Source organism: Nerophis lumbriciformis, linkage group LG11 (genome assembly GCF_033978685.3).
Source record: "Nerophis lumbriciformis linkage group LG11, RoL_Nlum_v2.1, whole genome shotgun sequence".
Classification (NCBI taxonomy): domain Eukaryota; kingdom Metazoa; phylum Chordata; class Actinopteri; order Syngnathiformes; family Syngnathidae; genus Nerophis; species Nerophis lumbriciformis.
In genome coordinates this window covers 17,916,242-18,060,420 of record NC_084558.2, presented here as the reverse complement: position 1 = coordinate 18,060,420, position 144,179 = coordinate 17,916,242, and the positions used below count along the sequence as shown (strand labels likewise).

Sequence of the window (144,179 nt, the reverse complement as noted above, 5' to 3'; positions counted from 1 at the left end):
CCCTTTATTTGGAAAATAATCGAAAAGTATCAATATGCATTTTAGTACCGGTACTAAATTATTGGTATCGGAACAACCCTTATATATACATATATATATATATATGTGTATATACACGTATATATATATATATATATATATATATATATATATATATATATATATATATATATATATATATATATATATATGTATATGTGTGTATGTATGTATGAGTAAATATTAGGGCTGCGAATCTTTGGGTGTCCCACGATTCGATTCAATATCGATTCTTGGGGGTCACGATTCGATTCAAAATTGATTTTTTTCGATTCAACGCGATTCTCGTTTCAAAAACGATATTTTCCCGATTCAAAACGATTCTCTATTCATTCAATACATAGGATTTCAGCAGGATCTACCCCAGTCTGCTGACATGCAAGCAGAGTAGTAGATTTTTGTAAAAAGCTTTTATAATTGTAAAGGACAATGTTTTATCAACTGATTGCAATAATGTAAATTTGTTTTAACTATTAAATGAATCAAAAATATGACTTTATTAAGATTTTATCTTTGTGAAAATATTGGACACAGTGTGTTGTCAAGCTTATGAGATGCGATGCAAGTGTAGGCCACTGTGACACTATTGTTGTTTTTTTTTAATTTTTTGTAAATGTCTAATGATAATGTCAATGAGGGATTTTTAATCACTGCTATGTTGAAATTGTAACTAATATTGATACTGTTGTTGATAATATTCATTTTTGTTTCACTACTTTTGGTTTGTTCTGTGTCGTGTTTGTGTCTCCTCTCAATTGCTCTGTTTATTGCAGTTCTGAGTGTTGCTGGGTTGGGTTTGGGTTTGGAATTGTATTGCATTGTTATGGTATTGCTGTGTGTTGTTTTGTTGGATTGATTAATTAAATAAATAAATAAATGGAATAAATAAATAAATACAAATAAAAAAATCGTTTAAAAAAAAAAAAAGAATCGATTTTGAATCGCACAACGTGAGAATCGCGATTCGAATTCGAATCGATTTTTTCCCACACCCCTAGTAAATATGTGTGTATATGTATGTATATATGGGGATAGGTTGATTGGCAACACGTGTCTATCTGTGTTGGCCCTGCGATGAGGTGACGACTTGTCCAGGGTGTACACCGCCTTCCGCCCTAATGCAGCTGGGATAGGCTTCAGCCACCCCCCCTGCCCCCCGAACAGGAGTGTAGTAAATGGATGGATGGGATGTATATATGCACTATATATATAACATATTTTATGGGTTGTAAAAGGTAATCTGTAATGTGCATTGGTTTTCCAAAAGAACGGTGGAACACAGAAGCATGATGTATGAGCAGATGTGTGCGTGTGCGTGTGTGTGTGTGTTTAGAGTGGGTGGGGGCTGAGGGGTTCTGAGGGTGAACAAAATGAGACATCTTCAGAGGAGGATCAGATGTGAGAGGCACTTGTTAAATCCACACCATAATTAGCCTGGTACATATCAACAGGGACAATCGGATTATGAGTATTTGAGGTGGATTAAGTCACGCGCTTTCCGCACTTCCGCGTGTAACCGCCGTCATGTGCATAGACCGGCGGCGGAGAGCGTCTCTCGCGCTCACCTTGAACTTCTTGGCTTTGTTCCTGGCAGTGTCGGCTCTCGGAACCAGCCACTGGTGCGCCGGCACCCGGAAAGTGGTGAAGCCGTTCTGTACCGGCCCGGTGACGACCAAGCAGTCGTTCTGCATCAGGTTCAACAGCTCCAACCTGAACGACACGAGGCTGGTGCAGTACATCTGGGAGACCGGGGATGACAAGTACGTGATGAGGAAGTTCCACACCGGGATCTGGTTCTCATGCGAGCACAACATCAACATGACCGGTAAGGAACACTCGCAAGGTGGGAGAAAAAAAGAGACAACAAGCAAAGTTTTGGTTGTGTTATGAACATTTGCTGGGGGAGATATTTTTCCGTTCGCATTTAAAGGTGTGAAAAGTTAACAGTTCAATTCAGACTAAAATAGCAATTAAAGGCTTTGGACATTTTTGCATTTTATTTCCTGATCAGAGATGTGACGTAAACTCCTTTTTATTGAGAGCCACATCACAGTCTTTCTGTGTGGAGTTTGCATGTCTTCCCCGTGACTGCGTGGGTTCCCTCCGGGTACTGCGGCTTCCTCCCACGTTCAAAAGACATGCACCTGGGGATAGGTTGATTGGCAACACTAAATTGGCCCTAGTGTGTGAATGTTGTCTGTTTATCTGTGTTGGCCCTGCGATGAGGTGGCGACTTGTCCAGGGTGTACCCCGCCTTCCGCCCGATTGTAGCTGAGATAGGCTCCAGCGCCCCCCGCGACCCCAAAAGCAATAAGCGGTAGAAAATGGATGAATGGATGGATATATATATATATATATATATATATATATATATATATATATATATATATATATATATATATATATATATATATATATATATATATATGTGTGTATATAGGCCCTGCGATGAGGTGGCGACTTGTCCAGGGTGTACCCCGCCTTCCGCCCGATTGTAGCTGAGATAGGCTGCAGCGCCCCCCGTGACCCCAAAGGGAATAAGCGGTAGAAAATGGATGGATGGATGTGTGTATATATACATATGTATGTATATATATGTATGTGTGTATATATACATATGTATGTATATGTATGTATGTGTGTATATATACATATGTATGTATGTGTGTATGTATACATACTGTATGTATATATATGTATGTGTGTATATATACATATGTATGTATATATATATACAGTATATATATATATATATATAAATGTATATATATATATATATATACAAATGTATATATATATATATATATATATATATATATATATATATATATATATATATATATATATATATATATATATATATATATATATATGTGTACCGGTATATTATATTAATGAATTATCGTGGCCAATGGGTGTTACCACTCCACTTCAACTTAAAGATAGCATAAAGATGGATAATAGGTTAATGTTTTTCTCACCTACCATTTTTCTTTGTTTGACTAATTTTACCTAATCAAGCATTCTCTAACATTCCACGCTACAAAATGATACAAGTATGTGTTGTGGTTCATGGTTACATCATATCGGCTCAATATTGATATCGGGCCAATACCCGAGCTGAGGCTCCATTACTGGTATTGTACTGGAAGTGAAAAAGTTATATCAGAACACTTCTAATTGTTACTACTACTAGTGAATAAGTCATTGGACACAGGAGTGCTTTGAGGGCAAAAAAACATAGATTTAAATAAGAGCTAATAGTGTTCGTTTTTGTTTGCTTATTTTTGCAGCACCAACTTTATTTTGCTAAAACAATTGCATGTAACAAAAGGTAATAATTATCTTATTTTTTGAGATATTGTTATATTTCTGATACTATTTTATTCATATATTGGTGGCTTGGTCCCAATTAAGTTTTTAAGAATATGCTTTTATATATTTGTGTGATTATAATCATGATCAACAAATTAAAAGGCCAAATCATTCAATTCTCTTTAAAATTTTAAAGTAAAAAGTACCTCAGTTTTTAAAGTTAAAGTTAAAGTACCAATGATTGTCACACACACACTAAGTGTGGCGAAATTATTCTCTGCATTTGACCCGTCAACCATGATCACCCCCTGGGAGGTGAGGGGAGCAGTGGGCAGCAGAGGTGGCCGCGCCCGGGAATCATTTTTGGTGATTCAACCCCCAATTCCAACCCTTGATGCTGAGTGCCAAGCAGGGAGGTAATGGGTCCCATTTTTATAGTCTTTGGTATGACTCGGCCGGGGTTTGAACTCACAACCTACCGATCTCAGGGCGGACACTCTAACCACAAGACCACTAAGTAGGTATTCTGCTAGTAATCAGTTTATAAAGGTCTGACAAAAACCTGATCGCACAAAAACTGAAGCTATTACTGCAGACAGCCACAAATATTTACACAAATGGAGAATAATAATGTTTTAAATGCAGACAATGCTTTTACCTTTATTGAATACTCTTTTTGGCGCATACAGTGATGAGCGGAAAGCCACGTGGTCGCCAACTACTTTGCTACTAGCTATCTCATGAATCTAATGGGGTTTGTCACCCTATTTATCAAGAAGAAAGGTGCATTCACACTTTCCTTTGACATGCCTCCTATCACAGAGTTTGCTTTTTGTGTCGTTTTCCATTAGTTGTGTTTCTGTGCTTTTGTTCCATCTGTTGAACGCATTTACTGTGAAGGCTGCAGTGTGCAGCTGTATATAATCACTAATCAGGAGGGTTGTTAAGTGCAGCACTGTAACCATTCCATTTTGTTTACAGTTTTGAGTGTAACCTGTAAGTTAGATCCATTTTGCATTTCCTGATGCCTTTTCTCCTTTCTTGATCTACACGTTTTCCTGTCTCTGCATCATGGGGGTCCAGCCCTAATAGATCATAACATCTTTTTGCCACATGATAGGTTATGTAGCAGTCATACTAAAAAAGAACTGAGTCACTAATACACGGGATCCTTTTTGGGGGGGACTGGATTCCGCAGAATGATAGGCAGGCTGACGGACTAATTTGTTTGGCACAATGTTTGGTCGTACGATAACTGAGGCAGCATACTGAAACCTGGGTGAATTCTTGGTAAAAATTTTGGAGAATATCGAATGATACCTACCTATACTGTATATTGATATATGTATTGTCAAGGGATGTAACGATAAACGGTACTAATGATAAACCACGGTAAAACTTCAGATGGTTAGTACCGTGGTGGTTAGTATCTAATTTCACAACATATATACTGTATATATATTCTTCTTGTATAGTAACTTATACATCGGTGCGCTCTACAGTCCGGAAAATACGGTTTTACCGTTTTAAACTAGAATTATCATAAAATCTTGATTGATAACCATATTTTCATAAACTCACAAACTAGTGATACTGGATTAAGCAAGCTAGCGCTAGCTCACTCGCTAGTTTAAATTCTAACAAACACAAGAGACATGTGCGGTGGTGGTGGTGGTTGCTGTGGTATATATATATATATATATATATATATATATATATATAGGGCTGCAACTAACAACAATTTGATAATCGATTAATCTGTCGATTATTACTTCGATTAATTGATTAATAATCGGATAAAATAGACAAACTACATTTCTATCATTTCCAGTATTTTATTGGAAAAAAAACCCAGCATACTGGCATCATACTGGCACCATACTTATTTTGATTATTGTTTCTCAGCTGTTTGTAAATGTTGCAGTTTATAAATAAAAGTTTATAAAAAAAATTTTTTTTTAAAGAATTTTAAAAAAAGTAGCCTCTGCGCATGCGCATAGCATAGATCCAACAAATCGATGACTAAATTAATCGCCAACTATTTTTATAATCGATTTGAATCGATTTAATCGATTAGTTGTTGCAGCCCTATATATATATAATATATATATAATATATTAGTAATGTTTCTTGATGCTATTGTGAACATGCTGGGAGGTGAGTGCTCCTTGATTGTGCTATTGTGTCTACAGAAAATTATTTTTCATCTTTGGCTGTGAAAATGCTGAGACAAACATTCCCACCCATGCATGCATCAACTAAATGATCTAAAATATATGATAATGAAACTAAAACAAATGTGATTTTCCTAATTAGCCTATTTATTGTATTGTGATTGCTCTGATATGCTGTGGTGCATTAATTGAGTCTTCAAATTATTTGTGTTCTTTCTGCTCAGTGCTAACATTCTACAACAGTCAGAGTATGAAAACAATTTTTTTTGTGAATTAAATCATTTCTCTAGCCCTGTAAAATATACATGTTTTATTCAATCTACACCATGTGTGACCACTATTTGACTTGGATCCAATCCAGATAAGCCATCTGGGAGCGGCGCCATCCCTTTACAATGTCTGTAAAGCTTATTGAGTACCGGTATTTCTTCCGTGGATAATTAAACATTCAGATTGGGTATGGAACACTACAACAGAAAAATAACAGGGAGGTCTATGTAACAAAGCATGGATATTCTTCTCCATATTAAGGGAATTTCTTTGTAGATTCCAAGCTAAACAAACTGGCTTGCTGAATCCCTGTAATTGAAAGTTAACAAGAGAAATGTCACATGTCACAGTACTGCAGTAGTAAACATGCATCCTTTTGTTTTCCAGGTGAAAATTGCAGAAGTTTCATCTATGTTACACCTGCAAATGAAAGAGGTATGTCTGTGATTAATAAATATCAAGGTGTGTAACAGTGCACTGCAAATGTCACGGTTCAGTTCATTCTTGGTACAGTAATGGAACAAAATGCAGAACATAAAATTGCTAAGGTTTTGTGTAAACAGCATGATGTTTTTTAAAATGAAACATAAACTGCTGGCAGGTAATCCAATAAATACAATTGTCAGAAAAAATTAAGACAATATAAACAACATTAATATTAAAAAGTGCCACTGTAACAGTTTGACTATTGTGAATTATTCATATATTTTACAGAATTTAAGTTCCTCATTGCCTAAAGTGCAGCCTTAATATTTCCAGCTTTAAGCCCCGTTTCTGATATCTACTCAACCGTTGTTGAATCCACTTGTGTTTGTCCGTTTATTTAGAGTATTTTTTACCTGAAAGGCACAAGGTTCCCAAACAGGAGACTTAATTGACAGAAGATAGTTTTCAAGCTACAGCTTCTCCTTGGCACTATTGCTCGCCATGACTCCCGCTAGCCTACTAGCACTGTATTTGTTTACAGAGTAGACATGTAAAGACATCGCAAGGCAGGTACACTTCCTGTTCCCTACTGGGGTACTTTTGGGGACTCGGGTAGGACTGCCTGTGTAATGTACCGATAGTGCCACACTGAGAATACTTGTACCTCAAGCTGCGTCGATTATTCAATGAAATCAAATAATTAAATTAGAAATAAGGTGGGATTTACATTTTGTTGCTTTGATTAATCGTTATAAGAGTGTAACTAATAAATGTATAAAATCTGGACCGGATGAGGTGCCCAGAACTTCAAATGCGCGGATGTAGTTTCCACATGGCGGCTGCAATAGAGCACATATGAGAGTGGTGGTGTGTGGGTGCCGTTGTCTGTGTGGGGGCGGATGTGGAGTTTTTTTTGCATTGTTTTTATTAATGCACACATGTTAAAAGTGCAAATTTTAAGAAAAAAAAAGTGCATGTAGTGGCTGAAAAATTGTTGTTTATGTGAACTATTTTCCCTAAAATACGCGCTGAGACTGTGAAGTTTTGCATCCGATTACTCGAATAATCAAGGAAACTAAAGTAATCGATAACTGCAGCCCTATTTGTACCGTTACACTCCTATGAGTATAGTTGTATAAAATGTCACAATAATTCATACTTAAAATTTGGAATAATAAGCGACAATTCCTGTGCTTTAACAGTTTTAAAGATTTTGTCAAAATGAATAGATTTATTTTCTTTCTTCGTCGCTGTCCTCAAACATGTGGGTGATTTTATTTCCATTTACTACTAATGTGGAACGTCTGACAGTGAATGCTCCAAAACCATTTGAAATAATCAGAAGGAGTTTGGAAAGTTGCAGTTTCTGTACAATATACAGTGTTTTAACATATGCAGTGTGAGTGAATGCAAGGAGGAGGATAGCAGAGGCAGGGCTAACTTCAGACGGTTCAATAGAACTCATACAGTAAATGCATCATCATTAATTTTAATTAAATGGGTGTAGAATCCAGCTTAGTTTGTGTCAATTATAGAATATGCTCTTTGCTTTTTGTTTTCTATTCGTAAGTCACCCAATGTCAAGACTTGGACCCTGATCTTTTGGTCTTTCCCTTGCAAGGTGAAATAACTCACCCCAACTGCATATTTTGCCCACAGCAATTCCACACAGCGCGCTATTACCACTTAGCAGTGATTTACCAGCTGCTAGGTAGGCGGTGTTACTCTAGCTGCTAGCCAATCAATCTCTTCCATAGAGTCTCATTTGCCTTATCGGTTCCCTCAGCTGTGCAGTCTGTGCTCAGACCTGCATGTTAGTGCCTCCTCACTGATAATGCTGATAAACTGAATACATTTTGCATTAATTTCCCTTACTATATTTTCCATTTTAGATGTGGTAATATCCCTTTTTGAGATAACGTAGTGAGAGTGATGTCAGAAAAGAATTATATAGTGACGTAGCACTAAATTAGAAAATGTACAAATATTTAAAGAACAAACATAACACAAAGGACATGACACACATCGATTACATTTTCCTATTTCTGGGAGCTTTTAATGAGTAAATCGAAATGTTTATACAAAGCTAATAGTGCTATAAAAATATTGCTGATACATTTGGCAAATGTGCTTACCAAATGTGTGAAACGACACCATTATTGACAATCATCTGTTTAACATTAATTTCCCATGGTGCTTGTTTGATTAACTAATTAACCTGCTCTTCATAATTTGTTCTTTAAAGAGCGTAGCAAAGCACCCAAATGTTTCAAACATTTTGTTTGGTTGTTATATCAATATTATTTAAACAATACCATTGATTGCAATATTTTGTGACACAATTTATTTATTTACAGTTAATCTGAATGAGGATTAGCAGTGTTCATAATTTAATTTTGGCGAACACGGATCTCCACTTTATGATGAATTACCTCGCAATGCTGGTGGACATAGTTACACCACAGCGTACTGGTAAGGATTTTTAAATGGAATGGTATTTCCTTCTATAAGCACTATAACCCGAGTTTAGATGTCTCTCAGTGGAACATATAACCTTTTCTCCGCCTGTGAAGGTTAATCATATGGGTGACGGGTCACTCATCCTCCTTTCCCAATTCATTCTACTTCGCTCCCCCACCGCTTTGCATGTCCTCTCCCAGTGCCCTTGCTTATATATAATGTACCTGTATAGCATATACTTCCTTCCTCAATTCTCTTCCCCCAACCCCTTGTCTCACTAGCTACACCCCCTCCATCTTTCACTCAACCGTGTCTCCCTGCTCTCCTGCAACTTAAATATGTTGTTTTTTCCCCTCCTCTTCCTCTTTGCTATTGCTGTCCTATGTCTAACTTCCGTAGGAGTGCTGTGGCTGTGCATCGTCGCCGAGTGCCTGTACATCCTCCTCTTAGCCACCGGGGGCATCCTCATGTCGATAGAAGTGTGCCAGTTTGGCAACGTTATTGACGGCCTCAAGCTCAATGCCTTCGCGGCCATATTCACGGTACTCTCAGGTGAGTCAAATATCAACTTTTACTACTGAATATCAAAGAGCGGAGGTGTCCACACTTTTCCACTGAGGGCCGCACACTAAAAAAAGAAAGCATGCAAGGGCTGTTTTGATATTTATGATTTTCAAAACCAATACAACATATATTGTAACCATTAATTCAATCCTTTATGGTGAATGTTAGGGGGCCTGGGGACACCAAAGGGCCTCAGTCATTAAAGTGTTAAAAAAAAAGCCATGTATTTAATGTCTATAGAACAGGGGTGACCAGAAGGTATGTCGGTCGATCACCAGCCAAACATTAAAAAAAGAAACCGAAAAATTAGCAGTCATCACGCTCCACAAGGACGTCACTTTTGCCACTTAATTGACATTCACGGCACCCGATGTGATTAATCAGTATTCATCACAATTCAAGAGTGTGATTAATCTGATTTTAAAATATTGTTCACTTGACAGCCTGCCTATATATACATGTATATGAAGTAGATCACCTCGACTTGGTCAGTTTGATAAGTAGCTCGCCTGCTGAAAATGTACTATAGATGAACTTCAGGTCTATCCGTTGCCATGACGTTTTTATTATTTTATGTTTGTTATATGGCCTTTTTTAAGGAAACCCCTGTTTTTTATGACAAAAACACAAAATATGAAATATTCTTCCCAAAAAATTTTTCAAAATAGAATATTTGATGTGAAGTAATTGGAGCCCTAAGTAGGTAAATAATTCATATCAACATTGCTTTTGATTCATTATTATTTTTTGACCAATGACAGTTTTAAAGTAAAAAACAGCCTGCATGACAGGTTTGTGTTATTAGTGTCAATATTGCAACATTTTCTTGTTACATTACACCTGTTTGCTGTTTTATTCCATTGATTACCCGACACTTTCACTTGTGTCTGGAACTTCGCCCAGATAAGCGTAGGAGTACTGGTCGACATCTTGGGGTGAAAGTGAGCAAATGACTCTGACAACATTAAAAAATTATACTTTAACTGCTTCATGCTCATTGGACTAGATTTGTGTTAGCCCCGTCCACTAACTTTGATGGACGAGTTTGACACAAATAATAAATGAAGTTAAGTTAAGTTAAAGTACCAATGGTTGTCACACACACACTAGGTGTGGCGAAATTATTCTCTGCATTTGACCCATCACCCATGATCACCCCCTGGGAGGTGAGGGGAGCAGTGGGCAGCAGCGGTGGCTGCGCCCGAGAATCATTTTTGGTGATTTAACCCCCAATTCCAACCCTTGATGCTGAGTGCCAAGCAAATTAATGAACCGCAGACATGCACGTTAATGTAATAATTGCATAATAATCAATCAATAAAATGTGAAATAGATAATAAAATCATGAATAATTAATTGAATCATGAAATAGTAAAATCAATAATTAATTAAATCATTAAATATGAAAATAACTAAATAATTAAATGTACTTTTACATTAAATACATTAATAACATGTTTATGTATTTATTTCGCCCTGCGATGAGGTGGCGACTTGTCCAGGGTGTACCCCGCCTTCCGCCCGATTGTAGCTGAGATAGGCTCCAGCGCCCCCCGCAACCCCAAAGGGAATAAGCGGTAGAAAATGGATGGATGGATGGATGTATTTATTTCCAATTATAATTAATGAATGACACATTTAAGTAATAATTTGAAAATATATATATTTTTGTCCCATTTGACCCGCCATAGAATACATAAAGGAAATGTTGTTTTTTAATCAAACTCTCCATGGGGAAAAGCTGTTAAATAGTCACGCTTCAAGTCAGTGATTTAGGGAGGTATACGTTTGGCTCACTAAATCAGATTAGGCTTACATTTTCACTGTTGGGTGTGTAGGCGACATGGTAATAAATGTGTCAGAGACAAAGTATGACTCTTTAATCAAGTACAACAATAACAATGTAACACAGCAGTGTAAAATATTTAAAAAATGAAAGGTAAACAATGTTATGTAAGTGTTAGTATGAAAAAAAACCAATTATGTGCCATTATCTGCACTGTATAGTTTTTCCACTGGCCATGTAAAAACTGGATTGCATTTTTGTCTAATGAAAATAATCTGAATTCAGACTTGAACCCCTTATATATGCAGGCTAAAAAGTCAAGAAGTGATATAAAATACAACATCTGATTATGACCTGTGCACAGTCTGTGGCACAGCAACAGTTATAAAGCTTTTAGCAGATAGCTCTACAGGCATTATAATGTTAACAAGATAACATTTATAACATATTTGGACATGTGTGAGTAATATTTGACACTAGGTAACACATTTTGGCACAAACTATTCATGTCCAATAGTGATATTTGTCACATTGCGTATTGCTGAGTACTAAATAGGGTTGGGTTCCTTTCACATTTGAGTACACATTGCCAATTCCCTGTACCTGGGATTCGCTACCGGTACTCAGCGGTACTAATATCAGGTGCTTTTATGTGTTAACAAACGTTTATTGTTTAACAATAAAATCTTATTATTTTAATTCAATATGAAACAATGAGCTGATTAGGATAACTATGCTGTCCATTTGTTATATCTTGGTTTCAACCTTTTTTGAGCCAAGACACACCACCAGCAGAAAAGGTTAAAACATGAAACTCCACCAGGTTGTCGTGCCTTATTGTGAGTTTGTTGTTGTTTCCTGTGTGTAGTGCTTTAGTTCCTGTCTTGCGCTGTTATTTTGGTGACTTTTCCTGTTTGGTTGGTGTTCTCCTGTAGCAGCTTCACGCCTTCCTTTGAGTGCTACTGCCCGCACCTGCTTTGTTTTCGTAATCAAAACTATTTAAGTTGTGCGTACGCTATCCTTCTTTGTGGGGACATTGTTGATTGTCATGTCACGTACGGATGTACTTTGTGGACGCCGTCTCTGCTCCACACGCTGTAAGTTTTTGCTGTCGTCCAGCATTCTGTTTTTGTTTACTTTGTTGCCAGTTTAGTTTTACTTTTGTTTTGCCATCCCTATGCTTCAGTGCCTTTTCCTAGCGGGACATGCCTTTTGTTAATTTTTGGTTTAAGCGTTACATACCTTTTTACGCTGCCTCCCGCTGTGCTCTGCATATTGGGATCACGACAAACCATCCCTGACTTCTACAAAACTACCTGCTGCCACCTACTGATATGGAGTATTACATGGTTACCCTGCCAAGCTCTACACAGCACAGGCACTAGACAACGGCACATTACTCTAATTATTGATTTGCAAAAAATATTTTTTGGACCAATTAGGTGAAGTTGCATAATTTCCCACGGCACACCAGAAAATATCTCACTACACACTAGTGTACCGCGGCACAGTGGTTGAAAAACACTGTCCGACACATCTGAGTCTCATTTGCAAGTATTATATTGTAGACTTCGCATGCAGTTGCAATTCCAGGATGTTGGATGGTAGTAGGCTAGGCGACAGTATGTTGCCTAGTCAGGAAGTAGCCTTTGCAGTGAAGCTTAACGTGCCAGTCTTTTATCTTGTTGAGCCCTTAAAAGTGTTTATACTGTTCATAGTTATTACACACTTTGTGTTTGATTGTTATGTGCGTCTTGGTTGTAGTTTTAATTACCAATATTGGAGGTGTTGAAATTGCCATGTAAAATTGCCAGTGCTAATAGATAGCATGTATTATTAAAAAGGCAATGTAAATTAGCATCAAGCTAACACATTTTGGAAAAGTGGAGCCTTACTTTATGTCAGAGCATTTTTTGTAGTTGCAACATTACCTAGAGGGAGTTTAGACGAGTGTGTGTTCTGAGTGCTGCTTTAGTGATTGTTTCCTCGCCAAGTGTTTAAGACTGTGTATACCAGACATGACTAAACTAGCAACATACGTATCGAAATATGGTACAGTTTGATTTTGCATGTTTTTCAGAACCAATGTGTAATTTTGCCCCCCGCTCTTAATGGTAATATCAATGCAGCAAACTGTGAAAACACATGGCCATTTTGCATAAATTGTCCTTAATAATAATAACATATATGCCTTAATGACTGTTTACACTGCAGGCCAAAGTGATCCAAATCTAATATTTTTTTATCTGATTTTTTCCAGCTGACTGTTTACACTGCAAGTAAAATGTGATTTTTATCAGACTCGAGTGTTAACATGTATGTGGCCCAAATGTGGCCTCGGCGTCACTTGCATGCGCAGTTCACTAAAGTGAAAACAAAGGAAGTTGACTGAGAGGAAGTCGTTAATACAAAATACAATAAAAGTCACTACGCCTCAGTTTTGTTTTTTTTTTACATTAAAATAAATTAAAGTAATTAAAATGTATGAATAGATGTAATATATTTTGGAGGGTTCTAATTTTTAATGGCTGTTAAGTAGAGGAGAAACAGACATCAGCGTGGATCTACGTGAGTTCTTTTTTTTTCAACTTACATGTAAGCAAATGCGCCACAGCGTCAATTCCGGTCCTTCAACAATCGCGATTTCTTCGGAATCAAAATACATACATTTATATATTAGTTATATATTATTATTATATTATTATATATTACGATTGTAGCTGAGATAGGCTCCAGCGCCCCCCGCGACCCCAAAAGGGAATAAGCGGTAGAAAATGGATGGATGGACTATTATTTGCACCAAAAATTTGGTCGTCATAAATAGACTTTGCTCACCGAAACCGGATGATAAAATATCCACTTCCGCTGGCTACTGCTTCTTTCCCGCCGCCGCCCGAAGCTCACGAAAAAGTTTAGACTGAAGTCACTGATAGGAAAAGATCAGATTTGAAGCACTTTGGAGCATTTAGCCTGGCAACAAAATCTGATCTGTGTCACATGAGAGTAAAGAAAACCTGATTTGGCGTGCAGTGTAAACAGGGTCTTTGATCAGGCATAATTGCTCAGCCTGATATTGTCACACCTGCTGGTCACTGTGCCAAACTAGCTACTGATTGATGCTGTATGCTAGCTAGAGTAGCAGTTTGTACTCATACATAGCTAGCCGCCGCTGCATATTATTTTTGGTTGTCTTGAACGCCGCTTCGATCACAAGTTTAACACATTCACACAATAATTGTTTCTTCATTTTGCAATTAGTTTGACAAAATTAGCGATTTTATATCCCCAAAAAATGTTTGACTTCAGTCAGGATGTCAGGACAATTTCTAAAGTCTTTCCTACAGAATCCGCAAGAGTTGCCAGCTCCACAATTGCTTCTTGTTGAAATAACCCAAACAATGGACATGACATTAAAAAAAGCTTTTCATTTATATGAAACAAAGTTATAAACTTAAGAGTCATAATCATCACTTCGTAACGTGGCCGCCTTCTGTGCAAAATCTTCCAAAACTGTTTTGAGACAGCTCTATTGTATTTCTTTTTGAGCCAGACTGTCTCCCTCGCTGAAGGAATTAATGATGACCTTCTCTCTAATCCACTGTGTGAAAGTGACCCTGACCACTAGGCTCGGTGCAGTGAATCAGCAGTGGAAGACACTCTGCTTAACAGCAATGACACACTGTGCTTGATTGACTTTCCTGCTTCTTTAAGACCCATAGGCTGAGTAATTGAGCTCCCTTCTCACTTTAAAATCCACCCTGAGGCAGTGCGATAGAATACACACACTTTGTGTCTATTTCATTACAACGAGCCATGCACTCACCCTCAAGGTTGAAGGTATGAATTAGATCTATTGGTCCTTGATTCAATTAACTGCTTGGAAGGAGAAATGCCAAGCATATGTCTTGATTTTAGAAGAGTACACTGTTAATATACTGTAATGTATTCATAAAAGTCCACGGAGGAGTTCTAAAAAGTTGCCACAATATTAAAGAATGAACAAAATGCTTTTATTGTTATTTTGGATGTGCCTTGGTGTAAATTTCGAGTGTACATTTTGCATTACAGTCACATTTATACCCTACTTTTATGTCGTCAATATATCTCCAGGCGTTTCGTTTGTAGAGGTGTTCCTTTTAGATTGCAACTGAAACCCTCCACACCTCATCCTCTCCAAAATGAACAGAATGTATCTCTCGGATCAATACAGAGCTGCATTAACAAAAGGTATTTTTACCAGCATTTATCTCACCGCAGGTTGCACACCGCTCTTAGTGTGTGCATATCCCACGATTAGATGAAAATAACAACTTATGCTACCTTTTCTTGTGGTCCGTCAAACTCATACTTGTGGAAAATATTGGACACAATGTGTTGTCAAGCTAATGAGATGTGATGCAAGTGTAAGCCACTCTGACAAGCACAAACAAAAGTCAGGACCCGTCCCCCCATCTGTAGGCAGAGGGAAACTACCCTATCGTCCACCGGGTTAAACTCCAACGTACAGACTCTGAGTGCGGGGCAACAAGTATTGCCACCCCCGCCCGTCACCTCTCACTGCTGGCAAAGCCAGAATGGAAGAGATTGCAGACCTTTTCGAAAAGACTGGTTCCAGAGCCCTTACTGTGCGTCAAAGTGAGACTGACTAGATCCTGCCGGAACTTCTCTACCTCGCACACCAGCTCTGGCTCCTTCCACCCCAGCTAGGTGACGTTCCACGTCCTAAGAGCTAGCTTCTGCAGCCAAGGTTCGGACCACCAAGCGCCCTGTCTTTGGCTGCCGCCCAGCTCACAAAGCACACCACACAGCAACACCACGCAATCCTATTTAGCAGTTAATTTGGGAATATGTGACTCAAAATGTATGTAGCTTGCTAATCTTGTCAAATTGTTTGCTTTATAGCCAGTAATAGTAAATATTGGGATATCATATTATTTTTATTATCATATGATTAATTATTTGCAGTAAAGGCAGAGGAAATAATTCACAACAACTGCAGCTTCAGCACATGGGTTTAATAATTTACATCAATTATAAAATACCTTCTTCAAATGATCATCCAAACTAGTACATACATGTTTTGTGTCATTCTTTTTGGTCTGTTGTTCTTTAAATTGCCTTTACTAGGTCCATGTTCTCCTTGATTGTTCTGCACAGCAAAAAAAACCAACAACAAAAAAGTTAAACACGATATCACATTAATCATTTATAGAAGTAAACATTTTCAAATAACATTCAAATGTACAGAAAAAAAACAGCAATAACTTATATCGGTACATGAATAGGACATAATTAAGTCAACTTCTTGCGGGCTAAAAAAATAATCTAAAAGATGTAAGGATTTACTTCCAAACGTTGAAAAAAGCTCCAGGCATAAAGCCGTCTGCAATAGCTGGATATATGGCTCTCCTTCAGGGTAAAGAGACGAGCAAAGAACATGGAGGTTGCTCAACATTCCGATAGTCGAAGTCTCATGTTTTAATACAAATGTATATCACTACTGTCACCCCAGCTTGACATGTCTGGTTTCAGGTGTTTTAAAATAATAAATAAAGCTATACTTACATTTTAAAGTCGCTCTTTTCCAGCCGCATGATGAAAATAATTTTCAGAATTAAGTGCGCAAAGGATCTTGGGATATGAAGGGGTGCGAAGTGTACACGCCATGCATACTTGTTGCTAATGGGAGAATAGGACACATTTGTTGGCTGGATTCAAAGGACACTTGGAGCTTTTTCCAGTATGGAGGTTAATTTCTGTCTTTATTACAAAAGCTTTTTTTTTTACTCTGAATTCATGTAACGGAATATTGCGTTTGAATTTTGTGAACTGAAATTTTTTACATCAAATTATGATGACATCTACATCAACTATATGATTTGCCTGAGAAGCTGGACAGGACAAAAAAAAACCCCCAAAAACTAAAAAAAAATTATGATGACAGTTTCATTGAAAAAAAATATCTGTTTTAAAAGTCAGTGTAAAAAGAATCGGTGTATAAAAATTCAAGTGTCAAAAAATTCAGTGTATTAAAATTTAGTGCTGTAAAATTCAGTGTCGAAAATGTTGCTGCTTCAACTTCCAGTAAATTAAAACAGAAGCAATTGATCCTGTCCCAGAACTAGCCAATGAGGTGTCAAGTTTGAAGTCATGTGACACGGGTCTTGCAAAACATCATTAAAAAAGCAGTTAACTGGGCTACCTGAGCATAATACAACATAATAAACATTTCAATGTGGCCCGCTGGATGTTTTCAAACTATAGAAATGATTCCAATGGTTAGAATCTGAACTTTTGAGTGACATACGAAGCTCTGCTTCATGCAGACTCGAAACAAAGAAAGTGGGGCAGAGTGCAGAACAGTGATATTATATCAAATATGTGGATGGTTTTCCCCCTTGGCGTTTAAGTTTCGCTGTGTTTGTTGCATCTTTGTTGCTGCTGGATTATAAAAGATGTCGATCAAGGAGGTCTTCTGCAGTAGAGGAGCAACGTTCATATATTCTCAATATTCAGTGTTTTCTCAACTGCTTTATGCCAGATATTTAAAGTTTTTTTAGATTTTTTTTTTATATGAATTGCTTTCCTCAGTAATTAATTTGTTAAAGAGTAATTATGTTAGTAATTTAATAACTTTTTTGGTAAAGTACCGTAACTATAATTAATGACTTTTTAAAAGTAATTTTCTGAATACAGCCTCTCACACAGCATCATGAAGCAGTTGGCAGATTGGTGTTCCTGGATAAAATATTTGTGTGTACTTCCTACAATAGTGTTTGCCTATAAAAACACTATTGTTAAAGGTAAATTATTTTCATGTTGCTGCTGACGTTTTGACATGTCCACTTTATTTCACATTTTGTTATTTTGTGTTTTTGTTTGTTGTAGAATTGAGCATAGTGAAATGTTGTTTTTTTTATTGGAGATTATATTTGACTTTTCTGATATTATTTTCAAGGTTTTTTCTTTTTTCTTATCTCAAAACACATCTTCAAATGGGATCCTATTATGCAAAACCTACTTTTCTTACTTGTTGGTACCTGTTTTTGTGTATTTAGTGTCCCCATCAGTCCCAAAATTTTTAAATCAAGGCATGGTGGAGATATTTAGTTACATCAGTGGATATTTCCATTAATGGGTTAGTTTATGGGCCAAATTATATCAGGATACAGGTTTTTATCCATATTGCCCAGCACTACACAGTTTAGGAATGTTCTCTGTGTTTAATTGAGCGTAACAGTAGGCCTTATGAAGGCATTGTGTTTTTATGTATGAGTGCACATGTGTAAGTTGTTTGAGTGTAAATGAAATTGTGATATTTAAGACATTTCATATTGCTACTAAATTTGTTCTGTGCTACTAATTTTTTTCATTTAGTATCACCGATGCTACTAGTGAAAAAGCTAAACTTACAGCCCTGCTCTGCGTACACATTTCTCTTTTTTGACAGACATTTGGGGAAAATGAGGGTGCCAAAGCACGATGTGTTTGAAGCAGAAGACGTAAAACTGCAGGTTTCACGTCTCATTTGGCTTTAAGGGGAGGAGCCGCAACCACGCTTTGCTGTGTACCTCTTGCTTGTCCCCCTATAAACCGTTTGCTAGCCTAACAGAATTGCTATTGTGACATCCGGTGGACACATTTAGAAAAGCAGTTTATTCCATTAAAAAAATGGTAGCTCATTTTTATACTTGGCAAACGCATCTCGTGGGCTAAAATTAACCTGTTCGTAGGCCTGATCCGGCCTGCGGTCCATACGTTTGACACCCCTGCTTTAGTAACTCAGGCCCCAAGATTTTGGCTTTTCCTGTATGTCCTCCAGTTATAATGATGCCTGGGATAAACTTAGTTTATTTTACGCCATGGTGGTTAGCATCAGTTAAAAAAGCCAAATATTGGCTATTGGACTACTCTAGTGTACACCCCTTGTTGAGATTAGTTTCTATCAAGGGTCACATAAAAAAATAACTCTTGTGAGTTATGCTGGGGCACAGGGGTTAGTACGTGTGCCTCACAATACGAAGGTCCTGGGTTCGGGATCTTTCTGTGTGGAATTTGCATGTTCTCCCCGTCACTGCATGGGTTCCCTCCGGGTACGCCGGCTTCCTCCCACCTCCAAATTGGCAACAGTAAATTGGCCTTAGTGTGTGAATGTGAGTGTGAATGTTGTCTGTCTATCTGCATTGGCCCTTCGATGAGGTGGCGACTTGCCCAGGGTGTACCCAGCCTTCCGCAGCTGGGATAGGCTCCAGCACCCCCCGCCACCCCATGAGGGACAATCGGTAGAAAATGGGTGGATGGATTGAGTTATGCTGTTGTCTTGCATGGGATGATCCAAACTACCAATTTTTGTGTGATTTTCGAGGCAAGTTTTTTTTAGGGAAAATGTTAAAATGGCATTTTAAAGTAATAATAATAATAATAATAATACATTTTACTTATAAGGCACCTTTGTAGGTACTCAAGGACACTGTACAAAAACAAAACAATAAAATCAAACAACAAAGATGGAATACATTTACAGTGAATAAGCAGTCAGGAATAGGTGTCTTTTGAGTCTTGATGTGAAGAGGGAAATTGAGTCCATATTGCGAAGGTCTGGGGGCAGTGTGTTCCAAAGATGAGGGGCTGAGCGGCTGAAGGCTTGGGCACTCATGGTGGACAGTTTATGTAAAGGGATAGTGAGATAGACAGATGAAAAGGATTGCAGGGAACGTGAGGGTGTGTCAGGTCAGAAGAATATGTTGTAAAAAAAAAAGAAAAAAAAAAAGGTAATGAATAGCTTTGATAGTAATGTGCTGGATTGAAGGGGTTCTGGTGATTATCCGGGCAGCAGAGTTCTAGAGAAGCTAAAGTGTATAAAGTGACTTGTGAGGGAGACCAAACAGGAGAGAGTTGCAGTAGTCCAGGCGAGAGGTGACACGGCTATGAACCAGTATGGCAGCAGTATGTGGGGTGATGGGCGAAGGCAATTAATATTGCGTAGATGAAAGTAAGCAGACCGGGTAATGTAGTTTATGTGGGCTTGAAAAGAGCGTGTTCTGTAGAGGATGACACCCAGACTCTTAACTTTAGAGGAGGGTGAGACGGCGGACTTTCCGAGAGCGACGGACGAGCTGTAGGTTTTGGCTAGAATGGTTTTGGTTTTATTACTGTTGAATTGGAGGAAATTGAATGAGAACCACTGCTTGAATTCAGCGAGGCAGTCCGTAAGGGAGGAAGGAAGAAGAGAAGCAGTGGGTTTGGTAGAGCGTTCAAGCTGGGTGTCTTCTACATCAATCAATCAATCAATCAATGTTTCTTTATATAGCCCTAAATCACAAGGGCTGCAGACACCACAACGATATCCGCGGTACAGAGCCCACATAAGGGCAAGGAAAAACTCACAACCCCAATGGGACGTCGATGTGAATGACTATGAGAAACCTTGGAGAGGACCGCATATGTGGGTGACCCCCTCCCCCCCTCCCCTCTAGGGGAGACCGAATGCAATGGACATCTAGCGGGTCTGACATAATATTGTGAAAGTCCAGTCCATAGTAGATCTAACATAATAGTGAGAGTCCAGTCCATAGTGGGGCCAGCATGAGACCATCTCGAGCAGAGACGGGTCAGCAGCGCAGAGATGTCCCTAACCGATGCACAGGCGAGCGGTCCACCCCGGGTCCCGACTCTGGACAGCCAGCACTTCATCCATGGCCACCGGACCTGTGTCCCCCCCATCCACAAGGGAGAAGGGGGCAGAGGAGAAAAGAAAAGTAATGGCAGATCAACTGGTCTAAAAAAGGGGTCTATTTAAAGGCTAGAGTATACAAATGAGTTTTAAGATGGGACTTAAATGCTTCTACTGAGGTAGCATCTCTAACTGTTACCGGGAGGGCATTCCATAGTACTGGAGCCCGAATAGAAAACGCTTTATAGCCCGCAGACTTTTTTTGGGCTCTGGGAATCACTAATAAGCCGGAGTTCTTTGAATGCAGATTTCTTGCCGGGACATATGGTACAATACAATCGTCAAGATAGTATGGAGCTAGACCGTGTAGTATTTTAATACGTAAGTAGTAAAACCTTAAAGTTGCATCTTAAGTGCACAGGAAGCCAGTGCATGTGAGCCAGTATAGGCGTAATATGATCAAACTTTCTTGTTCTTGTCAAAAATCTAGCAGCCGCATTTTGTACCAACTGTAATCTTTTAATGCTAGACATAGGGAGACCCGAAAATAATACGTTACAGTAATCGAGACGAGACGTAACGAACGCATGAATAATGATCTCAGCGTCGCTAGTGGACAAAATGGAACGAATTTTAGCGATATTACGGAGATGAAAGAAGGCCGTTTTAGTAACACTCTTAATGTGTGACTCAAATGAGAGAGTTGGGTCGAAGATAATACCCAGATTCTTTACTGAGTCGCCTTGTGTAATTGTTTGGTTGTCAAATGTTAAGGTAGTATTATTAAATAGATGTCGGTGTCCAGCGGGACCGATAATCAGCATTTCCGTTTTCTTGGCGTTGAGTTGCAAAAAGTTAGCGGACATCCATTGTTTAATTTCATTAAGACACGCCTCCAGCTGACTACAATCCGACGTGCTGGTCAGCTTTAGGGGCATGTAGAGTTGGGTGTCATCAGCATAACAATGAAAGCTAACACCGTATTTTCGTATGATGTCACCTAGCGGCAGCATGTAGATACTAAAGAGTGCAGGGCCAAGAACCGAACCCTGGGGAACTCTGCATGTTACCTTAACATAGTCCGATGTCACATTGTTATGGGAGACACACTGCATCCTGTCAGTAAGATAAGAGTTAAACCAAGACAAGGCTAAGTCTGACATACCAATACGTGTTTTGGTACGCTCTAATAAAATATTAGGATCGACGGTATCGAAAGCAGCGCTAAGATCAAGAAGCAGCAACATAGATGACGCATCAGAATCCATCGTTAGCAATAGATCATTAGTCATTTGTGCGAGGGCTGTCTCCGTAGAGTGATTTGCCCTGAAACCGGACTGAAAGGGTTCACAGAGATTGTTAGACACTAAGTGTTCATTTAGCTGCTGGGCAACAATCTTTTCGAGGATTTTCGAAATAAAGGGAAGGTGGGACACCGGCCGGTAGTTTACCATGAGGTCAGGATCGAGGTTAGGTCTTTTGAGCAGAGGATGAATAACCGCTTTTTTTCATAACAATGAAAATCTATTTAAAATTTACAAAACATATTGCCAAGAGGTAGAATGTAGATGATGAAAAGCAGGGGACCCATGACAAAGCCCTGTGGCATATCAGAGGAAACGGGAGATGTGGCGGATTTGGATGAATAGAGTTGAACAAAACAAGTGCAGTCAGAGAGGTATGATCTAAACCAGTGAAGGGGTGTGTTGGTGTACTTCAAATATTCCACTGTACTTGAATTACTGGAGTTTAGGCAAAGTTAATCAAGTCACTTCTACGATACATAACCACTTACTCCTCTTATTCTCAAAAGTTAAAAAGTTATTACTTTATAACAGGTGCCAAAGTGTATCAAAGTTTATTAGACATTATATTTCCCTCAGAGCTCAAACCCGGCCTGTCAGGAATCTTTAAGACACAATGCAATTTATTTTGTGCACATTTCACAGAAATAGTCCCAATGCTGGAGGCACAAATAAACAGCAATACGCTCACGTAATAGTCTTCCAGGCATGCAGATGGTCCCAAAAAACCCACCGTTTTGTCAGTGCCTGTGTATTAAGAGCACATTTTAGTCAATTTCCCTCTACCATGTATTTAATATTTATTTACAAAAACAAAACCATATTTTCTATGAATTATGCAATAGCAGATTCGCTTTCTGATGCTGAAATGTCCTTGAGCAAAAAACAACTGCCTTAGATCAGCCATTCCACTTGACACCATTCCACAAAAATTACACAGAAAAATGATTTTTTTGTACTATATATATATTCTGTTTTTACACGTATATTCTTTTTTAATAAGCATTTTTGTGTCCTCTTTAGAACATGACTTGAAAAAAGGTGTATGCTTACATTAGCGTTCCTTCTTCCCAATCTGTGTTGAATTGTGCAGGTGCAAGTATTTTAATGTTCTCTAATTTACAAAAAAAAATAGTGATTATTTATGATCTGTAATTATTTAATTATATTATCTCTATTTAATTGTATTTAAATGCTGAGATACTGTCATCTAAATTCAAGTCATTATTAAGATAGGCATTTAAACAGAAAAAGTGACTTTATAAAGTATTGTTTTGTTTTTAACAGAGCTGAACAGTTGCAGTCTTTTTTATTTACTAAAATAAACTATCAGGTCATACAAAGTGCTAAAGTTAACACATCAAAAAACAGTAAGAACACTTTTCAGAGCAAATAGTATTGAATGTTGAACTTCATAAATCCATAGGTTGTCTAATAAATACAGTAGATGCACGTTACTCAAAAAAAGTATCCATTGCTGTTTTCTAAAACAGACAACATTCAAACTTATAAACCATAAATATAAAACCATAAACACACTTATGATACGGCTTTAAGCTTACTATGCATATTTTACACTATTTGTTAGATATGAGTCATTCTATCGCCAATATTTTAAGCTGCTAAAGTCACGGACCAAGTTTTGTGTAAGAGTGAGACCTCGTTTTGCTGTAGCTGCACACTATCTTTGTGCCTCAAGGCGGTGGTGTTGTTGCTCTTAGTCAAGCACAAGAAGAGGTTGAGGCAACTTGCATGCTTACAGAGAAAGTAACATAAAGATTAAAAACTAGATCAACACAACTGAAAAACGTGACACGTCAAATACGACTGTAATGAATAAATCTGAATTTACGCTATAATTTCACACCCTTATCTTTAATGCAACTTTGTTAGCATGTTGAAAATAAACTAAGCCACTATATTTTTTTATTAGAAGCTGTCAAGTTATCATTAACTTACCAATGAAGATCAGTGGTCGCGTTCACAACTTCCGAGCATTGGCAGTAATATCATGGTGTTTTTTTTACACAGCTTTTGGATGACTAGTAGTCATCAAATTTGCAAAATGGGTAGAAAAAGTCCCTCCACAGATTTGTTTTTGTCATGATCTGTGGTCTGGATCATGTTTTTTGTTATTTTCTGTTTAAGACTCCAAGAGTTCCTGTTTGCGCTTCCTTGTTTGTTTTAGTTTCCATGACGACTGTTTCACCTGTCTCATGTGTTCGGATCACGCACCTGCTCTAGTCAGAGACTATTATTTAAGCCTGTTTTGCCAGTTAGTCGTCCTGGCGACATTGCTCTGTACATGTTCTTTTCTTGCTCTGTTAATAGAGCTTTTCATGCTCTATTCATACCATAGTTCATGCTGCTCGTTTCATGCCACAGTAAGTGTTGTTTGTTTTATGTCCATAGTTTACATTAAAGTGTTAGTTTTGTTCCCTGCGCCACGTTTGTGCGTTCGCCTTGTGTGCGCCTTTTGTTTGTCCCTCTTTGAAAGTGGAGAATAAATATGTTCCTACCTTCAAGCCTTGTCCGGTCTAGTCCAATTGCATCCCGGGAAAACAATCCTTGCAGTAAGCTGCGAAAAACTCCTCATTCTGACAGAATGTCACCAGCACCCCGTTTTCCTGCAACGGACATGGAGGATATGGACAAAGGTACGTGGGAGGTATTAAAGGCTATGGAAGCCGAGACGCTCCGCCATTCCCCCATGGAGTGCCGAGACTTGATGTGGGGTCCAAAGGGCAAGCTGGTTCCGATCAGCTCCGTGTGGCCCGGGATGTTGCCTCGTCGCTGCAGTGCCGGAAGCGCCGGCAGAGACGGAAGCAGTTCAGAAGGGCTTCTCCTAGCCGGCAGGACGTGTCGCTCCCGCAAGTTCCTCCTCCCCCGGACCGAAGCAAGCTGCAGACAGCCTGGCCGCCCCCTGATGACGTCACGCCGTCGCCTGGTGATGACGTCAGAGACGAAGACTTTTTTTTCAATTCTGTTTTTCTTTGTCATTCACCCCCAAAAGAAGCTACATCCCTGATAAAACATTATCAGAAAATGTTCTTGAAAATTAGGTCTTGTCAATCCAAGCCATCTAAACTTCATGCTCCGCCCCCCAAGACTCAAGCCCCGCCCATGTCACGGAATTTTTCTTTTTATCCACCCACACAACCACAGGTGGGGGATAAAAAAAGACTGTTGGGACAATTTAAAGGGGAGGATTCTACCCTCCTCCTATCCTCCCTCCACCCACCCCTAAATACAGTTCCAGACCACAGGGAGTGCGTCTGGTATCCGCTCCTTGAAGGGGGGGGGGGGGGCTAGGGCTGAGAGCTGTGCTAGTGGGGTGGCTCAGCTGTGCCCAGCCAGGCAGCAACCTCGTGCCCGGCCACCACCACCGGTTCTTCGGCGTGCCAAGCCGCAACCCCCAGCTAGGCCACTTCCGCCAAAGCCAAGGCTAGCAACCCTTCCTGTTCCAGGGCTAGCCACCCTTCCTGTTCCAAGGCTAGCAACCCTTCCTGTTCTAAGGCTAGCAACCCTTCCTGTTCCAAGGCTAGCAACCCTTCCTGTTCCAAGGCTAGCAACCCTTCCTGTACCAAAGCTAGCAACTGTTCCTGTACCTGCACCACGGCAAGCACCAGTACCTGCACCACGGCAAGCTCCAGTATCTGCACCACGGCATGCTCCAGTAGCTGCACCACGCCAAGCCTCGCCGAGGACGCGCGCAGCTTCCACACCTGCCACGACGAGGACGCGCGCAGCTTCTACGCCTAGTCTGATTGCATCCCGGGAAAACAATCCTCGCAGTAAGCTGCGAAAAACTCCTCGTTCTGACAGTTTTCTGCTGAGCTTGTATCAGAGCCATAGCAGGGGCATAATAACGACGGTATCCCGGAAACGCAAGACAGGAGTGTGATTCACTTCCAGCCCATTGTGTTGACATAACCATTCAGGTGCCGCTGCAATGACAAGTAGTTTTTATAACATACTAGTTAATGTCTCTTAAGTCATCACATATCAAATGATCAAACTGCAGGATGCCGTGTTTCTTGGGTTATGCGCAAAACAGGCGGTGTAACAATGTTTACGTTCGGGTTCGTCTGGGACCACAGGAACTGGCACAACCATCCGATGCAGCAGTTACAATTATTTTATTTTCTTTCTCCCAAAGTCTCTTTCCGCTTTTCAGCGTCTCTCTCGTGGTGTCGCTCTCGTGCTCTCCAGCCCACACCACGCCCTCATGGTCTCTGACGCTGCTAATAAAAGGAACAGGTGATTAGATAACTCGTTCCAGCTGAGATATCCACTCACCTGTCTGCCGCTTCATGGCCGGCCCCTGCACACACCCCGCCCGCAGTGAACGCGTGAACCACGCCCCTCTCCACATGCCTCCACCGCTAGACTCAGGCCGGGCAGCCGTCCGGCCGCGCCCACTCCCCCCCACACCGCCCCATAGCGGGGCGAGAGAGGAAGTCGGCCATGGCCATGAGACGCTGGAACGTGGCGGGCGCACCGAACAACGCCTCCTTCCACGCCTTCAGCAGGTTCAGATGGTAAATCTGAGTGTCTCCGCGTCGGTCCGAGCGCCAAACCTCATAATCGACATCACCCACTTGCCGTGCGACCTCAAAGGGTCCCTGCCACTTTGCAAGTAATTTGGAGTTTGAGGTTGGAAGCAATACAAGTACTTTTTCTCCCGGTGCGAATTTGCGTAGTTGGGTCCCCCTGTTATACGTGCGCCGCTGACGCTCTTGGGCACGGAGCAAATTCTCACGTGACAAGTGCCCCACCTTGTGGAGTTTTGCTCGCATGTCCATGACGTACTGAATTTCATTTTTGCTGGAGCTCGGACCCTCCTCCCAGCTTTCCTTAATAACGTCCAGCACTCCGCGAGGCCTTCGGCCGTACAATAACTCAAACGGTGCAAAACCAACTGAGGCCTGGGGTACCTCACGCATCGCAAACATTAGGGGGTCCAACCATTTATCCCAATTCTGTTTGTCCTCGTGCATAAATTTACGGATCATGGTTTTCAGCGTTTTATTTAATCTCTCCACCAGCCCATCTGTTTGCGGATGATATACGCTGGTGCGGATCGCTTTAATTCCCAATAACCCGTAAAGTTCCTTTATCGTGCGCGACATAAAGGACGTGCCTTGGTCAGTCAGAATCTCTTTCGGGATTCCAACTCGGGAGATGACCTGAAACAGCGCTTGCGCAACACTCTTGGCAGAGATAGAGCGCAAGGGCACTGCTTTGGGATAGCGCGTTGCGTAATCCACCAGGACTAACACAAAGCGGTATCCCCGTGTGCTCGGGTGAAATGGTCCGATGAGGTCCATCCCAATTCTCTCGAACGGGACCTCCATGAGCAGTAATGGGCGCAAGGGCGCCTTTGGTGTGGCCGCTGGGTTCACCAGCTGGCAGTCTGGGCAGGCAGCGCACCAACGACGCACGTTTGCCCGGAGGCCTGGCCAATAGAATCGGACCATGACCCGATTAAGTGTTTTATCATACCCTAAATGGCCAGACATGGGATTAAAATGCGCCGCCTGGAAAACCATTTCCCAACAACTGGGTGTGTTCCTCCCCGGTTTGAGTGTCACGGCCCACTCGGTACAATCTATCCCGAATAATTGAAAAATGGGGGAATACCCGCGCTTTCCCCGGGCGCACCAGCTGACCGTCAATATAATCCACCTGATCCCAGGCCTCGCGCAAGGTTTCATCACGGGACTGCTCGAGGGGAAAATCCTCAGTAGGTTGCCACCGGGGGGCCTCCCGCGAAGCCCCTCCCGGTTCCCGCTCGGCAGTACCGGATGCAGCCGCGTCGCCGCTGAGAACTGCGCGGATACTCCCCTCGCCTACTGTCCGTGAACGCACCCCCACACATTGCGTCACCAACTGGTTAAATCCCGGCCAATTCGTCCCTAGAATTACGGGGTGCGTAAGTTGCGCGCTTACGGCAACCTTGACTTTATGCTTTTGATCTTTATATAAAATTTCCACTGGCACAATAGGGTACTCGTGCACATCCCCATGAATACCGTATTTTCCGCACTATAAGGCGCACCGGATTATTAGCCGCACCTTCAATGAATGGCATATTTCAAAACTTTGTCCACCTATAAACCGCTCCGGACTATAAGCCGCGCCTACGCTGCACTAAAGGGAATGTCAAAAAAACAGTCAGATAGGTCAGTCAAACTTTAATAATATATTAAAAACCAGCGTTCTAACAACTCTGTCCCAAAATGTACGCAAATGTGCAATCACAAACATAGTAAAATTCAAAATAGTGCAGAGCAATAGCAACATAATGTTGCTCGAACGTTAATGTCACAACACACAAAATAAACATAGCGCTCACCTTCTGAAGTTATTCTTCATTCGTAAATCCTTCGAATTCTTCGTCTTCGGTGTCCGAATTGAAAAGTTGGGCAAATGTGGGATCCAAAATGGCCGGTTCCGTCTCGTCGAAGTCATCGGAGTCAGTGTCACTGTTCAGCAGTTCTGTGAATCCTGCCTTCCGGAAAGCTCGGACCACAGTTGTGACCGAAATATCTGCCCAGGCATTTACGATCCACTGGCAAATGTTGGCGTATGTCGTCCGGCACTGTCTGCCTGTCTTAGTGAAGGTGTGTTCGCCTTCGGTCATCCATTGTTCCCACGCCGTTCGCAGTCGTGATTTGAATGCCCTGTTGACACCAATATCCAGCGGTTGGAGTTCTTTGGTTAATCCACCCGGAATGACGGCGAGTGTTGTATTTGTGTGCTTCACTTGTTTTTTGACACCATCTGTGATGTGGGCGCGCATAGAGTCGTATATCAACATGGACGGAGCTGTGTGAAAAAAGCCACCCGGCCTCTTCGCGTAAACTTCCCTTAACCACTCGCTCATCTTTTCTTCATCCATCCATCCCTTCGAGTTAGCTTTTATGATGACGCCGGCTGGAAAGGTCTCTTTTGGCAAGGTCTTCCTTTTGAATATCACCATGGGTGGAAGTTTCAGGCCATTAGCATGGCAAGCTAGAACCACAGTGAAGGACGACTTCTCATTCCCTGTGGTGCGAATATTCACCGTACGTGCTCCCGTTGTATCCACAGTATCCACAGTGCGGTTCACAGGAATATCAGTTGCTGTGAAATAGTAATCCGTGTGAGGATGGAGAGATTGCGTCTTTTCATGAACCGGATCCTTGTCGCTTAGTAGGAGCCATTTTGTGGTCTTTACAGATGTAAACAGGAAATGAAACGTACGGTAATATCCGCACGCTTTTTCTTCTTCTACGCGGGCGGGTGGTTGCTTACAGTAGAAGAAGAAGCGCTTCCTGTTCTATGGGGGCGGGTGCTTACCTTGGCGGTTGCTTGCGTAGAAGAAGAAGCGCTTCCTGTTCTACCGGGAAAAAAGATGGCGGCTGTTTACCGTAGTTACGAGACCGAAACTTTATGAAAATGAATCTTAATATTTATCCATATATAAAGCGCACCGGGTTAAAAGCCGCACTGTCAGCTTTTGAGTAAATTTGTGGTTTTTAGGTGCGGCTAATGGTGCGGAAAATACGGTACACCTAATTTTCACCCGTGTTGCATGCCTCAATACCCCGGGTCGAACCAGATTTTGGTGGCTCATGGACTGTTTACAGCCCGAATCCACCATCGCCCGGTATGTACTCCCTTGTACCCTTACCGGGACACAGTACATCTCCCCCAGATCGGGGGCGGGTGCTGGAGGCCCGACAACCCGCATCACCTGCCCCACCTCCATCATGGAGCACTCCCGGCGCACGTGCCCGGGCTGTCCGCACCTCCAGCACACCGGCCCAGGTGTTTGAGGCGCCATCTGCGAGGGAAGCCCCCTCTCCGCAGCGCCGGTACCCTGCTCGTTGGCTCCGGGTGGCTCGGCCGTGCGTGGTCGCTGCTCCTGGGACGTCTCCTCCATCCCCCCCATAGCGGGGCGAGTCGTCGGCGGGGTGCTGGGGTGGGCCTTTCGGCTGTCTTTGGGGTCGCCTCCCGCTGGACCGCCAGGTGCTCCTCCGCCAGTTTCACCGCTGTTTTTACATCTGGGGAGCTGTGGTACCGCACCCATGCTGTGGTCCTGGCCGGCAGGGCATCAATAAATTGTTCTAGGATGATGGACTCCAACATCTTTGGGTCCAGCCCATTGGGCTGGAGCCACCGGGTTGCCGCGTCCCTCATCCGGTATGCCAACACGAAGGGCCGGTCCTCTGACCCCAACTTCATGGCCCGGAACTTTCGGCGGTGGTCTTCGGGGCTGCTGCCGACCCGGTCCAGGATGGCGTGGCGTAGATCGGCGTACTGCATGCGGGCGGTTGCCGGGAGACTCAGTGCCGCTCGCTGCGCCTCCCCCACCAGGAGCGGCAGCAGCTTCGCGCCCCATTCCTCCTCCGGCCACTTGCACGACGTCGCCGTGGCCTCGAAGACGTCCAGGAATGCCTGGGGGTCCTTCCCCTCCACCATGCGCTTCATGGAGGACATCCCTCCCGCTGCCTCTGCTCTGTTCATCAGCACTCGCAGCACTTGGGTCTGCTGTCTGCTCGCCGCTGACACCTCGGCCAGAACTTGGCCCAGCGCCTCCAAATGGGTTGGTGCCGACATCCTCTTCCTGGTCCGCTTTCCTGTTGGGCGCCACTGTAACAATGTTTACGTTCGGGTTTGTCTGGGACCACAGGAACTGGCACAACCATCCGATGCAACGGTTACAATTATTTTATTTTATTTCTCCCAAAGTCTCTTTCAGCTTTTCAGCGTCTCTCTCGTGGTGTCGCTCTCGTGCTCTCCAGCCCACACCACCCCCTCATGGTCTCCGACCCTGCTAATAAAAGGAACAGGTGATTAGATAACTCGTTCCAGCTGAGATATCCACTCACCTGTCTGCCGCTTCATGGCCGGCCCTTGCACACACCCCGCCCGCAGGGCACGCGTGAACCACGCTCCTCTCCACAGGCGGTTTTGCAGGATCTCTGAGTAAAATTACAACTAAACCCAAAAAAATCATTGCAGTATAACATTGATGTAGCATCATTCTAGAAGTAAGTGAAACTTTACACCCTCTTCGTGTGCCGTATGTGGTTCTGGTTATTTGACAAGAGAGTCTTGTAAAAATGCTTAAAAGAAAAAAAAAAACTAAACTAGTCTGTTCTTTACTGCGCCTACCTTTTAACAACTCCCCAATCTCATCAGAAAGTCTGCTTGTAAAAATGCTTGAATTAAGGACTATTAAATGTTTGAATGGGGTGAATTAATTCAAGTTGGTCATGGGAGTCAGTTCTTGAGGAGAGCAAATGAACCTTTTAATAGCCGCCAATCATCCGTGGGTGTGATTATGTGACAATATGAAGAATAGTATTTGGAAGACTATGTGCAAGAACGATACACACTATGGATCTACTTTTATTGTCTGAACTTGTGATGTAAATGATTAATCTTATGAGTGCTATTAAAACCGTAGGTGTATGACCTAATTGTTAGTATGGAGAAGAAATATAAACTGCTGTTTTATTCTACACTATATAGTCACAAGTATGGGATTCCAGACCAGTGCATGTAAATGTGTAAGAAAATGTGCAGCTATATCAAACGTAACTGATGCTGAACCTGATAAAGGGCCTGCTGGTAGATAATCTTTATTTGACTTTATCCATGGTGCTAAATAAAGGAATGGTTCTGTAAAATAATTCTTCCACCCCAAAATCATCGAACTATGTCTTAACGAAATACTTGCAGAAGCAGAAAAATTACTTGGAGCAGGTGTTTTCAAAGTGTACACTATGACATAAAACGCCATAAAGACTGTAGTTATGCTTTAAGCCAATCATGGCGACACAGACCAGTAGATGCCCCCAAGGCTCAATGTTAGACTTTGAAAATCCCTGAGCCACTACACTTTATAATATAGACTAGACATGGACAACTGACTGCCCATCAGCTGGATGGTCTTTGCCTTTGATTATTATGGCCCTTGGATCAATTACCAATTTAAAAAACATACTGAAGAGTAAAACTACAAATTCTTACCATTTACCAGCAGGTAACTGGTACTGCTGTGTAAACATTTGTGTGTGCTATGATGGCTCACTCTTCCCTCTCTAAACCCTCCTGCATAGCATGATGTGCACCTCCACAAAATGTACCCTCGCAGCGCGTTGCACGGGCCGTAAATGCTGTGATTGGTCAGCTTTTAGTACGTTACACGTGCGCCTTCCCCTTTGATATCGAATTGTCATTTACGATAAAAGAGACTTTTTGATTGATTGTTTTGATTAGTTCCACCTCCCTTCTCTATTTAGTTGCCATTGTGCGGTCAAGGCAAAGGAAAATAACAAGCTAATAAATAGTGGACAACTGTCATAAAATACCAACCCTGGCCCCGAGAGACTCTCTGGTGCCAACAATTGTAATATATGGATGTTTCTTTCTTACCTCACTAAATAAAGCACAATAACACTCTTGCTTGTGGATGATTTGAATTAAAGAGATCGAGGCAGAGATACTTCATGCGATCTACCACTATTTATCATTATTGTCTGTCTACTTTTACTAATTAACAAAACGTATATATTTGTTTTTACTCTGTATTAATTCTAATGTGTATACAAAAAAGTCATAGTATCAAATCACAACAGTTTATAGGGTTCTCTCCACTGGTCGGGGTGTACTGGCGTCATTAAACATGTTTAAAATGTTTGACAACATTCTGACACCTATTAAATGGGTAGGTCCTTATTTCATCATATACTTCAAGGGGACCTATTATGCAAAACTTATCTTTCCTATTGGTACCTGATTTTGTACATTTAGGATCCGCATAAGTCCCGAAAATTTGGGCTGTTTTGAATTTGCCCAACTTGTGAATTTTTCCAACTAGTGACGTCAACAGATATCTCCATAGTTGTTAAAGTTTTACCCAAAGAGCTTTGCGCGACATTGTAGTCAATAAATTACCTTCTTTTTCACCATCCTCTTGTGGGGCAGACTGCCTTGTACTTGCACATGCATCCTCCGCTGTTGCCATTTCTAATAAAAAGTAGCGTATAGTTCCAACTTATATCTGTCAGTAGATTCGATATGGAAGTACTAAAAACCACAACATGGCTGACGGGGAGAAGACGCAGTCGAAGTGGACCCACGTAAATAAGACTGCCCACAAAACGGCTCATCCTAAAGAGACGGTCAGAATGCGGCTTGAAGATGGTCTGTAAAACAATCCATGCAAGATTTACAAAATGTACATGTTGTGTAGACCACAAAAAAGTGTTTTAAATCTACAAACGTTTGTAGAACAAAATCATAATATGACCACTTCAAACACATTATCTTATTTTAGCTTCTATATCTTTACTTTGTATGCTTGTTGGTGTAAACCAGAGATCACTAACTGGCAGGCTGCGGTCCGAAGCCGGACCTAGACTGTCCAATACAGACCAGGACCTGTAGTCAATGAAAACATTTTCTGTATCTGTACCTATTAATTTTTAGGTTGAAGACCCCTGGTGTAAACAGTCCCCCCACCCCATGGCTTGTTCTTGTTCTTCAGTTTGGTGCACTGTTAACTGGGAATGTATACCGAGCACAAGTATTTTTTGGTACCGGCATACTTGCCAAACCTCCCGAATTTTCCGGCAGACTCCCGAATTTCAGTGCCTCTCCCGAAAACCTCCCGGGACAACCATTCTCCCGATTTCCTTAAGGCACGGCCCTCCAGGTCCGTGCGGACCTGAGTGAGGACAGCCTGTCGTCACGTACGCTTTTCCTTCATATAAATAGCGTGCCGACCCAGTCACGTTATAACATCTACGGCTTTTGGTGGGTGCACACACAACAAGAAGGAGACGAAGAAGAAACAGTCATGGCGACGATGAGTGACAGAGAATAGAACGAGGATAGACAATTCACCCCTAAACTCACTCCTTTCCTGCAAATTAAATTTCACAGATCCTGCCTGTAATAGAGTGATCTAAGTTGCTTGTTGCCATCTCCTGGTGAATGTTGAGTATAGTGTTCTGTGGTTACTTTTTGGTTGGCCAACGGTTTACGTTGTATTGCGCACCCTGACGGCAAGTGTGGGAGTCGGTTCTAAAGTATGAAGTAAAGAGACGTAACTACATCACCTCGCCTGGTTATTGACTCCAACCCAGAATATTACAGTGCCCATACCTATGATCCTTCAAAGGCTGTGCTACTGGCTGCAAAGCATTGCACTTTCAAATACAACAATGAGTAGAGGAGTGTGTGTGTGAATGTGTAAATAAATGAACTCTGAAATTCAAGTATTTCTTTTATTTATATGTATATCCATCCATCCATCCATTTTCTACCGCTTATTCCCTTCATATATATATATAATAAAATACATATATATATATATAGCTAGAATTCACTGAAAGTCAAGTATCTATTTTATTTATATATTTATAAGAAATACTTGAATCTCCCGAATTCGGAGGTCTCAAGGTTGGCAAGTATGGGTACCGGTTCCTAATTGGGTCAGTCCAAGAGGATCGCTAAAATTTGGGACTAATGATCCGGCTAGCGGTACTTTTTTTTATCCATTTGACCATTGTAATTATGACGTTCTCATAACCATTCAGGTGCCGCTGCAAAGCATAAAAAAAGAAACGACGGAACAGCCAATCATATTCGAGCTTTTACTGCTGGTGACAAGGTGGGGGAAAGTAAACAGAATCATAGATGTATGCGTCATTATAATCAATGTCGGCTAAAAACAGAACCTTATGCGGAAAGTTTAAAAAATTGGCGTAATATGACTGAGATGCTGTTATTGAGAGGAAAAAGAGAAATCATGTTTATTTGACAAACACTCACCTCCATGAAGCTGGGCCAGCTGGCGGCCCTGCATCCTTCTCGGGCCATCTCTGTGCCTGCCTCCTTGACATGCGGCCACATCAAACTACGAAACTAACTCCAAAATACAGAGCTGAACAGTTTCCAAATGACTTCTACGTGCCAGGTGTAATGTTTATTTTACAAAATTGATGACTACTTGTCATCCAAAAGCTGTGTAAAAACATAGGGCTACTACTGCCGGTTTAGGAAGATGTGGATGCGACCACCGATCTTCATTGGTAAGTTCACGATAACTTGACAGCTTCTAATACTATAGTTGGACCACCAGTGTTGAAATAATAACTGATGCATCCTTGTGCGTGCTTTCTTTTACTTGAAAACATGTAAACTCAAATGTATTTGTACATTGTTATGTTATTGTGCTTTTTCCTTTTTAGTTCATTTATTTACTAATGTTGAACTAATGACTTGTTTATTTGATTCTTTGCTTTAAAATGGCTAGGTTAGAAATAATGTAAACAATTGTAATATTAATTGAGATCAGATGTTTTTTCCCCCATATTGCCCAGCTCTAGGATCTAATAATCAGCTTTAAATAATCACAAATAGGGAAGCAATCACAATAAAAATTAATAAAGCTAAAAAAAATGGTAATTAAAAATGCATTTTGCTCACATCGATATTTGCACAAATTACAGACAGCACCGATAAGCATACCGATGAATATCGGTATAAATAAGGAATATCGGTATCGGTATCGACAAAATCCTAACAGTATACATTCCTAGTAATAACTCACTACTTGCCAGTGAAACTGGTTTCTAATCGCATAACCGAGGTGTGTTAATCCAATTTTTAAAAAGCCCAACATGATCATTTAAGCTGTTTACAAGTGTTGTATTATCGTATTTCGAGACAAAATATTTGAGAAATCAGACTAATTTAGTGCATTGAAATGTACTGATTGAGGTTAAGACTGTCTTTATTATTTGTATATCTTAATATTAACAGTGGTTAATGTAATTTTACACTTCTGTAATGTGTGTTTTTATTAGATAAGAAATAGCGCTGTCAAAGTTAACGCGATAATACCGAGTTAACAAAAGCTTCCTTTTACATCATGTTTTTTTCTTTAATTAACATGCTGCCTGTGTGACCCTCACTCCATACTAGAGCAGTGCAAAAGCAGTGGCGTTCCGTCTGATCTTAAGTCGGAAGAACAAATAGCGAGCAGAAATGCACAAAGAAAAATTTACATTGAATGGTAAGTTTAGCTTCGAAGACCTTGCAGGTCGCTGTCTCTACAAGTTATTTCCATCCACTGTTGCTGTTAGTTGTTATTAATATGCTTGCAGAAGTGTGTAACATACAGCTTTTTTTTTTTCTAAAATTGCTTGCAAAGTTTGTGAGTCGTGAGTTGTATTTTTTGGGGATTGTTTTTTGAATGACCTGGAGCAGGTGTAGTATGTATGTATATACTGTATGTATGTATATATGTGTATATATATTTATATATAAAATACATATATATATATATATATATATATATATATATATATATATATATATATATATATATATATGAATAAGCGGTAGAAAATGGATGGATGGATGGATGGATATATATTTATATATATATATATATATATATATATATATATATATATATATATATATATATATATATATATATATACATATATAATGGGAGAAAGAGAGAGTACTAATGGACTAAATGAGACCCCATGTGGAAAATTAGTGTGTGCATGTGTTTGTGTCCATTGTGTTAAAAAAAATAAATCAAACCGCATCAATCAAACACTTTGTCAAATCCCATTATGGGTATACATGTAATTAATGTACACTCATAAAGTTAAAAACAATAAAATTATGAGTTAACTATAGACAAGATGTGATTAATTGCAATTAAATATTTTTGGATTGTTTGACAGCCCTCAAAATCTAGTAAACAAGTTATTTCAATAGTAATACATCAAGATGCTGTCATGATCCGTGGTCCGGATCATGTTTTGTTTAGTTATGTTTGGTTAGTTTTGGACTCCTTTTGTTGTTACTCGTGCACCTGTGAGTTTGTTTCGTCACCATGGTTACTTGATTTTCACCTGCCTTGCACGCGCACCTGTTGCTCATCAGAGACGCTATTTAAGCCTACCTTTGTTTGTCACTCATTCTGCCTTCGTTGTGTTTGCTCCATGCAAATTGTCACGTGAGTTTTTGAGTTCCCTGTCTTTTGCCTGTGCTAAGTTTAGCCTTAGCTTCTCGTTCGTTCGGCACGCTTTTCTTTTGCTTGTTTTCTGTTTTTTTATGAGGAATAAATCACTTCCTACCTTTACGCTGTCGTCCAGAGCCGTTCTTGCGTTGGAAGAACAAGCAAGCTGCGACCCCCACATGACAGAACGAAGGCAGCTTACGTTCTTCCGCAGACCGGCCACGACGAGGAGATGGAGACGCGCCGGCGAGGACGGAAGCCAGCCAAAAAGACTTCGTTCCGCCGCCAAAATGCGTCGCTCCCCCAAACTCCTCCTCCGGACAGCAACATTCCTCAATCAGACCAGTATTCCTCGCCGCTGAACTTTGGTAATCCAATTCAACATTTTGCCAAACAATTTTTAGATTGGGCTGCAAGCCAAATGAACTCCAACAACGTCACTCCATCCACTTTGGATGACGTCACTCCGCCCACTTCTGTTTACGTCACTAAACCGGCGCGCGGAGATGACATCACTCCGCCGGCGTCTTCAGAGGAAGTCACGGATCAGGAATTTTTTTTTTGCCTTCTGTCAGCCGTTGTCAGCCACCTCCTACAGACTTTATTTCAAAAATAAAGTATTATCAGGACATTTTGTTGAATGCTAGATTTAGTCAACCTCAGTCACCTCCGTCCCCAGTGACTCTGACTCCGCCCCTATGGACCATAGCCCCGCCCACGTCACAGACTTTGTCTTCCCTGTCTCCTCGTCACTCTCCTGTTGGAAGGAGAGATGAACATTTTGGACAATTTAAAGGGGAGAATTCTGCCCCCCTCCTAACCTCCCGCCACCCCCCCTTAAAGACTGTTCCAGACCGCAAGGAGCGCGGCTGGTATCCGCCCCTTGAGGGGGGGGCTGGGGCCGGGAGCTGTGCTGGTGGGGCTGCTCAGCTGCGCCCAGCCAGGCAGCAACCTCCATCCCGGCCGCCACCACCAGTTTTTCGACCTGCCAAGCCGCAACCTCCAGCTCGTCCTCCACCACCAATCCGTCGGCATGTCAAGCCGCAACCCCCAGCTAGACCGCCTCCGCCATGCTCATGGCTAACCTCAGCCCGGGTGGGCTTGCAGACGCCACCATCATCTCCGGTGGGCTTACAGACGCCACCATCATCTCCGGTGGGCTTGCAGACGCCACCATCATCTCCGGTGGGCTTGCAGACGCCACCATCATCTCTGGTGGGCTTGCAGACGCCACCATCATCTCCGGTGGGCTTGCAGACGCCACCATCATCTCCGGTGGGCCTGCAAACGCCACCATCTCCAGTTCCTGTTCCTCGGCTAGCACCTGCTCCAGTTCCTGTTCCTCGGCTAGCACCTGCTCCAGTTCCTGTTCCTCGGCTAGCACCTGCTCCAGTTCCTATTCCTCGGCTAGCACCTGCTCCAGTTCCTGTTCCTCGGCTAGCACCTGCTCCAGTTCCTGTTCCTCGGCTAGCACCTGCTCCAGTTCCTGTTCCTCGGCTAGCACCTGCTCCAGTTCCTGTTCCTCGGCTACCACCTGCTCCAGTTCCTGTTCCTTGGCTAGCACCTGCTCCAGTTCCTGTTCCTCGGCTAGCACCTGCTCCAGTTCCTGCACCTCGGCTAGCACCTGCTCCAGTTCCTGCACCTCGGCTGACACCTGTTCCTGCACCACGGCTAGCACCTGTTCCTGCTCCTCGGCTAGCACCTGCTCCAGTTCCTGCTCCTCGGCTAGCACCTGCTCCAGTTCCTGCACTCCGGCTAGCACCTGCTCCAGTTCCTGCACCCCGGCTAGCACCTGTACCTGCACCACGCCAAGTTTTACCGCCCGTGCCCGCACCACGCCAAGCTTTCCTGGCCGTGCCCGCACCATGCCAAGCTTCGCCGCCTGTGCCCGCACCACGCCAAGCTTCGCCGCCTGCACCTGCGTCCACGCCTGACTCGTCTGCTGCTGCATCCACGCCTGACTCGTCTGCTGTGCTGCGTCCACGCCTGACTCGTCTGCTGCTGCGTCCACGCCTGCCATGACGGCGCCGACGCGCCCACCTCCCCGTCGACCACGGATGTGGCCGCTCCCTGGTCGTCCGCCTCGCCAAGTGCGCCCACCTCCCAGTCGGCCACGGATGTGGCCGCTCCCTGGTCGTCCGCCTCGCCAAGTGCGCCCACCTCCCAGTCGGCCACGAATGTGGCCATTCCCTGGGCGCCCGCCTTGCCTGCTCCAGCGGCGTTCCACTCGCCGCCGCCACTTGACTTTGCCTCGATGGATTCGGGGACACTTGGCCTGGCAACCCACCACCAAGTCCTCCCTCCGCCCTCCCGTGACTTTTGACCCTGCTTGTTTATTTTTGTGTGTTTTCTATATGGACATCTAGGATCTGTCCTTGAGGAGGGGGTTATGTCATGATCCGTGGTCCGGATCATGTTTTGTTTAGTTATGTTTGGTTAGTTTTGGACTCCTTTTGTTGTTACTCGTGCACCTGTGAGTTTGTTTCGTCACCATGGTTACTTGATTTTCACCTGCCTTGCACGCGCACCTGTTGCTCATCAGAGATGCTATTTAAGCCTACCTTTGTTTGTCACTCATTCTGCCTTCGTTGTGTTTGCTCCATGCAAATTGTCACGTGAGTTTTTGAGTTCCCTGTCTTTTGCCTGTGCTAAGTTTAGCCTTAGCTTCCTGTGCGTTCGGCACGCTTTTCTTTTGCTTGTTTTCTGTTTTTTATGAGAAATAAATCACTTCCTACCTTTACGCAGTCGTCCGGAGCCGTTCTTGCGTTGGAAGAACAACGACCCCCACATGACAGATGCGTTTGTATAGTGCAATAGTGTGAAGCAAAATTTATATTGATGCAGTTTCAGTAAATACAAAATTATGGTCCCAGTGATACCAATAATCACTTTTTTGTGGGTCAGGGCTGCCACTAAAAGCCAGGACGGTTTGGAGGTTTTCATTTTGTGGTGAAACGTCAACATATTGTAGCAAGAGAAGAGGGGGCCATGCTAAATTCACATGATCATGACTTATGAGACAAATGACAGGGCTTGATGCTTTGGGCCTAACTTTGTGTCATCATTATTAAGCCCTGTTTAACTGATTAATACTGAAAGGCCACACCCCAAAGGCTTGTGCTCTTTAAATTGTTTAATTGTGCTCAGAGGGAAGGACTTGACCTCTTTTGAATAGAAAAGAATCTGAGCTTCATACCATTCATTCTGACACATAGATATCTGTGATCTGCATACCAAACTGATGATACAGAGTCGGTCGGTGTGTGTGTGTGTGTGTGTGCGCGTGGTAATTGGACACGTGTTGTTTTTCCTTCCAGCTTTATACTATTTGTGATGAGAAATCAAGCAGCCCTTCAGTCACTTCCAAACAAAACAACAAAAAAGACAAATTGGGAGAAAAAATACAGGAAAAACACACAAGATTGATAGAAGAATAGCTGATGTTTGATAAAGAGTATTGAGTTGAGTTCACAAACGTACATAGTAACATAGTAATACACGGTTTTCAGGGACTCCGTATTTATTTAACAATATGCGTATTATTGTGTTTACTACTGGGATGCACACTCGAATTGCAGTAGTTGAACTTCATGTCGCAAAATTTATAACAGTTGACAATTTTCACAGAAAGGCATTACGTACGAAAGAACGGGGTTGGTTGTCACACTCATAAGTCTTATGAGTGTGACAACCAACCCCAGTAGCTGTTTTTATATTGTTTTGCTTTATTTTTTATTCAAGAAAATGTTTTTAATTCATTTATCTTGTTTTATTTTATTTTATTTTTTAAAAATGACCTTATCTTCACCATACCTCAGGGGTGGGCAATTAATTTTTACCGGGGGCCGCATGAGCAACCCGAGCACTGCTGGAGGGCCACATCGACAATATTTCAATTAAATTTTGCTCAATATTATTTTTGATGTACCGTAAGATAAATAATAATAATAATAATAATTAATAGTAATAATACTTTCATTTAACCTAACTTAACTTTATACAAAAGCAGATTGCTTTTGATGGTTTTATTTTTAAACTGTCTTTCACAACACTTCCTGATGTACAATACAATGCAAAAATGTCAATTTCTGTACAGGGTTAATTTAAAGTTTATCCTGCATCCTCTTTAAAAGTCCAACATTTTTCCCCTTCAGATTTGGACAACCATCTGTTGTCACACCTGCCAGCTTGTCCCATTTCAGTCCTAACATGTCCAAACACGCATTTACCTATGTGAACAAGTCATTACCTGTGGTTGTCTCTTTAATTAATTGACTGCATGGCTGCCAGCTCCTCCGTGATTTGAAAGTCAGCAGTTATCCCACGTAAGAAGATGAGCAGCTGGGCGGTGTCACGTACATCACAGCTCTCATCCAAAGCCAGCGAAAAACAGTCAAAGTCGGCCGTTCTGTTCTTCAGCTGAAGCTCCAAGTTTCAGGTGTTGTGCCGGATAATGCACCCCCGGCGTAGAATGCACCCCCTTACGGGAGTGTTGTATCAACTAAAGCCCACACTTAAAGTTTCCACGTGCAAGATTAAATCTATTTAAAAAAGTTATTTTATAAGAAGCCAAAAGTGCAAAAACAATAATGTTCGTGTTGGAGGAGTTGTGAATGAATGAAATATGAAATCTGTGCTGCAGCCTGCAGGTGTACCTAATGTTGTGGCCCAGCAGCGACTGCATCAGCCTCTCTTGCGTGCTCTTCATCAGACAGATTCCGGTATTTTTCCTTGTGCTTCGTCATGTCGTGGCGATTCAAATTATATTCTTTAAACACAGCAACCTGTGTACCACACATTAAGCACAGGGCTTTACCTTTAATTTATGTAAGGAAATACTTGGCAGTCCATGTCTTGTTGGAAACACGGCATTCGTCATCAACTTTTCTCTTTTTAGTGTCTCATCACTTGTCGCTGTGCACCTTCACTCATAGGTTACACCCGGACATACGTCCATAAATAACACTTTTCAAAATAAAACCAGCACAGTTGTATTGCGTGCACGACATAGATGTTTTTTAAACTTTATTTTGTCATTTGTGATTGCCGCTGTTCACATTCACTCACGCGCATACGTTCACACGGAAGTAATACAAATAACGCTTTTCAAAACAAAAGCAGCACCGTTGTATTGCACACTCAGATACTTTTTTAAATTTATTTTGTAATTTATGATTGGCCTCACGCGGGCCGGACAGGGACGCACAAAGGGCCGGATGTGGCCCGCGGGCCGCAGAATGCCCAGGTCTGCCATACTTGGTTGTCCAAATTAGGCATAATAATGTGTTAATTGCACGACTGTATATATCGGTATCGGTTGATATCGGTATCGGTTGATATCGGTATCGGTAAATAAAGAGTTGGACAATATCGGAATATCGGATATTGGCAAAAAGCCATTATCGGTCATCCCTAGTAGCAATGGTAATACTGTGTAGTCAATTGTAATTACCCGATGTGGGCTGCAGAGGGCAGTGGCAGGCATGCCTTCAGTATTAAACCTAGTCTCAGTGGGCGTGAAGAACACGGAGCCGTCGTGTGTGTCGCGCTTCTGCTTATTCAGCTCGACAGTGCTATTTGCGAACATAAACAAAAGGCTGACTTGTTCAAAAACAGTCTACCGCCGTCATATCGCCGCCACTATTACAATACACTTTTTTTTAGTCTGCCAGAAAACATTTATTTGGGTAGAAATATCATAGAATAACATTACAAAACATCTGTGACAAAGCATGATAAACGATTTTTTTGTTGTTTCGTTGGTTGGCGCAGGGCTAATATTGTGAAGCCTGACGTGTGTGTGATTGGTATGAGAAAAGACTTGACATATTTTGAAGAACGTGTCCGATTAAAGTGACTTTAGACTTCCTCTCTACCATCTTTTTTTTTCTGCTGAGCTTTTGTTTCATTGTACTAAAGCAGTTCGAGTAACAATCTACATTTTATGTTAGTAGTGCACTAAACTGTAATGTAAACACGGACGTGAAGCTCCTCCTGCGGCAAAGCTCGCCAGCAGCGTTTGTTCCAATGATGTTGTCTCACGGCGGTTGAAGATAAAATTGTCTTGTCTTGACTTGTCATGACTTTGGACCTGAGGCTTGGTCCTGCTTTCCTTGTGCGTTTATGCTCGCTATTTTCCCCACTTGTGGCTCCACAGTAACTGGACGCCATCACATAGCACCACACTACGGAACGGGCCGAGGGTCAAAAAGGAGTCAAGGTGTATGCACGTTAATCACGCGTTAAAAAAACGATCGCCTTTAAAGAAACGTATAATTAACGCTTTAGTATAGAGTTAACTTTGACTGCTTTAGTATTCATACATACCTCATACAAAATGAGCTGAGAAAATTAGAATGTTATCCACATTATTCACATCCAAGTTCTGTTTGAGGCTTGCAAGACATGATCGCCTTCTTTTTTTTTAGACTATTGCTCTGTCTGCACTCTCTGTTTTTCACAACTTTGTGCAGATACAGAAGTAGTACTGGAGAGGTTTTTATCCGCTCAATTCTGACAACCGCAAAAACACTGCAAAAGTTAAGCATTTAGCTTTAGCAGAGATGCTAACAGTCACTTTCACAGACAATATATTGTTGTGCTTTCTTCTACCATTGCTGGCATTCCGGTTGTTATTGTTAGATGAAAACACTTGATATGAAGCACACTGCACCTTTTGCAAGAAAACACTTTCTACGGCAAATCTAATAATGTTTAAAGTTAAAGTACCAATGATTGTCACACACACACTAGGTGTGGTGAAATTTGTCCTCTGCATTTGACCCATCCCCTTGTTCACACCCTGGGAGGTGAGGGGAGCAGTGGGCAGCAGCGGCGCCACACCCGGGAATCATTTTTGGTGATTTAACCCCCAATTCCAACCCTTGATGCTGAGTGCCAAGCAGGGAGGTAATGGCTCCCATTTTTATAGTCTTTGGTATGACTCGGCCAGGGTTTGAACTCACACCCAGGCTTATATTTAACATGCCACAAATTAATCCTGCATAACAAACACCTCCCCCCTCCCATCCATATAACCCGCCAATACAACTCAAACACCTGCACAACACACTCAATCCCACAGCCCAAAGTACCGTTCACCTCCCCAAAGTTCATACAGCACATATATTTCCCCAAAGTCCCCAATGTTACGTATGTGACATGCACATAGCGGCACGCACGTACGGGCAAGCGATCAAATGTTTGGAAGCCACAGGTGCATGCGTACTCACGGCACCGTGTCTGCGTATCCAACTCAAAGTCATCCTGGTAAGAGTCTCTGTTGTCCCAATTCTCCACAGGCCAATGGTAAATATTGACTGTCATCTTTCGGGAATGTAAACAATGAAACACCGGCTGTGTTATCCGGCACAACAGTCAGGGGGTGCATTCTACGGCGGGGGTGCGTTATCCGGCACAACACCTGCCGCAATACACCGCTTCCCACCTACAGCTTTTTTCTTTGCTGTCTCCATTGTTCATTGAACAAATTGCAAAAGATTCACCAACACAGATGTCCAGAATACTGTGAAATTGTGCGATGAAAACAGACGACTTAATAGCTGGCCACCATGCTGTCCCAAAATGTCCTCTATAGCGCTGACGTCATCATACCGAGACGTTTTCAGCAGGATATTTTGCGCGAAATTTAAAATTGCACTTTAGTAAACTAACCCAGCCGTATTGGCATGTGTTGCAATGTTAAGATTTCATCATTGATATATAAACTATCAGACTGCGTGGTCGGTAGTAGTGGGTTTCAGTTGGCCTTTAACGTTCAAACTGGTAAACTTTGTTATTTTTTGCAAATATGAGCTCATTTAGAATTTGATGCCTGCAACATGTTTAAAAAAAACTCGCACAGGTGGCAAAAAAAAAAATTGAGAAAGTTGAGGAACGCTCATCAAACACTTATTTGGAACATCCCACAGGTGAACAGGCTAATTGGGAACAGGTGGGTGCCATGATTGGGTATAAAAGCAGCTTCCATGAAATTCTTAGTCATTCACAAACAAGGATGGGGCGAGGGTCACCACTTTGTGAACAAATGCGTGAGCAAATTGTCGAACAGTTTGAGATCAACATTTTTTCAACGAGCTATTGCAAGGAATTTAGAGATTTCACCATCTACGGTACGTAATATCATCAAAAGTTTCAGAGAATCTGGAGAAATTCAGTGACCTTGTGGTTAGAGTGTCCGCCCTGAGATCGGTAGGTCCTGAGTTCAAACCCCGGCCGAGTCATACCAAAGACTATAAAAATGGGACCCATTACCTCCCTGCTTGGCACTCAGCATCAAGGGTTGGAATTGGGGGTTAAATCACCAAAATGATTCCCGAGCGTGGCCACCACTGCTGCTCACTGCTCCCCTCACCTCCCAGGGGGTGGAACAAGGGGATGGGTCAAATGCAGAGAGTAATTTCACCACACCTAGTGTGTGTGTGACTATCAGTGGTACTTTAACTTTTTAAACTTTTAAATCACTGCACGTAAGCAACAAGGCCGAAAACCAAAATTGAATGCCCGTGACCTTCGATCCCTCAGGCGGTACTGCATCAAAAACCGACATCAGTGTGTAAAGGATATCACCACTTGGACTCAGGAACACTTCTGCAAACCACTGTCAGTAACTACAGGTTGTCGCTACATTTGTAAGTGCAAGTTAAAACTCTACTATGCAAAGCAAAAGCCATTTATCAACAACACCCAGAAACGCCGCTGGCTTCACTGGGCCCGAGCTCATCGAAGATGCAAAGTGTAAAAGTGTTCTGTGGTCTGACGAGTCCACATTTCAAATTGTTTTTGGAAACTGTGGACGTCGTGTCCTCCGGACCAAAGAAGAAAATAACCATCCGGACTGTTTAGGCGCAAAGGTCAAAAGCCAGCATCTGTGATGGTACGGGGGTGTATTAGTGCCCAAGGCATGGGTAACTTACACATCTGTGAAGGTGCCATTAATGCTTAAAGGTACATACAGGTTTTGGAGCACCATATGTTGCCATCCAAGCAACGTCTTTTTCATGGACGCCCCTGCTTATTTCAACAAGGCAATGCCGAGCCACATTCTGCACATGTTACAACAGCGTGGCTTTGTAGTAAAAGAGTGCGGGTACTAGACTGGCCTACCTGTAGTCCAGACCTGTCTCACATTGAAAATGTGTGGAGCATTATGAAGCGTAAAATACCACATTGGAGACCCCGGACTGTTGAACAACTTAAGCTGTACATCAAGCAAGAATGGGAAAGAATTCCACCTGAAAAGCTTCAAAAATGTGTCTCCTCAGTTCCCAAACGTTTACTGAGTGTTGTTAAAAGGAAAGGCCATGTAACACAGTGGTAAAAATGCCCCTTTTTTGCAATGTGTTGCTGCCATTAAATTCTAAGTTAATGATTATTTGCCCAAAAAATGTAGTTTCTTATTTCGAACATTAAATATCTTGTCTTTGCAGTCTATTCAATTGAATATAAGTTGAAAAGGATTTGCAAATCATTGTATTCTGTTTTTATTTTCGATTTACACAACGTGCCAACTTCACTGGTTTTGGGTTTTGTAGTTAGTTTAACCATTTTGTTTTCCAATGTAAAAAAGAGCAGTGAATCATTTCATATACTTAAAATTTATTCTGGCCCTCTGATTTTCATTTATCTCTTTGTTTGTTTTTGTCCGTATGGATGTGAAATTGTCTTAAATTACATTTATTATGCTCTTTAAAAAGTCTTACATTTGACTTGTTGAAACAGTTGTTGAGACAGTGAGTAATGTGTGATGTATAATAAGATACTCATATCCAATAAGAGGCAGAAAACTTCTTACTGTATTTCATGTTGAATGTGAGACAATTTTGTTTGTGTGTTTATTTGATCTGCAGTGTGAGTCAGTAAAATATGTAGTATTGAGCAGCATTCATGTTTGCACTTCATAATATTGTCATGATCCGTGGCCCGGATCATGTTTTGTTTAGTCATGTTCTGGTAGTTTTGGATGTCTTAGTTCCTGTTTTGTGCACTCCTGAGTTTGTTTTGGTCACCATGGGTACTGATTGGTTTCACCTGCCTCTGGTTAGTGTTCGGCACGTTCACCTGCTGCCGGGCACTAATCAGAGAGCTATTTATTCACATTGCTCGCCACACTCTGTCTGGCTTCATTGTTTGCTGAATGCAACAGTTACGTTGGGTAAATTCCTTGTCTTCTATGCTTCTTGATTCCTGTGCTAAGTCTCGCCTTAGCTTCCCGTGCGATCGGCACACGTCTTCTTTGTTTTCTGTCTGTTTTGATTGACTTTGTATGATTTATGGAGAATAAATCATCTCCTACCTTCACGCTTTGTCCGTCTGCATCCTAGAAGAACGACCCCGCAGTAAGATGTGACCCCCATGTGACAAATATAAGACACACCAGAGAGAAATGTATAATGAACTACAGGATGGAGATGAACACTTTTTTAAAGCTTTTATAGAAACTATCAATCAATGTTTACTTATATAGCCCGTAATCACAAGTGTCTCAAAGGGCTGCACAAGCCACAACGACATCCTCGGCTCAGATCCCACATCAGGGCAAGAAAAAACTCAACCCAGTGGGATACAATGAGAAACCTTGGAGGGGACCGCAGAGTTGTGTGCTAAATAGGAATTGTGGATACCAACATTGTGTTCCTGTCCTGACACAACAAGCGTATTCAGTTGTGAGTTAAAATAAGCTATGACAACGTTTTCATATTGTAAAAGTAGCTTTCAGAAGAAAACAATTGGAGACAGCTTTTTTAGGGACTGCAATGTCCCTTTGGGACAGAGGACCCTATTGTATTTTGTGCGTTTTATTAGGGACCGCAATGTCCCTTTGGGACAGAGGACCCTATTGAATTTGTAAGGTTTTATTAGGCACCGCAATGTCCCTTTGGGACAGAGGACCCTATTGAATTTGTAAGGTTTTATTATTAGGTACCGCAATGTCCCTTTGGGACAGAGGACCCTATTGTATTTCGTGCGTTTTATTAGGGACCGCAATGTCCCTTTGGGACAGAGGACCCTATTGAATTTGTAAGGTCTTATTAGGGACCGCAATGTCCCTTTGGGACAGAAGACCCTATTGAATTTATAAGGTTTTATTTATTATTATTCTTTATTATACCGCCGCCTCTTTGAGCTGTAATTTGACCCACTTAGCATGCTTCAAAACTCGCCATATTTGACACACACATCAGAACTGGCAAAAATTGCCATCTAATAAAAAGAAAAAACCCCAAAACTCAAAACTGCGCTCTAGCGCCCCCTAGGAAAAAACACAGACAAAACTGCTTGTAACTTCCGGTAGGATTGTTGTAGAGACATGAAACAAAAACCTCTATGTAGGTCTGACTTAGACCTAGATTTTATACACTAACATCCTTCAGCAAAAATCAACAGGAAGTTGGCAATTCCCCCTTCTAAACAAAATCTTAGTAAAAACAGTCACTTTTGCCACTTTGAGCTGTAATTTGACCCTCTTAACATGCTTCAAAACTCACCAAACTGGACACATACATCAGGACTGGCAAATATTGCGATCTAATAAAAAAATCCAACCCCAAAACTCAAAATTGCGCTCTAGCGCCCGCTAGGAAGAAAACTCAGACAAAACTGCCTGTAACTTCCAGTAGGAATGTCTTAGAGACATGAAACAAAAATCTCACTTAGGTCTCACTTAGACCTACATTTCATATATTGACAACCCCCAGCACCAAAATCAACAGGAAGTTTGCAATTCCCCCTTCAAAACAAAAGTTTTGTAAAAACCGGTCACCTTTTTTCAAACATTATCTCCTCTGAGCGTGTTAGTCGTGTCGGCTTCAAACTAGCACAGGAGAGAGATTTAACCCTTCTGATTAAAAGTTGACCAAAGAGTTTTAATTACTGCACCGGTTTGGATTTTATGTGCCGTCAAAGTCGGTCCCTTCCATGGCTGCTTGAAGCTTTAATTTAGATTTGTAAATCACTAGCTAACTAGTTGTTACACAGTCTTCGAGCTTTAATGCGAGCAAGAAATTCCATTTTGGCTTGGTGGTCATTTCTTTTGGGTTAGTTGTCACATATATTCATACATATCACATACTGTGTACCGCAGAATGGCCTAAAATGTGTTTACTGTCCATGTCCCTTGCTCATCTTGTGTTAAAAACACATGAAGGCGTGTATTTGTCAACGTATCAATGCAATTTAACTTTCAAATTAAGTTTTGCTTTCTGCTTCAAGACTTTTTTTTTTTTTTTTTTTTTCAACAAAAAAATAGCATACCTTGGAGGCGTTGGTTGTCACAGAGTGTCGGATTGTCTTTGATAGTGAATCACCTCTTTGTTACAATGAGTTGGAAAATAAAAGAGTTTCATTTTTCAAGCCAGCGCTTTAAACTTCAAGGTAATACAGGAATGATTATTGAAATATGTTTTGATGATGAGAAATTTACACTGGATTAAAAATTGTATCAACCAAACCCCGTTCTCCTTATGAGTCTCTTCCAGTCTCTCTGTATCTTTGTGTTTCAACCTCCTGTGACACTAACTCTTGGAGGCGTAATATAAGAACAATCCTGGGTTACCGGAATATTATAACACTAATATATTAAGACTTGTACACCACAAAAAAACTACAACAATAGTTGAAGAAACAATTGCTGAATCATTGACTGACAGTCAATGATTCAGCAATTGACTGTTTAAATGTCCATATGTCCAGGTCATGATGCTGCAGTGCCATTCTCTGCAATAATGTTGTGCGACACTGCCATCTGGCGGCCATGTAGGAAAAGTACATTAATTGATTCTCTGTGTATTTGGCAGGGCTGCTGGGGATGGTGGCCCACATGATGTTCACTACTGCTTTCCAGCTGACTGTCAGTCTGGGCCCAGAAGACTGGAAACCTCAGACATGGGACTACAGCTGGTCATACATGTGAGGCAACGCACTCGCATACTTTTACATATTCATATAGACTACGTACGATGTCGCGCAACTGCAGTCATGTGACCACCATATGAAAATATTCACCCTAAACAATATATTGTACATACTTAATTAAGGATGGCAGTGCAGTACAATACAGAACATTTAGGTGCATAGCAAGTAACTTTTGCCATGTGTTGGATTTGTAATATAATTATGAAGCCTACATTTTTTTTAAATAAATCCTGTTATTGAACAAAACTAAATGACACCATAACTATAGAAATATTTGATCCCCTGCTATTTTTGTGAGATATCCCTTTTACAATGTTATGAACAGTTCAGATGTACTGCAGTTTTCTAAAAACTAGGGCTGTCAACGTTAACGCATGTGATTAGTAAAAAAAAATATATATTTCGTTATCAAATTAATAAAGATACTTCACAAAAATAGGCGGCGTGCATTGCACGGGCAGTGATCACGTCAAAAGCCAGTGTGATGATAGTTAGAGCGATGTGCTCTGCGCCCTTCAAAACAAACTCAGATAAAACTGAAATAATTAGTTAGTATTGCAGCGACAAACGTTCTTATCATTGGCGCACATCAGGTTTAAAATACTATCTTAAAGTGAAACATGAATGTGAGGATGGCGCCGCGAGCATTTAAGCTACATGGACAGCAAACAGAGGACAACAAACTATGCTGGCTGAGTTGACCTAAGTTTACCACAGATCAATTAAACAATGCCTTTTCTAAATGGACAGCCTCCGCATGTAGGCCACTTAATATTTGTCAAGACCTAGCGCTGCAAGACGTTGTTCCTGTCGCTAACTAATGTTGGAGATCAGGGCTGTCAGCTGAAAAGGTAAATAAGCTTGTTTAGTAAAGCAAGTGGTTAAACTCAGGAAGAGTAAATGCAGATGTAATAGGTGCAGTATGTAAAGTTGTTTATAGTGTCTTTATCACATTATCTATTAATATACTGTTATATTATTGCAGACTTTCAAAATGAAATGTGCACTTAATTCTTATTATACTTACTGTGACCAAGTTTTGAGCAAATCAATGACTTGCAGTTCAGTAAAACATTTAAAAAAAAAACGTTTCTGTATGACATTCTCATTCTGACTACAAGATTGCATCTGTATCCAAATATTGGGGTATTTTCTTTTGCAGATGTTTTTTATGCAAGCGAAAGTAATCACTTGACAGCCCTACTAAAAGCAGAACAGAGTACAGAACATTAAAGTGCATAGCAAATAACTTTTGTCGTACATTTTTGGTATTTTGTCAATTGGATTAGCAATATAACTATGAATCTTAAAAACTCTTCAAATCCTTTTCCTGAACAAAAATAAATGACATCATAATTACACATAATTATTTGATCCCCTGCTAGTTTTGTAAGATAATCCTTTCACAACGATATGAATAGTTCGGATTTATACTGTATGATTGGTATGGTATAGCAAGACTTCTGACACATCAAATTAGTACTCAACTTTGTCAGGTCCCTTCTGCAAAAATCTGGAAGCATTATAATTAGTGTGCTTCATTAAATGATACATTAGAGAATTAGGATATCATATTAATTCTCTCTATTTATTATGCTGCTTCTTAGGGAGTTATGCAAGGTCCATTTTGAACACCCGACTTAATTGTATTTTTTGGGGCTGATCAGAAGTTAGAACTACATTATTAAAACCACTTTAAATTGTAAAAGAAAGCAAAAACATGCTCACTAGAGATGTCCGATAATATCGGCCTGCGATAAAATGTAATATCGGAAATTATCTGTATCATTTTTTTTAATTATCAGTATCTTTTTTTTATTTTTATTTTTTATTAAATCAACATAAAAAACACAAGATACACTTACAATTAGTGCACCAACCCAACAAACCTCCCTCCCCCATTTACACTCATTCACACTCATTCACACAAAATGGTTGTTTCTTTCTGTTATTAATATTCTGGTTCCTACATTATATATCACTATAGATCAATACAGTCTGCAAGGGATACAGTCCGTAAGCACACATGATTGTGCGTGCTGCTGGTCCACTAATAGTACTAACCTTTAACAGTTAATTTTACTCATTTTCATTAATTTATAGTTTCTATGTAACTGTTTTTATATTGTTTTACTTTCTTTTTTATTCAAGAAAATGTTTTTAATTTATTTATCTTATTTTATAAATTTTTTTTAAAACTACCTTATCTTCACCATACCTGGTTGTCCAAATTAGGCATAATAATGTGTTAATTCCATGACTGCATATATCGGTTGATATCAGTATCGGTTGATATCGGTATCGGTAATTAAAGAGTTGGACAATATCGGAATATCGGATATCGGCAAAAAGCCATTATCGGACATCCCTAATGCTCACCAATATCTGGACTATAAAGTTGTATTGTTACGTTTAAATTCTCCTTAGATTAGCATGGAGTTCTTTCACGGCGTGCATGGCGTCCTCCGTCACCACCATCAACCGCTACACCAAAACCATCCTGGAGTTCAAGCACAAGCGAAGGAACATTGAGAAGAACCTAAAGATCAAGCAGAACCTCTTGGAGTTGGACGCGCCGGAGCAGATGTGGGACATGTATATCAGCTCTGTGCCAAGTACTGCAGAGGAGCTGCTGGACCTCTCGTCCAACGACCACAAACTCTCCAACACCTCCATCTTCTTGGACCTCAACGACCTGCCCGACCCACAAGGAGAGGAGTACTGCTAGAGGAGCTCTGAAAACATCACCTTTTCAATTTGTTTTTTATTTTTTATTATTTACCAATATTCTTGGCCAAACAGAACATGCATGTGTAGCTGTACATGGAAACCTTCAAAGTGGAACGCTTTAAAAGTTGCGCAATAGTCGTGGGACTTCAGTTCAGTGAGCATTTTCAAGGATAATTAATTATAATTAATTACAATCCGTTTCTTGGGTTTTTTTATGTCACTATAGAAAGGTAACTTTGATGGCAAAGTATGATGAAAACCATAGAATTGAAAATACACAAGAGGAAAGGGTTTAGCTGTCCAATTCTACACAAGAATTGGACACTGCAATGTGAAGCTTTACCACATTTAAAATACTGTAATTTACTGTAACATCACAACAAATGACTGAAATTAGGATACCTTTTTTTTTCTCCGCAACTAACTGTTATTTCACATTGTAACTGTCACTGTAACCAAACTCCTCTGTAATATCACAACAAATTACTGTAAATTCAAACTGATTTGTTTACTAATGGGTTCTGAAGACTAAGTTGCACAATCTTGTAGAGTAAGTGGCGGTATGCCATACTTGCCAACCCTCCCGGATTTTCCGGGAGACTCCCGAAATTCAGCGCCTCTCCCGAAAACCTCCGGGGACAAATTTTCTCCCGAAAATCTCCCGAAATTCAGGCGGAGCTGGAGGCCACGCCCCCTCCAGCTCCATGCGGACCTGAGTGACGTGTCGACAGCCTGTTTTCACGTCCGCTTTCCCACAATATAAACAGCGTGCCTGCCCAATCACGTTATAACTGTAGAATGATCGAAGGCGAGTTCTTGGTTTCTTATGTGGGTTTATTGTTAGGCAGTTTCATTAACGTCCACCTAGCGCGGTAACAACACACAACAACAGCAGTCACGTTTTCGTCTACCGTAAAGCAGTTCGTCTGCCGTAAACAGCAATGTTGTGACACTCTTAAACAGGACAATACTGCCATCTACTGTACATGCATATGTGACAATAACATCTACGGCTTTTAGAGAGTGCACACAACAAGGAGACGAAGCAGAAGAACGAGGAAGATACAGCCATGGCGACGCCGACGACGAGTAAGATGAAGAAATACGCTTGTAAGTTCCAAGCCGCAGCTGTGATTGGACCTGGATAGCCTCCGGGAAGAAGTAGTGGACTACCAAGTGCTTGGCAGTGAAGATCTTCCTCAGGAAGCAAAGATTGACCGGTTTTGGGCCATGCTAGGGAGAGATTGAAGATTCCAGACTCTTGTGTATTTGATGAAAGCACTTTAATGCGTGCCACACAGCAATGCATCATCAGAGAGGGTGTTCAGCATGGTTAGAAAAATAGTGACAGAGAATAGAACAAGGATGGACAATTCAACCCTTAACTCAACAATGAGTAGATGAGTGTTATGTGTGTGTATATGTGTAAATAAATGAACACTGAAATTCAAGTATTTATTTTATATATATATATATATGTATATATATATATATATATATATATATATATAGCAGGGGATATAAATTAATATATATATATATATATATATATATATAGCTAGAATTCACTGAAAGTCAAGTATTTCTTATATACTGTATATATATACACATATATATATATATATATATATATATATATATATATATATATATATATATATATATATATATATATATATATATATATATATATATATGTGAAATACTTGACTTGGTGAATTCTAGCTGTAAATATACTCCTCCCCTCTTAGCCACGCCCCCGAGGATTCCAGGTCCGATCCCCGCTTCCGCCATCCTAGTCACTGCCGTTGTGTCCTTGGGCAAGACACTTTACCCACCCGCTCCCAGTGCCACCCACACTGGTTTAAATGTAACTTAGATATTGGGTTTCACTATGTAAAGCGCTTTGAGTCACTCGAGAAAAAGCGCTATATAAATATAATTCACTACACTTCACTGTGACAGTAAAGTAATTAGTAGCCGGTAATTTGCTGTGAATTTCCAATGAACATTTTTAGTGTACATAATACAGCAATACCTATAAAAGACCGCTAGGTGGCAGTATTGCTCTGCAAAACCTTGTGGTCTACATAACATGTACGTCAAAATGTTGCATAGATTATGTTTAACAGATTATCTTTAAGTCCCTTTCTGACAGTCTCTTCAGGATACGCCGTTTTGTGGGCGGTCTTATTTACGTGCCTCCACTTCGACAGCGTCTTCACTCCGTCATCTTTGTTGTACCGGTAGTTTTTAGCGCTTCCATAGCGAGTCTACTGACATATATAAGTGAGAAGTGTACACGCTACTTTATATTGGAATTGGCAACAGCGGAGGATGAATGTCCCACAACAATTAGGAGGTTAGAGAAATAGAAGGAGCTTATTGATGACCGCGTCAGCGTGGACTGCAAAAGCTGACGCACAAATTTTCTGACTTATGCAGATCCCAAAGGCAAATCAGCAAGTACCAATAGGTAAGAAAAGTTGTTTTTGCATAACATTGCGGCACAAAACGCCAGATTGTAAGTCTAATATGTTTATTATCGATACCATTTTGGGGTCCTTTTACACACACCGTAATAATACCCGTATGTTGAAGTACAGCACGACTGACTACGGTGTCGTGTGTAATGTTCTGTATTCTCAATGAAACATCAAAGTTTTGGGCTTGCTTGTGTCATCTTGCAGTCCACATGTAGCTCTTGTGTGTGACTGCCATCTACCGGTCACCATGTACCAAATAAAATTGCTTCAAGGTCGGCAAACCCAACCAAAAATGAATGCGTACATAAGGCGCACCGAATACTAAGGCGCACTGTCGATTTTTGAGAAAATGAAAGGATTTTAAGTGTGCCTTACTGTTCGAAATTTTATCAATTTATTTATCCTTAATTTATTCAGGGTAAGACAATTAGGAACACATTTTCATTTGCAATGCTGACCTGGCAAAGAGGCAGCATTTACATGTTAGAGATGTTGGAGTGTGATGATAAGTTATCATCGTCTCTCATTTACCAACAAAAATGACCACTTAAATTGCTTTCAACATTTTACAAATGTTCTTAACATGCAGAGTAAATGTGTTGGAACATACATGAATGTTTAAGATGGACAAACACTTTCAATCAATCAATCAAAGTTTATTTATGTAGCCCTTAATTACAAATGCCTCAAAGGGATACACAAACAACAACGACATCCCACATCAGGGCAAGAAAATACTCAATCTAATGGGAACAACGAGAAACCTTGGAAGGGGACCGGTGCAATGGATGCTGAGTGGATAGAGTTAATAACGTGGGAGTCCAGTCCATAGTGGGGCCAGCAGGGGATCTTCTTGCATGTAGACATGTCGGGGCGCAGAGACGTCACCAACTGATGCAAAGAGGAGTGGTCCACCTCGGGTCCCGACTTGGAACAGCTAGCACGTCCTTCGTCAAAACTGATCCGTGGCCACCTAATAACCACTCCACGCAGGAGAGGGAGGCAGAGCAGAAGAAAGAGACGGCAGATCAACTGGTCTAAAAGGGGTCTATTTTATAGGCTAGAGTATACAAATTAGTTTTAAGATGGGACTTAAATGCTTCTACTGAGGCAGCATCTCTAACTGTTACCGGGAGGGCATTCCATAGTACTGGAGCCCGAAAATAGAAAACGCTCTATAGCCCGCAGACTTTTTTTGGGCTCTGGGAATCACGAATAAGCCGGAGTTCTTTGAACGCAGATTTCTTGCCGGGACATATGGTACAATACAATCGGCAAGATAGGCTGGAGCTAGACCGTGTAGTATTTTATACGTAAGTAGTAAAACCTTAAAGTCACATCTTAAGTGCACAGGAAGCCAGTGCAGGTGAGCCAGTATAGGCGTAATATGATCAAACTTTCTTGTTCTTGTCAAAAGTCTAGCAGCCGCATTTTGTACCAACTGTAATCTTTTAATGCTAGACATAGGGAGACCCGAAAATAATACGTTACAATAGTCGAGACGAGACGTAACGAACGCATGAATAATGATCTCAGCGTCGCTAGTGGACAAAATGGAACACATTTTTGCGATATTACGGAGATGAAAGAAGGCCGTTTTAGTAACACTCTTAATGTGTGACTCAAACGAGAGAGTTGGGTCGAAGATAATACCCAGATTCTTTACAAAGTCGCCTTGTGTAATTGTTTGGTTGTCAAATGTTAAGGTGGTATTATTAAATAGGTGTCAGTGTCTAGCAGGACCGATAATCAACATTTCTGTTTTCTTAGCGTTAAGATGCAAAAAGTTGCTGGACATCTATTGTTTAATTCATTTAGACAAGCCTCCAGCTGACTACAATCCGGTGTGTTGGTAAAACCTACACTAAGAATGTCTGGAACTTGTAATCAATAGAGCAAATGGGACAATAGGGAAGACTTTGGTGGTGTTTTATTCTGTGTATATACAATTAATTGTTACTATTAATTACAACAGTACATGTGACAATGAGTTTGTTCTTTTACTGCCATTCAGTAACTACTTTTATGTCTGTGTGGTATAAAACGACTAAAACATCAACACAGTAATGTTTTGTCCATTTTTTCTTGAAATACTGTGCATTTTACAATGAACACTTAAAACAGCGATAACAAATTCATAAAATTACAAGTTGAGTCAATGTTATTGATAAAGTAGGTCTCCAAGCATCACAACTTTTGCCGCAACTTTCTGAAAAAGATGCTACGAATTCAGGCTTTTTAGGCCACCACAGTCCTAAAGAAACCCCTGCGAAATTTGGACATACTAATTTTACTGTTTATTATTTGAGATATCGCTAGCATGTCTGTGATTTCATGTACTTTCATATTGGAATCCATGAACCCACAGAAGCTAATACAAGGAATAACAGAAGAAATTAACACATTAAAGATAGTTTGACAAAAACAGACTGTGAATCTCAATTAAACTAAAATAATGCTATTTGGTAACAGTAGAAGAGAAAGTCAGACACAAATACAAATAGACGGAATATACATTGAAAGGGTAAAATAAATGCCATTTCTAGGCGTAATAATTGATGATGAAATGAACTGGAAATCTCATATAAAAATATACAACTTAATGTGGCAAGAAACACGTCAATAATGAATAAAGCTAAATATGTATTGGACCAAAACAATCACTCCATATTCTCTACTGCTCGCTAGTGTTACCATATCTGAGTTATTGTGCAGAAATATGGGGAAATAATTACAAAAGTAAGAGTGTTATAAACAATTTCAATTAGAAATACATAATGTTGTCATGATCCGTGGCCCGGATCATGTTTTTGTGTTTTCTGTTAGTTTTGGACTCCTTTAGTTCTTTTTTGTGCACCTGTGAGTTTGTTTTGGTTGCCATGGTTACTCATTGTGTTCACCTGTCTCTAATTAGTGCTCACCCGCTCACCTGCTCCCCGAACACTAATCAGAGGCATTATTTAAGTTTGCCTTGGCCAGTCAGTCGGCCTGGCCTCATTGTTTGATTCATGCCGTATCCACGTAGGTCGTGTTTGTTTCACGCCACAGTTTCGTGTTTGTTCCACGCCATAGTTTATGTTTGTTTACCTCATGCCCTGCCAAAGATTTCTTGAGAAGATTAAAATCATCTCCTACCTCACGCTGTCGTCCGGAGTTGTCCGTTCTGCATTCCCGGGAGCCGCTAATCCCCTTTTGACAAATGTATATGGATATAACATTAAATGTGACACTATGTGCCGCTTTTTTTTCTTTCTTTTTTTGTTGCAAATTCTTTCTTATGTCTATACAGCTCTTTGGCCAACTGGGGTTGTTTTTAATCAAAAGAGCACTGAGTATCACAAACCATGATTTTTAGGTTTAAACGTACCTATTCACTTTCTTTTAAATTCGCGGGGCTCACCTCCTTCTGACGGCCATCCATCCAAAACCAAACATTGCAGGTAAAAACTTTTTTGAGCCAAGGATAAAGTAGGCAAGTGTGTGAACAGAATGAGATATCAAGCATCGAGCCAGGTGAAAGTATGGAAGAGCTACAAGAAGAGGTTATCTCGCTGAATTCTGATGTTTTCCGAGAAAAGCCCCATTGTAAAGGTGGTGTACTTATTCAATGGGCCCGTAGGATTATTTTTCTTGAACAGTGTCGCCATGGTTACTCGAAATGTTCCAAATATGAAGCCGGCGTCGCCACCATCGAGACATTTCCGATAATGTAAGATATGTGGTTAGAGTGTCCGCCCTGAGATTGGTAGGTTGTGATTTCAAACCCCGGCTGAGTCATACCAAAGACTATAAAAATGGGACCCATTACCTCCCTGCTTGGCACTCAGCATCAAGAGTTGGAATTGGGGGTTAAATCACCAAAAATGATTCCCGGGCGCGGCCACCGCTGCTGCCCACTACTCCCCTCACCTCCCAGGGGGTGATCAAGGGTGATGGGTTAAATGCAGAGAATAATTTCGCCACACCTAGTGTGTGTGTGACAATCATTGGTACTAAAAAAAAAAATATGTACGGGTTTGTTTGTTGTGCCGTATTAATTATGACAGTTTAGAATGGAATAACTTGAATAAAAGTTGAAGTGTGACCAATAGCGTGGTAACTTTCTTAAATGTCACCATGTTCAGTTCAGTTTCAGTTTATTTGGAACATGCATGTGATACAATGTAATGCATCACACAAATGTTTCTGTAGAAAGTTCTATTTTATGGCATGGGCAACTGCAGCATGGTGTGTCTTGGTGTACAAATGATGGTTGCACTTTATGTTTAGTCTCCTTTTGGTTACATTTTGTGTACAATAGTAAGCATTTTGTGACAAATTAAAAGTTTAAGGTGTTTTTATCAATGTGGCCGCCAGATGGCAGTGCATTCATAGCCTTTGTCTTTTCCTACTTCATACTCACATATAAGCATAGACTGCGTGGACACCCATTGCCAAATGGTGCTTGTTAACTTATATATTATTCCTAATGTTTATTATTTCATTTATGCAAGAGAGCAACTCACTGTAATTAACCCAAAATAAGGCACTGTGCAGTGTTACATTTGTGCAGCAATTTGGACTCACATTTATTGGTCTAGTCCAGTGGTTCTTAACCTGGGTTCGATGGAACCCTAGGGGTTCGGTGAGTCGGGCTCAGGGTTTCGGCGGAGGTCAAAATACACCCGACTCTTCGTGTAAATAAAAACTTCTCCCTATCGGCGTATTACGGATACGACAACAGCAGAAGTCAGACTGATTTGCAGGTCTGTAATTTGTTGTGAGTTTATGCACTGTGTTGGTTTTGTTCTTTGAACAAGGTGATGTTCATGCACGGTTCATTTTGTGCACCAGTAATATAACATGGTAACACTTCAGTATGGGGAACATATTCACCATTAATTAGTTGCTTATTAACATGCAAATTAGTAACATATTGGCTCTTAGCTAGTCATTATTAAGTACTTATTAATGCCTTATTATAACCCTAACCCTCCAACCCCGGCTCTAACCCTCTAACCCTAACCAAATAACTCTAAATTAAGTCATACTAAAGTTTTATCAAAAACATATAACTTTGTCTTGAATTTGAAAAAAAAAAAAACACTTTATTTTTCACTAAAGAAGGTTTCGGTGAATGCGCATATGAAACTGGTGGGGTTCGGTACCTCCAAAAAGGTTAAGAACCACTGGTCTAGTCCAAAGTCAAGGCCCGCGTTCTAATATTAGAACCGGCCCGCAGGCCACAGCCGCCTGCTGCTGTTTTGCACGCAGCAATACTCCATCACTGTTGGTGCTAGGAATTTTCAAAATTCATAAAAAAGGGGGTCCCACAGTACATTTTTGGGGTCCCACTTTTTTGTAACTGTTAGCATGTTAACTTTTGCATGCTAGCACGTGACCATAAGAGGAAATACCAAAATGCACTATTTGATGGTGTAAACATACAAAATGAGCTAAAAAGCTAGCATAAACTTTAACATGCTAAGTATGTTCTATCTCACATTCTATGTTGTGTTTTGGAAAAAGGTTGTCATAAACGTTACTTAATTCATAAAAAAAAATAATACCAAAGAAAACAAATGTTTATGCATATGTAAATTTATTTAGTTATAAACATTCATTCACTTTCTACTTTCCTTCATTAATCTAAACCAGGGGTGCTCATTACGTCGATCGCGAGCTACCGGTCGATCGTGGAGGGTGTGTCAGTCGATCACCAGCCAGGCATTAATAAAGTAGTCCTAACAATGAGCAATCATAAATCTTCACTAGGACGTCACTTTCGTCACTTGATTGACATTCACGGCACCCGAGGGTCTTCTGAGATGACGCTGGCTGCTGCCAGCTCATTAAAATTACGACAGGAAGGCGAGAAACAGACTCTGGCGCCGTACCTGTCGTCAAAACTCCAAAGACCGACTGCACAGTTGCACAATAAAAGCGCTGCTTCATCCTGCCTGCGCTAACAAAATAAGAGTCTCAGAAAGCTGGCGTGCACAAGCTAGCAAGCTACGGAGTTTGCCAACAATGTATTTCTTGTAAAGTGTATACAAAGGAGTACGGAAGCTGGATAAATAAGATTGCAAAATACCAACCACTTTTGGACAGAAAGGAGGACTTTTTTTCTCCTCCAAGGACTTTTTTTCTCCTCCATTCGAAAATGCGGACCTTATCAGCACCACTGTCTGATTCCAATCAATGCAAATCATCACAATCAGGTAATACACCAACTTATATTCTTGTCTTCATGAAAGAAAGGAATCTATTGTTACGGCTCAGGCTCCTGCCAACGCCGCTCATCCGTCTGCGCACCTCGGGACACGCCCACGGGTGCGCACATCCAGGGACGCGCCGCGCGCGTCTCCGCCCTGCTGCAGCCACCAGCTGCAATCACTCGCTGGCAATCTGCACACCTGCGACTGATCAGAGCGAGATCAATAAAGGACCAGTGGACCCAAGGATCGTCGCGGGAACTTAGTTTTTCTCATGGTGTACCGTAAGCCTTATGCGCTCTTACTGTGTTGTTTTTCCCTCCGTGATTCTGACGTCTGTTGCTTTTCCGCAGTGCCTTCCCGAGTCTTCCCTCCTCGAGATCTCCCGTTGTTTCCCCGGTGTTTTGGACTGCCTTCTTCGTTTCCCGACTCCTCACTCGCCCCTGGACTCTGACGTCTCTCTCTGCCCCACGGACCCCTCGCTGAACTTGGACCCCTTTTGCCTTGCCCTCTTTGGACTTGTCTGCCTTTTCTCATCAACACTTGGTAAAACACTTCAGATATCTACACACATAGTCTTACACTACACACACACTCTTGTATTTTAGTCACACACTCTATTTCTATAGTTTAGTTGTAAATGTTTATTATTATATATATTTATTATATATAATAAATTATTGTATATACTGCCCCCTGGTGTCTGAGCCGTCACCTCTCTCAGTAAACACAACAGTAAGTTCCCGCCAAAATTATTAAAGGACCTGACGGCACAGTTCCTTAGCCCCTCCCCAGTGACTTTAGTTCCGCCCCTGTGAATTTTTTTTTTTTTTTTCTGCCTCTTGCCCCATTCACCATGTCTCTTTCTTTTTTTCGCTTCAAACCAGAAGATTTGTCTTGTCCTGCCGAGCAGTCTTGGAAAGGCATGTTCAGTAGCGAGATAAGCAAGGAGGAATTTTCTCGCCGCCTGGACACCCTCTTTCCACCCTCAGTGTCTGTTCCTCAGTGTACTGGAAGCGTCTGGAATCCGCCTTTGGAGGGGGGGAATGGTACCGACAGCCGTGCTGGTGAGGTAGCACAGCTGCGGCCAGCAAGACCGCTACCATCTATCTTTCAGTTTGCCTGGCCGCACCCACCAACCACGCTACCAGCACTTGTCCCCGAGCTAGCGTCCGAGCTAGCACTTGTCCCCGAGCTATCGTCCGAGCTAGCACTTGTCCCCGAGCTAGCGTCCGAGCTAGCACCTGTCCCCCGGCTAGCGTCCGAGCTAGCACCTGTCCCTCGGCTAGCGTCCGAGCTAGCACCTGTCCCTCGGCTAGCGTCCGAGCTAGCACCTGTCCCTCGGCTAGCGTCCGAGCTAGCACCTGTCCCTCGGCTAGCGTCCGAGCTAGCACCTGTCCCTCGGCTAGCGTCCGAGCTAGCACCTGCCCCTCGGCTAGCGTCCGAGCTAGCACCTGCCCCTCGGCTAGCGTCCGAGCTAGCACCTGCCCCTCGGCTAGCGTCCGAGCTAGCACCTGCCCCTCGGCTAGCGTCCGAGCTAGCACCTGCCCCTCGGCTAGCGTCCGAGCTAGCACCAGCCCCTCGGCTAGCGTCCGATCTAGCGCCTGTCCCTCGGCTAGCGTCCGAGCTAGCGCCTGTCCCTCGGCTAGCGTCCGAGCTAGCGCCTGTCCCTCGGCTAGCGTCCGAGCTAGCGCCTGTCCCTCGGCTAGCGTCCGAGCTAGCGCCTGTCCCTCGGCTAGCGTCCGAGCTAGCGCCTGTCCCTCGGCTAGCGTCCGAGCTAGCGCCTGTCCCTCGGCTAGCGTCCGGGCTAGCGCCTGTCCCTCGGCTAGCGTCCGGGCTAGCGCCTGTCCCTCGGCTAGCGTCCGAGCTAGCGCCTGTCCCTCGGCTAGCGTCCGAGCTAGCGCCTGTCCCTCGGCTAGCGTCCGAGCTAGCGCCTGTCCCTCGGCTAGCGTCCGAGCTAGCGCCTGTCCCTCGGCTAGCGTCCGAGCTAGCGCCTGTCCCTCGGCTAGCGTCCGAGCTAGCGCCTGTCCCTCGGCTAGCGTCCGAGCTAGCGCCTGTCCCTCGGCTAGCGTCCGAGCTAGCGCCTGTCCCTCGGCTAGCGTCCGAGCTAGCGCCTGTCCCTCGGCTAGCGTCCGAGCTAGCGCCTGTCCCTCGGCTAGCGTCCGAGCTAGCGCCTGTCCCTCGGCTAGCGTCCGAGCTAGCGCCTGCCCCTCGGCTAGCGTCCGAGCTAGCGCCTGCCCCTCGGCTAGCGTCCGAGCTAGCGCCTGCCCCTCGGCTAGCGTCCGAGCTAGCGCCTGCCCCTCGGCTAGCGTCCGAGCTAGCGCCAGCCCCTCGGCTAGCGTCCGAGCTAGCGCCAGCCCCTCGGCTAGCGTCCGAGCTAGCGCCAGCCCCTCGGCTAGCGTCCGAGCTAGCGCCAGCCCCTCGGCTAGTCTCCGAGCTAGCACCAGTCCCCAGGCTGGCCCCCACGTCTCCACCAGCTCCCAGGCTGGCCTCGACCTCAGCACCTCGGCCTGCTCCGCCGACTCCAGCACCTCGGCCTGCTCCGCCGACTTCAGCACCTCGGCCAGCTCCTCAGCTGCCCTCCTCGTCTCCGGCTTTGACGTCCGCTGCTTCCACGCCTTTGACGTCTGCCGCTTCCCCGGCGCCGATGACGTCTGCCGCTTCCCCGGCGCCGATGACGTCTGCCGCTTCCACGCCGCCGATGACGTCTGCCGCTTCCACGCCGCCGATGACGTCTTCCTCCACGCCTGCCTCGCCGATGACGTCTTCCTCCACGCCTGCCTCGCCGATGACGTCTTCCTCCACACCGCCGCCGATGTCATATCCTCGTTTCCGGCGAGACGCACCATGGCGCCAATCACGTCCGCCTTCCCGACGGCCAAGATGGTGGCCGTCCCTTGGTCGCCCGCCTCGCCGGCTTCAGCGGCGTTCTTCTCGCCGCCGCCATCAGACTCGTCCTCGGTGGATTCGGGGACACTGGGGCCGGCGACCCACCACCAGTTCTCCCCTCCACCCTCCCTTGTTTCGTGAGTATGTTGGACATCTGGAATCTGTCCATAGGGGGGGGATACTGTTACGGCTCAGGCTCCTGCCAACGCCGCTCATCCGTCTGCGCACCTCGGGACACGCCCACGGGTGCGCACATCCAGGGACGCGCCGCGCGCGTCTCCGCCCTGCTGCAGCCACCAGCTGCAATCACTCGCTGGCAATCTGCACACCTGCGACTGATCAGAGCGAGATCAATAAAGGACCAGTGGACCCAAGGATCGTCGCGGGAACTTAGTTTTTCTCATGGTGTACCGTAAGCCTTATGCGCTCTTACTGTGTTGTTTTTCCCTCCGTGATTCTGACGTCTGTTGCTTTTCCGCAGTGCCTTCCCGAGTCTTCCCTCCTCGAGATCTCCCGTTGTTTCCCCGGTGTTTTGGACTGCCTTCTTCGTTTCCCGACTCCTCACTCGCCCCTGGACTCTGACGTCTCTCTCTGCCCCACGGACCCCTCGCTGAACTTGGACCCCTTTTGCCTTGCCCTCTTTGGACTTGTCTGCCTTTTCTCATCAACACTTGGTAAAACACTTCAGATATCTACACACATAGTCTTACACTACACACACACTCTTGTATTTTAGTCACACACTCTATTTCTATAGTTTAGTTGTAAATGTTTATTATTATATATATTTATTATATATAATAAATTATTGTATATACTGCCCCCTGGTGTCTGAGCCGTCACCTCTCTCAGTAAACACAACATCTATATGTGTTAAACATGCTTGTATTATCTTTAAACACTTTTAACTTATTAACAATATTAACTATATGTGTTAAACATGCTTGTATTATCATTAAACACCTTTAACTTGTTAACAATATTAACTATATGTGTTAAACATGCTTGTATTATCTTTAAACACCGTTAACTTGTTAACAATATTAATTATATGTGTTAAACATGCTTGTATTATCTTTAAACAACTTTAACTTATTACCAATATTAACTATAAGTGTTAAACATGCTTGTATTATCTTTAAACACCTTTAATTTATTAACAATATTAACTATATGTGTTAAACATACTTGCATTATCACTAAACATCTTTAACTTGTTAACAATATTAACTATATGTATTAAACATACTTGTATTTTCATTAAACACCTTTAATATATTAACTATATGTGTTAAACATGCTTGCATTATCATTAAACACCTTTAACTTGTTAACAAAAACATATGTTTCATAAATAAGTAGATATAAATTGTATATATGAATGAGGTAGATCCCCACGACTTGATCAATTGAAAAGTAGCTCGCCTGCAGAAAAAGTGTGAGCACCCCTGATCTAAACTTTACCGCTGCCGGTAGTTTTTTCTATATTTTTATTGAAATATTTTCAGAATGTGTTTGTTCTATTTTTGGCCAAAGTAAGACAAATAAAACAATCTTAAGTTGCCTTCATTTTTTAGTTTTAATGCCATGATTTTAATAGTCCGGCCCGAGTGTGCACAGATTTTCCTCCATGCAGCCCCTGCGCTAAAATGAGTTTGACTCCTCTGGTCTAGTCTTTTTAATTTTTACATTTTCCTGAGGGAACTCTCCTGAAGGAATCAATAAAGTACTATCAATCTATCTATCTATCTATCTAGTCCAAACGTTGCAAATGACAAGTATTTTGTAGAGTTGAAAGAAACAGGACAGTTTATTTTGCTTGAAAATACTTTTATTTTTGTTTTCAAAACTAGTGCAAATACATGCAAAAAGAAAACCCTGTAAGCAGGCCTCCCAAAGCCTGAAAGCGGCCACCGTCCAGAGAAATACTTGATGCTTGATCCCGTGTGGTTCTGAACGCCGCGTTACACCATTTGACCTTCTGGTTGACTGAAATGTGCGGAGCCAGGCCCCGGCAGACACGTAGAGTCCAGCAACGTGTGCTAAGGGCCAAGTGATACACACCACTTACGAACACCTACATCCATTTAGCCACATTCATTATTGACGAATACAAAACCACTCAGTCAAATCTGAGCTCATTTAAAGATTCTCTCTGCCGTTGGCCACATAAAAGATTCATCCCTTTTTCGGGAACAATACTTGGGGAACGTCACTCACGGCCGACGCATTGATTAACTTAGAGAGGAGGAAGAAACTAATAGGTGGAAATGAACTGAAATGAATGTGCGTTTCTCTGGATCATTTGATTCTACTACTGTAAAAGCCAGTAGGGCCTGATCTACTGAGAGCCAAGAACTAAATTGCGTGTACTATTAGTGTGATGCGGGTGAGATACTAAGACTTCATGCACAATTGACAACAAGTGCAAACATGGTGCAGACCACCCTATTTATCATATGTCCTACGCTTTGAACCCTGCGGCTTACAAAACGATGCGGCTGATTGATGGATTTTTCTTCGATAACGACCGTAATGTGTTGTGTTTATTAATAAATAGTTTTCTTAAAACACCCACAGAGACATTGAAATGGTGTGTTATTGTTTGTGCTATGGTGCCATCCTTTGGACAAGTTCGCTCACTGCACTTACTACGCTCACTACAGTATTTCCTTCTGTTTCTTGCCTTGAACCGGAAGTGTCTTTCCGTCTACTTGTCTTCCATAGCATTTTTACTCGTGTGGTTTTTCATTCATCACTCCAAGCAACGATTGTACGTTTTATAATATAGCTAAAACAAATTCATACTTATTAAACCGTCACATGTTTATAATAGTATTTTCATGAATATTTGTATGTGCTATTGTTAAGTAATTAAGCTTGCGTTGTTAGCTGATATGCAAACACGTTTGCAAGCGTCTTTGTTAGTATTATTAACTTACGATGACATTTTTTTTGTATTGTTTCAGCTTCCAATTCTTCAGTTAATTCACCAAAACATTATTGTGGAGTTATTGAGTCTGTTTAAATGATTGGAGAGCTAGCTTCAGTAGCGAGTGGATCCATAATGATGACTTCTATTTTGTTTGATCATCCATTTTACTGCTGCGTTACAGGTACAGTTTAGAAAGAATTAAGGTACCGTATTTTTCAGAGTATAAGTCGCTCTGGAGTATAAGTCGCACCGGCCGAAAATGCATAATAAAGAAGGAAAAAAACATATATAAGTCGCACTGGAGTATAAGTCGCATTTTTTGGGGACATTTATTTGATAAAACCCAACACCAAGAATAGACATTTGAAAGGCAATTTAAAATAAATAAAGAATAGTGAACAACAGGCTGAATAAGTGTACGTTATATGACGCATAAATAACCAACTGAGAACGTGCCTGGTATAGAACATGCTATACATTTACCAAACAATCTGTCACTCCTAATCGCTAAATCCCATGAAATCTTATACGTCTAGTCTCTTACGTGAATGAGCTAAATAATATTATTTGATATTTTACGGTAATGTGTTAATAATTTCACACATAAGTCGCTCCTGAGTATAAGTCGCACCCCCGGCCAAACTATGAAAAAAACTGCGACTTATAGTCCGAAAAATAGGGTATGTAAATAAACATTTACAAAATCTTCTGTGTAAATAACTCATATCATAACATTAATATCTGTGACTTATAGCCCGGTGCGGCTAACATATGGAAACATATATTTTTCTACTGAAATTTTATTGGGTGCACCATATATAATGGTGCACTCTATTGTCCGGAAAATTCGGTAAAAAAAGATTTTGGGTGTACTACCTGCTGTCTCCATGGAGACACTCATTTCCCTCAATATTCATGGCATTATATGGCCAACCTGTGCTGTTTTGTTATGTTGTTGAACATGCAGCACACAAATATAATGTGCGTCTCCTTTTCTGGGCAATACTGAAGTGCAATCTTGACAACAAAACCTATTTGTAGCACACCAAAAGTGCATTCTAGGGGGCGCTCCGGTGTTGTGATGGTGCATCTGGAATCATCCAGATGCAAGAAAATACATGTTACAATAAGATTTTTCAGTAATGAATAAACGCCATTTTAAGAAAACGCCAGCAGACACCAAAACAAATCAATTGAACTTGTTTTAACCCGCCATTTAAGTCATCTACCATTTATAAAATTACAAAATGATATTGCTGAATAGACAATATTTGTAATATTTTTTATTTGTGATGGACCAAGTATGTTGATACACACGTAGGATGGAGAATTATTTTAAAGGGGAACTGCACTTTTTTTTTTTTTTTTTTTTGGCCTATCGTTCATAATCATTATGAGAGACATGACGACGGATTGATAATTTTTTTATGCATTCGAAATATTAAATAAATGTAAATCAGTGATGAAGAAAAAAAAAAAGCAAATGTGATGCGTTTTTGAAATTAATCCGCCGCGTGTGCTTAAAATGATCAAAATAAGTAAATATTAAATGTTATTATAAATGTGTCTGTTATTACATTACACATATATTTAAATTGTGTATACAAAACTCAATGGAGGTGTTTGGATGTTTTTTAGGGTCTCTATAGACTCCATTGGAAGCAGACTATTGATTTAATTTATTTGATATTTAGAATGCATTCAAAAAAATCCATCCATCGTCATGTCTTTCATAATGATTGTGAGCGATAGGCAAAATTCCCAAAAAAGCGCAGTTCCCCTTTAACATAGTCTGTCTTTGCAGCGCGATCGCCTCCTTTCTTAACAGACATTTGTGCATAACTGGGCCAGTTAGCATGCACATTTCAAAAGTGCTAAATATAGATGTAAAACAGCGACCACAAAACAGTTTTAGCTTTGCTAAATCACATTGCAAGGGCTTAACGATCATATTTGTATCCACTCCTCTAACAATCAGAATATATTCTGCATATTCATGAAGACAGACACACTAAATGAATGGCACTCGTTATTTTAGGAAACGCAATCCTCTGCGCACAAGCTTAGTAAAGCAGCTTTGCATGTGCTATCAAGTTTGCACATGTTTTAATACATGCAAACCTTTAGTAGATCAGGCCCTGAGTGTTGCTGTTTCCACAAGCACCATTTTGTCTTTAAAGAACTGATAAATAAACAAATGGTAATATAGAAAAAATGTTTTGAAACACCTTAAACATTCCATATTTCTGTTTCCTGGCTTTTTTCTGTTGCGTCGTTTTCTCCCACGCGTTCTGCCTGGCGTTTCCTCCCCAGGTGTCCTGATTTCTGGTGACAACGAGACACACCAGCAGAATAACTGCACCGTTACTCTGCTTCCTATATAGCGCTGAGAGAGTTGCAGCAGTCATGGACCATGCTTTTGAAATTCACTTTTTTCACCTGTCTATAGTAAATACTTTGTATTGTTTTGTTTTCTACCGCATATGCCTTGTTGTTCCTTTTTGCCTTTAACTTTGATTTAACTTCCTAGTCATTTTGCAGCACTTATCCCTTGCGCTGTCGCTCTTTGTTAGACTTATTTTATCTGAGCACCAAATAAAGACCCCACTGTTCCTCCATCAGGGATCGAACCCATCACTAACTGTCACACTTGACTGATTCCTTAATCAATTACTCTCTTACTTCCCCATCTTACCAGGGTCAGTTCAATGCTCATAAGTTTTTGTGCATTTTTGTGGTTTGGGGAAGGCCCTTCTTTGTTACGCATGACTGGTTTAGGCATGGTTGGAAGGCATTGGTATATAAGAACCAAAACCGAGCCCTGATCTCCCTGGGCACGTCAGGGCCCGGTTGGGAGCGTGGCCGTGCCAGCAACCTGAAGGTTCCTGGTTCAATCCCCAGCTTCTACCAACCTAGTCACATCCGTTGTGTCCTTGAGCTGTGTCCACTTCACCCTTGCTCCTGATGGGTCGTGGTTAATGCCTTGCATGGCAGCTCCCACCATCAGTTTGTAAATGTGTGTGTGAATGGGTGAATGTAGAAATAGTGTCAAAGCGCTTTGAGTACCTTGAAGGTAGAAAAGCGCTATACAAGTACAACCCATTTACCATTTACCATTGATCTCAACCAAACCTTTGGGGTGGACTACAGGTTATAAATCAGGCCCTATGTCAGATCCAACATCAGTGACCTCTGACCAACTAAATGTTTTTCAGTCATCGATTTCAGTACGATTTTATCGACTTCCAGTAAGTGTTACGACTAAGTGTAATACCTATTTTCAAATTCCGTATTGGTTCAGCTCTACTTATCGCCTTGAATGCATCAGTTGGAACCAGCCACATAACCAAACAATGGTGCTAGAGGGGAACGTGGGTCACTTGTGGCTATGTGTCTCAATGTAAGGAGATGTATGCCATTTAAGAAGATAATTACAGCAACCACAAAAACTGGGAAAATCAACAAAGTGGTGATTTTGCAGTGTCGTACTGAAGCGTCCTGTGTTAACAGACAGCGACCTTAGGTGTTTGTCATTTCTAGTCATGTATCCTCATGCTACAATGACCATGTACTAAACCAGCAGTAGTTGGCTAACCATTCACTACAAATAATACCTAGTGGTATCTAATTTGCTAGTGGAAAAGCCAATTGGTTACTTCGGCCAACAAGTCTTTTTGACAATGTCCTTTACTGATGTGTCTCAAACAATGACGGACGTTTCTGGTAACAATCATATATTTGATGTCCTCACTGCCATCCAAAATCCTGTCCTGCCATCTGATAAAAGCGCTGGTTGTGCGGCTTGTAAAAATCCCTCAATGTCTGCATCAACTCTTGGTCAATGGAGGCGTGCGTTCTCCCTTTAGTCTTCCCCAGGCAGTGAGGTTTACTGCTCCCCTCTGGCTTCTTCAGACACGGGAAGCCTTTAGTTTTGTTGAAGTAGAAGTGTTTGTCTGTGATAATCCTCTGGAGGCCCAGAAAGTCCTGGACTTTCCCCACTTCCCCAGCGGGGTCTGAGATGAGCCTTTCCCCACTTACTAGATGGACCTGGCTCCGGGGGAACCAGGTCAGCCAGCGCTCCAGATGCTGGGCGTACAAGCCGATCCATAGAGGGCTCCACTGAGCATCAATCTGACCTGAAACACAGATACAGTTATCTAAGTTGCCATTGATGGTCACAAAATAAATAGATTTCTAGGCCTTATAATACATACAATAAAATACAAACACATGGTTAAACACATATACGTATTAAGAAGATTATCATACTATCTAAAAATGACAATTTGTCATCCAGTGTTATAAATACCACAAACACTAACTCATTATTTTGCGTTCTCAAACATTACAACTCAAGTTAGCTTTTAAATATGGACATTTACAAATTTGGTTATTCTTTTTCTTAGTCATCCTACATTTGTCCTTCTGCTTGTTGCTGGACAGAATTTGTACAATTTGATAGGGCATTTAAGGATAAACAATTGAATTCCTGCGCTGTATTCAATATAAAAACAGTACCTACCATACGACTTTATTATCTTTGTAAAGGCATGTTTTTTACACAATTCTTGTCCTGGATAGTTACAAGTTGTGCATGTGTACCTAAGTGTCCAGTGACTATGTAAACTGCGTACTAAGTGGGAGAAACTGCTAAATTCCATCAAATACGGAGATTATGTCTGACCAGCAGAGACACTGCTTGCAAACCGGCATAATTTTACATTTTATCATGTAAGGGTGATGATCGCTATTTCGAAAAAAAACCTGTGAATTTTTGCATTCAGCCCCAACAGACTCTAAAATTTGCTTTGCTGACCAATTGTGCGGTTCTTGAAAGCGAGGTTCTGGAAAGGAGGGATGTCTGGAGTCTTTGAGATGATCTGCGTGTAGTCTGATATCGCTCGGGTCACAGGGTCCCGCACAACCACAATCAGCTTTACGTCTTGTGACATCGCGTGAACTCGTGCAGGGGTTTCCACGGTAACAAAGTAGCGAGGCGTCTTCTCCATTACTATCTGGCCATCCAGCGCTTTGGGCATCATACTCCTGCAAGTAGATACAACTTTGTTAAAGTACAGGAGCTTCAAATGGAAAGAAAGCTAACAATGTTAATGTTTGCATGGCCTTTTAAACGGCAAAGAACCAAGCAACTTTAACTTACACCAAATTAATGTCACATGCTTCATGATGCTGCTGTAGAATAAAAGAAAGGATGATGATTCAAGATTCAAGATGCTTTATTATTGTCCATTCTTTAACATGTACAAGACACATAAGAACTGAAATTTCATTTTCGGCACAGTCCCACTAAGAGCAGACATACGTTTACAGGGAGACAAGACGGGACCGCCAATGGATCAGCCACTTACGGTGTTCCTTAAAAAAGGTGGGAAAAAGGTGATATTGGGAAAGGGGGGAAGAGTAAAAAAAATATCAGTCTAAGGCTGGACCCTCAGGAGGGGGTCCAGACTGAGTCCAAGGGAAAAAAAACCTCACATAGCATAGCACACATAAACTTGTTACATATAATCACAACAACACGCAACAGAGGGGTTTGGGGCCCTGGAGGCCGGCCTGCTGCTATAAAGCGCTACTAGCCATCCATAACCCCAGGAATTAAGCAGTGGTGAAGGCGTTGGTTGAGGAAGGGGCGGGTGCGTGCATGTATGCCCAATTAACTTGGGTGTGATGTTGAAATATTTTTGTGGACTGGGGCCGATCTCAAAGTTCGACACCAGGTGTTGTTGAGAAAAAGGGAGGTCAAAAGCGTCCATCGTTGAGGTGTCCTCGGGGGTGTTTTTCAGAACAGTCTATTCCTGCGTCAAGGCCATTCGAGGGAGTCAAATCGTAGATTAGGATGTTGTTTTCTTCGAGCAGTCAAAACAATGACTTGCCTGCTCTATGTGTCCATGCTGGTTTCTCTCAAATTCAATTCAATTCTCCTTCTCAGAAAACTTCTCCATGATGTGATCCATTTTGCGATTCAGTTCAGAAATCGCCACAGTCTGTGTTCCCACAGCCCGTGTTCCCACAGCCCGTGTTCCCACAGCCCGGCCAAATCCTTCCATTGCGACAAACAGCCGTTGGGCTCCTTGAATGGCTGCCATCGACTTCCGAATTTGACGATACACCAGAGCAATGCCCAGCCCAATCAGCAGGTGCCCCGCGATCACGGTTCCAAATAGGTAGATGTCTTCCACGTCCTCGATGGAAAGGACTGAGAGGCACATGATTCTCCATTTATCCCAGGAGTCTCTCACGTACCCCGCAGCAATGGTTCCATCAGGGCAGCCAGGCCCCCCCCGAACCTCTTTTCCTTGTCGAAAAGACTTTGTCAATTGTGTCGAGAGTCCAGCTGATCATATCCATGTTTGATGTTTAGATTTTAGGACAGTGCAAAGAAAGAGGCTTCAAAAAAGTTCAGACAAGACAAAACAAAGAGAGCAAGCAGGGAAGGAGGGAGCGGAGAAAAATGTGACCGCCCTCACCAGAGGCAAGACAGAAAGCTTATGATGAAAAAGTAATGTCTAAAGAACTTCTGTATCCGTATATATCCATGCAGCACTAACTCTTCCGGGACGCTACAAGGTGTGTGTGGGGGCGGGGGGTTTGGTGGTAGCGGGGGTGTATTTTGTGGCGTCCCGGAAGAGTTAGTGCTGCAAAGGGTTCTGGGTATTTGTTCTGTTGTGTTTATGTTGTTTTACGGTGCGGATGTTCTCCCGAAATGTGTTTGTCATTCTTGTTTGGTGTGGATTCACAGTGTGGCGTATATTTTTAACAGAGTTAAAGTTGTTTATACGGGCACCCTCAGTGTAACCCGTATCGCTGTGGCTCAAGTATGCGTTGCATTCACATGTGTGTACGTGCAGGAGCCGCACATATATTGTGACGGGGCCGTCACGTTGTTAGAATGGATGAAAAGCGGACGTGACAACAGCTCGTAGAGGACATTAAAGGCAGTGCTTTTAAGGCACGCCCCCAAGACTGTGGTCCGGGTGTACTATGAGATATAATGACTGATGAACACTTTCGTTCAATAATGAAGGTTGCCTCAGCTCAAAGCCTGAGCCCCGACATTAATGAACTAGCATCCAAGAAAAGATGGCAGGTATCTGGCTTGGGCACATCAGAATAGATAAGTGTGTTGCAAACTGAGCAGTTTAAAGTCCTGAATGGTTGTTTTATTCATTGTTATTTTATTTTAAAATTTATTAGCCTGTGGAAAAAGTTAATGTTGGTATTTACCTCAGAAGGCTGCAAATAGAAAAGAGGCATTCCATTTTTATTTAAATTATATTTGATATGCCATTGATATTTTTTAATTATTATTATTATTATTTGAAACTCGATTTTGCATGTCACTATAAAGTTATATCAGCCTTGCTTGTTCAATATTCAATGCAAAACTTGTTTGGGTCCCTATTAAAAGGTTAATTTGTTCAACCTTGGCCCGCGGCTTTGTTCAGTTTTAAATTTTGGCCCACTCTGTATTTGAATTTGACACCCCTGGTGTAGATGGTCTTCTTGCGGTCATATTCTCCCAACACGATGAGTTCAGTTGATGCAGGAGAGCTCAATTTTGGTCTCTTCTGCCCCTCATCACATTCTCCAAAGCCTTCTCTGAAGCATTTAGGTGTGCACTGACAAACTTCAATCAAGTCTTTATTGTTGTGTCGTTTTGGGGGCATCACAGTAGTGTTCACAGCATTTAAGGCAGGACAGGAGGTGGAGTGGAGGGTTAATAAACAGTCACATGTTTGAGGAGTGTTATGTCGTTACAGCGGCAACGTTTTTGGAGGTGTGAAGATAGACAGGGGCAGAAAAGGGACATGCTCTCACAACCTGAGGATACAGAATGTGGTCCTGGTGCGAAAAGACCCGTACTTTACACTCACTGATCCTTTCTATACATTATTGTTAGAACACTATGTTGTTTTTACACTGTTGTTGCTATACAAGTTACGTTTATACTATATGCAGTATAACCATGTCAAGTTTACCTCTCGGCTCTAAAGCACAACATGTCTCACTAAAAATGTGTTACTAATTAACAGTGTTATCAACTTATTATACGGTAGGCAAACAAACAATTATAGGAGAATTTGACTTGATGTCTATGTGTTTGGGCAGCAGATGGGACTCATTTAGACATAAGTGATTTAAGAAGACCCGCGGGACGAGAAGGAGATTGGGGGACATCTGCCTACACACCTGCCACACACCTGACCGGCTGACCGAACACAAACAACATCATTGGTCGTGTATCTCTTTTTGTAGCTGATTTTAATATATCATGTAGCCTTTCTTTAAATGTGTAATACTGCGTTCAATATTCCATTTAAGGTAGTTGACAAATTGATGTTATTGTGATTGACTTGACTGCTTTTTGTCCATTGTCCTTAGTGTTATTGGAGTCCTTATGCTGAGCTATAACTAGATAATGCGTCTATAAAATGCCCATGATTACACACATTTACATGAATGGACGTCTGGGGCTCCCCAGACAAGACAGACCTCGTACTTGAAAAAATGTCAATGCCATACCATGCTTGGTCTACAACATACAGTATATCAATATTAATTACACTTTTGTCTTTGGAATGTGCTTGAAATAAGTTATTTTTTTCTTCTTTATTAAAAATAAATATGCTCTAATATTTTAACTAGTGCTTTCAAACGATTATACTTTTGAAATAAAATTAATCACACTTTTTAATTTTGATTCATCACAATCGCAGTAAATTGCCTGCTAGCAGAATATTTTGACACAAATACAATTTTATTTTATCTGCGTTTTACTTGAATGCACGTCATTTATTTGCTCAATACTTTGTAACAGCTCTATCTAAAGTTCCATCGAGGTGTGTTTTGAAGTGAAATTGACATCAGTGACACGGCCCGGGCCCACGTCAGTGCGCATTCATGTGTGCGCTGCGCTGAGCGCACCTCCAGGAGTGTGCCAGGCGCGTGCCAGTCCGGCTGCAGCAAGCAGCTGCAATCAATCGCCGGCAATCAACAGACCTGAAGCTGATGATGAGACCTGTCTTCATAAGCCGGCACAACCTGCTATCCCGCGCCAGAACGTAGTTTCCTATTCAGTACAGTAAGCCGACACGTCAAGCTCTATGCGCACTCTTTGCTCTCTGTGTTTTCTCCCTCGTCGTGTTCATTGTCTCGTGTCCTCCTTGTCGCCTCTCTGCAGCCTGCCTTCGTTCCCGCGTCACGAGCAGTGCGTCTCGTCTCTCCACGTTCCCTTTTGTTCCCTGGCTGCATCTTGGATCTCGACTTCCTGCCTGGACACAGACCCTGACGCCTCGCTATTTTCCCCGACTGCCTGCCTGTCTCATGGACCTGCGAGCCTGTCTTTCCCCTCCGGAACTTCCGCCTCTCGCTCAAAACTCCCGGTAACACACAACAGTTAATTCACACATATAACACCATACACTTTTGGATCTGTCACACTTCATTTCCCTTGTTTATTAATATTATTATTTCTTATTTATATACTGTATATTGTTTATTTATATAAATAAATAGAGCTAATACGACGTCTCTGTTGTCTGTGCCGTCTCCTTCCTCCTGTACACATAACAGTTAGAGCTGTAACGGTATTATAAAACATGTGGTATTTCGGTATCAAAATCATCCCAATATTACCGTGACCTGATACGCTGGCCCTTTTGAATTGACCAGTCTGGAAGTCAACTACGTCTCCCAAAATTCCCTGCCTAGCGAGAGTGCATGAGGTCCGTGTGTGGGAGGTCGTAAAGGAGGGAAGTATTGTTTTTTCAGACATTTCAGGAAGTTTCCATTTAAATCTATCCATAACTTTTTGAGTTATGTTGCTAACAGACAGACTAAAAACCTTGGCAAAAACACAACCTCTTTGGTCTGCATACAACAACGCCTTTGTCTGGAGAATTTCAAGATGACACGTTGTGATGTTTTAACCCACTTTTTTTTTTTTCAATAAGATTGAATCAACTCATCATTTAAATTGTTTTTTTCCCCTTGTTTTAAGTACGAAATGCACAAGGCGGCAGAGCGGACAGAAAAACGTTTGGTGACACTGCACTGTGGGGAACACAAGTAATATGAGAAGTGACTTGATAAACCATCACCCGAAAAATACATTTGATACCAAGGAGGCCAGGCATCAATTTGTGAGGTTATTAAATTATTACATTATTAAATCTTAAATTGTCATTTGACTATTCTAAGAATCAGCATTTTATATAAGATGAGTGATATAAGATGTCCATTACAGAGGACACTGTTCCTCTAAAGTTAAAAGTTGAAAGACACTAACGTGAACATTGTTGTTTTACATTTGTTTATTTGATGTTAATATTGTCAGTTTAAAGACACTTAAATGAAAGTATATATATTTAAAATATATATATATATATACTTGTTTGTAGTACTAATAGGATTAGAATATTTGAGAATCATGTTTTTTTTTAATTACAGTAAGTGTGTTTATCCTAAACATTCTTGAAGCCTTTTTTTTTTCCTTTTCTAGTATGCATTGACCTGATCACTGACCGTATGCACAAACCCCGTTTCCATATGAGTTGGGAAATTGTGTTAAATATAAATATAAACGGAATACAATGATTTGCAAATCATTTTCAACCCATATTCAGTTGAATATGCTACAAAGACAACATATTTGATGTTCAAACTGATAAACATTTTTTTTTTTGCAAATAATCATAAACTTTAGAATTTGATGCCAGCAACACGTGACAAAGAAGTTGGGAAAGGTGGCAATAAATACTGATAAAGTTGAGGAATGCTCATCAAACACTTATTTGGAACATCCCACAGGTGTGCAGGCTAATTGGGAACAGGTGGGTGCCATGATTGGGTATAAAAACAGCTTCCCAAAAAATGCTCAGTCTTTCACAAGAAAGGATGGGGCGAGGTACACCCCTTTGTCCACAACTGCGTGAGCAAATAGTCAAACAATTTAAGAACAACGTTTCTCAAAGTGCAATTGCAAGAAATTTAGGGATTTCAACATCTACGGTCCATAATATCATCAAAAGGTTCAGAGAATCCGGAGAAATCACTCCACGTAAGCGGCATGGCCCGAAACCAACATTGAATGACCGTGACCTTTGATCCCTCAGACGGCACTGTATCAAAAACCGACATCAAACTCTAAAGGATATCACCACATGGGCTCAGGAACACTTCAGAAAACCACTGTCACTAAATACAGTTCGTCGCTACATCTGTAAGTGCAAGTTAAAGCTCTACTATGCAAAGCGAAAGCCATTTATCAACAACATCCAGAAACGCCGCCGGCTTCTCTGGGCCTGAGATCATCTAAGATGGACTCATGCAAAGTGGAAAAGTGTTCCGTGGTCTGTCGAGTCCACATTTCAAATAGTTTTTTGAAATATTTGACATTGTGTCATCCGGACCAAAGAGGAAGCGAACCATCCAGACTGTTATCGACGCAAAGTTCAAAAGCCAGCATCTGTGATGGTATGGGGGTGCATTAGTGCCCAAGACATGGGTAACTTACACATCTGTGAAGGCACCATTAATGCTGAAAGGTACACACAGGTTTTGGAACAACATATGCTGCCATCTAAGCGCCGTCTTTTTCATGGACGCCCCTGCTTATTTCAGCAAGACAATGCCAAGCCACATTCAGCACGTGTTACAACAGCGTGGCTTCGTAAAAAAGAGTGCAGGTACTTTCCTGGCCCGCCTGCAGTCCAGACCTGTCTCCCATCGAAAATGTGTGGCGCATTAAGAAGCGTAAAATACGACAGCGGAGACCCCGAACGACTGAAGCTCTACATAAAACAAGAATGGGAAAGAATTCCACTTTCAAAGCTTCAACAATTAGTTTCCTCAGTTCCCAATCATTTATTGAGTGTTGTTAAAAGAAAAGGTGATGTAACACAGTGGTGAACATGCCCTTTCCCAACTAATTTGGCACGTGTTGCAGCCATGAAATTCTAAGTTAATTATTATTTGCAAAAAAAAAAAAAAGTTTATGAGTTTGAACATCAAATATCTTGTCTTTGTAGTGCATTCAATTAAATATGTGTTGAAAAGGATTTGCAAATCATTGTATTCCGTTTATATTTACATCTAACACAATTTCCCAACTCATATGGAAACGGGGTTTGTATAACAACCCGTGCCGCCTTTCAGGTAACATCTGTGGTTGAGGTAAAGGAGCATGCATGGTCAAGATAAATTGCTTGAGTATAATCTGCGTTTATACATAATCAATACAATACTTTTATATGATCAATCGCATAAACTTTGGCTTTCGCCCATCCAACAACATGATTTTTGTTACTCTAACTTATGTGAGGATTCTCATAAATAAAAACTAGCACGTATCCATATCAGAATACCTACTAGTTTAATAAAAACAAGTTACAAGGTTACAAGGCCTGGACCTGATTTCCTATTTATTTAATAGTTTATTTTAATACACTCAATGAAACATTATTGGTGGTGCCAGAGCCAGTCATTGGTGAGTTTTATGAATATGTATGGATCCCAAAAGAGGAAGAGACATTAGGGACATCCGAGGAGGTCAGGATGCTCTGTCCCTCCTCTGCTATTAGCAATGGTTTCATATGTGCTTGCAACTCAACACGCCATCAATGCAGTCACCTCAAAGCTGTCTGCCCTTTAATGTATCTGACAAACACATTGGCTGAACACGTTTGATCCGATCTTTATGAGACACTAAAGTCTGCAGACCTCCTCTGTACCTGCAGGAGCATGAGCAGGTGGAGCCACAGAGTCTACACACACACACGCACACACACACACACACACACACACACACACACACACACACACACACACACACACACACACATTCTTGTATTTATTACCTTCTTCAGACCCCCGAAAAATGCCTACCTCTTTAGGACCACCCTTTCTAGATGTATAAAGATTTGTATTTACATTAATAATATATAAATACTATGCAAATATAAAAAAGGTAAGCTTTTTTTTAAATGTATTGTTTGTAATTGGTTTTTAATCTTCATTATTTACTTCAAGTTATTACAGTATGTCTCTACATACATATTTATTTTTTTTAAATTAATTTTGGCCAAAGGGGGCACATTTCAATTTCTTACACACACTTGTTATTACATATGTTGGCCAGAGGGGGAGCACTTCAAATTTTTCCACACACATGTTATTTCATATGTTGACCAGTGGGGGAGCACTTTAAAACCGATAGTCAATTTGAAAAATCTCTCTTTTTTGGGACCAACCTAATGTTGATAGATTTCACCACCAGGGGTGCAAATGAGATCTCTAGTTTTTTGTAATGTGCTTAAGGTCGATGACAAACGAGTCACGGCCCATAGATGGCCCCTATGCTGCACTTTGGGCAACCCAGCTGTATAAGCTAACTGTTAATGGCCACTATAGTCTTAGTACCGTAGTGTATTTGTTCATCCTACGGTCACATATGGGACGCGGGTTGTCTTACATCAGCACCGGAAGTCGTAAAATCAGCTGTTCACCTGGCGGGTTTTTTCAGGGATGAATAGGGAAGTCCTTCTTTAGCTGTCGTCTTGTCATATATTGCTGCCTTTGCACCTGTCAATGTTTACTTTTGTATGCACATTATATTAACCAAAATCCTGACTTTGGAGCAATGTTCACAGACTCTAGTATTTGTCTCTCTATCAGATGCAATGGTTTTCCGTATTGGAACCATGACTTTGGTCCTAACTTGTTAAAGGCCTACTGAAATGCGATTTTCTTATTTAAACGGGGATAGCAGGTCCATTCTCTGTGTCATACTTGATCATTTCGCGATATTGCCATATTTTTGCTGAAAGGATTTAGTAGAGAACATCGACGATAAAGTTCGCAACTTTTGGTCGCTGATAAAAAAGCCTTGCCTGTACCGGAAGTAGCAGACGATATGCGCGTGACGTCACAGGTTGTGGAGCTCCTCACATCCGCACATTGTTTACAATCATGGCCACCAGCAGCGAGAGCGATTCGGACCGAGAAAGCGACAATTTCCCCATTAATTTGAGCGAGGATGAAAGATTTGTGGATGAGGAAAGTGAGAGTGAAGGACTAGAGAGCAGTGGGAGCGATTCAGATAGGGAAGATGCTGTGAGAGGCGGGTGGGACCTGATATTCAGCTGGGAATGACTAAAACAGTAAATAAACACAAGACATATATATACTCTATTAGCCACAACACAACCAGGCTTATATTTAATATGCCACAAATGAATCCCGCATAACAAACACCTCCCCCCTCCCGTCCATATAACCCACCAATACAACTCAAACACCTGCACAACACACTAAATCCCACAGCCCAAAGTACCGTTCACCTCCCCAAAGTTCATACAGCACATATATTTTCCCAAAGTCCCCAAAGTTACGTACGTGACATGCACATAGCGGCACGCACGTACGGGCAAGCGATCAAATGTTTGGAAGCCGCAGCTGCATGCGTACTCACGGTACCGCGTCTGCGTATCCAACTCAAAGTCCTCCTGTAAGAGTCTCTGTTGTCCCAGTTCTCCACAGGCCAATGGTAAAGCTTGACTGTCATCTTTCGGGAATGTAAACAATGAAACACCAGCTGTGTTATCCGGCACAACAGTCAGGGAGTGCATTCTACGGCGGGGGTGCGTTATCCGGCACAACATCTGTTGCAATACACCGCTTCCCACCTACAGCTTTCTTCTTTGCTGTCTCCATTGTTCATTGAACAAATTGCAAAAGATTCACCAACACAGATGTCCAGAATACTGTGGAATTTTGCGATGAAAACAGACGACTTAATAGCTGGCCACTATGCTGTCCCAAAATGTCCTCTACAATCTGTGACGTCACGCGCAGGCGTCATCATACCGATATTTTCAGCAGGATATTTCGCGCAAAATTTAAAATTGCACTTTAGTAAGCTAACCCGGCCGTCTTGGCATGTGTTGCAATGTTAAGATTTCATCATTGTTGTATAAACTATCAGACTGCGTGGTCGGTAGTAGTGGGTTTCAGTAGGCCTTTAACTGGTCCTCATATGGAAGGTAATTTTCCCTGTTGATGTCTCAAGAAGGGTAGAAAAACAAGAACACGCACGCACGCACGCACACACACACACACACACACACACACACACACACACACACACACACACACACACACACACGCACACACTGTACAGGAGGTGCACTTAGACACAAACCAAAAATAAACGGACTGTCAAATTGCTTAGTCAATGATTTTGCTATCGGTCTTCTGGGCTTTTTTGTCTTAGATGCGCAATCTGAAATCTGACTCTGGTGTGCATGAGTGCTTGCTCGAGTGCTCCAAATGAAAGGGCTGGGTGACTGATGACGGAATGATGGGAGTGAACGCAAACACTCCCCCATTAGCAATCTGTCCGTGGATAGCCAGGAGCCCAGAGACCTCCTCCCCCGTCAAGAATAACATAAAAAGATGATGTGTCAATCAGTCATTATGGGTTTGCAAGGACAGATTAATTGTCAGACCAAACAAGCTATTAACATTTGTGCTAATTAAAACATATGTCCATATTCTTAAGACGTAATAAGCAGCGATGACCTACAATTTGTCTGATTATGGTGTTAAAAAGGACGCATATACAGTGGAACCCTCTAAAATCAAACGCACCATGTTGAACAATTTGGATTTTTACCAAAAAAACTTCAATTCATACCTTGCACACTGCTCGACCAAGACACAACTTTGGGATGTTCAAACAAAAAGATCACAGAAGAGACAAAGAATAAAATACAGATGAACGTTTCAAGCATTAAAGGTGCCATATGTAATCATTTCATGTCAAGTCATGGGTTATACTTGTATAGCGCGTTCATTCACACACTGATGGCAGGAGCTGCCATGCAAGGCCCTAACCACGGCCCATCAGGAGCAAGGGTGACGTGTCTTGCTCAAAGACACAACGGACGTGACTTGTTTGGTAGAAGGTGGGGATCGAACCAGGAACCCTCAGGTTGCTGGCACGGCCACTCTTCCAACCGTGCCACGCCGTCCCCACGCCGTAATCATTAAATGGCCCTGATATGTCAAAAGGCATTAATAAATCATGTTTTTTTCGAATACCTCTATAACTGATAACGGTAGTTCAGCCAGGATATAATCATTTCAAAATTAGATTTACAGCCCCGAAATATTGTTATTGTTTTCATTTCGATGCCCCGCCCTCCACCGTTTGACCAATTAGAAAGTCCATGAGTGTGTCACATCCAGGTTGCCAGTTACGCACCGCCATCTTCGTCAAGCTACTGCCACTGGTAAAGTTACGAAACATGTCAGACCTTAGTAAATCTAAAAGGCGTTGTTACGATTCTCAACTTATTCATGACAAAGCCAGGAACGAAACGAGGATTTGTATCGGGGATGCCTTTGAAAGATGGAGATGATTAAAGGGGAGAAGATTTTTTCCATCTAACGCCAAAATTGCTAATTTCCTCCTTGATAGGTAAGTAAGGCATTTACATTTTCTTATTACTTGTAATAAATGGAAATGGACATTTCGTATGCAAACTATATTGTCCAATACAGTCGATGAGCTTGACTAACAAAGCTAGTTTGTTTGTGTAACGAATGCTTAGCATGCTAGCCCGGTCAATGACACATCCACATACAGGCTAAAGGGGGAAATATATGCCCGTTAGCCTGTATGTCGATGCGTCATCCAACTGACAGGGCAAGCAACATATATTTTTGACAAATAAAACCCATGTGGATATGGGTAGTGTCAGTGCCTATTACGTTCTCAATATGCTGATACGCTGAGGAAATGCGTTCCAACATTAGCACGGCTAATTGTAGTTTCTGGTACTGTATGTGCATCAAACACATATGGGGTGGTATTTGCTTGGCACAATATAATGCATTACATGTAATGATTTTCTACTTTGTGTATTGACATGGTAGTAGGCTATATGATTTATGCGTAACGTGGTTTTTGCGTAACGTGGGTTGGCTCATAGAATTGCACTCTGCACTGAAAGATGGTGATGTGCGTACATGGAAGAGAATGCAGTGCGTCAGGTTGGATGCAACATGGAGTTATGCTGAACGAAATGTGGCGGTAATTTTACTGTTGGCCTTGGCTTGCCATCAAAGTAGGCCTATGCGATATATAATATATTATATATCATTATATATAATTATTTCGATGATGGTCCGTGCGGTCAAACTAGACATTTTAGCAGGGTAATGCCAACACTCTGGTTCGACTTCTGACGAAAATTTTGCTGCGTAACTTTACAAATACATTTGGCTAATCGACATCAGTAAAATGTGGCATAATTACTTAGTAAACCATCTTTATACTTGCCAACCTTGAGACCTCCGATTTCGGGAGGTGTGTGTGGTTGGGGGCGTGGTTAAGAGGGGAGGAGTATATTTACAGCTAGAATTCACCAAGTCAAGTATTTCATATATATATATGTATATATATATATATATATATATATATATATATGTATATATATATATATATATAAAAGAAATACTTGACTTTCAGTGAATTCTAGCTATATATATATATATATATATATATATATATATATATATATATATATATATATATATATATATATATATATATATATATATATATATATATATAAGAGAAATACTTGAATTTCAGTGTTCATTTATTTACACATATACACACACATAACACTCATCTACTCATTGTTGAGTTAAGGGTTGAATTGTCCATCCTTGTTCTATTCTGTCACTATTTTTCTAACCATGCTGAACACCCTCTATGATGATGCATTCTGCTTCGTCTCCTTGTTGTGTGCGCAGTTGTGCACTGCACACTCTAAAAGCCCTAAATGTTAATGTCACATATGCATGTACAGTAGATGGCAGTATTGCCCTGTTTAAGAGTGTCACAACATTGCTGTTTACGGCAGACGAACTGCTTTACGGTAAACGGAAACGTGACTGCTGTTGTTGTGTGTTGTTGCCGCGCTGGGAGGACGTTAATGAAACTGCCTAACAATAAACCCACATAAGAATCTAAGAACTCGCCCTCGATCATTCTACAGTTATAACGTGATTGGGCAGGCACGCTGTTTATATTGTGGGAAAGCGGACGTGAAAACAGGCTGTCCACACGTCACTCAGGTCCGCCTGAATTTCGGGAGATTTTCGGGAGAAAATTTGTCCCGGGAGGTTTTCGGGAGAAGCGCTGAATTTCGGGAGTCTCCCGGAAAATCCGGGAGGGTTGGCAAGCATGACCATCTTGCAAGAAGCATAAACAAGAGAAACCTAGAGCGTAGGACTCGTTCATTGCCATTTGAAGTTCCTTGGAGTAGGATTCAGCTGTGTATCTGGCAACCTCAGTCACGGAGAGTGGGAGGGGACTACAGAATTTTGACCGTGATTGCAGTACCATTTCTGGCTACATTACTACATATGGCAATACCGGAAGGAGAGGATGCAAATATATTATACATCACACGCAGTGTGATTCATCAAAACTCATCACCGTTTCGCGAGCACTGTTTAGCGTTTCATTTCGCACATCCGAAAAGTGCCTGCAAACTGACGCCGCTACACACACGGCTGCAGGATGCCGCAAAGACAGACGAGGAACGGAGAATGTGTTTGTGTCAACATATTTGCACGGTCTGTCAGAAATTAAAAATATTTGACATCGTCAATACATGCAGCAACATCATTTTATAATTTTATTGCTGCATGCTTGGTAAGCTAAGGGGCTAATTAAAATGATGCGTTTAGGTGTCTGCTGGCGTTTTTTTAATTGCTGTTAGTCTTTTCATTTGGAATATATATAATTAACATATCTCCTATATGAAAAAAATGCCCATAAAAAGTGGTGTATGTCTGCTGCTTGTTTGACAGCAAAAGGTAAGTATGTGCAGTAAATGACCAAACGTCTCCATGGTGAAAACTGGGTAGTACACGCAAAAACCTTATTTAAAAAAGGAGGTCTGCACTGGTTATGAATAAGACGTGCAACATTAGTAGATCACACTAATATATGGCGTCACATTAGTGCCAAAAATCCGAGCGCATAAAAACTGTTATCGCGCGTTGATTCTCCACTTCGTGCGCGCGCGACACCCTTTTGCGCGCGTGGTGCATTTTTGCGCGCGCGCGGTGCCTTTCTGCGCGCGCGACACCTTTCTGTGCGCTCTCTGTGTACTCCTGGCATCTCTCCTCGCGCTGTCATGTTTCTTTTTGGCACTTTGGGGGCGGGTATGCTTAGACGGCCCCTCCTTTCTGATTGGCTCTGAGCATTTTTCATATGACCAATCATTCTCCAGCGTAGCAACGTTGTAGCCATCTTACCTCGGACATCTAGCCTCAATCATTACATTGATGTCAATGGTACATGTACTAATTAAATTACCATAACTTGCTCGATTTTCGACCAATTTACAAACGGTTTGCCTTGTTACAAATCTTATTACATGTAGATATGACATAGGATGCTGTACCTGTTGAAATTACCTCTTTCGCTTTAAAAAAAAAATGACTTAATTGTGCAACATAGTTGTGTAGGGTCAGTGTTAGTCAGTTCTCTGATTATTTTAAACTGTTTCAGAATACATTATTAAAAGCTATTTTTAACATTTTAAAATGTATGTTATTGCTGGTGGACCAGTTCTGGCTGAAATATGTGATTATGGGGTTTGTTGTCTTATTATTTATTTGGGTCACATTTTGTATTACCCTGTATTGTGTTTATGTGGTATGAAATAACCTTCATCAGCGCGCGACATTTTTTATCCACTTCTTCCTCCGTAAATCTTGATACATATTGACGATGACCCGCCCTGCTATACTTCTGATTGGCTCTGAGCATTTTTCAACATTTTTCGCCTGACCAATCAGAAAGGAGGGGCCGTCTAAGCATACCCGCCCCCAAAGTGCCAAAAAGAAACATGACAGCGCGAGGAGAGATGCCAGGAGTACACAGAGAGCGCGCAGAAAGGCACCGCACGCGCGCAAAAGGGTGTCGCGCGCGCGCACGAAGTGGAGAATCAGCGCGCGATAACAGTTTTTATGCGCTCGATTTTTGGCACTAATGTGTCGCCATACTAATAGTTCACGCAGTTTTATAGGTTGTACACACGGTTTAGCACGTGGTATTTGGATCTTAATAAATCAGGCCCATACTACACAATACAAATGGACTGCAGTCTTCTGTAGGTGACGTCAGCAAGCTGATGCAGGCCTGCCCACATTTTGGAGCTAAAAGTGGATGTTCCAAAATGTGCTGAAACTTGTTAGAAAACAAGCCTAAAATCACTACTGTGTCTCTTTTACCTGTAGACATAATTTTTAGGTCCAAAACTCTGAATTAGGCGGCAATATTGTTAGCATTAGAGGGGCCCTTTAACTTATTTTTTCACTTGGGACAGATGGCGTTCAACCTGCACCACAATTGTTTGTCTGAAAATTGAAGAACTGGACATTTTCATTCATGCTGTGCAACGAGACAGGAAACATGTCCAATTACCCCTCTCGTTTACTTCAATGGGACCACTGTGTTGTTTGGATGCTCAGTGAGACATGATGTGGGGGAATACAATCTTCATTCAATCATATCCAGCCTTCTTTCTGCAGTTTCATTGTTGACAAAAGACAAAGCAGCCATGATGTCTGTTGAGATTTTCCAAATCTCATCTTTCTGGCAAAAGTGAAAGACAGCCTAAGTGAGGTTGAAGGGCGTACATCATCACTCATTGCATTACAGTACGTGGGAACCAAAGAAGGAGAACTGCCCAGTTTCAAAATTCATGAGAGAGATTTTCAGCAGGAACTTTTTCCTGTTTCTGAAACTTCAACATTGATGTTTAAATCTGGTTCATCCTGTTCACTGACTTAAAATGAAAACATCTAATTTCCTGTATGTAGGTGCATGCAGGGGTCCATGGAAGCAGTTTGAGTGGGGTGCCTAAAGTGCTATTTTTTACATTTCAACACCATGTCGTCATAAGAATACATTGTTGGAACTGATAAATCTTTATACAACAACATAAATATATTTGCCTTAAAACAAATGCTCAGCAAGTTTAGCCTTTGTGCCCATTTTTTGGTGATTGCATAAGAATTAACTTCAATATATATATATATATATATATATATATATATATATATATATATATATATATATATATATATATATATACATACAAACCCCGTTTCCATATGATTTGGGAAATTGTGTTAGATGTAAATATAAACGGAATACAATGATTTGCAAATCATTTTCAACCCATATTCAGTTGAATATGCTACAAAGACAACATATTTGATGTTCAAACTGACAAACTTTTTTTTTGTTGTTGCAAATAATCATTAACTTTAGAATTTGATGCCAGCAACACGTGACAAAGAAGTTGGGAAAGGTGGCAATAAATACTGATAAAGTTGAGGAATGCTCATCAAACACTTATTTGGAACATCCTACAGGTGAACAGGCAAATTGGGAACAGGTGGGTGCCATGATTGGGTATAAAAGTAGAATCCATGAAATGCTCAGTCATTCACAAACAAGGATGGGGCGAGGGTCACCACTTTGTCAACAAATGCGTGAGCAAATTGTTGAACAGTTTAAGAAAAACATTTCTCAACCCGCTATTGCAAGGAATTTAGGGATTTCACCATCTACGGTCCGTAGTATCATCAAAGGGTTCAGAGAATCTGGAGAAATCACTGCACGTAAGCAGCTAAGCACGTGACCTTCGATCCCTCAGGCTGTACTGCATCAACAAGCGACATCAGTGTGTAAAGGATATCACCACACTTCAGAAACCCACTGTCAGTAACTACAGTTGGTCGCTACATCTGTAAGTGCAAGTTAAAACTCCCCTATGCAAGGCGAAAACCGTTTATCAACAACACCCAGAAACGCCGTTGGCTTCGCTGGGCTTGAGATCTTCTAAGATGGACTGATACAAAGTGGAAAAGTGTTCTGTGGTCTGACAAGTCCACATTTCAAATTGTTTTTGGAAACTGTGGACGTCGTGTCCTCTGGACCAAAGAGGAAAAGAACCATCTGGACTGTTATAGGCGCAAAGTTGAAAAGCCAGCATCTGTGATGGTATGGGGGTGTATTAATGCCCAAGACATGGGTAACTTACACATCTGTGAAGGCGCCATTAATGCTGAAAGGTACATACAGGTTTTGGAGCAACATATGTTGCCATCCAAGCAACGTTACCATGGACGTCCCTGCTTATTTCAGCAAGACAATGCCAAGCCACGTGTTACATCAACGTGGCTTCATAGTAAAAGAGTGCGAGTACTAGACTGGCCTGCCTGTAGTCCAGACCTGTCTCCCATTGAAAATGTGTGGCGCATTATGAAGCCTAAAATATCACAACGGAGACCCCCGGACTTTTGAACAACTTAAGCTGTACATCAAGCAAGAATGGGAAAGAATTCCACCTGAGAAGCTTAAAAAATGTGTCTCCTCAGTTCCCAAACGTTTACTGAGTGTTGTTAAAAGGAAAGGCCATGTAACACATTGGTGAACATGCCATTTCCCAACTACTTTGGCACGTGTTGCAGCCATGAAATTCTAAGTTAATTATTATTTGCAAAAAAAAAGAAGTTTATGAGTTTGAACATCAAATATGTTGTCTTTGTAGTGCATTCAATTGAATATGGGTTGAAAAGGATTTGCAAATCATTGAATTCCGTTTATATTTACATCTAACACAATTTCCCAACTCATATGGAAACGGGGTTTGTATATATATATATATATATATATATATATACTGTATAAATACATATATATATATATATATATATATATATATATATATATATATATATATATATATATATATATATATATACTGTATAAATATATATATATATATATATATATACAGTACAGGCCAAAAGTTTGGACACACCTTCTCCTCATTCAATGCGTTGTCTTTATTTTCATGACTATTTACATTGTAGATTGTCACTGAAGGCATCAAAACTATGAATGAACACATGTGGAGTTATCTACTTAACAAAAAAAGGTGACATAACATGTTTTGTATTCTAGTTTCTTCAAAATAGCCACCCTTTGCTCTGATTACTTTTTTGCACACTCTTGGCATTCGCTCGATGAGTTACAAGAGGTAGTCACCTGAAATGGTTTTCACTTCACAGGTGTGCTTGAAGCTCATCAAGAGAATGCCAAGAGTGTGCAAAAAAAGTAATCAGAGCAAAGGGTGGCTATTTTGAAGAAACTAGAATAGAAAACATTTTATTTCACATTTTTTTGTTAAGCAGATAACTCCACATAAGCAAAAATAGCCAAGGATGTCGTTGTGGCTTGTGCAGCCCTTTGAGACACTCGTAATTTGGGCTATATAAGTGAACTTTGATTGACTGATTGATGTTGTAAACAAACACGGCCTTGTCTGTACATCCTTGGCTCATTCGCTCTTTGTGCCCCACAAGTTTAAATGTTCTCCTTTCTGGGAGTGTCTGTTTGTCATTTTCAAAAATCATTATTTAAATGAACTTGTTCGTATTACTCGGTGTTTCTAACCTTTTCCACTATCAACGCGTTCAACGCTCCTAAGTTCTGTTAATGTTTCTAACAAGGAATTTTGGCGTCAGCAACAGACTAGTGATGCTTCCCTCCCGCCATGTTTGATGCTCGGCGATAAACATTCAGCTGTCTGAAAAACAGAAAAGCGTTACGCTGACGTAGCAAACATGCGGAGTGAAAGTGATTTTTTACCTCAACCGTGAAGATAGGATGCAAGTGGTTGTGTACACTGACGCAGTTCAGAATAACGATCGGCATAAACCACCCTTATTGTTCAGAATTAAATTTATATTTATAATAATCTAAATGGCGTGTTTATATATAGCCTTTTTGCTTTGGTTGGGGCTTTATTACGATTATATGGCTTATCATGGCTTCTTACAGGGGAACTTGTCAGGCTTGCCCCTGACAGTTTAGTTGTGTTTTAGTTTTTCCTTCGTGTGTGTAGTATTTCCTGTCAGCGCTCTTGTTTTGGTTCTGTTTCCTGTTTGTCTCCCTGAGTGCTGTGTCCCCTCAGCTGTGGCTGATTGGCACCTGGCCACACCAGGTGTCAATCAGCCAGCTGCTATTTAAACCTGCCTTTCCCTCCAGTCAGTGCTGGATTATTATGTCAGAGTTTGTTGGTGACGAACCCCAAGAAGCAGAGATGACGGCAGGCATTGAGCGAGAAAACATGATTTAATTAAACACTATGGCAAAAAAACAAACAAAAGGGTACAAACAAAAGGCGCGCACAAGGCGGAGAACAAACTTGGCTATGAACTAAAATAGCACAAAAGCTAACTGTCGACAAGAAACAAAAACACTTACTGTGACACGAAGGAACTATGACATGAGCAGAGTGAACAAAAGTAGACAGAGCTACAACAACAATTATTATGACAGGTAGTAATGACAACAAGTATTAGCGACAATGACAATAATCCAGCACTGACTGGAGGGGAAGGCAGGTTTAAATAGCAGCTTGCTGATTGACACCAGGTGTGGCCAGGTGCCGAGGGGACACAGCACTCAGGGAGACAAACAGGAAACAGAACCAAAACAAGAGCGCTGACAGGAAATACTACACACACAGAGGAAAAACTAAAACACAACCAAACTGTCAGGGGCAAGCCGGACAGAACTGCACTTTTTGGGGAATTTTGTCTATCGTTTACAATCATTATGAAAGACATGACGACGGATGGATATTTTTTTTATGTATTCCATTTTAAGCATACACGGTGCATTAATTTCAAAACACATCACAATGTTAGTTTTCTTTTCCATCGCTGATTTCTGCTCACTGCAGACTTCATGAGAGCCAACAAACATAATAAAATATCACTTACTGTACATTATCTTCTGTCATTAGTATGCCAACTGCTGGGATGTCCATACTGTATATTTCCATTTAGATAAAGAATGTCTCATAATACTCGGGGAGAAACAAGCACTTTTCGTGTCGTTCTTGCCAGTTCCAGGTCCTAAATGGCTGTCAAAGTGTACCAACTTGTCGGATTATATCCTCAGCCATCTACTTTTCAGGTAAGATGCATGATTTATGATCAAGAATAAACTTACAGGGAGCAAGGAAGCGAGGAAGCAGCAGACCACTCGATGATGTAAACATAGGGACACACGGTAGTGATCACGGCGCTGCTATAATTAGTTTGTCTGCATTAGCGCATAATTAACCTGACTCTCGCCAGATCCTTGTCGTTCGCTGAGCTCCACACATAGATCTGGGAGTTCTCAATAGGAGATGTATTTCAGAAGGCGGGGCCTTGTAAAAACATCATTGTATGTGATTGGATAAACCACTTGTCCGTTATCTTGAATGACGTGCTACTTCAACCACTCACATCCAAATCAACCCGTGACGCTGATGAGAGCGACGCTGGGAAATCCAAACCCCGTCGGAAGAAAAGCCAAAACATCCTTGCCTTCAAAACCGTTCTCTGTTCATCTTTTAAATAATTAATATTCGATTGATGTCGCAAAACAGTTGCAATGGCAGAATCAATGTCAGCACACGACTCCTCGCTCCGTGCCGCCATTGTTGCTTGAATCAACGAGTCCCTTCGGCGCTACGTCACATCTATGAAATCCCGCCCGGCGATCCTGATTGGTTCATTATTTGTTGCTATCTTGAAGGAGTTTGCAATGCCTTCGAGCCCAGATCCTTGTGTGGAGCTCAGCAAACTACAAGGGTCTGGCGAGAATCAGGTTAGCTTATAATAACAATATCACTAATACTTGGTTAATATTCAAGTCACGAAAAGTAAATGGAGTATTGTTGGCGCTTTTTGAATGGTTATTTATTGCATTTTATGGGTGAAATAGTGGAGCTCCCATTGGCTGCGCTGTAAGCAGACTTTTATTTACGTAAATCTTGTATTTAGAATGCATGTCTTTTATAATGATTGTGAATGATAGGCAAAAGGTTTTTATATGGAAAAAGGTTGCTGCTGTATTATATATTTAATACAAAAAATACACGCTTATGCCCTATGTAGGGCTCGGGCCATAGTAAATTGCTATATTAATAATAACAGATGATCATAATCACTAGAGCGATATATCTACTATAGAACATCGATGTCATAAATATTATTGGTCGACATAGTTTCTATACCCACACAAACCTACAAAACCTAAAACCAGTGAAGTTGGCATGTTGTGTAAATCGTAAATAAAAACAAAATACAATGATTTGCACATCCTTTTCAACTTATATTTAATTGAATAGACTGCAAAGACGAGATATTTAATGTTGGAACTGAAAAACTTACTTTTTTTTTTGCAAATAATCATTAACTTAGAATTTAATGGCAGCAACACATTACAAAAAAATTGGCACAGGGGCATTTTTACCACTGTGTTACATGGCCTTTCCTTTTAACAACACTCAGTAAACGTTGGGGAACTGAGGAAACCAATTTTTTTAAGCTTTTCAGGTGGAATTCTTTCCCATTCTTGCTTGATGTACAGCTTAAGTTGTTCAACAATCCGGGGTCTCCGTTGTGGTATTTTAGGCTTCATAATGCACTACACATTTTCAATGGGAGACAGGTCTGGACTACAGGCAGGCCAGTCTAGTACCCGCACTCTTTTACTATGAAGCCACGTTGATGTAACACGTGGCTTGGCATTGTCTTGCTGAAATAAGCAGGGGCGTCCATGGTAACGTTGCTTGGATGGCAACATATGTTGCTCCAAAACCTGTATGTACCTTTAAGCATTAATGGCGCCTTCCCAGATGTGTAAGTTACCCATGTCTTGGGCACTAATACACGTCCATACCATCACAGATGCTGGCTTTTCAACTTTGCACCTATAACAGTCCGGATGGTTATTTTATTCTTTGGTCCGAAGGAAACAACATCCACAGTTTCCAAAAACAATTTGAAATGTAGACTCGTCAGACCACAGAACACTTTTCCACTTTACATCAGTCCATCTTAGATGAGCTCGGGCCCAGCGAAGCCGGCGGCGTTTAAAGTTAAAGTTAAAGTGCCAATGATTGTCACACACACACACTAGGTGCTGTGAAATTATCCTCTGCATTTGACCCATCCCCACAGGGGAGCAGCGAGCAGCAGCGGTGGCCGCACCCGGGAATCATTTGGTGATTTAACCCCCAATTCCAACCCTTGATGCTGAGTGCCAAGCAGGGAGGTAAAAGGTCCCATTTTTATAGTCTTTGGTATGACTCGGCCAGGGTTTGAACTCAAGACCTACCGATCTCAGGGCGGACACTCTAGCCACAAGGCCACTGTTTCTGGGTGTTGTTGATAAATGGCTTTCGCTTTGCATAGTAGAGTTTAAACTTGCACTCACAGATGTAGCGGTGAACTGTAGTTACTGAATGTGGTTTTCTGAAGTGTTCCTAAGCCCATGTGGTGACATCCTTTACAAACTGATGTCAGTTTTTGATGCAGTACTGCCTAAGGGATCGGAGGTCACGGGCATTCAATGTTAGTTGGCCTTGCCGCTTCTGTGCAGTGATTTCTCCAGATTCTGTGAACCTTTTGATGATATTACGGACCGTAGATGGTGAAATCTCTAAATTCCTTGCAATAGCTCGTTGAGAAATGTTGTTCTTAAACTGTTTGACAATTTGTTAAGGCATTTGTTTACAAAGTGGTGACCCTCGCCCCATCCTTGTTTGTGAATGACTAAGCATTTCATGGAAGCTGCTTTTATACCCAATCATGGGGCCCACCTGTTCCCAATTAGCCTGTTTACCTGTGGGAGGTTCCAAATAAGTGTTTGATGAGCATTCTTCAACGTTCTCGGTCTTTTTTGCCACTTGTGCCAGCTTTTTTTAAACATGTCGCAGGCATCAAATTCCAAATGAGCTAATATTTGCAAAAAATAACAAAGTTTACCAGTTCGAATGTTAAGTATCTTTGCTTTGCAGTCTATTCAATTGAATAAAGGTTGAAAATGATTTGCAAATCATTGTTTTCTGTTTTTATTTATACAACGTGCCAACTTCCCTGGTTTTGGGTTTTGCAAAAGCAACATTGTAAGACCAGCAGATGCTTTTTTCTCCTGCCATATTTTAGGTGCTGCATACATTGTGTACTTATAAAAATAGTTGTCAAATTGTGATCATTGTTAAATGGTTTGCTGGGCGATATTACAAACTTGTGAAGTACAACTTTTATTCATAAATGTGCATTTCTTGTAAAAGTAAGAAGAAAAAAAAATCCATAAAATTATAAAATATTGTCGCATCCCAATTACTTTTCTTGTCAGTGTGGCCCTAAAACTTGCAAGTACCAGCTGGTAACATAGATAGTGAAACCCCTTACCAAAGTAATCGCACAAAATTAATTGGTAGTTTCCAACCCTATTTTGGCAACATCCTGACACTTACATTCACTTTTGAGTGAAAGATCAAACATCCAGTATGATGAACACAGGGATTAGCCAGCAGCTTATCATAAGCCTGTGTTTGCCTTAGAGGAACCTCTCCTTGGTTAACCATTTCCCAATATTTCATCCGCGCTCCCTGGTGGGTTCTACCCCAGACCAGGAAAAGCCACTGGCTATTGATCCTCATGGAGGCTTAGGGTAGCTATGCATAAGTCACAGTATACACTCCAGTGATCGGCACAAGGAGGAGCAAATGCAAAGGGGACAGAGAATTAAACAGGGGCTAATAATTCAGCACGGGGCCTCAGCTGGAACCAAGAGTGGCAGGTGGAAGATAGGGGAGCCAGGACCCTTTGGAGCCTCATCAGCAGCCTGCTGTGTCATGCAGTGGGTGTTAGGAAATGTGAAAGCTATTGCAATGTCCGTCAACTGGAATATGCTGGAATATGCAGCAATGGCTTGTGGGGGAAATAGGGTTTGCTGTAAACGTTTGCACCGTTTGTTTTGATCCAAGGACAGCATAAATTGTGTTTTTTATGACATATTCCAAATTTCAGGGCATAAATGTGAATGTGTATGCATGCATGAGTGTGTTATTAGGAGGCCTCTCATTGCCTCGGTATGGGGGACCATTAAGGGGTCGCTCTATTGTCGCTGTGCCCTGTCCACTTCCAAGAGACATCCATCATTGAGGTGCCCAGGGTCTCAAGGGAGGGCCTTAATGAGAGCCTGGCCGCCCCACCCGTCTGGTCCTCATGGCCATCACCTCCGCTACAGGCCCAGGGCGGACCACACCTGAACCCCAGTTAATCAAACAACAAACAAAACCACAAGCCTGTTTATAATAGTGTGGACAAAAACATTAAAATTAAGCAGCAGATGGGTATTCCTGATTCAGCATTAATTCCTCTGCAATTTGCAACCGCTCATTGACGACTGCAAAACATTCAATGTTTTGGCAGCCATTCTTCTGTGATTTGCATGGCAATTACGCGCCATTGTAGAAACACAAAAAGACAAGGAGCACCATGCGCTGTGTCATAGCAGGACAAAGCCACCAATGTGAGGATATGAATAGAGCGGCGTCCCTTAATGAGTTCAATATGAATTGCAGATGAATCAGAGCCATCACAGCAGAAAACTCTAAAAACATTGAGTCATTTTTCTGTGTTCTCTTTTGTCGCTGGATGTCCTTGGTGACATGTTACTTCCATTTTGTACAAACATAGACAACAGCGCCCGCGACCCCAAAAGGGAATAAGCGGTAGAAAATGGATGGATGGATAGACAAACATTGTTTCTTTAAATGTAATGGCTTGTCACTGGGGTTGTTGCCTCAAGGATTTTCTCTCTCTCGGGCCTAAGGGGGATTTGACTGATTCGTGGGGGTGGGGGGGCCTAAGAAAATAGTCGATTTTCATGACTTTGGTTCTCATTATTATCAATGAAATCCGTTATGATACATAGCACAAGCTTGTTTGAGATAAAAGTACTTTTACCTGAATTTTACAAAAAATATCCCAAAAAATTATAAATAAATAATAATAATCAAAATAGTCAAGCAACAATGTCAAAATTGTTTCACGCGCAAAGGTGACATATCGCAATGGACAGCGCTCATGCGGCTGCTAATGACAAAACTAAACATCCAAATGCGACAACAAGAGTCTTTATTCATATGCTTATTTCATGAAAACAAAAACTTAGCAATATTGTTTTGGATCTCAACATTATAACTTAAGAAATTACACTGAGCAAAAATATAAAAGCAACACTTTTGTTTTTGCTCCCATTTTTCATGAGTTGAACTCAAAGATCTAAAACTTTTACTATATACACAAAAGACCTATTCCTCTCAAATATTGTTCACAAATCTGTCTCAATCTGTGTTAGTGAGCATGTCTTCTTTGCTAAAATAATCCATCCCACCTCACAGGTGTGGCATATCAAGATGCTGATTAAACAGCATGATTATTGCACAGGTGTGCCTTAGGCTGCCCACAATAAAAGACCACTCTGAAATGTGCAGTTGTATCACACATCACAATGCCACAGATGTTGCAAGTTTTGAAGGAGCGTGCAGTCGGCATGCTGACTGCAGGAATGTACACCAGATCTGTTGCCCGTGAATTGAATGTTCATTTCTCTACCATAAGCCGTCTACAAAGGCGTTTCAGAGAATTTGGCAGTACATCCAACAGGCCTCCCAACCGCAGGCCACGTGTAACCACACAAGCCAAGGACCTCTACATCCAGCAGGTGCACCTCCATGAACATCTGAGACCATCCACCCGGACAGTTGCTGCAACAATTGGTTTGCATAACCAAAGAACTTCTGCACAAACAGTGAGAAACCGTCTCAGGAAAGTTCATCTGCATGCTCGTCGTCCTCATCGCGGTCTGGTACTGACTGCACGTTTAGCACGTTGGAGAGGTGTTCTCTTCACGTAAGAATCCCGGTTTTCACTGTTCAGGGAAGTTGGCAAACAGCGTGTGTGGTGTCGTGTGGGAGAGCGGTTTGCTGATGTCAACGTTGTGAATCGAGTGGCTCATGGTGGACGTGGGGTCATGTTATGGGCAGGCGTATGTTATTGACAACTAACACAAGTGCATTTTATTGATGGCATTTGGAATGCACAGAGATACCGTGACGAGATTCTGAGGCCCATTGTTGTGCTATTCACCCGAAACCATCACTTCATGTTGCAGCATGACAATGCACATCCCCATGTTGCAAGGATCTATACACAATTCCTGGAATCTGAAAACATCCCAGTTCTTGCATGGCCAGCATACTCACCGGACATGTCACCCATTGAGCATGTTTGGGATGCTGTGGATCGGCGTCTACGACAGCGTGTTCCAGTTCCTGCCAATATCTAGCAAATTTGCACCGCCAATGGACCAACATTTCACAGGGCACAATCAACAACCTGATCCACTCTATGCGAAGGAGATGTGTTGCACTGCGTGAGGCAAATGGTGGTCACACCAGATTCTAACTGATTTTCTGACTCACGGCAGCCTAAGGCACACCTGTGCAATAATCATGCTGTTTTATCAGTACCTTGATATGCCACACCTGTGAGGTGGGATGGATTATCTAGGCAAAGAAGACATGCTCACTAACACAGATTTAGACAGATTTGTGAACAATATTGGAGAGGAATTGGTCTTTTGTGTATATAGGAAACGTTTTAGAGCTTTGAGTTCAACTGAGCAAAACCAAAAGTGTTGCGTTTATATTTTTGTTCAGTATATTTATCGTTAAGTTATTATTAGTCCTAAAGGGCTACAATGTGTTGCTGCATTGCCGCAACGAGACGTGCGAAGAGCTCAATTTGCAAATGATCGCTCCAGAGGGGTGGGCTAAAACAGTTTGCAAACTTGCATTCACGCTGGGATTGGGCAGTCAAAAGATAGAGCTGGACATTTGATAGGCGTTTGTAAAGATGGACCCGGTGGCATGATTGGCCACAGAGACGATTAGCTGTCCCGTTTTGTGGTAGTCTTTGTTACATCGCGCCATTTCTACCCATCCATCCATCCATTTTCTACCGCTTATTCCCTTTGGGGTCGCGGGGGGCGCTGGAGCCTATCTCAGCTACAATCGGGCGGAAGGCGGGGTACACCCTGGACAAGTCGCCACCTCATCGCAGGGCCAACACAGATAGACAGACAACATTCACACTCACATCCACACACTAGGGCCATTTTAGTGTTGCCAATCAACTTATCCCCAGGTGCATGTCTTTGGAGGTGGGAGGAAGCCGGAGTACCCGGAGGGAACCCACGCAGTCACGGGGAGAACATGCAAACTCCACACAGAAAGATCCCGAGCCCGGGATTGAACCCAAGACTACTCAGGACCTTCGTATTGTGAGGCAGATGCACTAACCCCTCTGCCACCGTGAAGCCTTGCCATTTCTACCATATATTGATAATCCACAGACGTCACCAGTGGGACGTCACAAATGGGGCAAATTCCAAACGGCTCCTTTGGAGGACGTATGAAGGAAGGCAAGATTGTTTTATAAATATCTCTGCAATACCTCCATTGTATGATTTAAAAATGTAGGGACTGATCCCAAACACACAACAGCAAGTACCGATAGGTGAGAAACGTTGGCTTTGCATAATAGGACCCTAAAATACTGGGGGGCACAACTGGGGCTGAACAGATTTCTGACGGGGTTATAGTGCTTGTGTTCTTACAACTTCTCAAAATGAGACAGACTCAGGCTTGGCTTCAACAGTTTGTTTACTATAGAGCGCGGCCATATTGAACAGAGTGCCATATATATATATATATATATATATATATATATATATATATATAAATATATATATATATACGTATATATATATATAGGGCTGGGCGATTTTATTTTTTTTAATATCTCAATATTTTTAGGCCATATCGCGATATAATCACAGCAGTATGATGATTCTATGTGTCTACATTAAAACATTCTTCTTCATACTGCATTAATATATGCTCATTTTAAACTTTCATGCAGAGAGGGAAATCACAACTAAGTGAATTGACCAAAAGTGTATTTATTAGACAGTTATTAAGCAGTGGCACAAACATTCATGTCATTTCCAAAACAGAAAGTGCAAGATTGTCAGAGACATTTTAAAACAAGCTATTAGTGCACTTGTGTGCACGATGTCACTAAGATGACATATTAAAACAACACTAAATTAAAGTGCACTTTTTGTACAGAAGGCCACTACAATAGTTTAAAACAAACATACAGTGTTGATCTGGAAATGTTTGCCTCGGCATTTTGATGGTGTGGGCGTGTGGCACCGGATGGAGATGTTGACATGCGGAGTAAGCACTCTTCATTCTCGAGCAGGTGACTTTTCAAATGATGCTACATATTAGCAGTAATTCTATTTTTTGTAGCAACACTTTTGCCCCACAGTTGACAAATTACGGTTGTCTGTTCGACATATTCCCACTTGAAGCCAAACCACCGCCAGACGATGGACCCCCTGCTGTTTTTCTTGGGAATTAATTCTTCCTTCATTTGTTGCCCGATTCACACCTTCTTTCTCTCGTATTATTGCGCGCACCACTCCGCTAGCATCACAGCTAACGTTACTCATGCTGCTACCTCTCTGCTCCGCGAGAGCGTATACGTATGTGACGTATGACGTGACAGTATGTGACGTATGTAAGAAGTTGCGCTTGCTGTCTGTGAGAAGGAGAGACAACAAAGAGTGAGAAGAGCCTGTAGTGTAATGCCAGCAGCTAAAAGCAACTGCGTGAGAACGTATACTCGAATATCACGATATACCGGTAGTCATTTTCTATATCGCACAGAGACAAACCCGCGATATATCGAGTATTTCGATATATCGCCCAGCCCTATATGTATATTTATATATATATATATATATATATATATATATATATATATATATATATATATATATATATATATCTCACAGAGCACACAGTGCTTCACAGGCAGTGAGTATTATTACTCCACAAGGAAAAATAGGCCCATACATTACATTTCCTCCCTTTTTAGATGAACACCACATGGCTCGTACATTCATAAAACAAACACACATAAACAATATGGCAACCACAAATACAATACACGTGCAAGCGCTTTTTTGTTTGTTTTAGCATGTGTATGTCACATACTTTATGATGCATCACAGTCCTTAACAATTCAATGCAGTAATCATAGAACTTGTGACTTACAAATTCAGTCTTTTGGGAGGTGTTCTGTGACTTACAGGATAGCGTCTGTGAACTTGAATAACCTCAGGGGTGACAGAGGCCTTCTTTGAACCAACAGTCTCCAAGACTCTTTTCAGGTGACATGTTGGTGGATGAGATGGCAGTGGTAGCAGTAGCATCCATGTTTGTGGTGTGTGTTTCTGGGGACGGTAAAAAGTGTCTCTTGGGTTGTGCGTCCAGAATTTGATCCACATGACGTCTCCATGTCTGCCCTCTAATGTCAACTGTATATGTTAGTGGTCCTAATCGTGTTATTATTCCAGGAGTCCACTTGTCTCCTCTTTAGTCCCGTGCCATGACTTCCTGTCCAGTCTCAAACTTCCTTACAGATGTATTTGGGATTTGACTAAATTGTTTTTTCTGCACTTCCCTCCGCAGGCTTGGTTTTAGGAGATCGATGTGGCACCTGAGGCTTCTCCCTCGGAAAAGCAGTGCAGGAATTTGATTTGTTGTTGCATGGATAGAATTTCTGTAGACAAGGAGAAATACCCTCCTTTTCCGATACTTTGATGGACTTTTTAAATGTTTGGATAAATCGTTCAGCTAATACATGTGTTGCTGGATGGTAATGTGCACCCTTAATGTGATTGATGCCATTTTTCTTTGTGAATAGGTTGAACTCTTCTGAAGTAAATTGTGGGCTGTTGTTAGTAACAATTTGGCAGTGTTCTCATATTTTTCGGAGGATGTGGATTTCATTAGTACAACCCTTGTCCATTTAGAATGAGGATCCACAAGTCACGCCGACCACGCTTCCATTTGCTCCAACGTTTCACCCTCTGTTCGTGCTCGCTTCTATAACCAGTACTTCATCCCCCGTATATTCAGGTTCTAAAATATAAGGTTGTGTTTCTTCATTTGTCCAAAAATAGTCTTATTCGTTGTCTGTTACCAAGTCTGCCATGATTAGAACACACTCGCGTTTGTTTCCGGAAGTAGGAACACACATTTGTTGCCAGAAGTCGGAAATCCGCTGCTATGGAAACGGAAATTAATGCGCTGAGGAAATAAGTTCCGGTAATGCGTAAAATGACCAAAATACGGTAAATATTGAACATATTACTGATTATGTTATGAACGTGTTTGTTACTACATACTATATACTCGCAGTGTGTATATAAAACATTGATGGAGGGTTTTTAAGTTTTTTAGAGGGCTTTGAGGGCTACAACGGTGACTCCCATTAGCCGCATTTTGCAAGCGTTTTATATCATCTATAGCAGTGGTCCCCAACCACAGGGCCGCGGCCCGGTACCGGTCCGTGGATAGAATGGTACTGGGCCGCACAAGAGAGTAAAAAAATAAAATAAAATAAAAAACTTTTTTTTATTTTTTTATTAAATCAACATAAAAAACACAAGAAACACTTACAATAAGTGCACCAACCCAAAAAACCTTATTCCCCCATTTACACTCATTCACACTCATTCGCACAAAAGGGTTGTTTCTTTCTGTTATTAATATTTTCGGTTCCTACATTATATATCAATATATATCAATACAGTCTGCAGGGATACAGTCCGTAAGCACACATGATTGTATTTTTTTATGACAAAAAATACTTTTCAAGCGTTGACCGGTCCGCGGTTCCAAAAAGGTTGGGGACCACTGATCTATAGGATCCTACAAAAAAGACATGTGTCTTCTTGTTTCTCAAATTCTAAGAAAATGGGCAGTTCCAATTTAAAATTAAGCTATTATTAATGAGATATATTAGGTATACTATAAATTTCATTTGTCACCTGTAAAACAAAGCTAAAATGTAGATATATTGTTATATTGAATTGGTTTTAATAGCGACAATGTACAAAATAAATTAGCCATTTTTACCTAAAATTAAATGTTTTGACATTGACAAAAATGTATCAGTCCCCCCAGCATCTTGCGGGGCTTTTTTGAGATGCCTGAATTTGCAGAAGTTCTTCCCAATTACTGCAATTGAAAGTGCAAGTTTTTTTTTTTAGGTGTTTGTTACAATAGAATCGTGAGAGAAAGTTAAATATGCAATAAATTGTTGTGATTTTCCCTCTGTATTTATAATATGGAAATTTGCAGGAAAAACATTGTTAAATAATGAAAAAAAAAAAACCAAAACACTGAAAAAAAGACTCTGACCAACATGACAAACAAAAATGTTTACACATTATTCAGCCACAACAACGTACATGTGTATTCCTGCAAGGACAAGACTAAACTTATTTTTTTTCTTTCGCAGATAAAATGTATTTATGCTACAGAGATGTAAACAATACAAATAATCTTGAAGGCCATTACTATAGAAATTACACGTTGTATACCAGCTGTACACTGACTACTCTAAACTATACGCAAGCTTAATTTTTAGCATTCTCCCTTGAAAAGATGTAAGTATGTAGGAAAAATAGTTGAAGGGTGTACTCACTTTTGTGAGATATCGTATATTTATATATGCCTATTAAAGTTATTTTCAATATATTCTTTATTCATAAAGTATACATTTTGTGTATTTGACTCTGCCTTTCGCCCAAGTGCAGCTGCAAAAGGGTCCCGACCCCCATGACCTAGAGAGGGAGAAGTGGTATAAATGGATGAATGGAATACATATTTTAACCAACAGTGTGATCCATCTGCTGGCATTCTATTGCTTGCACATGTGATCAATTCACACTACTCTCATGCATAGTTTGTAAAACAAACAGCACTAAGGCTGTCTTATTGTTGTTGTTTTTATTATTATGTCTTATTGTCTGATGTCGGCTCTGTTGTCCACAAGTTGAAGACATTCTCGTGGACATTTGTGCATGTTTTATGACTGAAAGTCGATCATAACCTTTCGTTTATGTCCAATAAATTGACAATCGCAACGTTGAAAATTTCTGGAGGGACTGATTGATGCTATCGTAAGTGCAAATACATTTGTACCTGCACCTTTACACGTACCTCACGAACATTTGGTGGGCTCTTTCTTGGTCTATGCACTACCACTTTAGGCATATTTACTGTTTTTAATGTCGGAACGACTGCTATGAAACAGATCAATGAAACAAACCATCTTGTGGCGGTCTAGTCCTTTTTTTTTGTCGTACAGTAGTTGTGTCCTTTCATTCACTCTATCTTTTTTTTGCTTCTTTGGTTGACAATGAGACACCATGATGCGAGAAATGCAAACACAATAGGGTCAATAACATCAGGGTTTCCCGTAGCGTTTTGTTGTTAAGGCGGCTGCCTTAACAACAAAGAGCCACCGCCTAAACTAACGTCTTAACAAGATCTTCAGCCACACGTGCGCATTTTAAAAATGATCTCTGTCCCCAAGCAAACGCATACACTGAGTGTCATACGCGTGCCAAAGTACTTGGGGCGCTGTAGCCTAGGACTTAAGACCATTTTAGCCAATCAGAAACATTCAAAACATCGTTTCCGGAGGCGGCATATAGCAAAAATGGCGGGTCACGGCAAGAAATAATTATATATGTGGACTGACAGAGAAGTAGAGCTTTTAAGCATCGTTTTGGAGTTTAAAGTTAACTAAACTCAACAAAGTGTTGACTGGGAAACTTGCCAGTCCAAGTCTGGTGACATTCTTACCCTATTTTGGAACGGTACGGACTTGGAGGGACATCTGAGGAATGTCCTCATCGGAAAGAGGACATCACAAAAACAACTATTGGCACTAAACGGAAAGCGATTTGTGGAAAGTACAGATGATAATCAGTCGACGCAGGTGGAAGAAGTGGTTACGGTAGAGTTGTTTTGCTGTACTTCGAACTATGCGAGCAGATCTGGGGCGGTTGTCCATCAACTACATCCATTCAATTTGGTATAGAAACATCAGATATTGACACAAGCTCTCACAGGAGTTCGGATTCTCCATTCACCCATGACAGCCTGGTCACAGACAAAGATATGCCGAATGATGTACAAGAGCAGCAAGATTCCAATGGGAGCAATTCACAATCTTCTGTGGTGAAAGAGAGAAGAGCTCTACTTCAGGTACGTGGGCGCTAACTTCATTGCTAGGAAGTAATATTGTTAAAAGGCAGATAGATGTTCTATATCTGGGGCATCAAAACATTTTTATATGAACTGCACTCCAATTACAAATGCTCTCAGATGACCACTTTCAACAATGTGGAATCATATTTTACCCATTTGTTCTAATATTATCATTGTTTGACATCAGTGTGACAAAAAATACTTGCTTTGGAATCAGAAGTCAAGATGACAAGCATATATTAAAGTTCAGCTGTTTTAGATGTATTTAAATAGGGTTGCATTAAAAATGCTTTGAGTAGTTTCTTGTAATAAATAATATTGAGTTAAGTAAAACTGCAGTTGCATTAAATGTTTTTTTTGTGTCAAAATTAAAATACCTCGAAGTGCTCTATTGACATGTTGTAAATAACATGTCACTATCTTACACCTGTGCTAAAGTGGGTTTATCCCAAATAATGCATTCATGATTATTTGTAAAAATCCTTATAAAAATGATTTTTTTTTTTTTCACTAGGCAAAACTCAACAGCCACAAGCACGACAGACTAAAACGAAAACTTCCAATTGAGACAAAGTTGCTGAATGCAGTAGAAGAAGACGTCCAGATAAAGAATAGACTTCTGGACATGATGGAGACATCAGAGAAGCGATCGTCTGACAATTTAGACCAGTGGTTCTTAACCTGGGTCCGATCAAACCCTAGGTGTTCGGTGAGTCGGCCTCAGGGGTTCGGCGGAGCCTCCGCCGCTGAAGTCAAGACACACACAACTCATCGTGGAAATAAAAACTTCTCCCTATCGGCATATTATGGATACCCCCAAACAATTTTCCCTCTAATTTTCCATGTGATTTGCAGGTGTGTAATTTGTTGTGAGTTCATAATCTGTTTGTGTTGTTCTTTGAACAAAGTGATGTTCATGCACGGTTCATTTTGTGCACCAGTAAAAAAACGTAACTGTCTTGAATTTGAAAAAAAAAAAGTTTTTTATTTTTCACTAAAGAAGGGTTCGGTGAAGGCGCATATGAAACTGGTGGGGTTCGGTACCTCCAACAAGGTTAAGAACCACTGATTTAGACAAACTAACATCAAATTACTAAGTCAAAATATTGACTTACTAATAATGACATACTTAGTATCTCAGGTAACTAGGACTGTTTTGTGTTTTGTTTATACTTTACGGAAAAAATATCGAGATATATATCGTATATCGTCATTCTGAAAATGGAGCGGAAAACACAACCAAAAATTGTAGGCTTCTTTATTTCTCTAATATTTGTATTTATTATTTGTTATTTTTTAATAAACAATGTGTTCAATGTAATCAGAGTCTGTTGTGTATTGCCCCCCCAGGCTGTGGTGGCAGCGATGAGGTGGAGACATGATGGCGACAGGCCGAGTTACACAGTTCCTTACACCCACCCACCCCCTTCCCCGTCCTGCCGCTTATCCCGGGCGACGCCCTCTCCCACCACCACCACCAACTAACACATTTTCTGGGGGAAACACTGAACATTGATACATTTGAGTGTACCTCAAGAACCAAATAGAAGAAGCCCTGCTGTCTGAAGGACACGACTGTCTCCAGTCGGTGACAGAATCTGAAGAAGTCAGCCTAGCCACGCACACACACACACACACACACACACACAATCCCAGCTATTATGACATTCCCCAGGGTTGAGGCAGAGGTCAGCGCAGATGTGCGAGGTTGCTGTAACAGTAGTCACCCTTTAACCTCCAGTCCGACTGAGCTTTTTCTCTCCTCCTTGTAATGTATCTCTTACTCCATTCACTTCTGCTGGCATCTATCAGCAACAACGCATCAGGAGTCAAATGTGAATTTTCAGCTATTTTAATGGATGCCTTTAGAGCTCCAGAGGAGGAGTAAGAACTGCAAGCGTGTAACATGACCCCTTGTGTTTGAGATTATCCTGCAGCAGGATAAAGCTTCCTGCTAATTGTAACAGAAGCTGAGCTGACCAATGCAAAGCGCTCTCATGGTGGAGTCAACCCAAGGTCAGTGCGAGTAGATATATGTATCGATCCCAAACATCGCGGTCCGCAGGAAACTTCCAGTGCTTTTCCTGATCCAATCTCCCCTTAAAGACCATTAGAGCATCTTTGTCTGGGGCTGTGATCTCAATTGCCCCTCTGAAGCTAAATGCTTATTGGGGTCAAGGAGTTGCCATGAAGATACAACGTACCTCACCATCCATTTACCTCACCATGGTTGGTTCTGAACATTATTAAATCAGTGATAAAATGTTCAAATTTATGCTATGAACGTGCATACTTAAATAGTTCTGAAAAGTGTCCTAGTACTTATTTTGGTTAATGTTAGGGTTAGAGTAAAGGGTCAGCGTGTGATGGTGTTTCTTAATTCTGTGGTCAATTCGGTTGGGTCTGGATATTGCAATATCAGTCAAAATGCTTAGGGAGAAAGCAACATGGGAAACAAATATCCTTTATGGCAGTGGTTTCCAATTATTTACTGTTAAACTGTATTTTCTCTAAAGAAGTTCTACTGTTCAGACTTCAGAACGATTCGATTCAGAGGAGTCTGATTCGACTATTAACCTCACAGTTGAACCGTTGGACATGAAACCCCGGCCCTTTCTCTGTGGGAGGAAGGTGAGTTAAGTACCTGAGGCTGCCTGCGTGCAGCAGCTGTGTTGGGAGGATGTTCCTAAATGAGGTATGCAGGGCTCGTCGCAACACATTGACGTCAGATACTTGTCACACACTACGGTCGGGTTGTTCTCAAATTTCCTCCAGATAAATTCAAACAAAACGGAAACTCTGATAATTGGCCCCGATAAAAACATCCGCCTGATCAAGAACTCCCTTGGTGCTCTGAGTGCATCTGTTAAAAGCAACCTTAGAAACCTTGGGGTTGTGTTTGACCAGGCCATGTTTTTGGATGGTCACTGTCGTCAACTGACCAAAAACTGTTTTTATCATCTCAGAAATATTTCGAAAGTGAGAAATTTGTTGTCAAAATTGGATCTCGAAATGATAATTCACGCGTTCATTTCGTCTCGCATTGACTATTGCAATTCTCGTTTCACACTTTTCAACAAGTCAACGCTAAAGAGACTTCAGACTGTACAAAATGCGGCTGCCAGACTTTTGACCAACAGCCCATATCACCCCCGTTTTATCCAGTCTTCATTGGCTTCCAGTTAAATTCCGCATTGAGTATAAGGTTTTAGTCCTGACATTCCGTGCGTTGCCTGGTGGGGCCCCTCAGTACATCACTGACTTGCAATGCCCATAGTCTTCAGGGTGCAGCCTCCGGTCTTCAGGCCAGGGTCTTCTAAAGATCCCAAAAACTTGTTTTAAAACCCGTGGAGACCTGGCATTCCAGGCTATAGTTCCCAGACTCTGGTACAATTTGCACCAGTGCCTCTGTGATCTTGACTGTGTTTAAACTTTTAAGAAACATTTGAAAACTTCTCTTTTTAGTAAAGCTTTTAGTTAATGCACCTTTTAACTATCATTTTGAATCCACTTTGTATCCTTTTTATGATGTTGCCCCTGTTGTTTTAAATTGAATTGTTGTTTTACTTCACCTATGTTTTGTACAGGTCTTTGTGATTTTATCTGTGAAAAGCGCTTTATAAATAAAATGTACTTACTTACTTACTTAAAGGCCACTGTGGGCACTAACCGGGAATTAGACACGCCGCACATCGAGTATACCTGTCGAGCTTGCCGTTTTTGCGGGGGGAAAAAAATGTTTGTCCTTCTTTCCGAGCGTCTTCCGGTTTGTGTTTTTCCCCGGATGTTGCTCTCCACGAAAAACTAAAATCCTCATGAGTACTGCCTCTACTGCAGCTATCAGTTCCACTTGACTCAAGCATTGTGAATAGAGTGTGGTGAATTGCATGTTACGTACTATAAATTCCGGACTACAAGTAGGTGCGTTTTCTCCCAGGCTTTGAACCCTGCACTTTATACAATCCTGTTTATTTATGGGTTTCATGCCGCCAATGAATTTAGCCTCGTCACAACTGAACAATTAAATTGCCAACCAGTTCACTCACACAATCAGCTTCCTAACACTGTTCCTAACCCTTGCTAGCCTTGCGACCGGGCAAAAATGTGGACGCACTATGCAAGGAATCTCACCAGCAATTTTCCAATTGTAAGATGACAACTATAGACCTCAGATTTAAACAGGCTTTTTATTTATGTATTTGTTTAATTGTGTTTCACTGTGTCTTCTGTTTCTTTTGAAGCCGTGTGGACACATCATTAACTCCCAGCGTAAAGTGACCTCAGGTCAGAGGTCAATTGACAGCGCTGACAGTGATGTCAAGTGGCTCGACATGCCGTGAGCCCCATCTGGCCTGCAGGGGGACGTGACAGTCTGGTGTCACATTCGCATCACCTGGTCTTTTGCAGCTCGCTGTTTCTTAGTTTAAACCTCTGTGTAATCTATCGAAACTGGTATGTTCTCTAGCTCAAAAGGTTGTATGAAGATCTTGATAAAACCTTCAGGATACGTCAGAAATGAGATAAGGAACAAGCAATTCAATTTTGGGGCTGAAGTGGATAACCATCTGGATTCAAGAATTTGTAAAATGTGTAAAAAGTGAAGCGCTGTGAATAAATTCCGGCTGCACTGTAGTTCACTGTGTGTACTGTATCTATAGCATTGACTGTAAGAGTTTCACATTTTAAATTGAATTACACAAATAAATATTAATAATACATTCTATAAATATAGTATAAAAATACATTTAATTAAAGTAGATTTAAAAATTATGTATTATTTATCCATATTATATATTAGATGAAACATTTAAAACATATATTCTTTTTTTTACTGTGTATTATGTGCATTATAGATCATTTGTCCAGACTTAAAGGGAAAATGCAATTTTTGGGGGAATTTTGCCTATTGTTTACAATCATTATGTAAGACAGGGGTCGGAAACCTTTTTGGCTGAGAGAGCCACGAAAGCCAAATATTTTAAAATGTATTTCCGTGAGAGCCATGTCATATTTTTTTAACACTAAATGCGTGCATTTTTAAGACCAACGTTTTTAGATTATAATAAGTATCTTATTCTTTTTAATAACATTGTTATTCTGAAGCTAACCAATAATAAATAAAATACTTCTTACCATTAATGCGACTTCTTGAAGAGGTGGGGTAGAAAACGGATGGATGGATTAAAATGCATGAGAATGTTTTATATTTTCAATGTTATTTTTAACATTGTGATTACCAGCGGAATTATTAATTACTTATCATGTTAAACAATGTCAGCTAAGATTTATCTGAGAGCCAGATGCAGTCATCAAAAGAGCCACAACTGGCTCCAGAGCCATAAGTTCCCTACCCCTGATGTAAGACATGATCACGGATGTATTTTTTTTTTATGCATTCTAACTCGTAAATAAACGCAAATAAACGTCCACTTACAACAGAGCCAAAAGTGGGGTCCTCTATTCCGCCCATAAAACCCAATAAAAAATCATATAAAAAGCGCCAACAATACTCCATTCACATTTCATGACTATATTAACCAAGTATTAGTAATATTTTTATTACAAGCGCTAACACAGACAAAGTATGTATAGCGGCAACGTGATCCCAACCTCATGTGCCAATGTTTACATTATTGACTGGTAAGCTGCTTCCTCGCTTCCTTGCTTGTGGAAGTTTATTGTAGATCATAAATTATGCATCTCACGTGAAATAATGTGATGGTAATGGCGAGAACGACAAGACAAGACGCTTGGTTCCACCCATCTTTTCTTCGCAAGTATTATGAGTCATTCTTCATCCAAACAAGAATATAACAAGATTCTATCAGTCGGCATGACAGCAGACATTGTACAGTAAGTGGTGTTTTATTATGTTCGTTGGCTCTCATAAAGTCTGCAGTGAGTATTAATCAGTTAAATTAACGTGCTGCGTATGCAAAATACGTAAATATTAAATGTTATTATAAATGTGCCTGTTACTACATTACATATATACTTACATCATGTATATAAAACCTTAATGGAGGTGTTTGGATGTTTTTTTTAAGGGTTTTATAGGCTAAATAGGGGATGGCGTGGCGCCGTTGGGAGAGTGGCCGTGCCAGCAACCTGAGGGTTCCTGGTTCGATCCCCAGCTTCTACCAACCTAGTCACGTCCGTTGTGTCCTTGAGCAAGACACGTCACCCTTGCTCCTGATGGGTCGTGGTTAGCGCCTTGCATGGCAGCTCCGGCCATCAGTGTGTGAATGTGTGTGTGAATGGGTGAATGTGAAAATAGTGTCAAAGCGCTTTGAGTACCTTGAAGGTAGAAAAGCGCTATACAAGTACAACCCATTTACCATTTAATGGAATGACAACCATAGACTCTATTGTAAGATGTCTTTTAATATCATTTATTTACTATTTAGAATACATTAAAAAAGGAAAACATATGTGTTCTCCTACATAGGAATTGTGAATCATAGGCAAAAAAAGTGCAGTTCCCCTTAAAAGGTTGCACACTCCTGGTGTTTGTAAATGGACACAGTTGTGTGATGCGACAAACAAACATGATGGCCAACCTCCAGAATAATATTTCAGCTGCTGTCCATGTGACCACCACCTTACCCAACTGAGTGGTGATGTTACTACTTACAAACACATTATTCTGCAGTCTTTCCATTGACCTTCGCCCATTGCATAGATAAACGATTGCATTTCAGTTAGCTACACTAAGATAAGATTACGTGCGTGTGTTTTGTGTCGATATCGATACAAGCTACGCCCCCCTCCGCCCCCCACCGCCCCCCACCCGCTACCTCAAAGCTAATGTTTGGGGAAACACTTTGTGTGTGTGTCAGATTTGTGGTGACGCTGACTTGCAAAAGACGCTTCCAGCATTGAGCCAAAGCCAATATTGAGCCTCAGTAATATACTGTAGTGTAAGCTGGTTAGCATTTCATGACACAGTCCAGATTTGGGCCCAGTTTTAATCTGCCATATTGAGATCATATTTTGGGGGCTTTAAGGGCACGCTTTGCACATTTTTACAGAAGCAGAAGCAAAAACGGTTCCGCTACTAATTGTCTGCACAAAATAGGTTGCCCCTTCCACTGTTGTTTCTGGGTGCGTGAGTTCTGAGTATCGGAAATGTTAAAACACGCTGAGAACAACAGGCCACATGACAAAAGTAACATCTGGCTCAGGCTGCAGAGATGATTACTCTGCAGCTCTGCGAGAACTCATCCTGCAGGCCTTGCTCTCACCCTGGCTTACGCAGACCTCTACACACAACACGCACGGAGTGGTGTAACCAGATGGCACAGTCTCTTTGACTGTCACCTAAACCTCTATGGAATACTAGTAGGGATATGTTTTGGTACGCAAAAACACCAAGAGCGGAAAGCTGGAGGCTGCTAATTGGTGTTGTAGAAGGTGATGTTGTAAACCACAAGATCAACCTATGGTGACAGTTTATCATTTAACAAGTGAAACTTCCCCGTGCATATATTGTTTTGTCATCCCTTACGATTTTGGAGGAAAAATCATCCAAATAACCCATTTGGAGTTAAAAAAAAAAAAGCAATAATAGCCATTGAAAACACTTTAGACCTGTTTTTCACTGCTCGAAAAGCCGACATGTTAAGTTTGTGCATATGAAGCACCCTGCTGTATTGTGTGTCTGTCACTGGGTCATGTCATAACTATAACCAAACGTAAATATGTATACAATAAAAAGTATAGTTTTTATGTAAAGAGACTTGCAACTCGACTTAGACTTTAACATCAATGACTTGTGACTTCACTTGGACTTGAGCCTTTTGACTTGACATGACTTGCTACTTTCCCCAAAACCCAAAGATTAAAAAGTTATTCTGAAGCGCTCTGTATCTTTCATTTTGTATTTGTGTGTCTATCTATCAGCGTGTGTGTCCAACAGCGTGTGTACTCTCAGTACAATAGCCAATCAAATTAGATCCACGTTGTTTTCATCACACAGCATTTATCCAATCAAATTGCAGGACAACCACCGAACAAGAATTGTCAAAACGCGCCAGTGAGACAAAATTATGCCAAAGTTGGTTTTGTTCGGGTATAAAAACTAGGGATGTCCCGATCCAGGTTTTTGCACTTCCGATCCGATACCGATATTGTTTTTGCAGTTCCGATCCGATACCGATACTGACCGATACCGATACTGATCGATACTGGCCTATCCGAGCATGTATTAAAGTTTAAAGTTATTTAGCCTACTTAGTTGTCAGAATCATGTTGAAAAGGGTTTTAGTACTCTTGATAACAACTAGCCAGCTGAATTAGGGGAGTTTGAATAATACACAATGGTTGGTAACAAGAAACTGACCTGTTTATTCAAGGATAAACACAAAATAGACAAAATTATACATGACAAACAGAAATGGCATCATTGAACTAGGGCTGGGCGATATGGCCTTTTTTTAATATTGCGATATTTTAAGGCCATATTGCGATACACAATATATATCTGGATATTTTGCCTTAGCCTTGAATGAACACTTGATGCATATAATCACAGCAGTATGATGATTCTATGTGTTTTGATTGATTGATTGAGACTTTTATTAGTAGGTTGCACAGTGAAGTACATATTCCGTACAATTGACCACTAAATGGTAACACCCCAATAAATTGATCAACTTGTTTAAGTCGAGGTCCATTTAAATTGATTCATGATACAGATATATACTATCATCATAATACAGTCATCACACAAGATAATCACATTGAATTATTTACATTATTTATAATCCAGGGTGTGAAGGGGGGCGCCGGATGTAAGTGTCAAAAAGACAGCCAAAAGAGTTTGATATGCGAGCACCTTAGAGGGAGCGTTGCTCGCACGGCTGCGCTAGCATCACAGCTAACGTTAGCCATGCTGCTACCTCTCTGCTGGGAGAGGACGTATACGTATGTGACGTATGTCGTGACAGTATGTGACGTATGACGTGACGTATGTCGTGACAGTATGTGACGTGTGTAAGAAGGTGCGCTCGCTGTCTGTGAGAGGGAGACACAGGAAAGTGTGAGAAGAGCCTGTCGTGTAATGCCAGCAGCTAAAAGCAACTGCGTGAGGATTGTGAATGTGTTGAAGGTGTGCTGGAAAATGCGGAACGGAAATTACGGAGCAGCAGAAAAGTGGAATGTATTATTTAAATCGGTGCGTTGGAAAACATGGACCAGAGTTTTTTTTTAAAACTGGATCTGGATCGGCATTTTCCCATGCCTTGCCGATACGCAATTTTTGGCAAATATCGGCAGCCGATCCGATCCAAATATCGGATCGGGACATCCCTAATAAAAACTACGACTTGGTTAACAAAAAACGAATTGCAGTATGCTAAACATGCAGTTTGAATATTACAGACGGAGACGCAACAACTTCCAACTTCGTTCGACATTTGAAGTTGCACAAAGAAGGGTAAGTTTTGAATGTAAGCTAACGTTTATTGGCTAAGCAACGTGACTTTTATTTGCTGTGTATTTAAATCAGTGAGGCTGTAAACTCACTGCTAACGTTATAACCATAGACATCTTATAAGGGTACACAGCATCGAGTGCTACTGCCTACTGGCGCTGACGAGACGCGGGGCCGCCATCTTGGAGTGGTGATCCGCTCCACCCAGTGCAATTCATTTGGCAGGAGCAATGAACTGTCAGTGTATTTAATTCATCTTACCTCACTGAATACGACTGATTTTCACGCGTTTTTTTGTCATACGTGTAGCTATGATAAAAGACACATGTTTTGGCGTGTTTTATTATTCATCGACGTCCCACTGGGGTGAGTTTTCCTTGCCCTTATGTGGGCTGTACCGAGGATGTCGTTGTGGCTTGTGCAGCCCTTTGAGACACTTGTGATTTAGGGCTATACAAATAAACAATTGATTGATTGATTAATAGTTTGCTTAACAGTAATAGAATATTCTTATATGCTATAAGTGACCAGACGTCCCAGATCAAAACTGGGAATATAATCCCAGAGAAGGGGGAAAAAAACGGTCAGCTATTTTTAAATTGAAGAAACAATATGATTAGGTTATATATACATGCGTATATCCTACATAAACAATGCATGAATACATTAGATATCTATATATCTTAGGGACCTATAGACTGTATCTCTGTTGCTGCAGCAGCAGAGAGTTTATTCTGTCTTGACACTTTGTATTGATATTTTGTATTACATTCTTCCCTTAAATGATCATGTTTAAAGTGATTGTTTTATATGTATTTTTTATGTATGTCGCTTTGAATAAAGTGTCTGCCAAATACTAAAACATAAACATATATAAACACCTGAAAGTCTTTATATCAGCTAAAACCACCACTCTGTTTCACTGGATTCAGAATAAAACCAAATTCTGTCTTACCCAACAATGTTAGTATTTGAATATTGTTACTTGAAGACTTATTTCTGGTTACAATTATACTGTTAAGAAAGTATTGTCTTATATTTTGCCTAAAATGAGAATGCATCATAATCAGTGGCGGCTGGTGAATTTTGTTTTAGGAGGGGCTGAAAGTTTGTAAACCAAACCCCTGTAGGGTGTCATCCTCCCCCAGAAGATTTCTTTGTGATTTTCACATACGAATATTGAAGATCTTTGCTTCTTCTCAACTCTGTGGTAATATTCTTTTCACAAAATACAATCAATATTATGTTAATGTTAAATCTTACTTGTGAAAAGTAATCCCCCAATACCTATTTTCAACAGTCCGCTCATTTGAGCAGGAAAACGCTGAACACCAGCCCAGCATCTTTGTTTTCTACCTGTCAACTGTCAGTTTAGGCTGCTCGTCGGCTCGTCATCACCACTTCAAGATGGCGGCCAAATTGCTCACGTCACAGCAACCAATGCTCCGTCTACTTATAAAATGTCTATGGTTAAAACGTCATTGCAAACACGGCAATTTGTTGCGTCCACTGCAGTTTGCTACCTTATTCATACTTTTTGTCAAGTGATTTTTTTAAAGCAGGGTTGCATGAGGTACCTACACATAACGTTACGTTAGTCAGTGTATCACACACAGTAACATTACGTTAGTCAATGTATCACACACAGTAACGTAACGTTAGACGGCGGTCAGCAGCACCGTGTATTTTAGCCACCTACAAAAAGACAAACATAGTCAAATAAAGGTCAGTTACAATGTATACTATATTAAGAATGTGTACATATTGCATAGGGCCCTGACATCTAAAAAGTACAACTCTGTTCATTGTTATGTTCATGTATTTGTTATGTTTTTCATGTGTACGCACATTTTAACACACATACAGTATGAGATGAGATCAATGAGAGAAGGTAAGAACAGGATAGAAACTGCTGTGGAACTAGTTACAATGCAATATGCCATGGAAATACAATGTTAACACTTTTGTGCAAATAAGTACAGTTGCACTTGTTTTTCAAATGTGTTTATTCTGTAAAGGAATGAGTTAAATGTTTAAAATGACTTGTTAATGCTATTATGAAGTGCAATGTCAGCACTATTTTTTTTCCCTGCAATTTCAAATGCACTTGTTTTAATAAATAAATACAGCGTTTTAAAAGCATACACAATCTGTGTAAATATATTAGTCCGTGGTTAAAAGGACTTGAAAGGACTCGAAACTCAAAATGCAGGACTTGGGACTTGACTCGAGACTTTCCAGTCTTGACTTGCCTGTCTTGACTCGGAACTTGCCTCGAGACTTGAGGGCAAAGACTTGAGACTTGCAAAACAATGACTTGGTCCCACCTCTGGTAACAGGACTGAATAAAAAACTATGGGTGTAATGATTCGTTTTAACAACATTCAAGTCGATTCAGAATTTGTGGTTGCCAATATGATTAAAGGACGATATTATTTTTTGAGAGCGATACGATATGAAACAATTCAGTGAGTTGAAATCGATTCAGTAACTTTTTAGCAAAATAAAAAAAATCAAGCACTGTGACTGTGAAAAAAATACAGGAAACTTAAACTGCAGTGTCCAGGTAAAGTTTCCTATATTCCTGTTATTTCTGGTAAGGGAATTATTTATAAATGAATTAACAATCAAGTAAACAACAATTAATGGCCAATTCATTTACATCAGATTTGAATAAAGTGCAACCAAAACTTTAGGTTACTAATAAACTACTAATAAAAGTCTCAATCAATCAATCAATCAATCAATCACGTTTAATTAACAAGAGGAATCGTTTTCTGCTCACATTTTCAACAGTCAAGCAATTTTCAAAAAAAGTACAGTAACCAACATTTCAACAGTAGATTACATACAGTATCTGGTCTCTGTTCTGGCATCGCCGATGAAGGACTGCGTCCTAGGTGTGCAGAAGCATATATGTCTCCTCATCCTTGTTGATGGTGTTGGCCCCTCACTTCCTAATTTCCATAGCCTCCTTGATTCATCTCTTGTATTTATTTGTTTTTGATTAAATTACTTTTCCTTGTCTGCTTCATGTTGTTGTGTTGCAGAAGTTGGTGCATCGGTGTAACTTGCTCTGCTATCCCTTCCGTTGTGTTGGTCTTTTGTGACTTAAAGTTTTTATATTAGTGTGTTGTGTCCTTTGTCTATGCTGTAGCTTTTGTAATCGTGCCGTAACTGAAATTATTTGGGTTCTAATTTAAGATATTGTCTAGTGGTGATTGCATTTGTTATGACCTTTCTCGACCACTGTAGCTATCCTCCATTTTTGTTTTGATGACGCCACAAATGGGCAAAAACAGACTTAGCCCGAATGTCCTCAGAACCCGAAACGGCCGCGGATCGGCAGACACACGGCGGCAGACTCTTTCTGTTTTTATTCAAGTCGATGTGTCAATTTCCAACGCCTGCGAAACGTCACCGACATGCCATTGCTAAATATACGCAGAGCTTCTATTTTGGCTAGACGCCGCAACAAATCCGTTCAATTTAGCTAAAATCTACTAGTGTAAGACAGGAAGTCATGCACAAACACAAAAAAAGTATCCGGTTTACTTTCAAAATAAAATACCCCGTTTTCAAGGCAGGGCGTATTTTACACCTTGTAACATCATAATGGTAGGGGACAAACGTGAAGTCAAGTGTTGATAGTTTTTCAGGTGATTTCAACAACAACATGGATGAGGAGGCCTTAATTTTGGAGGCTCAGAACCACCGAATCATATTTGACACTTAAAAAAAAAAGAAAACGTCTGGCATTTAATTGCACAAGTAATACAATTGGATGGTAAGTGGTTAATAATGTCCGTTAATGTTTGAAAACAACTTAGAGATTATAATACAGTTTCACATATACATGTAAATATTACACATACCCATTGTTGAATATACAAATGTTCAAAAAAGTGAAAGATCTTCAGGGCACCCAGTTGATTTGCTTCTGCTTCTCTTCAGGGTCAAAAAATGTTTGCTCCCCACCTCCTTATCACGTGGTTACTCAAGGATTTGCGAGACACTATTTTGCTGCACGACAGAGAATTGCAGGACAGCAGAGGGCAGCGCCCTTCCGCGATGACGCCAGTCCACGGCCGTTTTATATTCGGTGGAAATTCGGGGTTACTGTTTAACGTCCTAAATTTTGAAAGTGCAAAACTTCATATAATGTCTGTCGTTCTTAATTCCAATGTTTTCCTTTGTCTAGTAAAAATAAAATCTTTTAATTCCTTTTTAAAACGATCTTGGATTGATACCTTTCTCCCGTAATGCAAACGTGCCGAGCACAGATCGATATACCTAAAGTTTAGAAATATAAATCGATCGATCGATCAATCGTTAGACCCCTAATTAAAAACCATTAGACATGACTAAAGTGTGAATGTGTACTTTTTTTCTAAATACACTTAAAGTAGTTGGGATAAGGAGTAACACAAATATGTTGAAAAAAGTTGCATTTCTGAAGGATTTAAATTCTCATATTTTATGGTAAAGTTTATATTTAGGAGTGCTGTTGGCAACATCCTCCCAGTAACATTTCTCAAAGCAAACAATATAACTACAACATCACTGTGGAGAGGGGCGTGGTTCACGCGTTCCCTGCGGGCGGGGTGTGTGCAGGGGCCGGCCATGAAGCGGCAGACAGGTGAGTGGATATCTCAGCTGGAACGAGTTATCTAATCACCTGTTCCTTTTATTAGCAGCGTCGGAGACCATGAGGGGGTGGTGTGGGCTGGAGACGACGAGAGCGACACCACGAGAGAGACGCTGAAAAGCGGAAAGAGACTTTGGGAGAAAGAAAATAAAAGAATTGTAAACGCTGCATCGGATGGTTGTGACAGTTCCTGTGGTCCCAGACGAACCCGTACCTAAGCCTTGCTACAGCGGCGCCCAACAGGAAAGCGGACCAGGAAGAGGATGTCGGCACCAACCCCTTTGGAGGCGCTGGGCCAAGTTCTGGCCGAGGTGTCAGCGGCAAGCAGACAGCAGACCCAAGTGCTGCGAGTGCTGATGAACAGAGCAGAAGCAGCGGGAGGGATGTCCTCCATGAAGCGCATGGTGGAGGGGGAGGACCCCCAGGCATTCCTGGACGTCTTCGAGGCCACGGCGACGTCGTGCAAGTGGCCGGAGGAGGAATGGGGCGCGAAGCTGCTGCCGCTCCTGGTGGGGGAGGCGCAGCGGGCGGCGCTGAGTCTCCCGGCGACCGCCCGCATGCAGTATGCCGATCTACGCCACGCCATCCTGGACCGGGTAGGCAGCAGCCCCGAAGACCACCGCCGAAAGTTCCGGGCCATGAAGTTGGGGGCAGAGGACCGGCCCTTCGTGTTGGCATACCGGATGAGGGACGCGGCAACCCGGTGGCTCCAGCCCAATGGGCTGGACCCAAAGATGTTGGAGTCCATCATCCTAGAACAATTTATTGATGCCCTCCCGGCCAGGACCTCAGCATGGGTGCGGTACCACAGCTCCCCAGATGTAAAAACAGCGGTGAAACTGGCGGAGGAGCACCTGGCGGTCCAGCGGGAGGCGACCCCAAAGACAGCCGAAAGGCCCACCCCAGCACCCCACCGACGACTCGCCCCGCTATGGGGGAGGATGGAGGAGACGTCCCGGGAGCAGCGACCACGCACGGCCGAGCCACCCGGAGCCAACGAGCAGGTCCCCCACGCGGGCAGCCAACAAAAAATCGCACCCACACGCACCCACATATACACAGCAAGGGGGGGGACACGGGGCTATAATATCTCCTCTGTTGGTGCATTTCAGGGTACCGGCGCTGCGGAGAGGGGGCTTCCCTCGCAGATGGCGCCTCAAACACCAGGGCCGGTGTGCTGGAGGTGCGGACGGCCCGGTCACGTGCGCCGGGAGTGCTCCATGATGGAGGTGGGGCAGGTGATGCGGGTTGTCGGGCCTCCAGCACCCGCCCCCGATCTGGGGGAGACGTACTGCGTCCCGATAAGGGTACAAGGGAGTACATACCGGGCGATGGTGGATTCGGGCTGTAAACAGTCCATGATCCACCAAAATCTGGTTCGACCCGGGGTATTGAGGCATGCAACACGGGTGAAAATTAGGTGTATTCATGGGGATGTGCACGAGTACCCTATTGTGCCAGTGGAAATTTTACATAAAGATCAAAAGCATAAAGTCAAGGTTGCCGTAAGCGCGCAACTTACGCACCCCGTAATTCTAGGGACGAATTGGCCGGGATTTAACCAGTTGGTGACGCAATGTGTGGGGGTGCGTTCACGGACAGTAGGCGAGGGGAGTATCCGCGCAGTTCTCAGCGGCGACGCGGCTTCATCCGGTACTGCCGAGCGGGAACCGGGGGGGGATTCGCGGGAGGCCCCCCCGGCCCCCCGGTGGCATCCTACTGAGGATTTTCCCCTCGAGCAGTCCCGTGATGAAACCTTGCGCGAGGCCTGGGACCAGGTGGATTATATTGACGGTCAGCTGGTGCGCCCGGGGAAAGCGCGGGTATTCCCCCATTTTTCAATTATTCGGGATAGATTGTACCGAGTGGGCCGTGACACTCAAACCGGGGAGGAACACACCCAGTTGTTGGTGCCAAAACGCCACCGGGAAATGGTTTTCCAGGCGGCGCATTTTAATCCCATGTCTGGCCATTTAGGGTATGATAAAACACTTAATCGGGTCATGGTCCGATTCTATTGGCCAGGCCTCCGGGCAGACGTGCGCCGTTGGTGCGCTGCCTGCCCAGACTGCCAGCTGGTGAACCCAGCGGCCACCCCAAAGGCGCCCTTGCGCCCATTACCGCTCATGGAGGTCCCGTTCGAGAGAATTGGGATGGACCTCATCGGACCATTTCACCCGAGCACACGGGGATACCGCTTTGTGTTAGTCCTGGTGGATTACGCAACGCGCTATCTCGAAGCAGTGCCCTTGCGCTCTATCTCTGCCAAGAGTGTTGCGCAAGCGCTGTTTCAGGTCATCTCCCGAGTTGGAATCCCGAAAGAGATTCTGACTGACCAAGGCACGTCCTTTATGTCGCGCACGATAAAGGAACTTTACGGGTTATTGGGAATTAAAGCGATCCGCACCAGCGTATATCATCCGCAAACAGATGGGCTGGTGGAGAGACTAAATAAAACGCTGAAAACCATGATCCGTAAATTTATGCACGAGGACAAACAGAATTGGGATAAATGGTTGGACCCCCTAATGTTTGCGATGCGCGAGGTACCCCAGGCCTCAGTTGGTTTTGCACCGTTTGAGTTATTATACGGCCAAAGGCCTCGCGGAGTGCTGGAAGTTATTAAGGAAAGCTGGGAGGAGGGTCCGAGCTCCAGCAAAAATGAAATTCAGTACGTCATGGACATGCGAGCAAAACTCCACAAGGTGGGGCACTTGTCACGTGAGAATTTGCTCCGTGCCCAAGAGCGTCAGCGGCGCACGTATAACAGGGGGACCCAACTACGCAAATTCACACCGGGAGAAAAAGTACTTGTATTGCTTCCAACCTCAAACTCCAAATTACTTGCAAAGTGGCAGGGACCCTTTGAGGTCGCACGGCAAGTGGGTGATGTCGATTATGAGGTTCGGCGCTCGGACCGACGCGGAGACACTCAGATTTACCATCTGAACCTGCTGAAGGTATGGAAGGAGGCGGAGCCTGTTTCCATGGTGACAGTAGTGAGGGAGGAGGAGGAGTTGGGGCCGGAGATCCCGCGCTCTGGCCCGGCCCCTCGGCTGGCCTGTGATGACCAGCTCACATTGGCGCAGAGAGCGGAGGTTGCTGAGTTACAGCAGCGCTACTCTGATGTGTTCTCCTCGCGGCCCGGTCGCACGAATCTCATCCGACATCATATTGAGACCAGCCCGGGGGTTACGGTGCGGTCTCGGCCATATCGGCTTCCCGAACACAAGCGCAAAGTGGTTCGGGAGGAATTAAAAACCATGCTTGAGTTGGGGGTGATAGAAGAATCCCACAGCGCGTGGTGCAGTCCCATTGTTCTGGTTGGGAAGAAGGATGGGACTGTGCGGTTCTGTGTGGATTACCGCAGGGTGAATGAACAATCACGGTTTGACGCGTACCCAATGCCTCGGGTCGACGAGCTCCTAGATCGGCTGGGCACTGCTCGTTTTTTCACAACGCTGGATTTGACCAAGGGCTACTGGCAGATTCCCTTGTCACCTGAGTCCCGAGAAAAAACGGCTTTCTCTACTCCGGAAGGTTTGTACCAATTTGTGACACTTCCGTTTGGCTTGTTCGGTGCGCCCGCCACGTTCCAGCGTCTCATGGACCGCGTGCTGCGCCCCCACGCTGCATACGCGGCTGCCTACCTGGATGATGTCATCATCCAGAGTGGCAGCTGGGAAGAACACATGCGGCGGGTGGGGGCGGTGCTCGAGTCCCTGAGGCGGGCGGGGCTCACCGCCAACCCGGCGAAGTGCGCAGTTGGCCGGAGGGAGGTACAGTATCTGGGGTACCACTTGGGAGGGGGACAGGTGCGGCCCCAGGTAGACAAAACAGCGGCAATCGCGGCCTGTCCACCCCCCAAGACAAAAAAAGAGGTGAGGCAGTTTTTGGGACTGGCGGGCTATTACCGGCGGTTCATTCCCCGGTTCGCGGACTTAACCGGCCCACTGACTGACCTCACCCGAAAGGGTGCTCCAGAACTGGTCCAGTGGACGGAGCAGTGCCAGCGGGGGTTTGAGAAGGTAAAAACAGCACTCTGCGAGGAGCCGGTGCTGCACATGCCTAACTTTGACATCCCTTTCTGTCTGCAGGCGGACGCGTCGGGCCGGGGCCTGGGGGCGGTGCTGTCCCAGCGGGTGGGGGACGTCGACCGCCCCGTGCTGTACATCAGCCGTAAACTCTCGGACCGGGAGGCAAGGTACAGCACGGTGGAGAGGGAGTGCCTTGTCATCCGGTGGGCGGTCGGGGCCCTCCGCTACTACCTGTTGGGGCGTGCCTTCAGTCTCTGCTCGGACCACAAACCGCTCCAGTGGCTCCACCGCATGAAGGACGCCAACGCGCGGATCACCCGGTGGTATCTGGCATTACAGCCCTACAACTTCCGGGTGGTCCACAGGCCGGGTGCGCAGATGGCCGTGGCCGACTTCCTCTCTCGCCCCGCTATGGGGGGGTGTGGGGGGGAGTGGGCACGGCCGGACGGCTGCCCGGCCTGAGTCTAGCGGTGGAGGCATGTGGAGAGGGGCGTGGTTCACGCGTTCCCTGCGGGCGGGGTGTGTGCAGGGGCCGGCCATGAAGCGGCAGACAGGTGAGTGGATATCTCAGCTGGAACGAGTTATCTAATCACCTGTTCCTTTTATTAGCAGCGTCGGCGACCATGAGGGGGTGGTGTGGGCTGGAGACGACGAGAGCGACACCACGAGAGAGACGCTGAAAAGCGGAAAGAGACTTTGGGAGAAAGAAAATAAAAGAATTGTAAACGCTGCATCGGATGGTTGTGACAGTTCCTGTGGTCCCAGACGAACCCGTACCTAAGCCTTGCTACAATCACCTTACGTTACCTTTAGTGGTTAAGGCCCAAGCTGTTTGTTTACATGCTTTTTCTATTTCTCTTTGCTATTTGGGCTTATTGGACCCTAATTAGAATAAAAACTAAGAATCATCTTTTGATAAGATGTACTTAGTCCATAAGTACACATATGTGTACTTCATGTTTAGTGACATGCTAATTCTTATTTTTACACTTTTTTTTCCCCAAATTCCATTGTATGTTATACTCTTCTGACACCACCAAAAGGCAGTGTCCACATAAGCGGCCATTAGACCCCAATTCAGTAGTGTACACAATTTTGGAAATAAGAGCCAAAAGGTGCTGTACACGCATGTGGCCACTAAGCCTTTAGAGGTTAAACAGAACACACTGTCTATAATTTTCACAATTACAAAGTTTATGCAATAGAAATTTTTACCGGCCCGAATAAAATGATTGGTGTTTACGTCTGTCACTCACCCGGTTTCATTAACACTTACGCGCAGGGAGTGTGTGCACACATACAAAAGCAGTCCAAGACAAGCAACAAACAATTTGCAGTAATGTTGTTGTTACGATAGAAACGACATTAAATGACAGCTAGTCCAAATTGCTATTTTTAGCAAACAACACCTAAAGCTAATGCACGTCCATGTGTTGCGTACGTACGCTATTACGTCATCACGTACGAGAAGCTGTAAGAGGGCGGGATATACTGTGTAAAATACATTGGAAAGATAACGCCCTCTATGCATTTGTGTGAATGTTACAAACAGCACCTTTAAGAAGCGGGAACAGTCAACAAATGCTATTTTCCCATTGTTTAAGGTAGATTAAATCAGCGTTGTTGGGAAGTAAGCGCCCCCTAGAGGGCCTATCTCAGCTGCATAGGCGGGGTACACCCTGGACAAGTCACCACCTCATCACAGGGCCAACACAGATAGACAGACAACATTCACACTCACATTCACACACTAGGGCCAATTTATTGTTGCCAATCAAACTATCCCAATGTCACAGGGAGAACATGCAAAGTCCACACAGAAAAACCCAGAGCCCGGGGATCGAACCCAGGACCTTCGTATTGTGAGGCACATGCACTAACCCCTATAAAAAAAGTTTAAGGTAAAGTACCACTGATAGTCACACACACACTAGGTGTGATGAAATTATCCTCTGCATTTGACTCATCACCCTTGATCACCCCCTGGGAGGTGAGGGGAGCAGTGAGCAGCAGCAGTGACCGTGCCCGGGAATAATTTTTGGTGATTTAACTCCCAATTCCCACTCTTGATGCTGAGTGTCAAGCTCAGGGAGGTAATAGGTCCCATTTTTATAGTCTTTATTATGACTGGGCCGGGGTTTGAACTGACGACCTACCGATCTCAGGGTGGAGACTCTAACCACAAGCCCACCGCAGTGGTACTCAGTTGTAATTCACTTTTCCACCACTTGGGGAAAAGTGGTGGAAAAAATATGCGCCAAAAATATGACTAAGAGGTGAAACCGTAGTTTCATTTGCACTTTAATTTTAATTTAATTTTCATCAGTTATTTGTATCATCTGAGGTTTGATATAAGTATTGAATACCATGAAAATCAAGAGTAAGAACAAACTCAGTATTAAGCCTACTCAGTGGCCTAGTGGTTAGTGAGTCCGTGAGTTCAAACCCCGGACGAGTCATACCAAAGACTATAAAAACGGGACCCATTCCCTCCCTGCTTGGCACTAAGCATCAAGGGTTGGAATTGGGGCTTAAATCACCAAAAATGATTCCTGGGCGTGGCACCGCTGCTGCTCACTGCTCCCCTCACCTCCCAGAGGGTGATCAAGGGGATGGGTCAAATGCATAGGACAAATTTCACCACACCTAGTGTGTGTGACAATCATTGGTACTTTAACTTTAACTTGATGTGAGCCCCGGGCCCCTCTGTAGTGGAAAAGTTGGGTCCTGAGGTTCTAAAAGTTAAAAAAGCACTGGTTTAAATCATATTTTAACATGTATTTATCGATGTACAATGTGCAGGACACTTTGCTGAATATAAAGTATCTTACAGTTATATGTTTTATCATGCATTTAATAATTTTATTTGCGGGGGAAGCAAATGACACTAACTCAGGGGTAGGGAACCTATGGCTCGAGTCTAGAGCCAGATGTGGCTCTTTTGATGATTGCATCTGGCTCTCAGATAATTCTTAGCTGACATTGCTTAACACGGTAAGTAATGAATAATTCCGCTGGTAATCAGTTTTAAAAATCACGTTCAAAATATAAAACATTCTCATGCAGTTTAATCCATCCATCCGTTTTCTACCGCACCTGTTCAAGAAGTCGCAATATTGGTAGGAAGTATTTTATTTGTTATTGGTTAGCTTCAGAATAACAATGTTATTAAAAAGAATAAGAGACTTATTATACTCTAAAAATGTTGGTCTTACTTAAAAATGCACACATTTAGTTGTATTCGGTGTTAAAAATATTATATGGCTCTCACGGAAATACATTTTAAAATATTTGGCTTTCATGGCTCTCTCAGCCAAAAAGGTTCCCGATGAAATGACCCACAAAGTCAGTCAAACCCTAAACATAGACTGAGGGAGATGCATGACGAAAGAAGTATAAATTTAAAAAATCAGTCAAATGAAAATAAATACATACCGGTACCAGTCCAGTCCTCGTGCGTAATGCCGGTCAAAGAAGTGAGGTTCGGACCCAAGAGCTCGAATGTCAGGATGCAGCCTCAGAAACTCCAGCAAAGCTCTGGTTCCTCCCTTTTTCACCCCGATGATCAGAGCATGCGGTAACCTCCGGCTGGCGGTCCATTCCTTCCCCGACATGTTCGCCTCCAGCCCGGCATGGCCGGTGGCGCCGATGACGGAGCCCTCCCTGGAAGCCCCGCTCCCGTTCCTCTCGTACAGCGCGAATAAGAAGCCCGCAGGAGGCTGCTTGACGTCCGAGTTCCCCACCAGACCGGACTGGCGGCCCCCGGTGAGCAGATAGACCAGCGAGAAGCACACGATGCTCAGAGAGGACGCGATGGTGAGCCGGTGGAAAAGCCTCCGCAGGTGTGGAAGATGGTGGAGGTGATGGTGAAGGTGGAGGTGATGGTGAAACGCTGCCATCCCGCACAGGTGCAAGTGCGACGAGAGGCCATCCTAGCACGTGTGCGGCTCACATGTCGTCTTTCCACAAACTCCTGCCGGGAGTCTCTTGTCGTCCGTCATGGCGCGCAGCCGCTGCGCCTCCTTCCCCTTCCAAACTCCGTGGAAAGTCTCAAACTTGATTTAGTTTCTGCGTGATTTGCAGGACATCATCGCGCTAATGTGCTTTTCTCCCCGTGCCCACAGTAGGAAGGATTACTCCGCAACTCTCCACCGTGGCTTATCTCGCTCGCTTACGCACGCGCGCGCGTGCACGCATACATTGCAACGCTTAGTAAGCATCAATGAGTAGCTCTTTATACCAGTGGTCCCCAACCACCGCTCCGGGGACCGGTACCGGTCCATGAAGCATTTGCTACCAGACTGGAGAGAAAGATTAAATAATTTATAAAAGACTGCATTTTTATCCGAATTAACTGAGCCTAGTCTATAAAATCCGCTACACCTCCCTGATACCGAAGTACATGTCAAACTCAGTGACATGCAGTCACTAGAGGCAGGTGAGGCCCATCATGGAAAGAAAAAAAATGTAAAAAGAAAAACAATTTATTAAATTGTTATATGTATCCAGTGATTATATTATAAAGTTATTTCACATTTGCCGTTCAAATACTGAGAAGAGACTTGCTGTGATCAGCAGCCAGTTGAGGCACGTCACTCAGTTGTGCCTCAACATGGATTGCGCAATGACTCGGCTAACTGCTGGCCTGCTGTGCAGTGAGACTGTATTGCTATATGAATTATATTATACATTTCCATAGTTTATTTAGCTGAGGTATATAATGTACAGTGTATTTTGTCAACAATTGTATGTGTGTAACGTATTTCTTGTCCTGAGCAATCATAAAACTGCTGCGAAGACGCACTGGCTGAGGCTCGCAGTAATCCCGCCTCCTGGTGGTAGAGAATGCACCCCCGCCGTAGAATGCACCCCCTGACGGGAGTGTTGTATCAATAAGGCCCACACTTAAACTTTCCACGTGCAAGATTGAATCTATTTAAAAAAGTTATTTAATAAGAAGCCAAAAAGTGCAAAAACAATAATGTTCGTGTTGGAGGAGTTGTGAATGACAGGGCCACAACATTAGGTCAACACGAACATTATTGTTTTTGCACTTTTTCGCTCCTTATTGAGCTGCTGCATTTTTTGGTTGGGTTGTTTATTTCTTTTGAGTAACTTCTACATTTCTAAAAGGGGAGGAATATAATAGAGTGATCTATGTTTGTCTGTTGCCATCTCCTGGTTAATGTTGGCTATAGCGTACTGGGGTTACTTTTTGGTTGGCCAACGATTTACGTGGTGTTGCGCACCTGACGTCAAGTGTGTTGAGTCTGTTCTGAAGTCTACAGTAAAGAGACGTACTTCATCACCTCGCCTGGTTATTGCCTCCAACCCAACATATTACATAAAGGTAAGACCATAATAACGTTTTTTTTATTAAATGTGCTTTTTTGTGTGCTACAGTTTGTATGTGTAAAGTTAAAGTTAAGTCAAAGTACCAATGATTGTCACACACACACACTAGGTGTGGTGAAATTTGTCCTCTGCATTTGACCCATCCCTTGATCACCCCCTGGGAGGTGAGGGGAGCAGTGGGCAGCAGCGGTGCCGCGCCCGGAATCATTTTTGGTGATTTAACCCCCAATTCCAACCCTTGATGCTGAGTGTCAAGCAGAGAAGAATGCTGGAATGAGCTTTTAAACATAACCCGTTAACTGCTGCCAATCAAATGGTGAATAAGATACTCTTTAGGGTTCATATGTTTGTAAATCTGACTGTGATGAGGTCAGTGCCTCACCAGTCATGAACCTCACCGCACATCACTGGTCAAACTACTTCCTTAACGTAAATGACCCCCATAACCACAACACCAGGGGGAGTTCCACTAACCACGTTAAACCCAGATCTAACAAAGGTCTAAACTCATTCTCCTTCTATACCACATCAATATGGAATGCACTCCCAACAGGTGTAAAAGAAAGTGCATCTCTATCCTCCTTCAAAACCGCACTAAAACAACACCTCCAGTCAACCTCAACCCTTGACTAACAGCCTCCCCCTTCCACATCCCACCTCCCCGGATTGTAAATAACCAAATGTAAATAATCAAATGCATTTCTAATGTATATACTTGTTCTTATGCTATCTGAACTCACCAGTGACGTGCAGTCAGGGGAGGCAGGTGAGGCGGGGCCTCACGTGCCATCATGGAAAGAAAAAAAATGTAAAAAGAAGAAAAAAATAATTAAATTGTTATATGTATCCAGTGATTATACTATAAAGTTATTTTCCATTTAACTTCACCAGTTTTAGATTATTTTTATTCAAAATCGCTGAATTTTCACATTTGCTGTTCAAATACTGAGAAGAGACGGTGTGGTGATCAGCAGCCAGTTGAGGCACGTCACTCAGTTGTGCCTCAACATGGATTGCGCAATGACTCGGCTAACTGCTGGCCTGCTGTGCAGTGAGACCATATTGCTATATGAATGATATTATACATTTCCATAGTTTAGTTAGCCGAGGTATATAATGTACAGTGTATTTTGTCAACAACTGTATGTGTGTAACGTATTTCTTGTGCTGAGCAATCATGAAACGGCTGCGAAGACGCACTGGCTGAGGCTCGCAGTAATCCCGCCTCCTGGTGGTAGAGGGCGCTAGTGATCCCAGAGATCATTCTTGCGACTACACGGCTGCAGAATAAGTGACAACAAGCAGCAACAGTTAGCAGCGATCGTTTATTTTTTCCTCTCGCCTGGACTATTAACATGGAGGATTACATATCTAAAATAAAACAGTTTTCTGAACTGGAGTTTCAATCGAAGCAGGAGGTAATACTTAAAGGAAGATCTCCATCGAGACAGAGAGACTTTTAAAACTGAAGAAAGATAAGGAAGACTTCTATAAACAAGTTATCGATGCTTTTGTTCAAAAGGAGCTGTGCATGGACTTCATTTATAAGTAAAGGTAAGACCATAATAACGTTTTTTTTTTATTAAATGTACTTTTTTGTGTGCTACAGTTTGTATGTGTAAAGTTAAAGTTAAAGTACCAATGGTTGCCACACACACTAGGTGTGGTGAAATTTGTCCTCTGCATTTGACCCATCCCCTTGCTCACCCCCTGGGAGGTGAGGGGAGCAGTGGGCAGCAGCGGTGCCGCGCCCGGGAATCATTTTTGGTGATTTAACCCCCAATTCCAACCCTTGATGCTGAGTGTCAAGCAGAGAAGAATGCTGGAATGAGCTTTTAAACATAACCCGTTAACTGCTGCCAATCAAATGGTAAATAAGATACTCTTTAGGGTTCATATGTTTGTAAATCTGACTGTGATGAAGTCAGTGCCTCACCAGTCATGAACCTCACCGCACGTCACTGGTCAAACTACTTCCTTAACGTAAATGACCCCCATAACCACAACACCAGGGGGAGTTCCACTAACCACGTTAAACCCAGATCTAACAAAGGTCTAAACTCATTCTCCTTCTATACCACATCAATATGGAATGCACTCCCAACAGGTGTAAAAGAAAGTGCATCTCTATCCTCCTTCAAAACCGCACTAAAACAACACCTCCAGTCAACCTCAACCCTTGGCTAACGGCCTCCCCCTTCCACATCCCACCTCCCCGGATTGTAAATAACCAAATGTAAATAATCAAATGCATTTCTAATGTATATACTTGTTCTTATGCTATCTGAACTCACCAGTGACGTGCAGTCAGGGGAGGCAGGTGAGACGGGGCCTCACGTGCCATCATGGAAAGAAAAAAAATGTAAAAAGAAAAAAATAATAATTAAATTGTTATATGTATCCAGTGATTATACTATAAAGTTATTTTCCATTTAACTTCACCAGTTTTAGATTATTTTTATTCAAAATCGCTGAATTTTCACATTTGCTGTTCAAATACTGAGAAGAGACGGTGCGGTGATCAGCAGCCAGTTGAGGCACGTCACTCAGTTGTGCCTCAACATGGATTGCGCAATGACTCGGCTAACTGCTGGCCTGCTGTGCAGTGAGACCATATTGCTATATGAATGATATTATACATTTCCATAGTTTAGTTAGCCGAGGTATATAATGTACAGTGTATTTTGTCAACAACTGTATGTGTGTAACGTATTTCTTGTGCTGAGCAATCATGAAACGGCTGCGAAGACGCACTGGCTGAGGCTCGCAGTAATCCCGCCTCCTGGTGGTAGAGGGCGCTAGTGATCCCAGAGATCATTCTTGCGACTACACGGCTGCAGAATAAGTGACAACAAGCAGCAACAGTTAGCAGCGATCGTTTATTTTTTCCTCTCGCCTGGACTATTAACATGGAGGATTACATATCTAAAATAAAACAGTTTTCTGAACTGGAGTTTCAATCGAAGCAGGAGGTAATACTTAAAGGAAGATCTCCATCGAGACAGAGAGACTTTTAAAACTGAAGAAAGATAAGGAAGACTTCTATAAACAAGTTATCGATGCTTTTGTTCAAAAGGAGCTGTGCATGGACTTCATTTATAAGTAAAGGTAAGACCATAATAACGTTTTTTTTTTATTAAATGTGCTTTTTTGTATGCTACAGTTTGTATGTGTAAAGTTAAAGTTAGGTGTGGTGAAATTTGTCCTCTGCATTTGACCCATCCCCTTGCTCACCCCCTGGGAGGTGAGGGGAGCAGTGGGCAGCAGTGGCGCCACGCCCGGGAATCATTTTTGGTGATTTAACCCCCAATTCCAAGCCTTGATGCTGAGTGCCAAGCAGGGAAGAATGCTGGTATGAGCTTTTAAACATAACCCGTTAACTGCTGCCAATCAAATGGTGAATAAGATACTCTTTAGTTTGTAAATGTTTGTAAATCTGACTGTGATGAAGTCAGTGCCTCACCAGCCATGAACCTCACCGCACGTCACTGGAACTCACTATGTTCTCTGCTCGCTGTACATATCCTACCAAGTCAGACCTACACAGTTTCAATGTCCATATCTCTGTTGATGCAATTGTTGATGACTGAAGTGCTGATATCAACCAAACCCTCCTCATCCCACCCCCCGGATTGTAAATAATGTAAATAATTTAATGTGTATACTCTGATGATTAACTTCGTGGCGAAGTTGGTAGAGTGGCCGGCCAGCAATCGTAGGGTTGCTGGTTACTGAGGTTCAATCCCCACCTTCTACCATCCTAGTCACGTCCGTTGTGTCCTTGGGCAAGACACTTCACCCCTTGCTCCTGATGGCTGCTGGTTAGCGCCTTGCATGGCAGCTCCCGCCATCAGTGTGTGAATGTGTGTGTGAATGGGTAAATGTGGAAATACTGTCAAAGCGCTTTGAGTACCTTGAAGGTAGAAAAGCGCTATACAAGTATAACCCATATTATGATGATAGTATATATTTGTACCATGAATTGATTAACGTGGACCCCGACTTAAACAAGTTGAAAAACTTATTGGGGTGTTACCATTTAGTGGTCAATTGCACGGAATATGTACTGTACTGTGCAATTTACCAATAAAAGTTTCAATCAATCAATCAAAAACTTTGGCCTGTCCCACTAGACCAGGGGTGTCAAACTTGTTTTTATTGACTGCCACACCACAGTCATGGCTGCCATTAGAGGGCCACTTGTAACAGTAAATCATTAATGAATTTGCCTATGAATTTAAATATTTTAAAACATTTTAACGTAAAGAGTACAAAAAAAATCTGTGGATTTGACCACTTTTTTTTAAAGAAAAAAAGTGGCCGCTTTTTTAGTTGCCAGTCTTTTACTGTAAAATATATGGTGTTATTTTATTATTGTTATTTTTACAACATATTATTGTAAATAGAAATACTGTACCGCTGTTTAATTTTATTTTGGCAACTCAGCTGCCAGTTTTTTGCCATAATAAAATGTGGGACCATAAAATCATCAACCGTGGATTAAAAAAAAACAAAAAACTTTTTACTGAAAAAAAAAAACAAGCATTGGTCGGCATCCTGACCAGATGCCCAAACCACCTCATCTGGCTCCGCTCGATGTGGAGGAGCAGCGGCTTTACTTTGAGCTCCCCCCGGATGGCAGAGCTTCTCACCCTATCTCTAAGGGAGAGCCCCGCCACCCGGCGGAGGAAACTCATTTCGGCCGCTTGTACCCGTGATCTTGTCCTTTCGGTCATAACCCAAAGCTCATGACCATAGGTGAGGAGAACGTAGATCGACCAGTAAATTGAGAGCTTTGCCTTCCGGCTCAGCTCCTTCTTCACCACAACGGATCGATACAGCGTCCGCATTACTGAAGATGCCGCACCAATATGATATTAATACATGTGCATATATTAATAAATATACAAAATCAAATACAAATAAATAATTTGTATAAATAAACGTGTATTTGTGAATATATTTTTGAGATTTGAAAATATATGCAAATAAAATTTATAAATATAAAAATGTGACATACAAATAAATCAAGAATTTGTATAAATAAATGTGTGTTTGTAAATATATTTTTGAGATTTGAATATAAATATGCTTGATTTTGTATTTGTATTTGTATTGAATTTGCATATGTGGATCGCTTTTTTGCTTTTGTGTCGGTGAGACATTCCTCCCACAAACCAGATGCACAAATAAATGTGACCTACACTCTCCCCTGAACAACCAGCAGAGGGCACTGCAGCCAGAGCGGTCTCGGTCACAGACATGGTCAGACACTGGCGAGCCAATCAGAGGCACTTTAGGGAGGGTCATATGATGATATATATATATATACATATATATATATATATATATATATATATATATATATATATATATATATATACATATATATATATATATATATATATATATATATATATATATGGCCGTACGTGTTTTAACAGGTTTTATCCGGCCCGCGGGATGAGTTTGCTAAGTATAAAAATGAGCCAAAATTTTGGAATGAAATAAACTGCTGTTCTAAATGTGTCCACTGGATGTCGCAATAGCAATTCTTTGTATCTTTGTAGATGATGCTACCTATGTAGAAAAAAATAAACCACATGATGTTGTCATGTCTGTGTGATCATGTTTTTGTTTTGGTCATGTTCGGTTTTGTTTTTGGACTTTTTGTGCACTTTTGTTTTGTCACCATAGCAACCATTAGTTTTCACCTGTCACGTCACGCACCTGTTTCACGTTTTGAGTCACGCACCTGTTTTCGTTAATCATGTCTGTAGTATTTAAGTTCATTGTTTTCAGTTTGTCTTTCTGGTGACATCCCACAATAATGCTCTGCACATTTCTGACACTTGATTTCATGTCCATTGTTCATGCTGCTCCTTTTAGTCCATGCCAAGTAAGTTTTGTTTATTAATGCTATAGTCTTTTGGTTTCATAGTTTGTTCTCCGCCACTGTGCGCGCTTTTCGTTTGTACTTTATTTTGATATATTAAATAAATCATGTATTTACATTCCCGTCTCGCCCGAGCCAACTTTCCGTTGCATTCCGGAAAAGCAAACACCCAGGACCAAGTCATGACAGATGTTAGTGCACCAGTCAAGGAACATGATCAAACTACATAAATAACATCCTGTAATTTGATTTTGATATTATTTGTTTATCTTGATAGATCGAAAATGAACACCAATGAGCTGACTGATGAACGTAATCACATAATTTATTCAGAAAGTATAAATAACGACAAATAAAGAAAGAACACTATTAACCACAACATGTAAGTGTAAAAAAAAAAACCCATCAACATTATGATTTGTACAATTTCAGAATGTCCTTGTTCTATTTTTAAACAAAGAAAACAATCTGAAGTCGTCTTTATTTTTAAGTTATAGTGCCGTGATTTTACCAGTCCGGCCCACTTGGGAGAAGATTTTTTTCCATGGGGCCCCCAATCTAAAATGAGTTTGACACCCCTGTATTAAAATTAAACACTAACACAGTAATACCTCAACATGCAAGCTTAATTGGCTCTGTGACAGAGCTCTTAACTCAAAACACTTGTATCTCAAATCATCGTCTCCCATTGAAATGCATTATCCATCCATCCATTTTCTACCGTTTGTCCCGTTCGGGGTAATAATTTTAATTGATGCTCGTCCCCACATGCCTTTTAAAAAGAAACATTTACTTTTTGATAAGAAATATTATACAAAACAATACAATATATTGTACTACAACAACTGCAGTAGTTTTATGACGTAGCGTAATGTACAAACCTCAACAAACCCCCACCCCAAACCTCAACATCAACTTCAAGTAAAGTTCTGGCAATCCAAGAGACTGCCTGTGTTTTAACTCAATAGTAGTACGCTGGTCTCTCACACAGGCGGTGTGGGTTCGAACTGCGCTTGAAGCAGTCGGAAAAAACAACGCAGCCGAGAGAGAGTACACAAAATCTAGGGCCCCTGATTGAGTGGGGCCTCTGGGCTTCTGCCCAGGTAAGCCCATGCATTAAGACGGCCTTGACATGTACAGTCGTGGTCAAAAGTTTACATACACTTGTAAAGAACATAATGTCATGGCTGTCTTGAGTTTCCAATAATTACTACAACTCTTCTTTTTTTGTGATAGAGTGATTGGAGCACATACTTGTTGGTCACAAAAAACATTCATGAAGTTTGGTTCTTTTATGAATTTATTATGGGTCTACTGAAAATCTGATCACATCTGCTGGGTCAAAAGTATACATACAGCAATGTTAATATTTGGTTACATGTCCCCTGGCAAGTTTCACTGCAATAAGGCGCTGACATCACATGGACAAAGATATGACCTTCTGGAGGAAAGTTCTGTGATCAGATTTGAACAAAATTGAGCTGTTTGGCCACAATATCAGCAATACGTTTGGAGGAGAAAAGGTGAGGCCTTTAATCCCAGGAAAACCAAACCTACCGTCAGGCATGGTGGTGGTAGTATTATGCTCTGGGCCTGCTTTGCTGCCAATGGAACTGGTGCTTTACCGAGAGTAAATGACACAATGAAAAATGAGCATTACCTCCAAATTCTTCAGGACAACCTAACATCATCAGCCTGGAGGTTGGGTCTTGGGTATTCCAACAGGACAATGACCCCAAACACGTCAAAAGTGGTAAAGGAATGGCTAAATCAGGCTAGAATTAAGGTTTTTAGAGTGGCCTTTCCGAAGTCCTGACTTAAACGTGTGGACAATGCTGAAGAAACAAGTCCATGTCAGAAAACAACAATTTTAGCTGAACTGCACCAATTTTGTCAAGAGGAGTGGTCAAAAATGCAACCAAAAGCTTGCCAGAAGCTTGTGGATGGTTACCAAAAGTGCCTTATTGCAGTGAAACTTGCCAAGGGACATGTAAGCAAATATTAACACTGCTGTATGTATACTTTTGACCCAGCAGATTTGGTCACATTTTCAGTAGACCCATAATAAATTCATAAAAGAACCAAACTTCATGAATGTTTTTTGTGATCAACAAGTATGTGCTCCAATCACTCTATCACAAAAAAATAAGAGTTGTAGAAATTATTGGAAACTCATGACATTATGTAAACTTTTGACCACGACTGTATGTATACAAGTGTTGAAGGGGGAGGTCACACTGGGTGTTATACTTTTGCACAACATTTAACAAGGAAATGTGTGTATATATACTCGTCATTACGACTGCAAACTTTTGGGCACGACATGATTCGATTCTTGGGGGTAACGATTCGATTCAGAATCGATACTCAATTCAAAATCTATTCTTATTTAATAACATTGGATGCCAGTTCTATACATTTCTCTATGAAATAGATGAACAGCTCTGATAATTTTTTATATTACTTAAAAGAAAACTGGTTTTGTTTAAGAAACTGTTTCCCAAATATTTGATAAAGTCAAGAGAAGTAAATCTGTACAGCAGATATGATCATCTACATCAACAATATGCTTTGCCTGAGTGGCTGGACAGGACAGATAAAAAAAACAAAGCAAACAAAAAATAAATACATTTAAAAAAACAATTTTTTAATTTGTTTTTAATCGATTAAGAATCGTTACAAATAAGAATCATGATTAATCTGAAAATAAATTTTTTGGACACACCTTCTAAAGAGAAAGACAACCCCTTTGCCCACCACCCCCGTCTACCATGACAATAGCCAGGCATAAGGTCTTAGAAGTGGTGACTGCAGACTTAACACAAACACGTTACTGTCCTGTGTTTTGTTGTGATTATGATCATGCTCAAGAAATTCAAGGCAAAATCATGAAAAAATATCTTTAAAAGTATCAAGTATCAGCATTGCCAGTATCTCCCACCCAGTATAGTAGATAATATTGCGGTGCAGCTCAACTGTGAACTATTTGGAATGTATTTTGATAATTACAGCAAATAATCCACATGTTTTTCTGCATTGGTTGAATCAAAAACAGTTTCTCAACTTCTTACAAAAGCATCTATTTCATAATAACGCCTGCAGCCAGTGAAGCAGGTAAACAAGTGACCTACATAGATGTCAGTGAGCCTGGGTTCTAAAACAGATGACATAATTGGCTTAGTGATCAGGATGTAGTCCAGCTGACTGTCAGCTGATCCTGACCTCGTGTGTGTCTGTGCAGGGCCTATCTTCAGGGATCATGTCTCTGGAATCTTAATTCCTCTAATAGAAGTTTTATACGAGCTGGAGAGTACATTTCAGTCATGAAACAATCTGAACAATCTGCTGATATGAGGTAACTCAGATCACGAATGGAAGCCCCATTGTTGTGTTGTTGTTAGGCACCGCTGTTGGTGTGTGTTATTGCAGCCAGTGGGGCTAAGGTACAGATAATAGCTCATAGGAGACTCATTAATTCCCTCTTGCAACTCACAGCGCACAAGCCCATACACACACACACACACACACTAACACATACATGCTTGATGTTCCATTTAGCTTACCCCTGTCATTATCCCGTGGCAGATGTGACCCGGGCCACAAAAACCCTGCATTGTCCTCCAGTGACGGCAAAAGATCTGCCTTTCATTTTCGACAACAACATCAAAGTTGAACGTCTGACTCGTCCCGACAAAAGACAACCGACACAATTACACCAGCAAAAAAAAACCCGCAGCACTTACACACCCAACATTCCGAAAATCCATTTGCGTCTATAATTACGTCATCCAAAATCCAAATGAAAAGGACTGGAAGGGTTGTAATAATTGATCCCTTCAAACTACTCTATGAATATTGTATTTGTAGGCATTATTGACTACAATGGTCCTAATACCTCATTGGTGGGTGGAACAATTGATTAGTCCGAACCAGGGGCCTCATGTACAGAGAGAATTGGGTGGCTTTAAATATGCACGTGAAATCGATAAAATGGTGTACGCCAGTAAAAAATTCAGACGTAGGAAAGTGTTTGCACACACTAATCCAAGCACATTTCTTTGTTACATCACAATCTACTTAGAATCCTCCGTAGACGTGTGCTTGGCTTGGCACGCCATTGTTTTTTATCATCTTAAAAATATAGCCAGAGTTCGCCCAATTCTCTCTCATGGCAACACGGAGACGCTAATGCATGCTTTTATTACAAGTCGTATAGATTACTGTATTGCCTTGCTTTCTGGGCTTATTAAAAATTCTCCAAAAATCAGCGGCACGTGTCCTGACGTACACCAGAAGGCGGGCTCACATTACACCAGTTTTAAAATCTCTGTATTAGCTCCCTGTGTGTTTCAGGATACATTTTAAGGTTCTTCTTATGGTTTATAAATGTTTTCATGGTATTGGGCCTTCTTATCTTTCAAATTTGCTTTTACCCTACGAAGCTTCATGGGCCGTGAGATCCTCCGGCACTCATCTCCTAATTATTCCAAAAGTCAGGACACAAAGTCACGGGATGGCATCTTTCCACCATTATGGCCCCCGTCTATGAAACAGCTTGCCGGAGGACCTCAGGGCTGTGGAGAACGTTCATGTTTTTAAGAGCAGGCTTAAGACCCACCTTTTTGATTTGGCTTTCACCTAATATTAATTAATTTTATTGAAGTCATTCGTACTTTACTTTTAGTTATGCAAGGGACAAGTGGTAGAAAATGGATGGATGGATATATTTATGTATTATTTATTTACTGTTGATGATTTTTTTGCTTTTATATTGTGTAGTTATATTTATATGGTAATTATTATTCTGTGACTGTAAATTGTTTGCTTGTTTTCTTATTGATGCTTTTATTTTTTGATTTTTTTCTGTATTGTGTAGTTATAATGATATGCTTTTACTTGTAATTGTATTGAATTGTGGACCCCAGGAAGACTAGTGGGTTGTTGAGGCAACCAGCTAATGGGGATCCTTAATAAAAATCTAAAATCTAAATCTAACTGTATATTCATTTGAGTTTTTTCTTTTTTTTTCTTCTTTTTTTTAATCTTCATATGTCTTACTTGTTGTGGAGGAAGATGTGGCCAGCGCTGCCTGCAGGAGCAAAGGTCACCGCCTCTGTCCATGGTGCTGAGGACAGAACACCCTCAGACGGGGGCGTGGCAGTGCTGACGGCGAGACACAGCTGGCAGGTGATTAGATTTCACAGGTGATACGTGTTAATCTAATCATCTGTTGTCTTTAACAGTAAACGGCCGGGAGCAGGAGGGGAGAGAGGATACGGACGTGACTGAAAAGTCACGTTCTGGGGTAGAACGACTTTTGATAAAACTTATGTACATTAAAACCTTTGTTAAAAACTGCACGCTTAGCTCTTGTGCCGTGTCTACAGTGGAACTGCTAGGAAGCAACTTCCACACTCGTATTTTATCCTTTATCTCTACTCATGTGTCTTACTATTTTACACGTTTTCTTATTTTTACTTTACAACTTACCTCAGGGAGAGCCATCTGCCTCAGGAGTTATCGGCCGCGCTGTGGGAGCGTTTTTGTCTAATCATCCTGGTGGCCATGGTCTGATGACCTCCTGGTGCAGATGGCTCCTGTGATAGTGTTTACTCACATGTCTCCTCTGTACTCAGCCATGCATTAATTTGTTCATATAGTTGCATGTGTGTGTATCTGTGTGTGTGTTTGTGTTTGGTATTTGTGTCTGTGTGTGTGTGCGTATGTGATAATGCCCCCTTATACATATGCAAATCACATTGAAAGTAGCCATGTGCAATCACAAGTCAGTAGGAGGTGCTTCTTTCTCGCGTTTAAAACAAACCGCCGAGCGATTGTCAGCCTGTCATTAGCTGCGTTTCTTTTGCAGTTTTTCGCAAAATAAAAGCGATATTTCAAAAATTTCGACAGTGTACATTTGCGACTTGGAGTTGTTTCCATTAAAGGGTGGTTTGTGTCATGGTCCGTAATTCTAGTAAAACCTCGTCCCGCAAGGAAGATGGATGCTTTGCGATTCCATGGTTTTGGAGCTGTGATTACAATAGCAGTCACTGATGTTGCTGTGATTGTCAATAGAAGACGAAGGCAGACGATTGCTCAAAGGCAACATCCTTACGTGTGGCAGCGGCCACGAATAAGGGATTTTTATGAGAGAATTGTGAACAAGGAATTCACAGACAAACTGTGGATTCAAAGGCTAATTTGATATTGTTTGGGAATGTGGATCATTATCGATCATAAGAGAGACCAAGACAACTCGTGTGCTCTTGTTGTCCTGCATTGGCGCAGTGCCAGTTCGGTGTCTAGGTGACCTGTGACTGCGAAAAAAAAAGTGTTTCCATCAAGTTTTTACGACACACTTCAATATGGAAACGTCTGAAAAACGCTCATGAGAGCGTAAAAATGTTTTAGCAATATTTGCGAGGTTTTTCCAAAAACGTGTGTTTACATTACCAGTTTCTTATTGTGATATTTAGGTTTTGCGCATTTCTAGGGGTAATGGAAATGCAAGCTACTTTTTTTTATCTGAGTCGTGAGGATTATTCTGAATTTACTAGCTCAAGGACAGCACAAGTGCTGAAAGATACAACCACACCATAAGTCACTGATGTTCGTATTCAAAAAGCTTAGTAATAGTGCTACTGTACATGATACGTGAAGCTCTCATAAAGTCTGATATTAGTGGTAGCAAGCAGACTGGCTCTGTATGTTGTTGTTGTTGACTAAAGTTGCGTTTGTTGCCATGCGCTCTGGGAAATGAATGCGCTCAGGAAAGAACGTATGGTAATGGTTAAAATGGGTGTGCCAACATTATTACATTACATATTGGAGGTTTTTGGACCTTCTTCAGAGTGCTTTATTTTGGAGGCTAATTTGTGTCCTAATTACAAAAGCTTTATTTTGACACTGAATTTATGGAACTGAATATTTTGGGTTGTGATTTTGTGAACTGAATGTTCTCACATCAAATTATAATAATTTTTTTTAGCAAAATTTGCGTTAAAAAAATAAGTTTGTTAAAATACTTCCATTAAAATTCAGTGTTTAAAAATTCAGTGTAAAAAAAATTAATTGAACATTTTTTTTGTGTGGAAATGCAAGACTTCCGGTAAATTAAGACTGAAGCAGTCCAACCAGTCTCAGAACCAGCCAGTGAGGTTTTAAGTTAGCAGTCACGTGACACGGGTCTTACAAAGTGGCAAAAAGGCAATTTATGCAACATATTTCTGCAATTAATTTCTCTGCACTGAATTTTTACACACAGAATTCTGCTCACAAATATTTATTTAATGAAATTGTCAATTGGCATAATTTGATGTAAAACATTTGGTTACTTAAAAAAGACACAAATTATTCTCCATACTTAAATCGCATCCCCATTGTCATGTCTGTGTGATCATGTTTTGTTTTAGTCATGTTTGGTTTTGTTTTTGTACTCTGTGCACTTTTGTTTGTTTTGTCACCATAGCAACCCATTAGTTTTCACCTGTCATGTCACGCACCTGTTTCACGTTTTAAGTCACGCACCTGTTTTCACTGATCATGTCACTGCTATTTAAGCTGGTCTGTTTCTGTTGTTCGTGCTGGTGACATTATCTATCCTATCATACCATGCTACTTCTGACACCCCTGCTACCTCTGTTTGTCTTCATGCTACCATAGTTCCATGTCAAGTAAGTTTTTGTTTATTGTTCATAGCTTCTGCCTTTGTGCAAGTTTTGTTTCATTAGTCAAGTTTGTTCTCCGCCATTGTGCGCACCTTTTGTTTGCTTCTTTTTTTGTAGTCTGTTAGTGTTAAAATAAAAATATGTACTTACATTCACATCTTGCCCGCACCAACTTTCCTTTGCATTCCGGGAAAACAAACCCCAAAGTCCACGTATTGACACCCATTACATTGTGTGCCGCCTCTTACTAGCAGTTTTTCACTATTTAGCGCAGAAAAGAGAAAGAAATATGTGCTCTTGTCTCACGTAAAGATTGTGAAATGGGCAAATAATAAAAAAAAAAGTGCAGTTCACCATTTCTATTTAAATGTATTTAAGGTAGCCCCTTGAGATGCAGAGATGAGATGAGATCTTGCGTTCAAGAGGGTGATTTAAGCTGACGTTCTTCATGTGCCGGGGGTTTATTCACTGCAAAATAGAGCTGTCAAAATATAAGATAAAAAGACTAGATTTTAGGAAAAAAACAACTAAAAACTAATGGAATTTACCAGCTGCATGGACAGATAATTTTACTTGATAAGACATCTTAAATTAGGATTTTAAGCAAGAATGAAGTATTTTATTCTGAAAACAATCATTATACGCCTTGCCATTCTTAAATTAAGCATCCTCGAGATGTTGCAGAATCTGTAAACAAGATTTTCTATGTACTGTAAATACATTTTTTGAATAGTTATTTCCTCAATTTCTACATTTTTAAAACCAGAATAGGAAAAATATAATAAATCATGCTAAAATATAGATTACTCAATGACTAAAATATAAGTAAATAGCTCTTAAAACTAGGGACATTTCTGAAGGTTAAATTTTAAATCTTGGCATTTGTCAAATAATTTGCAGTGTTGATAATGACCAGTAACCATAGCAACACAGACGTGCCCCAGCACCAAGGTCCTCAGGGTTCAAAGGTTAACTTTTGGTGGTAAAATGTGGTAACTGACGCTAATATTGAAACACCATTCAATAAACTGTCTTAAAGAAAGACAAATAGTAACACATAAGATACCAATACTGTAAGCCTTCATCCCACATGACACATATTTGTTTGTACACACGTTGGTTAAAGCGCTGAAGTGATGACTCCATCCTCCAGTCCTTGTTTATTCCATTCCACCACGTGCGCTCATGGCTCACGGGGCAAGGTCATCAGGTGAGGTCGTGCGTCTTTTGTTTGCAGGCGCCCGCCAGATTGTTCCGTGATGAAGTGGTCGCCTATAAAAACGTGACCCCGGGGTCAGGGCTGGAGTCACAGCAGCGATTCATTATAAGGAAGAAACTTGATTAATGCGGCGGTGCATGCTGGGTTTTAGGAGCGCTTGATTGCTGTAACAAAGAAGTGGCTCCACTTAATGTGGGGTGTAAATCCACCGCTGTCAGATTAGAAGTCACGCTTCTAACTGCGTGCAAGAAATGTAAAATGGAGAGAATGTTTCTATGAAATATTTGTTTTACACTGCATCTGTGAGTCAATTACATTTTTTAACCCAACACTGAGTGACAGCCCAATTAGACTAAAAGTAATGGTGTATGTAATCAAGGGCAAATTAGGGCCATAACTCACACTGTGGAGAGCCGTATATCTGCCAGACAACCGCAGGGGGCATACCAATTAGCTGTGCACACTTTTCCATGCACTAAGGCCCCGTTTACACTAAGGATAAGGTTATCTAGGG

General features: G+C 41.6%; 2 protein-coding genes across 3 annotated transcripts; one reads left to right on the top strand and one right to left on the bottom strand.

The window, feature by feature from the left end:
* Positions 1-1,464: 1,464 nt before the first annotated feature.
* Positions 1,465-54,123, top strand: gsg1l2b (gsg1-like 2b). Of its 2 annotated transcripts, XM_061967166.2 has the most exons (5): positions 1,465-1,864; positions 6,186-6,233; positions 9,084-9,236; positions 49,873-49,984; positions 52,418-54,123. In XM_061967166.2, exons 1-5 carry the CDS (start codon positions 1,564-1,566, stop codon positions 52,716-52,718), a joined length of 915 nt encoding a protein of 304 aa, XP_061823150.1. In that variant the 5' UTR covers positions 1,465-1,563; the 3' UTR covers positions 52,719-54,123. The 2 variants fall into 2 exon arrangements, with proteins under 2 accessions (XP_061823150.1, XP_061823151.1); XM_061967167.2 differs by lacking the exon at positions 9,084-9,236.
* An 11,566-nt stretch (positions 54,124-65,689) lies between these two features.
* On the bottom strand, positions 65,690-127,642 carry hs3st3l (heparan sulfate (glucosamine) 3-O-sulfotransferase 3-like). The gene is made up of 3 exons (XM_061967168.1): positions 126,964-127,642; positions 72,041-72,270; positions 65,690-71,360 (listed from the first exon to the last, which is right to left on the bottom strand). The coding sequence occupies exons 1-3, from the start codon at positions 127,425-127,427 to the stop codon at positions 70,972-70,974; spliced, it is 1,083 nt and encodes a 360-aa protein (XP_061823152.1). The 5' UTR covers positions 127,428-127,642; the 3' UTR covers positions 65,690-70,971.
* Positions 127,643-144,179: the final 16,537 nt, after the last annotated feature.

What these genes read in the sequence shown, in the direction of transcription:
- hs3st3l (XM_061967168.1), bottom strand. Translation starts at nt 127,427, where the DNA reads ATGGCAGCGTTTCACCATCACCTCCACCTTCACCATCACCTCCACCAT. An exon ending in CGAGGACTGGACTGGTACCG is followed by an intron (nt 72,271 to 126,963) that starts GTATGTATTTAT and finishes ATCTACTTGCAG; the next exon opens with GAGTATGATGCCCAAAGCGC. An exon ending in TTTCAAGAACCGCACAATTG is followed by an intron (nt 71,361 to 72,040) that starts GTCAGCAAAGCA and finishes TCTGTGTTTCAG; the next exon opens with GTCAGATTGATGCTCAGTGG.
- gsg1l2b (XM_061967166.2), top strand. Translation starts at nt 1,564, where the DNA reads ATGTGCATAGACCGGCGGCGGAGAGCGTCTCTCGCGCTCACCTTGAAC. An exon ending in GCACAACATCAACATGACCG is followed by an intron (nt 1,865 to 6,185) that starts GTAAGGAACACT and finishes TTTGTTTTCCAG; the next exon opens with GTGAAAATTGCAGAAGTTTC. An exon ending in CATATTCACGGTACTCTCAG is followed by an intron (nt 9,237 to 49,872) that starts GTGAGTCAAATA and finishes TGTATTTGGCAG; the next exon opens with GGCTGCTGGGGATGGTGGCC.